Genomic DNA, 118,589 nt, shown 5'->3' on the forward strand with positions numbered 1-118,589 from the left:
AACCCAGTCTGTTGGCTCTTCGACTTTCCTGATGACTCCTAGTGTGGTCATTCTGTCCAGTTCTTTCTATAGCCAGTCACGCAGGGGTGCTGGAACTCTCCATGGAGCATGTACCACTGGCTGAGCATTCTCCTTTAGCTGGATCTTGTATGTGAATGGTAGAACTCCAAATCCTTTGAACACATCCTGGAAATTACTCACTACAGAATCTACTGAGTCATCTGGTTTGCTTATGGCACAGTTTATACAGTATACTCTCTTGACCAGTTCTAAGTCCTCACAAGCTTTGTCACCTAGTAGTGAATCAAGTCCTTCAGCCACAACAGAAAACATGAGATGATGCACTTTGTCTTTGACTGTCACTTTAAGTCTGCATACACCTAAGCTATCTATTTTCTGTCCATTATAGTTCTTCAGTAGTACTGACTTTTTCTGTATTTTGGGCTTTTCTTTCATATTGTTAATGTCACTCATACCGATTAAGTTTGCTTTTGCCCCAGTGTCTAGTTTCAATGTAACTAATGCTCCATTTACCTGCAGTGGCATCATCCATTTGTCCTCTTTTACTGTATTAACTTTATGTTCAGCATTGTCCATTCCTGAGGGCTGCACATTTTCTGTATCCTTTTCTATATTGTCACATGACACCATTCCTACAAAAAATGTCTCATTGTCCTCAATCACATTGACTTGTTGCCCTTTCTTTGTTTTTACTTTTGAAAAGCATTGTTTGGCAAAGTGATTCTTTCCATTACACTTTGTGCACATTTTGCCAAACGCTGGGCATTGTCTTGACTGGTGCTGGTAACCACAGCGTTTACAATTAAAAATTCCATCCTCCGATTGCTTTGCATTTCTGTTCTGCCCATATTTCTTCCCTTTGTAGGACACAGCACTGACAGCAGCACAGTCACTCATTACAGTCGCATCATTATTAATTTCACTGAAAGTCTTTACGTGCTTCTGAGCTAGCTCACTGGCATGGCATATTTTCATAGCATTCTCCAATGTTAGTTCGGTTTCTCTCAACAAACGTTCCCTGACTTTTTTATCATGAATACCAAACACAATCTGGTCACGAATCATGGATGATTTCAATTCAGAGAAATTACATGTCTGTGCTTTCAGTTTTAGATCGGTCACAAAGCTATCAAAAGTCTCATTTTGCTGCTGTGTCCGTGAATGGAACACATACCTCTCATAGGTTCTCGTTCTTTTTGGGAGAACAATGTGTATCAAACTTCTTTAGCACATCATCCATTTTTTCTCTGTCCTCCTCTTGATCAAATAGAAATGTATTAAATACCTCTATCGCCTGCAGGCCTGCAACCGTGAGCAGTAACGCTATTTTCCTTGCGTCTGGCATCGTACCAACTCATCGGCGCACTCACACCAGGGAGAGGCCATTCACCTGCTCCGTGTGTGAGAAGGGATTCGCAGAGTTATCCAAGCTCCAGATACATCAGCAAGTTCACACTGGGGAGAGCCCATTCACCTGCTCTGTGTGTGGGAAGGGATTCACTCAGTCATCCCATCTTATGACTCACCAACTTGTTCACACTGTTAAGAGACCATTTAGATGTTTTTTTTATTTTTTATTCATTGATGGGATGTGGGCATCGCTGGCTGGCTAGGCCTGCATTTAGTGCCCATCCCTAATTGCCCTTGAGAAGATGGTGGTGAGCCACCTTCTTAAACCGCTGCAGTCCATATGGTGTAGGTACACCCACAATGCTGTTCGGAAGGCAATTCCAGGATTTTGGCCCAGCGACAGTGAAGGAACGGCGATACAGGTCCAAGTCAGGGTGGTGTGTGGCTTGGAGTGGAACTTGTAGGTGGTGATGTTCCCATGTGTCTGCTGCCCTTGTCCTTCTAAGTGGTAGAGGTCATGGGTTTGGAAGGTGCTGTTGAAGGAGCTGTGAGAAGAGCTTTAAAAACACAAGCGACCTGCTGACCCACCAACGCACTCACACTGGGGAGAGACCATTTGTAGTGTCCACGTATAAATAACACATGGACTACAGGAGAACAGTAATAACAGGTGTTTACTGAACAGAGGGTATGCTGGAACTAACTGTACAAATTACTACATGGTGTTATATACAGGTGTGGTCACTACTGGTACTGCAGTATACAGGGGCTGTAAAAGATAGTTCCTCTCTTAAAGGTACATACATAGATACATAGAAGATAGGAGCAGGAGTAGGCCATTCGGCCCTTCGTGCCTGCTCCGCCATTCGATGAGATCATGGCTGATCCTTTAATTCAGTATCCCGTCCCCGCCTTCTCTCCGTAACCCTTAACCCCTTTTGCCCGTAGAAATATATCTAATTCCCTCTTAAATATATTTAATGAGCTGGCGTACACTGCCCTCTGTGGCAATGAGTTCCACAGGTTCACCACTCTCTGAGTGAAGAAATTCCCCCTCATCTCTGTCCTAAATGGTTTAGCCCTTATCCTTAAATTATGTCCTCTAGTTCTGTTCTCACCCGCCAAGGGAAACATTCCTTCTGCATCCAGTCTGTCTAGACCTGTCAGAATTTTATACACTTCTATGAGGTCCCCTCTCAATCTTCTAAACTCCAGTGTGTACATCCCTAAACTACATAGTCTCTCCTCATAGGTCATTCCCGCCATTCCTGGTATCAGCCTGGTGAATCGCCGCTGCACCCCCTCCATGGCAAGAACATCCTTCCTCAGATGAGGCGACCAAAACTGTACACAGTACTCGAGGTGTGGTCTCACCAGTGCCCTGTACAGCTGCAGCAAGGTATCCCTGTTCCTGTATTCTAACCCTTTTGCTATGAAGGCCAGCATACCGTTTGCCTTCTTGACCGCCTGTTGCACCTGCATGCTCACCTTCAGTGACTGGTGTACAAGAACACCCAGGTCTCTCTGTACTTCCCCCTCTCCCAATCTATTGCCATTTAAATAATAATTTGCCCTCCCGTTCCTGCACCCAAGGTGGATAACTTCGCACTTGTCCACATTATAGTGCATCTGCCATTTATCCGCCCAATCGCCCAGTCTGTCCAAATCGCTCTGGAGCTTCCTGGTCTCTTCCTCTGAGCCCACCCCCCCTCCTAGTTTAGTGTCGTCTGCAAATTTGGAAATGCTGCATCCGACTCCCTGATCCAGGTCATTAATGTAAATTGTGAACAGCTGGGGGCCCAGGACAGATCCCTGTGGTACCCCACTTGTTACTGCCTGCCATTCAGAAAATGAGCCGTTTATTCCAACTCTCTGTTTTCTATCTGACAGCCAGTTCCCTATCCACGCCAAAACTTTCCCCTTTATCCCATGAGCCTCAATTTTCCATGCTAATCTTTTATGTGGGACCTTATCGAAGGCCTTTTGGAAGTCCAGGTACACCACATCTACTGGCTCTCCCCCATCTATTCTACCAGTTACTCCCTCAAAAAATTCCAATAGATTAGTCAAGCACGATTTACCCTTTGTAAATCCATGTTGACTCTGTCCTATCCTGTCCCCATTTGCTAAGTGCTCCGCTATTTCATCCTTAATGATGGACTCCAGCATTTTGCCCACAACTGATGTAAGGCTTACAGGTCTGTAATTACCTGCTTTTTCCCTACCCCCCTTTTTGAATAGTGGGGTAACGTTAGCTACCCTCCAATCCATCGGTACTGTTCCCGAGTCTAATGAATTCTGAAAAATCATCCTTAGTGCATCCGCTATCTCTAGGGCCACCTCCTTCAGTACCCTAGGATGCATGTTATCAGGCCCTGGGGATTTGTCCACCTTCAATCCCTTTAGCTTCCTTAACACCATATCCTTAGAGATATTGATTTGCGTCAGTTCCTCCTTTGCCAATGTCCCTATTTTTCCCGATATCCCAGGGAGGTTTTTTGTGTCTTCCTTCGTAAAGACTGACCCAAAGTATGCATTTAGTTGATCTGCCATTTCCTTATTTCCCATTATATATTCCCCCGTATCTGACTGCAATGGACCAACTTTGGTTTTCACCAGTCTTTTCCTTTTGATATACTTATAAAAGCTTTTGGAGTTAGTTTTTATATTTTCCGCCAGCTTGTTTTCGTAAGCTATTTTGCCCCTCTTGATTATGCCCTTTGCCCTCCTTTGCTCTATCTTAAACTGTTCCCAATCTTCCGCTCTGGCGCTTTTTTTGGCTATTTTATACGCCCTATCTTTGGATTTTATGCTGTCTCTAATTTCCCCTGTTATCCACGGTTGAGTCACCTTTTTAGATTTCCTTTTATGCCAGATTGGTATAAACAATTTTTGCAATTTTGTCATTCTATCTTTAAATGTTTGCCATTGTTTATCTACCTCCAGTCCTCCCAGGAACGTTGTCCACTCAGACCTACTCAGTTCCCGTCTCATGGCATCATAATTCCCCTTGTTTAAATTCAGGACCTTAGTCTCTGAGTCAATTTCTTCGCTCTCCATTTCGAGTGAGAAATCGATCATGTTATGATCGCTCTGACCCAAGGGTCCCCGTACAACAAGATTACTGATTAGTCCCTTCTCATTGCACAGTACCCAGTCCAATATAGCCTGTTCCCGAGTTGGTTCCTCGACATATTGATCCAGATAACCATCCCTCAAACACTCAAGGAATTCCTCCTCCTCATTATTTTTACTGATTAGGCTAGTCCAATCTATATGTAAGTTAAAGTCACCTATGATGACAGCTGTGCTCTTATTGCACGCTTCTCTAATTTCCCTCGTGATGCCCTCCCTAACCTCTATTTTACTATTTGGAGGCCTATATACCACTCCTATTAATGTTTTTCGCCCCTCGCTATTTCTTAGCTCCACCCATATAGATTCTGTATTAACTGAGTTAATATCCTTCCTTTCAATTGCATTTATCCCCTCTTTTACTAGCAATGCTACCCCTCCTCCCTTTCTTTTTTGTCGATCCTTCCTAAATACTGAATACCCCTGTATGTTAAGCTCCCAGCCCTGCTCACCCTGCAACCATGTTTCCGTAATCCCAATTAGATCATAATTATTAACCTCTATTTCCACAGCTAATTCATCTACCTTGTTCCTGATGCTTCTCGCATTAAGGTATAAAACCCTCAGGCTTTTTTTATGCTCACATTTTTTATGAATTAGTTTGGCCCTTTGTTTTTTGTTCCTCACCCTTTTATCATTTATTTCTGTCTGCCTTTCACTTTCCTCTATTTCACTACATAGGTTTCTAGCCCCCTGCCATACTAGTTTAAATGCTCCCGAACTGCTTTATCAAAAATTACCCCGAGAACATCAGTTCCATCTCTGCACAGGTACATACATTACAATTCCTCCCCTTTTAGATAAACAGTACATAAAATTCATTTAACAATTAAATAATAACTAATTACAATTACAATTTTCTTTGTACTATATACATCAGCTGAAAGTAATCATTTATAAATTCAGTCTTTGAGGAGGCTTCCTGATCCTGTCTGGATAGCGCCTTTCTCTAGTATCCTGTTCTTGCGGCGGAGTCAATTCTGGCTCATTGTCATTGGTTGGTTCGTCAGCTTCCAATACCACTGATTCTGAGGTAGACGCAATCTGTACTTCGGGTTCATCACCAGGTGCGTATGATCGTGGCATAGGTTTGACTTGTTCCTGTGACTCTAGGATCTGGTCAGCATGGCGTCTCACGATGCTCTCTCCAACGTCCACTGTGTACATTAGTGGTCCCTGCCGTGTGCATATCGTTCCTGGCTGCCATTTTTCTGTTCGGTAGTCGTGGGCCAAGACTGGTTGCCCTATCTTGAAGCTCCTGGTTGGCTTCTCATTGATGTGCTAGAATTGCTTATTCTCAACATCTCGTCTTATGTTTGGTTTGAGCAAATCCAGGCGACATCTTAACCTTCGGTTAAAGAACACCATGGCTGGAGATTGGTTGGTGACTGCATGTGTCGCATTCCGGTAAGCAAACAAGAAATTATCCACCTTGTGTTGCAGTGGTATGTTGTCGTTATACATCGCCTTTATTGCTTTTTTAAAGGTTTGAACAAACCTCTCAGCCAATCCATTTGTGGCTGGATGATATGGGGCAGATGTGTAATGCTTTACCCCATTATTCCTCAAAAACCTCCGGAAATCCTCGGACACAAACTGTGGTCCATTGTCGGAGCAAATCTGTTCTGGCAAGCCATTCCTGGCGAAGATGGTCCATAGGACTGCAATAGTTTTCTCCGTGGTGGTGGAGGACATTTTGATGACCTCTGGCCATTTCGAATGTGCATCCACGGTGATTAAAAACATTGAGTCCATAAATGGACCAGCAAAATCAATGTGTACCCATTGCCATGGAGATGAGGGCCACTCCCATGGGTGTAGCGGGGCCTGTGGTGGAGCGTTTTGGACTTTCTGGCATCCTGTGCAGCTCTTGGTCATTTCCTCAATTTCTTTATCGATTCCCGGCCACCACACAAACGCCCTGGCTAGGTTCTTCATTTTTACCCCTCCCAGATGACCCTCATGAAGCTCATTAAGCACTCTATCTCTCAACTTGGGTGGAATTACCACTCTGGATCCACACATCAAGGTCCCCCGGCACACTGACAGCTGTTCTCTCCTTGGCGAGAATGCTGGCAACAGTGAGTCGCTATGTGCTGGCCATCCCTTCACCATCAAATCATAGACCCGAGAGAGTGTTGGGTCATTTCGGGTTTCCTTCTCTATACTTGAGTTTGTAACAGGTAGACATTCGACTATGGTCGAATGGAATATCTCAACAGGGTCCACTGCAGGTGCTTCTTCCACCATAGGCAGCGGCAGGCGCGACAGCCCATCAGCGTTTCCATGCTGTTTTGTGCCCTTATACTCTATTTCCTATTGATGTGCCCCTGGAAAAAGGGACCATCTTTGCAGCCATTGCGCCGTCATCACCGGAACGCCCTTCTTTGAGTTAAAAATGGAGACAAGAGGCTGGTGATCAGTCAGTAAGGTGAATTTCTGCCCGTGCAGATAGTGATTGAACTTCTTCACCCCCCACACCAGGCTGAGGGCCTTCCTGTCAATCTGGGTGTAGTTGCGCTCGGCTGAGGTTAACGAGCATGACGCAAAGGCTATTGGCCTCTCTGAACCATCAAGGAATTTGTGCGACAGCACCGCTCCAATGCCGGAGGGAGATGCATCACATGCCAACTGAATCGGTAGTGTTGGATTGTAGTGGGCCAATACTTCTTTTGAAGTGATTAGGCATTTACATTTCTGAAAGGCATGCTTACACTCATCACTCCATTTCCATGCTACTCCAGTTTGCAGCAGGGCATTCAGTGGGTGCAGAATTGTAGACAAATTTGGCAAGAACTTATGGTAGTAGTTCAGCAACCCGAGGAACGACCTCAGTTGCGACACATTTTCCGGTGCTGGAGCCTTGACTACAGCCTCAATCTTGTCTAGGGACTTATGTAACCCCTCTTCATCAATCACGTGGCCACAATACGAGATAGCCCATATTCTTGTAATCTAGTGAGCACCTGCTCCAGGTTGGCAAGGTGTTCACTGTCATTTTCGCCCGTAACCAGGATGTCGTCCAAATAACACTGGGTCCCCGGGATCCCTTGCAGGACTTGTTTTATCGCCCTCTGCCAAATAGCCAGAGCTGATGCTACCCCGAATACCAGTCGGTTGTACTGGTAAAGACCTTTGTGAGTGTTTATCGTGAGGTATTTTCTAGATGCTTCTTCTACCTCCATTTGTAGATACGCTTGGGCCAGATCAATCTTCGTAAAGCGTTTCCCTCCAGATAGTGAGGCAAAAATATCTTCCATCTGCGGAAGTGGATATTGTACTGTGTGAAGGACTGGGTTCACAGTTACCTTAAAGTCCCCACTGATGCGAACCTTCTTCGGCTCCCCAGGCGTGCTGCTCAATGATTTCTTCATTACAGGAACAATCGGTGTGGCCCACTCACTCCAGTCCACCTTGGACAGCACACCCAAATGCTCCAGACTCTCCAGCTCTGCTTCGACGGCTGGGCGGGTCGCATACGGTACCAGTCTGGCCTTAAAAAATGTTGGGTTTGCGTTATCTTCAATTTTTATCGTTGCCGTTATGCCTTTTAGAGTCCCAAGTCCTTGCTGGAACACCTCTTTCGTGTCAGTTAGAATTTTTGACAGTCGTCCAGGTGTGACGTCGTCATCCTTTTTGTCAGCCACAGTTAGCGCCTGAATGGAATGCCAATCCAATTGTATTTTTCGGATCCATTCATGTCCCAATAATGGTGGTCCTCCATCTTGTAGTATATATAGATACAGTTTCTGTGTTTCCTTGCTGTTGTATTTAACGGGCACCCTTATTTTTCCTCTGGGGTAGACTTTTTGCCCCGTATATGTCTTCAAGACAATGGACGTGTCCTTCAAGGGTATGTGTGAGAATAGCCACTCGTAGTCTCGTCGATTCATGACTGTTAGGGCTGATCCTGTGTCCAATTCCATCTTTACTTGGGACCCTGCTATCATGAGGGTGACCCAAATGTTTCGGTGATCCTCCTTTGCGATCACATTGTGTAACTTTAGACAACTTAGTCTCCTGCTCCCGGAGTCATTATCACTCTTCTGATCTTCTGAACTACTGTCCGTCATCTTTTGTACTTTCTTGTACTTTTCCTTAGTACTTCTTTTAGTGTTGGTTTTCTTTCCCGACCTGCAGACTCGTGCTATGTGTCCCACTTTTCCACATTGCCTGCATACTTTGTCCTTAAACCAGCAGTCCTTCTGGTCATGGGTTGTTCTGCCGCAGCGATAGCACTTTTCTGCTCCATATGCCATTTCATTGGTGCTATATTCTTGCGGTTTCTGTTGTATTTCCACAGCTCCCCGTGCTGCTGCTTCGTAGGATACTGCAACGCTGAAAGCCTTTTCTAGCATCAGGTCCTTTTCCGAAAGTAGTCGTTTCTGGGTTCCTTCACTCTGGAGCCCGCAGACAAACTTATCCCTTAAGGTATCTGCCAGTCCTGCTCCGAACTGGCAGTGTTTCGATAACTTGCGTAGTTCCGTAAGATAGTCAGCATTACTTTCGTCTTTGTGCTGGTTTCTTTTATGGAACTTGAATCTTTCTGCTATCAGCAGCGGTGTAGGGTTTAGATGTTCCTGTCAGATATTGACAATCTCTTCAAAGCTTTTCTCCATTGGTTTAGCTGGGGTAATTAAATTCCGCAATGGGCCGTACGTTCTCGCGCCCATCAAATTCAATAATACCGTCGCCTTCTTTTCATCAGCACCTCATTTGCCTTGCAGTACACTTCAATTCTTTCCACATATGTGGTCCAGTCTTCTATTTCATTGTCGAAAGCAGTGATGCTGCCACTCTTTGGCATCTTGGGTGGTTTAAAATGGTGCCTCCCACACTTTTCCTTCTTCCCCAATGGCTTAAAATGGCGCCTCCCGCGCTTTTCCTTCTTCCCCCGCTGCTGCCAACGCTGCTCCTAGCGTTCTAAATGGCAATGGCGGCACCCCGCGGCTTTCTGCGCGTCTCTCTTTTGTTAATTAATTTTCTTCGTTTTATTCTTCTTCGACGCTGTCCACTGCGCGTCTCTTTTCCTTCCCCCTTTTTTTGTTTCTTTAACGCTGCCCGGCTCTTGTGCTCCACCTTCTCTCTCTCTTTTTCTTCCCGACGACGCTGCTCGGCCCCCTTGCAGAGCCGCTCGATCGAGCTCTAGCCCGCCGCAGTCCGGGAAGGGTCAGCGCACTACCTGCTACCAGCCCGATTTGCTGGAACACCTTCCCTGCGATTCTCTGAACTCCGATGGATCACTGGGCGGTTGCCCGCGGTCGACGCCCGTTGCTCTGGCTTCGACCTCCAAGATGCTTCTTTTCAGGGATGGATCCCCGTGAGGTGATGCAGTACTGCAGGTGAGTTCAAACCTGCTCGTCGCCACTGTAGTGTCCGCGTATAAATAACACACGGACTGCAGGAGAACGGTAATAACAGGTGTTTACTGAACAGAGGGTATGCTGGAACTAACTGTACAAATTACTACACGGTGTTATATACAGGTGTGGTCACTACTGGTACTGCAGTATACAGGGGCTGTAAAACATAGTTCCTCTTTTAAAGGTACATACATTACACCATTCACCTACTCCGTGTGTGGGAAGGGATTCACTCAGTCATGCACTCTGCTGAGACACCAGCGAGTTCACACTGAGGAGCGATCTTTCACCTGCTCCTATTGTGGGAAGGTTTTCACTTGGAAGTCTAACTTGCTTAATCACCAGCAAGTTCACACTGGGGAGAGACCATTCACCTGCTCCGTGTGTGGGAAGGGATTCACTCAGTCATGCACTCTGCTGAGACACCAGCGAGTTCACCAGTGATTGCAGAGGTTGGATTCTGCTGTTATTGCTGCTGTTAATCACATCCAGGACTGAACCATGTTCACTCTGGCAATTGGGCTTTGTTTCTGCTGATGTTAATAACTAGAATAACTGGGCTTGAGATTAATATTCTGGACAAATATTAAATAAATCAGCTTTGTTTCAAACACACAGTGTGTCTAATATTTGATTTCTCCATGATAAGAGGAGTCTAATTGATGTTCTGTTACTGACTGTTCCATTTTTGGGCCTTTTCTTACTCTGGATTATTTCAGTTCTCATCTAGTTCACCTTCTACCACATCAAACCCCAAACTTGTTCCATTTGTGTACACGGCTTGTGGGTGTCATAGACTGAACTGTAGTGTCTCACTTTACACTCATCTGAAATTCCTTTGAACCACCCCTTTACAGAACTACCTTGCATAAGATTTGAAATCTGTTATTTTCTGCATCATTTAACATCTCTTGGATCCGATTTTAAAAAAAACTCCACAAATACTGCATGTGACAGCCTTAGAAATGTTTTGATCTTTGTAATTGTCATTGCTGATTTTGATGGTCTCTTTGATTTAATCTCTTGTTACTAACATACCTTGCACTATTTCTTTAATCAAGATAATTGTTTCAAATACTTCCTTTATCAGGTCTTTAGCTCCTCCATTGATCCCTGTCAATAATCCTTGGTCAGGGGCTGGGGTTAAGGTGTAGGATTGGGGTTAGTGGTTGGGGTTAGTGGTTATTGGTTAGGACTGGGGTTACTGGTTGGGGCTCGTGGTTATTGGTTAGGATTGGGGTTAGTGGTTGGGGCTAGTGGTTATTGGTTAGGATTGAAGTTAGTGGTTGCGGCTAGTGGTTATTGGTTAGGATTGGGGTTAACAGTTTAGGGGCTGGGGTTAAGGTGTAGGATTGGGGTAAGTGGTTGGGGTTAGTGGTTATTGGTTAGGACTGGGGTTACTGGTTGGGGCTCATGGTTATTGGTTAGGATTGGGGTTAGTGGTTGGGGCTAGTGGTTATTGGTTAGGATTGAAGTTAGAGGTTGGGGCTTGTGGTTATTGGTTAGGATTGGGGTTAGTGGTTGGGGCTCGTAGTTATTGGTTAGGATTGGGGTTAGTGGTCAGGATTGGGGTCAGTGCTTGGGGGTAGTCGATAGGATATTAGGCTTAGGAAATAGTGATTAAGGTTAGAAACCACTATTGACAACACCAGTGTCACTAGATGCGTCCTTTTCCATTTCATGTTTTTGAACCTCACACAGACGAGTCACAAAACAGCCTCATGAATTGTTCATTCAAGGAACCTTCTTTCTGGCCTGAGCCTGATTTCCTCTCTTCTTTCACATCTCTACAATTCTCACAGAAATAGACATCACAGACATTAGACTTTCTAATTTTGGACAAGAACAGGCGGACCCAGGTATTGTGCAGATTACATCCAGTCATCAGCCTGCCTGAAAAGGGCTTCTGACAATAACCTGTCACCAGGCCCCACCAATCACCATCTGATTCCATCATCATATCTTCATCCATTACCCGCCTTTCACCCTCACTAGAGCTGGTTTCACAACCATGACCATTCTCCACACTGAGGCTCCCTGATTCCCATTTATAGCCTCAGTGTAAGTGGTCCCTGGATTTGGTGTCACAGTGTAAATGGTCACAGGATTTTGTGCCACAGTAAATGGTACCTCGATTTGGTCTCAAAGTGTAAGTGGTCACAGACAATAACTTACATTTATATGGTGCCTTTAACATAGTAAACATCCCAAGTTGCTTCACAGGAACATTTTCAAACAAAATTTGACAGCGAGTCATATAAGGAGATATTAGGGCAGGTAACCAAAATCTTGGTCAAAGAGGTAGGTTTTAAGGAGTATCTTAAAGGAGGAAAGAGTTGTAGAGAGGCGGCAAGGTATAGGAATGAAATTCCAGAGCTTGGCAACATAGGAACAGGAGTAGGCCATTCAGCCCCTCGAGCCTGCCCACCATTCAATGAGATCTTACTCCATATACCCGCCTTTACCCCATAGTCCTTAATACCTTTGCTTAACACAAATCTATCAGTCCCAGATTTAAAATTAACAATTGACCGAGCATCAACTGCTGTTTGTGGAAGAGGGTTCCAAACTTCTAACACCTTTTGTGTGTAGAAGTATTTCCTAACTTCACTCCTGAAAGGTCGGGCTCTAATTTTTACATTCTGCCCCCTAGCCCTAGACTCCCCAACCAGCAGAAATAGTTTCTCTCTATCAGTTCCCCTTAATATCTTGAAAACTTCAATCAAATCACCTCTTAACCTTCTAAATTCCAGGAAATACAACCCTAATTTGTTTAATCTCTCCTTGTAATTTAACCCCTGAAGTCCGGGTATAATTCTGGTAAACCTGCACTGCACTCCTCCCAAGGCCAACATATCCTTCCCAAGGTGTGGTGCCCAGAACTGCTCTCAGTACCCCAGGTGTGGTCTAACCAGGGCTTTGTATAGCTGTAGTGTAACTTCTACCCACTTGTATTCTAGTCCTCGAGATATAAAGGCCAGCATTCCATTAGCCTTTTTGATTATTTCCTGTACCTGTTCATGACATTTTAATGATCTATGTACCTGGATCCCCAAGTCTCGTTGGACCTCCACTGTTTCCAGCTTTTCACCATTTAGAAAGTACTCTGTTCTATCCTTTTTAGGTCCAAAGTGGATGACCTCACATTTGCCTACATTGAAATCCATTTGCCACAGTTTTGCCCATTCACTTAATCAATTAATATCTCTCTAATTTTATGCTTCCATCTACACTGCTTGCAATGCCACCTATCTTTGTGTCATCGGCAACTTGCATGTGTGGCTTTCTATCCCATCATCTAAGTCATTAATAAATACGGTGATTAGTTGAGGCCCCAACACAGATCCTTGCTGGACAGCGTTAGTCACATCCTGCCAATTAGAGTCCCTGCCCATTATCCCCACTCTCTGTCTCCTGCTACTCAGCCAATTCCATGGGCTTCAACTTTAGCTAACAGACTCTTATAAGGGACTTTATTAAATGCCTTCTGGAAGTCCATATAAATAACATCCATAGACATTCCTCTGTCCACTACTTCAGTCACCTCTTCAAAATATTCAATCAGGTTCAGCAGACATGACCGACCTTTCACAAATCCATGCTGGCTCTCTCTAATCTGCTGAAAATTTTCAAGGTGTTCAGTCACCCTGTCCTTAATTATAGACTCTAGTAATTTCCCCACAACAGATGTTAGGCTAACTGGTCTCTAATCCTCTGGTTTCCCTCTCTCACCATTCTGAAATAACGGAGTGACGCGCAATTTTCAAATCTGATGAAATGGTTACCAAATCGAGAGAACTTTGGAAGATTATAGTTTGGGCATCTGCAATGTTCTCACTTACTTCCTTTAAAATCCTGGCTTGGAAACCATCTGGTCCTGGGGATTTGTTACTCTTTAGTGCCATTATTTTCTTCATTACTGTTATTTTGGTGAGTCCCCGTCCCTGATTCAATATTAGTTTCCTTAGGATGTCCGGCCTGCTATCCTCTTCCACTCTGTCAATACTGACACAAAATAATTATTCAACATGTCCGCCTTTTTATTATCATTTACAATGTCACCATTATCAGTTTTCAAGGGGCCCACATTGCTCCTGACCACCATTTTTTTCCTCAGATAATTGTAATAAAAATTGTGTTGATTTTGATAATCCTTACAAGTTTCTTTCCATACTCCCTTTTTGTAGCTCTTACTCTCTATTTTGTCACCCTTTGTTGTTCTTTGTATTTCTCCCAATCACCAGGATTTGTGCTATTTATTGTATTTCTGTGTACTTGTTCTTTTAGTTTGATGTTGTCCCTTCTCTCTTTAGTCGTCCATGGCTGGGGTTTTTAGGTAAGTAGAGCTCTTGCCCCTCGGGGGTAGAAGCTGCTTCTGTATCACCGTAAATTATTTTTTGAACATCTCCCTCTGATCTTCTGTTGTTTTACCCATTAACAGATTTCCCCAGTTTACTGTGGACAGTCTTGGTCTCATCCTGTTGAATTTGCCCTGAACTAACACTAGAATCTTAGTAACAACAGAAAATGCTGGAAAAACTCAGCAGGCCAGGCAACATCCGTGGAGAGAAATTAGAGTCGATGTTTCGGGTCAAAACCCTTTATCCTACCAGAATCTTAGAAGCTGTTTCACATTTCTCCCTTTCAAACATAATGTGGAACTCGATCATGTTATGATCACTGTTAGATAAATGTTCACTCATAGTTAGGCTGTTCACTAAATCTGGTACATTACTAAATCTAATATGGCCTGCTCCCTTGTTGGTCCTAGGTTATATTGTTGCAGAAAATTATCCTGAACACGTGAGAAATTCACTCGAGAAGACGACAGAGACCAAAGTGCCGTTTGCCCCTCTCAGTGTGGCCCTGAAGGACTGTGTCCAGGCTGGAGTTCTGTTCCCGCCGTACGATCCTCCCCCAGATTGTCCTTTCTGAGCTCCAGCCAGGTGATGCTAAACACTCAGGTGGGAAAGACATAAATCTACAACATGTTTAAAACAAAGCTGATCTATTTAACATATAGCCAGAATATTAAACTCCAGCCCAGTTACAGGAGTTATTAACATCAGCAGAAACAAACTCCAACTGTCAGAATAAACATGGTTCAGGCCTGGATGTGATTAACAGCAGCAATAACAGCAGAATCCAACCCCCGCAGTCAGTTGTGAACTCGCTGGTGTCTCAGCAGGTTGGATGACTGAGTGAATCCCTCCCCACACAAGGTGCAGGTGAACGGTCTCTCCCCAGTGTGAACTCACTGGTGTGCCAGCAGTTTGGATGACTGAGTGAATCCCTTCCCACACAAGGTGCAGGTGAATGGCCTCTCCCCAGTGTGACTGCTTCGATGAGTTTCCAGCTGGTATGGGTAATTGAATCCCTTCTCACAGTCCCCACTTTTCCACGGTTTCTCCGTGGTGTGGATGTCCTTGTGTCTCTCCAGGTTGGATGATCGGTTGAAGCCTCGTTCACACACAGAACACGTGTACGGTTACTCCCCGCTGTGAACAGTGGGATGTTTTTTCAGGCTGTGAAACTGGTTAAAACATTTCTCATTCTATGTTCAAAGGCCAGTGTTATTCAGGTCCTGTGAACCGAGTGACTGTCAGATCTTGAAGTGATGTTTGAATTGAGTTTCCTGTCTGCAAATCCTCCCCTTCCAACAGCCTGTAAAAGGAGTTTATAAAGGCAGCATTGTAAGTACAGGATAGAAATTCAGAACAGACAATTTTAGTTTCTGTGGAACATTGTTTGTTCTTACTCCTAAAGCTGTAAATCCCGGTCCCACACACTCTCCCTCCTCCCTCTCCTGAAAACAAACCCCATAGTATTTTCCTCCAATCCCAGCTTTTTCACTCACCTGACTCTGTCACAAAACTATGGCTTCAGAAGAGAGATTGAAGAAACTATTTGAAAGAAGATGTGGTGGTGAAATGTTGGGCGGGTGCTCAGCATCTCACACATTGTGTAAGATTAACATTCCACATGTCTGAACCTTTCATTCCGTCCCTGATTTGGGAATCTCTTGAGCTGGTACTTCTTGTCCCATTATACCGAGTTGGTGCAACAGGAGAGCTAGGGATCAGGGGGATATTGGACAGGAAGCACACAGCACGGACATTACACTGCAGGTGGGATATGTGAGAGTGTTACAGTGAGGGCTTCGGGCACTTAGTTAAACACACACACAGCAGAAGCACATTAATCTGATGGGAGATCACTGACACATGAGCAGCCAGCGGTGTGGAGCCTCCTGAGAGTCTGGCCCCTTTCCAGCAGTATTTACAGGAGCTGGGACACAGAAAGAGTCTCAATAAAATCACTGATATATTTGTTCACACTAACCAACCCCCAAAAAATGCTGAATGATTTCTCCCAGGCGCTCCCTGACCGGTCACCATTTCTCCTCCATTTACAGATGCTCCCTGACCAGTCACCATTTCTCCTCCATTTACAGACGCTCCCTGACCAGTCTCCATTTCCCCTCCATTTACAGATGCTCCCTGACCAGTTACCATTTCTCCTCCATTTACAGACACTCCCTGACCAGTCACCATTTCTCCTCCATTTACAGACGCTCCCTGACCAGTCACCATTTCTCCTCCATTTCCACATGCTCCCTGACCAATCACCATTTCTCCTTCATTTACAGACGCTCCCTGACCAGTCTCCATTTCTCCTTCATTTACAGACGCTCCCTGACCAGTCACCATTTCTCCTCCATTTACAGATGCTCCCTGGCCAGTCACCATTTCTCCTCCATTTACAGACACTCCCTGACCAGTCACCATTTCTCCTCCATTTACAGACACTCCCTGACCAATCACCATTTCCAGACGCTCCCTGACCAGTCACCATTTCTCCTTCATTTACAGATGCTCCCTGGCCAGTCACCATTTCTCCTCCATTTACACACGCTCCCTGACCAATCACCATTTCTCCTCCATTTACAGATGTTCCCTAACCAATTACCATTTCTCCTCCATTTACAGACGCTCCCTGACCAGTCACCATTTCTCCTTCATTTACAGACGCTCCCTGACCAGTCACCATTTCTCCTCCATTTACACACGCTCCCTGACCAATCACCATTTCTCCTTCATTTACAGACGCTCCCTGACCAGTCTCCATTTCTCCTTCATTTACAGACGCTCCCTGACCAGTCATCAGTTCTCCTCCATTTACAGATGCTCCCTGGCCAGTCACCATTTCTCCTCCATTTACAGACGTTCCCTGACCAGTCACCATTTCTCCTCCATTTACAGACACTCCCTGACCAGTCACCATTTCTCCTTCATTTACAGACACTCCCTGGCCAGTCACCATTTCTCCTCCATTTACACACGCTCCCTGACCAATCACCATTTCTCCTTCATTTACAGACGCTCCCTGACCAGTCTCCATTTCTCCTTCATTTACAGACGCTCCCTGACCAGTCACCAGTTCTCCTCCATTTACAGATACTCCCTGGCCAGTCACCATTTCTCCTCCATTTACAGACGTTCCCTGACCAGTCACCATTTCTCCTCCATTTACAGATGCTCCCTGACCAGTCAGCATTTCTCCTTCATTTACAGACGCTCCCTGACTCACTTCCTGTCTGTCGGCCCCTATTACATTTTTACTTATATTTTTTATCCACGCCTTTGTTTTGGCCTTCCCCCCCCACCTTTTTTTTTCTCTCTCCCACATGGCAGCTGTCTCCCAATCTGCCAGCGCATTTCACACCTAATCTAGAGCCGTCTTTTGCCTCCACTAGTCCTATCAGCATCTCGTCTCGTTTTGAATACCTCTTAATGTCGCTTCTTCTCTTTTGTTCTCTCCCAGCCTGGCCTCTTAATCTATTTCATTTCCTGTGCTTCTTTAGTCTTCACAAAGGATTTTCACCCGAAACGTTGACTCTATTTTCTCTCCACGGATGTTGCCTGACCTGCTGAGTTTTTCCAGCATTTTCTGTTGTTATTTCTCCAGTCCCTTGTTCAGGGCCCGGGGCCAGGGGAGGCTGTGGGCCTTTATTCCCCTTATTGGACACAAGGCTCTTTGTCTCACAACACATTGGCTCAGGTTTTAATACAGACTTTTTAAATTCATCAATAAAAGCAGTTAAACCTCGTGGAACAAAATATTTAATATTTGGGAGTAAAAATACTGTTATTTTTCCTCTGTGGAATTTGTTAGTTTCAGACAATAACAACAGCTTGTATTTATATAACGTCTTTAATGTAGTAAAATGTCCCAACGCACTTCACATTATAAAACAAAATATGGCACCGGGTACAAACCAAGCATATTCCCATAAGGAGGAAAGATGGGGCGTCCAAAGCTCGAGCTCCCGATGACAAAGGATGTAGAGGTTAGAATAAAACAGAAAAAGGTTTACGACAAATGTCAGGTACAGAATACCGTCAAAAACCAGGAGAATACAGTGAGTGCGGGGGAAATTGAAAAAGGATATATGAAGGGCTTGCATTTATATAGCACCTTTCACGACCACCAGACATCTCAAAGCTCTTTACAGCCAATGAAGTACTTTTTGAAATGGAGTCACTGTTGTAATGGGGGAAACACAGCAGCCAATTTGCGCACAGCAAGCTCCCACAAACAGCAATGTGATAATAACCAGGTAATCTGTTTTTGTTATGTTGATTGAGGGATAAATATTGGCCAGGACACTGGGGATAACTCCCCTACTCTTCTTCAAAATAGTGCCATGGGATCTTTTACATCCACCTGAGTGCAGACAGGGCCTCAGTTTAAAGTCTCATCAGAAAGACGGCACCTCTGACAGTGCAGCATTCCCTCAGCACTGCACTGGAGTGTCAGCCTAGCTTTATGTGCTCAAGTCCCTGGAGTGGGACTAGAACCCACAACCTTCTGACTCAGAGGCGAGTGTGCTACCCACTGAGCCACAGCTGACACAAGGGAGAGATTACAAGAAAAGATTAGTGGGTAACGTAAAAGGGAACCCAAAAATCTTTTATAAACGTATGAAAAGTAAAAGGATAGTTAAAGGGGCCGATTAGGGACCAAATAGGAGCTCATCATACGGAGGCAGAGGGCGTGGCTGAGGTACTGAATGAGTACTTAGCATCTGTCTCCACAACAGAAGAGGATGAAGTTAATGTCGCAGTAGAGGAGGGGGGAGTAGAGAAATTGCATAAAAATGGATAGAAAGGAGGTGCTAAATAGGTTGTCATCACTCAAAGTTAACAAGTCACCCGGTCCAGATGTGATGCATCCTAGATTGCTGAGGGAAGCTAGGGTGGAGATAGCAGAAGCTCTGACCACAATCTTTCAATCTCCCTCAGATATATGGGAGTGGTGCCAGAAGACTGGAGGATTGCAAATGTTACACCCTGTTTAAAAAAGGGGAGAGGGGTAAACCTGGTAACTACAGGCCAATCAGTCTAATGTCAGTGATGGGTGTATAAGAACATAAGAAATAGGAGCAGGAGTAGGCCAATCGGCCCCTCGAGCCTGCTCCACCATTCAATAAGATCATGGCTGATCTGATCCTAACCTCAAATCTACTATCACTCTCCATCCCACCCGAACCCATGTGATCTCCCGGGAGAGGCGAAAAACCAGATAAAAAACCCAATGGCCAATTTGGGAGAAAAAATCTGGGAAATTCCTCTCTGACCCATCTAGGCGATCGAAACTCTTCCAGGAGATCACTCTGTCCCTATATTTTCTACAGTACTTACCTTCTGTAAAGGCGATCTCCACCCCAGCCAGGAACAGGAATAAAACCATCTCCTGAAATCTAACACAGAATTAGAACACAAGAAGTAGGAGCAGAACCAGGCTACGCGGCCCCTGGGCCCGCTCCACTACCCACAGGGCCATGACCATTCCGAACCTAGACTCATGTCCAATTTCCTGCCCGCTCCCCGTAACCCTTAATTCCCTTTACTTCTAGGAAACTATCTATTTCTGTTTTAAATTTATTTAATGATGTAGCTTCCACAGCTTTCTGGGGCAGCAAATTCCACAAACCTACCACCCTCTGAGTGAAGAAGTTTCTCCTCATCTCAGTTTTGAAAGAGCAGCCCATTATTTTAAGATTATGCCCCCTAGTTCTAGTTTCACCCATCATTGGGAACATCCTCACCGCATCCACCCGATCAAGCCTCTTCACAATCTTATATGTTTCAATAAGATCGCCTCTCATTCTTCTGAACTCCAATGAGTAGAGTCCCAATCTACTCAACCTCTCCTCATATGACCACCCCCTCATCCCCGGGATTAACCGAGTGAACCTTCTTTGTACTGACTCGAGAGCAAGTATGTCTTTTCTTAAGTATGGACACCAAAACTGTATGCAGTATTCCAGGTGCGGTCTCACCAATACCTTGTATAACTGCAGCAATACCTCCCTGTTTTTATATTCTATCCCCCTAGCAATAACAGCCAACATTCCATTGGCCTTCTTGATGCACCTGCATACTAACTTTTTGAGTTTCGTGCACCAGGACCCCCAGATCCCTTTGTACTACAGTACTTTCCAGTTTCTTGCCATTAAGATAATAACTTGCTCTATGATTTTTCCTGCCAAAGTGCATAGCCTCACACTTTCCAGTATTGTAATCCATCTGCCAAATCTCTGCCCACTTACTTAGCCTGTCTATGTCACTTTGCAGGTTTTTTATGTCCTCCTCACTCACTACTTTCCCTCCCATCTTTGTATCATCTGCAAACTTTGATATGTTACACTCTGTCCCCTCCTCCAAATCGTTAATATAGATTGTAAAGAGTTGGGGACCCAGCACTGACCCCTGCGGAACACCACTAGTTACTGATTGCCAGTCTGAGAATGAACCATTTATCCCAACTCTCTGCTTTCTGTTAGAGAGCCAATCCTCCACCCATGCCAGAATATTACCCCCAATCCCGTGATTTTTTATCTTGAGCAAAATCTTTTGTGTGGCACCTTGTCAAATGCCTTTTGGAAGTCTAAATACACTACGTCCACTGGTTCCCCTTTATCCACCCTGTATGTTACTTCCTCAAAGAACTCAAGCAAATTTCTGAAACATGGCTTCCCCTTCATGAAACCATGCTGAGTTTGTCCTATTAAATTATGTTTATCCAAATGTCCCATTACTGTCTCCTTAATAATGGACTCTAACATTTTACCAACCACAGATGTTAGGCTAACAGGTCTATAGTTTCCAGCCTTCTGCCTACTACCCTTTTTAAATAAGGGTGTTACATTAGCAGTTTTCCAATCTGCCGGGACCTTTGCTGAGTCCAGGGAGTTTTGGAAAATTATTACCAATGCATCCACAATCCCTACCATCACTTCCCTCAAGACCCTAGAATGTAAGCCATCAGGTCCAGGGGATTTATCCGGCTTCAGTCCCATTATTTTACCAAGTACCACTTCCTTAGTGATTTTAATCGTATTTAGCTCCTCTCCCCCTAGAGCCCCCTGTTTGTCCAGTGTTGGGATATTCTTAGTGTCCTCTACCGTAAAGACTGATACAAAATATTTGTTCAGCGTTTTTGCCATCTCCATGTTTCCCACCATTAATTTCCCGGTCTCATCCTCTAAGGGACCAAAATTTACTTTAGCCACCCTTTTTCTTTTTATATAACTATAGAAACTTTTGCTATCTGTTTTTATATTTTTTGCTAATTTACTTTCATAATCTATCTTCCCTTTCTTAATCAATCTTTTAGTTATTTTTTGCTGTCTTTTAAAGACAGCCCAATCTTCTATCCTCCCACTAGATTTGGCTACCTTATATGCCCTTGTTTTTAATCGGATACGATCCTTAATTACTTTACTTAGCCACGGATGGCTATCTTTTCTTTTACACCCTTTTTTCCTCAGTGGAATATTTTTTTTTTGGAAGTTGTAAAATAACTCCTTAAATGTACACCACTGATCATGTACCGTCTTACCCTTTAATCTATTTTCCCAGTCCACTCTAATCAATTCCGCTCTCATACCTTCATAGTCTCCTTTATTCAAGCTCAGCACGCTTGTTTGAGATCCAACCTTCTCACCCTCTACTTGAACATGGAATTCAACCATGTTATGGTCACTCATTCCAAGGGGATCCTTTACTAGGACATTTTTAATTAATCCTGTCTCATTACACAGGACCAAATCTAAGGTTGCTTGCCCCCTGGTCGGTTCAGTTACATACAGCTCAAGAAACCCATCCCTAATACACTCAATGAACTCAAGACCATTGTCAAGGACAAAATTAATTCTCACTTGGAGAAGCATGGGTTAATAAGGGGCAGCCAGTATGGATTTGTTAAAGGTAAATCATGTCTGACTAACCTGATTGAGTTCTTTGTTGAGGGTTGATGAAGGTAGTGCAGCAGATGTTGTATATATGGACTTTTAAAAGGCATTTGAAAAAGTACCACATAAGAGACTTACTCGGAAAATAGGAGCACAGGGAATTAAAGAGCTGATGGTAATTTGGGTATATAATTGGCTAAGGGAGAGGAGGCAGTGAGCAGTGCTGAGGGATGTTTTTCTGACTGGAGGGAAGTATGCAGTGGGTTCCCCCAGGGGTCGGGATTAGGACCATTGTTTTTCTTGTTATATATAACTGACCTGGACTTGGGTATAGGTGTACAAGTTTGAAGTTTACAGATGATACAAAACTTGGCAACGCAGTAAATAGTGAGCATAGTAGTAGCAGACTTCAGAAGGACAGAGACAGACTGTGAAATGAGCAGACACAAGGCAGATGAAATTAAATGAGGATAAGTGTGAAGTGATGCACTTTGGGAGAAACAACAGGGAGAGGCCGTATAATCTAAATGGGACTATTTTGAGGGGGTGCAAGAGCAGAGGGACCTGGGGGTCCATATTCACAAATCTTTGAAAGTGCCACGGCAAGTTGGTGAGGCGGTTCATAAAGTGTCTTGGATACTTGGCTTTGTAAATAGGGCCATTGAATACAAAAACAAGGAAGTTACACTAAACCTTTACAAATTACTAGTTAGGAACATAGGAACAGGAGGAGGCCATTCAGCCCCTCGAGCCTGTTCCACCATTCAATGAGATCATGGCTGATCTGTGACCTAACTCCATACACCCGCCTTTGGCCCATATCCCTTAATACCTTTGGGTAACAAAAACCTATCAATCTCAGATTTAAAATTAACAATTGATCTCGCATCAGTTGCCGTTTGCAGAAGAGAGTTCCAAACTTCTACCACCCTTTGTGTGTAGAAGTGTTTCCTAATTTCACTCCTGAAAGGTCTGGCTCTAATTTTTAGACTATGCCCCCAGTCCTAGAATCCCCAACCAGCGGAAATAGTTTCTATCTACCCTATCTGTTCCCCTTAATATCCTGAAAACTTCGAACAGATCACACCTTAACCTTCTAAATTCCAGGGAATACAACCCTAATTTGTGTAATCTCTCCCCGTAACTTAACCCTTCAAGTCCGGGTATCATTCTGGTAAACCTATGCTGCACTCCCTCCAAGGCCAATATATCCTTCCTAAGGTGTGGTGCCCAGAACTGCTCACAGTACTCCAGGTGTGGTCTAACCAGGGTTTTGTACAGCTGCAGGGTTTTGGCCTCAGCTGGAGTCTTGTGTACAATTCTGGGCACCACACTTTAGGATGGATGTCAAGGCCTTGGAGAGGGTACAGAGGAGGTTGACCAGGATGGTACCAGGGATGAGGGACTTCAGTTATGTGGAGAGATTGGAGAAGCTGGGATTGTTCCTCTTAGAGCAGAGAAGGTTAAGAGGAGACCTAATAGGGGTGTTCAAAATGATGAGGGGTTTTGATCGAGCAAGTAGGGAGAAACTGTTCACTCTGGCAAGTGGGTCGGTAACCAAAGGTCACAGATTTAAAATAGTTGCTAAAACTAGAGGGAAATGAGGAGAATTGTTTTCACACAGAGGGTTGTTAAGATCTGGAACGCACCATCTGAAAGGATGCTGGAATCAGGTTCCACAGGAACTATCAAACGGTAATTGGACATGTACTTGAAGAGGACTAGTTTGCAGAGTTCTGGGGATGAAGCTGGGGTTTGGGACTAAATTGGACAGCTCTTTCAAAGAGCCGGCACAGGCACGATGGGCCGAATCACCTCCTTCTGTGCTGTTAGATTCTATGATCAGTGTGAAGACGCTGGTGTCTCTTAAGGCTCTTAGAGCTTTTAAAGCTCTTCCCACAGTCAGAACATTTAAAGAGTCTCTCGTCAGTGTGAACAAGCTGGTGTGACAGGAGGTTGGATGACTCAGTGAATCCCTTCCCACACATGGAGCAGGTGAACGGCCTCTCACCAGTGCGGAGGAGCCGATGTCTCTTCAGCTCCCTGGACCTTTTAAAGCTCTTCCCACAGTCAGAACATTTAAAGGGTCTCTCTCCAGTGTGAACTCGCTGATGTTCCAGCAGGTGGGATGACTGAGTGAATCCCTTCCCACACACGGAGCAGGTGAACGGCCTCTCACCAGTGTGTAGGTGTTGGTGTCCCTTCAGCTCCTGGACGCTTTTAAAGCTCTTCCCACAGTCAGAACATTTAAAGGGGTTCTCCCCAGTGTGAACTCGCTGGTGTCTCTTCAGCTCCCCGGAGCTTTTAAAGTTCTTCCCACAGTCAGAACATTTAAACGGTCTCTCATCAGTGTGAGCTAGCTGGTGTTGCTTCAGCTCCTGGGGGCTTTTAAAGCTCTTCCCACAGTTAGGACACTGAAATGGTCTCTCATCAGTGTGAACTCGCTGGTGTACCTTCAGCTCCTGGGGGCTTTTAAAGCTCTTCCCACAGTCAGAACATTTAAAGGGTCTCTCGTCAGTGTGAATTCGCTGATGTGCCAGCAGGTTGGAGGGCTGAGCGAATCCCTTCCCACACACGGAGCAGGTGAACGGTCTCTCCCCAGTGTGTAGGTGTTGGTGTCTCTTCAGATCCCCGGAGCTTATAAAGATCTTTCCACAGTCAGAACATTTAAAGGGATTCTCTCCAGTGTGAACAAGCTGATGTGACAGCAGGTGGGATGACTCAGTGAATCCCTTCCCACACACAAAGCAGATGAACCGCCTCTCCCCAGTGTGAACTCGCTGGTGTCTCTTCAGCTCCCCGGGGCTTATAAAGCTCTTCCCACAGTCAGAACACTGAAATGGTCTCTCGTCGGTGTGAACAAGCTGGTGTCGCTTCAGATCCTGGGGGCTTTTAAAGCTCTTCCCACAGTCAGAACACTGAAATGGTCTCTCATCAGTGTGAACTCGCTGGTGTGTTTGCAGGTGGGATGAACAAACAAATCCCTTTCCACACACGGAGCAGGTGAACGGACTGTCCCTGGTGCGACTGCGCCATTGAACTTCCAATGCAGATGGGGAACTGAATCTCTTCCCGCCGTCCCCACCTTTACCCGGTTTCTCCCCGGTGTTACGGTGCACGTGTCTCGCCAGGTCAGGCGATCGGCTGAATCTGCGTCCACACACCGAACACGTGTGCGGTTTGTCATCACTGCGATCACTGGTTTCTCCTTCCATGTGCAAAGGCCGATGATATTCAGGTCCTGATGAATCGAGCGACTCTGTCAGATCTTGACGTGATGTTTGGTCTGAGCTTCCCGCCTGTAACTGTCCACTTCTATAACCCTGTAAATTGAGATCAGAAAAGGATCAGAGGCAAACTGTTGTTTAATTTTCCTCTTTCTGACCCTAGGGGCAGTGAAGCTGATTTTCAGGCCCCAGTTGCTGCACAGGTTGGTTGAAAGGATCAATAGTAATGACGGCTGTAATACCCACAAGCTCCAGAAAGCACTCTGTTGACTCTGAGTCCTGCGCATGTGCTCATGGCCCCTGCGCTCTCCCTCCTGCTCCACAATTGCCCGTCCCGATCGGTCCACAACGCGAATGCTCAGCACACAAAACCCCGCGGTTGGAACATCGGGCGCACATGCTGAGCCGCAACATCTGGTACGCGTGCGCGGCTCAGGTGGGGGCGAGTCCGTGTTTCGCCTCAGCAGCCAGGGAGGTGCGCATGCGCAGGACGACCCAACATTCTTCCTGTCAGCAATCACTCCCTCGGTTCTTTAATAAAAACAGAAAATGCTGGAAATACTCAGCAGGTCAGGCAGCATCTGTGGAAACAGAAAGAGTTGAAGTTTCAGGTCGATGACCTTTTGTCAGAACTGCTTGTTCTTTAGTGTCAGCCAGTGGCTCAGTTGGTAGCACTCTCACCTCTGAGTCAGAAAGTTGTGGGTTTAAGTCCCAATCCAGGAACTTGAGCACAAAAATCTAGGCTGACGTTCCAGTGCAGTGCTGAGAGAGTGCGGCACTGTCGGAGGTGCCGTCTTTTGGAGGAGACGTTAAACTGAGGCCCCGTCTGCTCTCTCAGGTGGACGTCAACGATCCTATGGCACTATTTTGAATAAGAGCAGGGGAGTTATCCCTGGTGTCCGAGCCAATGTGTTTATCCCTCAATCAACATAACAAAAAACATAGATAATCTGCTCATTATCAGATTGCTGTTTGTGGGAGCTTGCTGTGCGCTTATTGGCTGCTGCGTTTCCTACATTACAACAATGACTACACTTCAAAAGTACTTCATTGGCTGTAAAGCACTTTCGGACGTCCGGTGGTGGTGAAAGGTGCTATAGAAATGCAAGACTTTCTTCTCACCAGCGACCTCTTGAGTGACAGCCGAGAGTCCGCGCATGCGTACGCGGAACAGCGAATTGCGCCGAGTCCGGTCACCAACGATAATAACTGCGCATGCCCAGAGACCAACCCCCCCTCCCCCACTCGGAGCTGCGCCTGCGCACTTGGATCCTGTCGGACGGAGTCGGCGCGGGGCATTCCGGGGAAAGGCCTTGGTGTCGGTTCCAGAGTCGCGATCGGTGACGCAAAGTGAGTTTTCTCCGCTCCGATTGGGTGGAGAATCGCGCGGGGTGGGGGTAGGGGTGGATCGGGAGAGAATAAAGTGAAATAGAAAAACCTGAGTCTGCGAGGCCCCGGACCGAGCGGCGGCAGTTGGACTGTGCACGTGATCTCCTCGGGGACACGTGACCTGGACCAACGGCCTGATTGACGGGAGCTTCGGACCAATAGGGAGCGAGCGGGGCGGGGCTGGAGGAGCGAGCCGGCGGCGGGTCCTCCAACCAATCGGGGAGCCCGAGGGGCGGGACTAGCGCCGGCTGATTGTCTGATCCGCAGGGCAGCGAGTTTCTCCAGTCCCTTGTTCAGGGCCCGGGGCCAGGGGAGGCTGTGGGCCTTTATTCCCCTTATTGGACACAAGGCTCTTTGCCTCACAACACACTGGCTCAGGTTTTAATACAGACTTTTTTAATTCATCAATAAAAGCAGATAAACCCCGTGCTTCTGTGGAACAAACTTTCTAATATTTTGTAGAATCATAGAATGGTTACAGCACAGAAGGAGGCCATTCGGCCCGTTGAGCCCGTGCCGGCTCTCTGCAAGACCACTTCAGCGAGTCCCACTCCCCGCCCTTTCCCCGTAACCCTGCAAATTTCTTTACAATTCCTTTTTGAAAGCCGTGATTGAATCTGCCTCCACCACCCTTTCAGGCAGTGCATTCCAGATCCTAACCAGTCGCTGCATAAAAAAGTTTTCCCTCACAACACTAATCTAGTCTCATACTCTCTCTTTGCCCCTCTTATTCCCTTTTAAATCTCCTCTGTACATTCTATATTCAGCTTGGTTCTCCACTGTATTTTGTCATAAGCTTCATTTTCAGTCTCATTTTAACCTCTCTATATCATTTGTCATCGAGAGAGCTCTAGCTTTGGATGCCCCTCCTTTCCCCCTTGTGGGAATGTGTCTACTCTGTACTCGAACTATGTCCTGGTTGAAGGCCTCCCATTGTTCAATTACTGTTTTGCCTACCAATTTTTTGATTCCAATCCACCTGGGCCAGATCCCTCTGCGTCTCCGCCGAATCTGCTCTGATGATGCCACCTTCCACACCAGTGCTTCCGACATGTCTTCCTTTTTCCTCAACCGAGGATTCCCCTCTACCGTGGTTGACACGGCCCTCGACCGTGTCCGTTCCATTTCCCGCACTTCTGCCCTCACCCCTGCCCCTCCTTCCCGGAACCACGATAGGGTTCCCCTTGTCCTCACCTTTCACCCCACCAGCCTCCACATTCAACGGATCATCCTCCACCATTTCCGCCACCTGCAGCGTGATCCCACCACCAAACGCATCTTCCCCTCACCTCCCCTTTCAGCATTCCGTAGGGACCACTCCCTCCAAGACACCCTAGTCCACTCCTCTACCACCCCCAGCACCCCTTCCCCTTCGCTTGGCACCTTCCCGTGCAAGCGCAGGAGATGCAACACATGCCCTTATACCTCCCCCCTTCCCACTGTCCAGGGCCCCAAACACCCCTTCCAGGTGAAACAGCGATTTACTTGTACTTCCTGCAATTTAGTATACTGTATTCACTGCTCACGATGCAGTCTCCACTACATTGGGGAGACCAAACGCAGATTGGGTGACCACTTTGTGGAACACCTCCGTTCAGTCCGTAAGGGTGACACCGAGATCCCGGTGGCCTGTCACTTTAATTCACCGCCCCATTCCCACTCGGACCTCACCGTCCTTGGCCTCTTGCATTGCAGCGGCAGTGCGGACCTGGGAGGAGCGGCGAGTGGCAGCAATAAAAGGAGAGCCCGAGGTGCAGGTAGGCCCCACAGCAGCAGCAGTGGCGGTGGCAGTGCGGACCTGGGAGGAGCGGCGAGGTGGCGGCAATAAAAGGAGAGCCCGAGGTGCAGGTAGGCCCCACAGCAGCAGCAGCGGCGGTGGCAGTGCGGACCTGGGAGGAGCGGCGAGGCGGCAGTGATAAAAGGAGAGCCCGAGGTGCAGGTAGGCCCCACAGCAGCAGCAGCAGCGGCAGTGCAGACCTGGGAGGAGCGGCGAGGCGGTGGCAGTGACAAAAGTAGAGCCTGAGGCGCAGGTAGGCCCCACAGCAGCAGCGGCGGCGGCAGTGCGGAACTGGGAGAAGCGGCGAGGCGGCGGCAGCGATAAAAGGCGAGCCTGAGGCGCAGGTAGGCCCCACAGCAGCAACAGCAGCGGTGGCGGCAGTGCGGACCTGGGAGGAGCAGCAGCGGCGATAAAAGGAGAGCCTGAGGTGCAGGTAGGCCCCACAGCAGCAGCAGCGGCGGCGGCAGTGCGGACCTGGGAGGAGCAGCAGCGGCGATAAAAGGAGAGCCCGAGGTGCAGGTAGGCCCCACAGCAGCAGCAGCAGCGGCGGCAGTGCGGACCTGGGAGGAGCGGCGAGGTGGCGGCAGTGATAAAAGGTGAGCCCGAGGTGCAGGTAGGCCCCACAGCAGCAGCAGCGGCAGTGTGGACCTGGGAGGAGCGGCGGCGGCGATAAAAGTTGAGTCCGAGGTGCAGGTAGGCCAACCAACCTCAGAGCTCCGAGAGCGGGAGAGAGAAGTAACAAGTAATCGAAGTGTGATGTCACCAGAAAGCAGTTAAGTGATTGGTTGGTGAGTATTTCTCTCTTTCTCATTTTTTCCAAACTTAAATTTTGTGGTTTATAGTTTCTAGGGTCTCTGTTGTGTAGCTGGGACTGCTGGTAAATAAGGGCCCTTGAGTATATAATTTAATTGTAGTGTAATTGGTGGAATTGATTTGATTTAATTTAATTTGAATTAATTAAAGTGTAAGTCATGGCAGGACAGCTCGGTGTCGTGGTATGCATCCATCGGAGCTGATCAAGCGTGGTCAAAGCTTCGATGCTGGGGATGTTGGCCTGAGTAAGAACACTGACGTTGGTGCGACTATCCTGCCAATGGATTTCCAGGATCTTGCAGAGGCAGCATTGGTGGTACCTCTCCAGTGCTTTGAGGTGCCTGCTGTACATGGTCCATGTCTCTGAAGCATACAGCAGGGCAGGTATCGCAGCTGCTCTGCAGACCATGAGCTTAGTGCCGGGTTTGAGGTCCTGGTCTTCAAACACTCTCTTCCTCAGGCGACCGAAGGCTGCACTGGCACACTGAAGGCGGTGTTGGACTTCGTTGTTGATGTCTGCCCTTGTTGACAGTAGGCTCCCGAGGTATGGAAAGTGGTCCACGTTGTCCAAGGCCTTGTCGTGGATTTTGATAATCGGGGGGGCAGGTTGGTAGAGGACCTTTGTCTTACGGATGTTTAGTGTAAGGCCCATGCTCTCGTACGCTTCGGTGAAGGTGTTGACGATGGTTTGGAGTTCGACCTCCAAGTGAGCGCAGACGCAAGCATCATCTGCATACTGTAATTCGACGACAAAGGATGGGACGACCTTGGATCTGGACTGGAGGCGACGGAGGTTGAACAGTTTCCCGTTTGTTTTGTAAATTAGCTCCGCTCCAGCGGGCAGCTTACTGAGGGTGAGATGGAGCATTGCAGCAAGGAAGATCGAGAAGAGCGTTGGTGCGTCGACACAGCCTTGCTTGACCCCAGTTCGTACGTGAATTGGGTCTGTGGTGGAACCGTTGGTCAGGATCACGGCTTGCATGTTGTCGTGAAGCAGGCGGAGGATGGTGACAAACTTTTGAGGGCAGCCGAATTTGAGGAGGACACTCCATAATCCTTCACGGTTGACAGTGTCGAAGGCCTTTGTGAGATCAAAGAAGGCCATGTACAGCGGTTGGTGCTGTTCCCTGCATTTCTCTTGTAATTGACGTGCAGTGAAGATCACGTCCATTGTGCCCATTAGTGGGCGTAATCCGTATTGCGACTCTGGGAGGAGCTCTTCAGCCACTGGGAGAAGGCGATTGAGGAGGATTCTTGCGATGACTTTCCCTGTAGCAGACAGCAGGGAAACTCCTCTGTAATTACCGCAATCGGACTTGTCACCTTTCTTGAAGATGGTCACAATTACGGCATCTTTGAGATCCCCTGGCATGCTCTCCTCCTTCCAGATAAGAGAAATTCGTTCATGAATTTGCACCAGTAGTGCTTCTCCGCTATGCTTTAGTACCTCGGCGGGGATTCCATCTGCTCCTGAGGCCTTGTTGTTCTTTAGTTGTCAGATGGCCTTTTCAACCTGATGCCGGGCTGGGATTGTTCTGAGGTGGTGGGTAGCATGCTGCGGGATGGAGTTGAGGACACTTGCGTCGAAAACAGAGTCGCGGTTAAGGAGACCTTCGAAGTGCTTCCAGCGGGCACTGACTGCCTCTCTGTCCTTGATGAGTACCTCTCCATTCTTGGCCCGCAGTGGGGTAGGACATTGGGTGCTTGGGCCGTAGGCGGTCTTGACTGTGCTAAAGAATCCACGCATGTCGTGGTTGTCAGCCAGCTGCTGGATCTCCTGCGCTTTCTCCACCCACCACCTGTTCTTTAGGTCACGAGTTTTTTGTTGGACCTCGGCCTTCAGGCGTCTGTAGAGCTGCTTTCTTGCTCTCAAGTTCTGTTGCTGTTTCCAGATCAGGAATGCCTTGCGCTTGTGGCTTATTAGCTCCTGGATCTCCTGGTCATTCTTGTCAAACCAGTCTTGGTGTTTCCTGGTCGAGTGACCGAGCGTCTCTTCACAGGTGCTGATTATGGAGGCCTTGCGTGCAGACCAGGCGCTGTGGACACTCTGTGTCTCTGCATCACTGGGAGTCGTCAGGTTGGCTGTGAGGCACAGGCTGAATAAGGCTTTCTTAGTGGGGTCTTTGAGTGCTCCAGCATTGATTTTCCTGCAGCATTGTTTCACTAACCACTAACGAGACTAAACTAACAAATGAATATCAATGCACTAACCGATATACTTATGTTAATTTGCTCTGCTCTGTGTTGATTATGATGTCACCTTTTCTGTGTCCTCCGGTGCGATTATTTATTATTTACTGTTGCTCCTTGGTTTAAATTACTGATCACCTCCTTCCCCCTCAGCATCCAATTCCCATTCTCACCAAATTTCCCTTACCACTCTGTTCAGCAAGCCACTCCGTTAAGTAAGTTCTCCAGCTCCGTGCCACACAGCTCATCCTCCTCCTTGTCCCTCCTCCAAAGTTATCTCTGTCCTCAGCTAGTCCACTCACTTTTCTGCCACCTTGTTGTTGACCCAAAATGGCGGTGATTGTTACCCAGAACAGTCTGCGTGCTAGAATAGGCCCTATCAATGCTGCAGGAGCTGGTGTGCACAGGCGCGGGGAGGGCTCGGTGTGGGGCGGGTTTGGCGTGTGCTCAGTGCCGCCAGTTGGGTGATGGCGGCGGAAGGCGGAGAGAAGATTCCGGAGCGGGGAGGAGGCTGCGGAGCGCAGGGGAGCAATAGAACCGGCGGGGAGGCTTTATAAACACCCAGTGTGGGCCTCAGACCCTGAACAAGAGCCTCCGGGCCGGGCGTTTGCCCCGAGTGGGGCGGCAGCTGCGGGGCTTTCTCCCGGTGACAGGCCCGGGTTAACGGCCGCCATCTTGAGAGGCTCAGGGGGCAGCAGGGCGCATGCGCGGTCCCCTTGGCCAGGAACCAGGAGGAGAGAATCTTGTCAATTTCTATCCTGGACTCACAGTGATGGCTTTTGTAAACTCCTTTTACAGGCTGTGAGAAGGGCAGCATTTACACACCACAAACTCAAACCAAACATCACATCGAGATCTGACAGAGTCACTCCATTCATCAGGACCCGAATATCATCGGCCTTTGAATGTGGAAGGAGAAATGTTTGTCTGTTCTGTCTGTGGGAAAAGATTTCAAACATCAGTGTGACTGGAAAAGCACCGAGACACCCACATCCAAGTGAGAGTGTTCCAGTGCGCTGACTGTGGAAAGAGCTTTAACCAGTTACACAGCCTGAAAAAACATCGCAACGTTCACAGTGGGGAGAAACCGTATCCGTGTTGTGTGTGTGGACGAGGCTTCAACCGATTGTCCAACCTGGAGAGACACAAGGACAACTGCACCATGGAGAAACCCTGGGAAATGTGGGGACTGTGGGAAGGGATTCAATTACCCGTCCCAGCTGGAAAATCATAGGCGCACTCACACCAGGGAGAGGCCGTTCACCTGCTCTGAGTGTGGGAAGGGATTCACTCAGTCATTCTGCCTCCAGTCACACTAGAGAGTTTACACTGGTGAGAGACCATTCAGTTGCTCTCACTGTGGCAAGAGGTTCAGGAGTTCATCAAACCTCATTGCACACCAGCGAGTTCATACTGGGGAGAGGCCGTTCACCTGTTCCATGTGTGAGAAGGGATTCAGTCAGTCAACCACTCTGCTGAGACACCAGCGAGTTCACACTGGGGAGAGACCGTTCACCTGCCCCGTGTGTGAGAAGGGATTTACTCGGTCATCCCACCTGCTGAGACACCAGCGAGTTCACAAGTGACTGCAGAGGTTGGATTCTGCTGTTATTGCTGCTGTTAATCACATCCAGGACTGAACCATGTTTATTCTGACAGTGGGTTTTGTTTCTGCTGATGTTAATAACCCCTATAACTGGGCTGGAGTTTAATATTCTGGATATATAGCTGATTGTGTTCTCGGGACTGCAGTGTCCCTTTAAGAACCGCTCTCTGCGATCCTTCCACTTAATTCAGGGACTCTCATCAGAAATTCGTTCACAATTAAATTATACATTTTACTGCAACCCTATATTAATCTTTGGTACAATTCAGTGTCTGAAAGGTTCCGCTGATTAACATCTTCAATTAGAAAGTGCTGATTAATCCTCGTGGACAATTCTTACTGACTTGCACATTACACACAGTGGCACCTCCATTATCCACCAGAAAGACGGGGAATGGGAATTGCTGGAGAATCGAGAGTCCCCAAATGTTGCCACTCCCGTCTGGTACAGCAATCCCCTCGGCACGGGAATGGAGACAAGTCCAGTTATAGTGACGGGATGAGTTAAAGGTATTTACTCAGATGGGCGGAAGGTGGGAAGTGGTGTTCCACGGGGATCAGTGCTGGGACCACTGTTGTTCACCATTTACATGAATGATTTGGACTTGGGAATCAGAAGTTCAATTTCAAAATTTGCAGATGACACTAAAATGGGGGGTGTAGTTAATACTGAGGAAGACTGCGATAACATCCTTGTAGAATTATTCAGTTGTGTTCAGTAAATAGCAGCATCTTTTAATTTGCTTTGACTGATCACATCACTATATAGTTATGTGAAAAACAGAAATCATTAACAACTCCCAATTTCAGAATTGTCAGATTCAAACTCAACTTCTTCCAAGTGCAATCTAACATTTCAAAAATTGTAATGGATGTAAGCGAGATATTAGGACTGTTGTCTAACACAATCCAAACACACTGACACACAGACAGATGGGCAGGTGTAGCTTCACAGTGAATCCTTTCAAGCCTCACTAAAAAGTGGCAGACTGGCAATCCATTGTTCACTAATGGAGTTGTGATCTTTGTAAATTAAGAAATGGAAATGTGTCAAAGAGTTGATTAACAGAGTGGAGCATCATCTCCCTTTGATTTCTATTTCTGACACCAGACAACAGAAAAAGGTCACTACAACACGACATAAACAGACTCTTCAGGTGTGAGACATCAGACTTCAGAACAACACGTCTGCCAGCTCTGGCCACAAACCTCAGTACAGTCAACCTTTCAGCAGCTGCAGCCCTGATTAAATCACTAGTAGTTTAACATGTCTAGTAGAGCTTTTGTATCAAAATAGAAGAAATGTATTTGTGACACACACACAATTAATAATTACATCACAATGTGATTGTGAGGATCGATTATCACCTCTTGATATCTTCTGTGCCCACCGGTCGAGGAAGGTATCAAGTGAACCGGTGGACACCGCCTGCTCCCTCTCCAGGGCCATCCGGGCAGGGACAAGACCACGGGAGAGAGGCAGGCAGCCAGAGTGACCCCCCATGGGCCCCGCCCATCCTGGGCCTACAAATTGCTGTTTTCGCCAGGCCCAAGATCAGGTCCAGGAGAAGATCCTCCGACTTACCCACCCTCCTCCACACTGGGCGGACAAAGATTAGGAGCGTGGGGCTAAAGTGTAACCAAGAGTTGAGGAGCAGCCCCTTCAGGTAACTATACAGGGGCTGCAACCTCTCACACTGAATATATACACGGCCCGTGGACTCCTCTAGGCTGCAAAAAACACATCTGGACTTGGAGGCGGAAAGGAGCTTAAAAACTGTTGCACACGACAGCTCCCTGCAACAGTCTCTACCCCAGATCCCCAATGGTGCAGGGAAGGACCCCCGCATAGAGAGCCCTCCATTGGGGAACCTCGCCTCCACCAGACAGCAAGATGACCCGCCAGTCTGATTGAGATTGGGCAATAAACAAAATTAATAAATAAATTATACAGAAACCCGAGTGCCCGGGTCCTCAGCCCTGGTGTGAAGTACGCTGGCCACCAATTTTCCGTTACTGACTCGCACCTCAGGCCCCGCCCAGTCTGGTTTAATTACTAAATGTTTTCTAACTCGGGTTCAGGCCTGTCATTCTGAGGGAAACAAGGCCTCATTTATTGGTGTGTCCCACCCGAGCAGCTGTTAATGGCTTTAATAAACTGGCAGCAAGGTTGTTTTTAAAGGTGGAAGGAAGTGAAAAACGCCACTAGCGATGCCTCAAAACTCACGGACAGAAAAATCCACTTCATCAGCGCCCCTGCCACAGGACTCAATATCCACCCCCTCCACCACTGGTGCACTGTGTCTGCAGTATGTACGGTCTACAAGATGACCACGGTCAGGCCATGTGGAGTCAAGGGCCAGGCAGCAGAATGGATGGAAAGATCGCAACAAACTTCCCTTAACTCCAACCCTCTGATTTCTGTTTTGTAGCCATCTTTCCAACCACTCTGCTGCCTGGCCCTTCACTCCACACAGCCTGACCTGGGTCATCTTGTCGATCTTACAAACTGTTTATGGATAGCAAGCTGGTCACAAAACAGAAAACAGAGTAGGGGTTGGGAGTAGCTACTCAGACTGACAAAAGGTGGAAAGTGGTGTTCCACAGGGATTGGTGCTGGGATCACTGCTGTTAATAAACGATTTGGACTCGGGAATCAGAAGTACAATTTCAAAGTTTGTCGAGGACACCAAATTGGGAGGTAGAGTTAATACTGAGGAAGACAAAATGCAAGAAGACATGAATAAATTTCAGAATGGGGGTGTAATTGGCAAATGAATTCAATGAAGATCAGTGTGAGGTGGTGTGTTTTGGTGGGAAGAATAAGGAGGCCACTCACTACTTGGACAACAAGGGGGTGAAATTGGGTTGCTTTGTGCCTCCCGTGATATTCAGCGGGAGGTTAGTGGTAGCCGGTAGCGCCCCGTGGCACTGCACCGCCGGCAATGACATCATCGCCGTGCGCAGCACCCCGGCTGCAACCTTGGGTTGTGACCCCTGACCTATCGCTGGACGATATGTCCGACAGGGCCAGGGGTCGTTCCTGCAGCCGTGGCGGCGCCACTTAAAGGGCAGATGTCGGGCGGCAACTTTTTATTTTGGCCGACTGCCAGCACCTGCCCTCTTCCCCTTCTTCGGGGTGTCGGCCGCGATCGCTCAGCCCGGCACTCCTCTTGATCCGACACCCCGCTCCCCGGTGGTCCAGCAGGGCCCCGGTGTGCGCAGTGCTAGGCCCCTCCCCTTTAATCGGGGAGGGAGGTCTGCTATGACACGGTGCTATATGCCGACCGGCGTGGCGCTGTTACACGAAGCACCGCAAATTTCACTAGTAGTGCCTCGAGGGAGGGGAGCGCTTCCAGTAGCACCCCGCCTCCTGCCTGGGGCGCTACCACTTAATTTAATGTGCAGGGGCGCTAACTTTTTCGGGGCGCTAAAATGAGCCCTGGCGACGTTAGCGACCCAAAGGGGGTGTCACCGAGTTTTACCCCTAAGAGTCTAAATGGGCTGGAGGAGCAGAGGGATCCAGGGATACAGATACACAAATCACTAAAAGTAATGACACAGGTTAATAAGGCCATTAAAAAAAAGCACTGGGTACATTCCTAAAGGAACAATCTGTTCCATGCCTTGGAGCTCTGAACCATGGCAGAGAGCGGCTGGGACACGTTTCTCACACGCTTCGAGATTAACCCACACGGAGCCTTTGCTGTCAGTGAAGAGAGACGAGAAAGACCAAAGTGCCGTTTGCCCCTCTCAGTGTGGCCCTGAAGGACTGTGTCCAGGCTGAAGTTCTGTTCCCGCCGTACGATCCTCCCCCAGATTGTCCTTTCTGAGCTCCAGCCAGGTGATGCTAAACACTCAGGTGGGAAGGAAGACAATCTACAACAATGTGTTTAAAACAAAGCTGGTTTATTTGACATCTATCCAGAATATTAAACTCCAGCCCAGTTACAAGAGTTAATAACATCAGCAGAAACAAACCCCAACTGTCAGAATGAACATGGTTCAGTCCTGGATGTGATTAACAGCAACAATAACAGCAGAATCCAACTGCTGCAGTCACTTGTGAACTTGCTGGTGTTTCAGCAGGTTGGATGACTGAGTGAATCCCTTCCCACACATGGAGCAGGTGAACGGCCTCTCCCCAGTGTGAGTGCGCTGGTGTACAGTGAGTTCAGATGATCGCCTGAACCCAGTCCCACAGTGATGGCACCTGAAAGGTCTCTCGTCAGTGTGAACACGTTGATGGCATGTCAGTTCCCCGGAACTTTTATAGCACTTCCCACAGTCCGAGCATTTATAAGGTCTCTCATCAGTGTGAACTCACTGGTGATTCAGCAGGGTGGATGACTGAGTGAATCTCTTCCCACACACAGGGCAGGAGAACGGTCTCTCCCCAGTGTGAACTCGCTGGTGTCTCAGCAGATGCGTTTTGCTTTTAAATCCCTTCTCACAGACAGAACATTTAAAAGGTCTCTTATCAGTGTGAACAAGTTGGTGTGTCAGCAAGTTGGATGAACGACTGAATCCAATCCCACACTCAGAGCAGGTGAACGGCCTCTCCCCAGTGTGAACACGCTGGTGTGTCTGAAGGTCAGATGACTGAGTGAATCCCTTCCCAATCTCAGAGCAGGTGAATGGCCTCTCCACAGTGTGAACTCGCTGGTGTTTCAGTGGGGTGGATGACTGAGTGAATCCCTTCCCACACATGGAGCAGGTGAACTGTCTCCAGTGTGAACTCGCTGGTGTACAGTGAGTTCAGATGATCGCCTGAACCCAGTCCCGCAGTGAGAGCACCTGAACGGTCTCTCATCAGTATGAACACGTTGATGGCATGTCAGTTCCCCAGAACTTTTATAGCACTTCCCACAGTCCGAGCATTTAAAAGGTCTCTCATCAGTGTGAGCACGCTGATGATTCAGCAGTGTGGATGACTGAGTGAATTCCTTCTCACACACAGAGCAGGTGAATAGCCTCTCCCCAGTGTCTCAGCAGGGTGGATGACTGAGTGAATCCCTTCCCACACACGGAGCAGGTGAACGACTTCTCTCCAGTGTGAACTCGCTGGTGTATCAGTAGGTGAGATGAATTAGTGAAACCCTTCCCACACTCATAGCAGGTGAACGGCCTCTCCCCAGTGTGACTGCACTTGTGTCTCGATAGGCCAGAGGATCGGCTGAAGCCTCGTCCACACACAGAACACGTGTACGGTTTCTCCCTGCTGTGAACGGTGCTTTTTGCTTCCATGTTCCGAGGCCGGTGATATTCAGATCCGAAGAGTCGAGTGACTCTGTCAGATCTTGATGCGATGTTTGGTTTGAGCTTACCGTCTGTAAATCCTCCCCTTCTAATGCCCTGTAAAATTAATTTAAAACAGGGAGCATGAGAGAGAACCCACAAGAAAACAACGGGAGGTTGTGAAATTGAGCTCAATGAATCTGGTCATTTGTGGGGCCGGCACGAGAAAAAAGTGACCATGAAAGCTGCCGGATTATCATAAAAACCCAACTGGTTCACTAACGTCCTTCAGGGAAGGGAATCCACCACCTGGCCTGGGCCTACACACGACTCTGGCCTCAATGGGAGGAGAGAGAGCGAGAGGTGGGAGTGGGAGGGGTCGAAGGAAAGGAACTTTATACATCTGCAACTCAACCAGAACTTTGACAGAACCTCCAAAACCCGCAACCTCCACCACCTAGGAGGACAAGGGCAGAAGGTGCATGGGAGCACCATCATCTCCAAGTTCCCCTCCAAGTCACACACCATCCTGACTGAGACATATTCATCGTTGCTGGGTCAAAATCCTGGAACTCCTTACCTTACAACATTGTGGGAGTACCTTCACCACACGGACTGCAGCAGTTCAAGAAGGCGACTCACCACCACCTTCTCAACGGGCAACTGGGGATTGGCAATATATGGTGCTCTTGCTAGCGACACCCACATCCCAAGATTTAAACTGAGCTCCGAGAGCGGGAGAGGCGGATCTGTGAGAGGAGAGGCAGGAGAGGCTGATTTAAACTGAGCTCCGAGAGCGGGAGAGGCGGACCTGCGAGAGGAGAGAGAGAAGTAAAAAGTAATCGAAGTGTGACGTCACCAGAAAGCAGGTAAGTGATTGGTTGGTGAGTATTTCTCTCTCGCTTTTTTCCAAACTTAAATTTTGTGGTTTATAGTTTCTAAGGTCTCTGTTGTGTAGCGGGGACTGCTGGTAAACAAGGGCCCTTGAGTATATCATTTAGTTATAGCATAATTGGTGGGATTGATTTGATTTAATTTAAGTTGAATTAATTAAAGGGTAAATCACACCAGTACAGCTCAGCGCCGTGGTATGCTCCTCCTACACTATGTGGGAAATCAGGGACACTTCCTGTGTCCCTGACGACCATGTGTGCGGGAAGTGTATCCAGCTACAGCTACTGGCAGTCCGCATTGCGGCACTGGAGCTGCGAATGGATACATACTGGAGCATTTGCGATGCTGAGGACATCGTGGAAAGCACGTTTAATGAGTTGGTCACACCGCAGGTAAAGGCTGCACAGGCAGGAAGGGAATGGGTGACCGCCAGGCAGAGTAGTAGGCACAGGCAGGTAGTGCAGGGATCCCCTGTGACCATCCCTCTCTCAAACAGATATACTACTTCGGATTGTTGGGGAGGATGGCTTATCAGGGGAAGGAAGCAGCAGCCAACTTCCTGGCACCATGGGTGGATCTGCTGCACAGGACGGGAGGAAAAAGAGGGGTAGAGCTATAGTAATAGGGGATTCTATTGTAAGGGGAATAGCTAGGCATTTCTGCGGCTGCAAACGAGACTCCAGGATGGTATGTTGCCTCCCTGGTGCAAGGGTCAAGGATGTCTCAGAGCGGCTGCAGAGCATTTTGGAAGGAGAGGGTGAACAGCTAGTTGTCATGGTGCATATAGGTACCAATGATATAGGTAAAAAATGGGATGAGGTCCGAAAAGCTGAATATAGGGAGTTAGGAGGTAAATTAAAAAATAGGACCTCAAAGGTAGTAGTGCCACGTGCTAGTCAGTGTAGAAATAGAAGGATATTTCAGATGAATACGTGGCTAGAGGAATGGTGCAAGGGGGAGGGATTCAAATTCCTGGGACATTGGAACCGGTTCTGGGGGAGGTGGGACCAGTACAAACTGGACGGTTTGCACCTGGGCAGGACCGGGACCGATGTCCTAGGGGGAGTGTTTGCTAGTGCTCTGGGGGAGGGTTTAAACTAAAATGGCAGGGGGTTGGGAATCTGAGCAGGGAGACAGAGGAAAGGGAAACAAGGATAGAAGCAAAAGACAGGAAGGAGAAAAGCAAAGGTGGGAGTCAGAGAAATCAAGGATGTAAACCAAACATGGCCACAGCAAATAATAATTCTAAAAGGTCTAAGAGTGTTAAAAAAACAAGCCTGAAGGCTTTGTGTCTTAATGCGAGGAGCATTCGTAATAAGGTGGATGAATTAGCTGCGCAAATAGAGGTAAACGGATATGATATGATTGGGATTACGGAGACATGGCTCCAGGGTGACCAAGGCTGGGAACTCAACATCCAGGGGTATTCAATATTCAGGAAAGATAGGCAAAAAGGAAAAGGAGGTGGGGTAGCATTGCTGGTTAAAGAGGGGATTAACACAATTGTAAGGAAGGATATTAGCTCTGATGATGTGGAATCTGTATGGGTAGAACTGAGGGCAATGCGGTTAACGTGGTGTACATGGATTTCCAAAAGGCGTTCGACAAGTGCCACATAATAGGCTTGTCAGCAAAGTTGAAGCCCATGGAATAAAAGGGACAGTGGCAGCACGGATACAAAATTGGCTAAGTGACAGAAAACAGAGAATCGTGGTGAACGGTTGTTATCGGACTGGAGGAGGGTACACAGTGGTGTTCCCCTGGGGTCAGTAATGGGATCACTGCTTTTCTTGATATATATTAATGACTTAGACTTGGGTGTACAGGGCACAATTTCAAAATTTGCAGATGACACAAAACTTAAAAGTATTGTGAACAGTGAGGAGCATAGTGATAGACTTCAAGAGGACAGAGACAGACTGGTGGAATAGGCGGACACGTGGCAGATGAAATTTAACGCAGAAAAGTGCGAAGTGATACATTTTGTTAGGAAGAACAAGGAGAGGCAATATAAACTAAAGGGTACAATTCTAAAGTGGATGCATGAAAGAGAGACCTGGGGGTATGTGTACACAAATCATTGAAGGTGGCAGGGCAGGTTGAGAAAGTGGTTAAAAAAGCATACGGGATCCTGGGCTTTATAAATAGAGGCATAGAGTACAAAAGCAAGGAAGTTATGATGAACCTTTATAAAACACTGGTTCGGCCTCAACTGGAGTATTGTGTCCAATTCTGGGCACCGCACTTTATGAAGGATGTGAAGGCCTTAGAGATGGTGCATAAAAGATTTACAAGAATGGTTCCAGGAATGAGGGACTTCAGTTACGTGGATAGACTGGAGAAGCTGGGGTGGTTCTCTTTAGAGCAGAGAAGGTTGAGAGGAGATTTGAGAGAGGTGTTCAAAATCATGAGGGTTCTGGACAGAGTAGATAGAGAGAAACTGTTCCCATTGGCGAAAGGGTCGAGAACCAGAGGACGCAGATTTAAGGTGATTGGCAGAAGAACCAAAGGCGATGTGAGGAAAAACTTTTTTATGCAGCGAGTGGTTAGGATCTGGAATGCACTGCCTGAAAGGGTGGTGGAGGCAGATTCAATCACGGCTTTCAAAATGGAATTGGATAAGTGCCTGAAGTAAAGAAATGTGCAGGGTTACGGGGAAAGGGCAGGGAGTGGGACTAGCTGAAGTGGTCTTGCAGAGAGCCAGCACGGGCTCGATGGGCCAAATGGCCTCCTTCTGTGATGTAACCATTCTATGATTCTATAAAATATCATAAAGTTTGTTCCACAGAAGCACGGGGTTTATCTGCTTTTATTGAAGAATTTAAAAAGTCTCTATTAAAACCTGAGCCAGTGTGTTGTGAGACAAAGAGCCTTGTGTCCAATAAGGGGAATAAAGGCCCACAGCCTCCCCTGGCCCCGGGCCCTGAACAAGGGACTGGAGAAACTCGCTGCCCTGTGGATCAGACAATCAGCCGGCGCTAGTCCCACCCCTCGGGCTCCCCGATTGGTTAGAGGACCCGCCGCCGGCTCGCTCCTCCAGCCCCGCCCCGCTCGCTCCCTACTGGTCGGAAGCTCCTGTCAATCAGGCCGTGGGCCCGGGTCACGTGTCCCCGAGGAGATCACGTGCACCGTCCAACTGACGCCGCTCAGTCTGGGGCCTCGCGGACTCTCAGATTTTTCTATTTCTCTTTATTCTCTCCCAATCCACCCCTCCCCCCACCCCGCGCGATTCTCCACCCAATCGGAGCGGAGAAAACTCATTTTCCGTCACCGATCGCGACTCTGTAACTGTGGCAAACCACTGCTAACTCTGTACATGTCTGTGTGGTAAACCACTGTTAACTCTGTACAGGTCCGGGCATGTCTCCGCCCCTGGCTCCACCCCTATGCCCGGGTATAAAGGTGACTCACCACCCTTCCCCCGGGAGCTCTTAGGATGGATCCACTAGCAGAGGCATGCTCCAGTTCTTAGTCAATAAAAGCCTACTTCGTATAAGTTCGACTCGTAGTCTTTGGTGTTGTTGATAGTGCATCAGTAACCGACACCAAGGCCTTTCCCGGAATGCCCCGCGCCGCCTCCGTCCGACAGAATCTGAGTGCGCAGGCGCAGCTCCGAGTGGGGGAGGGGGGTTGGTGTCCTCTGGGCATGCGCCGTTGTTACCCTTGGTGGCCGGGAGGGGTCGCTGTGCCGCACTCGGCCAAGCTGCCGTATCGCATGCGCATGCGCGGACTCTCAGCTGTCAATCAACCATCAGCCAGAAGTGGTCGCTGGTGCATTTATATAGCGCCTTTCATGACCATCAGACATCTTGAAGTGCTTTACAGCCAATTAAGTACTTTTGAAGTGTAGTCACTGTTGTAATGTAGGAAATGTGGCAGTCAGTTAGCGCACAGCAAGCTCCCACAAACAGCAATGTGATAATGACCAGATAATCTATCATTTTGTTAACTCTGTTTCTCTCTCTAAGGATGCTGCCTGGCCTGCTGAGTGTTTCCAGCATTTTCTGTTGTTATTTCAGATTTCCAGCATCCGCAGTATTTCGCTATTATCCTTTTGTTATGTTGATTGAGGGATAAACATTGGCTAGGACACCAGGGATAATTCCCCTGCTCTTTCCCACATTACAACAGTGACTACACCTCAAAAGTACTCCATTGGCTGTAAAGAACTTCAAGATGTCTGGTGGTCATGAAAGCACTGTATAAATGCAAGTCTTTCTTTCTCGAAATAGTGTCATGGGATCTTTTACATCCACCTGAGAGAGCAGACAGGGCCTCAGTTTAATGTCTCATCCGAAAGACGCCACCTCTGACAGTGCCTCAGTACTGCACTGGAGTGTCAGCCTGGATTTTTGTGTTCAAGTCTCTGGAGTGGGACTTGAACTGACAACCTTATGCCTCATATTCTATAGATTATGGAACAGTTCCTGCAGATTGGAGGGTGGCAAATGTAACCCCACTATTTTAAAAAGGAGGGAGAGAGAAAACAGGGAACTACAGACTGGTTAGCCTAACATCAGTAGTAGGGAAAATGCTAGAGTCTATTATAAAGGATGTGATAACAGAACACTTCGAAAATATCAACGGGATTAGACAAAGTCAACATGGATTTATGAAAGGGAAATCATGTTTGATAAACCTACTGGAGTTTTTTGAGGATGTAACTGGTAGAATAGATAAGGGAGAACCAGTGGATGTGGTGTATTTGGATTTTCAGAAGGCCTTTGATAAAGTCCCACATAAAAGGTTAGTGTGCAAAATTAAAGCATATGGGATTGGGGGTAATAAACTGGCATGGATTGAAAATTGGTTAACAGACAGGAAACATTTAGGACAGAGATGAGGAAGAATTTCTTCACCCAGAGAGTGGTGAACCTGTGGAATTCTCTACCACAGAAGGCGGTTGAGGCCAAGTCTTTAAATATATTCAAGAAGGAGTTAGATATATTTCTTAGAGCTAAAGGTATCAAGGGATATGGAGAGAAGGCAGGGACAGGGTACTGAGTTTGGATGATCAGCCATGATCTCATCGAATGGCGGAGCAGGCTCGAGGGGCCAAATGGCCTACTCCTGCTACTATCTTCTATGTTTCTATTTCTTATCTTCTTATGAACCAGTGAATGTAGAACTGAACACAGCCAGAGTGAGCACCTTCAGGGGAGGAGAGGGACGGGAACCAGTGAGTGCAGAAATGAACCCAGCTAGAGTCAGCACCTTCAGGGGAGGAGAGGGAGGGGAACCAGTGAGTGTAGAACTGAACCCAGCCAGAGTCAGCACCTTCAGGGGAGGAGAGGGAGGGGAACCAGTGAGTGTAGAACTGAACCCAGCCAGAATCAGCACCTTCAGGGGAGGAGAGGTAGAGGATCCAGTGAGTGTAGAACTGAACCCAGCCAGAGTGAGCACCTTCAGGGGAGGAGAGGGAGGGGAACCAGTGCGTGTACAACTGAACCCAGCCAGAGTCAGCATCTACAGGGGAGGAGGGAGAGGGGATCAATGAGCGTAGAACTGAACCCAGCCAGAGTCAGCACCTTCAGGGGAGGAGAGGGAGGGGAACCAGTGAGTGTAGAACTGAACCCAGCCAGAGTCAGCACCTTCAGGGGAGGAGAGAGAGGGGAACCAGTGAGAGTAGAACTGAACCCAGCCAGAATCAGCACCTTCAGGGGAGGAGAGGGAGGGGAACCAGTGAATGTAGAACTGAACCCAGCCAGAGTCAGCACCTTCAGGGGAGGAGAGGGTGAGAAACCAGTGAGTTTAGAACTCAACCCAGCCAGAGTCAGCACCTTCAGGGGAGGAGAGGGAGGGGAACCAGTGAGTATAGAACTGAACCCAGCCAGAGTCAGCACCTTCAGGGGAGGAGAGAGAGAGGAACCAGTGAGTGTAGAACCGAACCCAGCCAGAGTCAGCACCTTCAGGGGAGGAGAGGGAGGGGAACCAATGAGTGTAGAACTGAACCCAGCCAGAGTCAGCACCTTCACGGGAGGAGAGGGAGGGGAACCAGTGAGTGTAGAGCTGAACCCAGCCAGAGTCAGCACCTTCAGCGGAGGAGAGGGAGAGGAACCAGTGAGTGTAGAACTGAACCCAGCCAGAGTCAGCACCTTCAGGGGAGGAGAGGGAGGGGAACCAGTGAGTGTAGAACGGAACCCAGCCAGAGTCAGCACCTAGAATTGTCTGTTCTGATTTTCTATCCTCGCTTTGCAGTGATGACCTTTGTAAACTATTTTTACAGGCTGTGAGACTGTCAGGTCAAGATCTGACAGTCACTTAATTCATCAGGACCCGAATATCATCAGCCTCTGAATGTGGAATGAGAAATATTTGTCTGTTCTGTCTGTGGGAAAAGATTTCAAACATCAGTGTGACTGGAAAAGCACCGAGACACACACACCCAAGTGATAGTGTTCCAGTGCACCGACTGTGGAAAGAGCTTTAACCAGTTACACAGCCTGAAAAAACATCGCACATTCACAGCGGAGAGAAACCATACACGTGTTCTATGTGTGGATGAGGCTTCAACTGATAGTCCAACCTGGAGAGACACAAGGACACGCGCACCACGGAGATACCGTGGAAATGTGAGGACTGTGGAAAGGGATTCAATTACCCATCCCAACTGGAAACTCATCAACGCAGTCACACTGGGCAGAGACCATTCAGTCGCTCTCACTGCCTGAAGACTTTCAAAGAATCATCAAACTTATTGAAACACCAGCGAGTTCACACTGGGGAGAGGCTGTTCACCTGCTCTGTGTGTGGGAAGGGATTTTCTCAATCCAACCAGCTGCTGAAACACCAGCGAGTTCACACTGGGGAGAGATCGTTCACTTGCTCCGTATGTGGGAAGGGGTTCACTCGTTCATCCAACCTGCTGAAACACCAGCGAGTTCACACTGGGGAGAGGTTTTTCACTTGCTCCGTATGTGGGTAGGGGTTCACTCGTTCATCCAACCTACTGACACACAAGCGAGCTCACACCAGGGAGAGGTTATTCTCGTGCTCCGTGTGTGGGAAAGAATTCACTTGTTCATCAAACCTGCTGACACACAAGCGCATTCACACTGGGGAGAGGACGTTCACCTGCTGTGTGTGTGGGATGAGATTCACTCAGTCATCCAACTTCCGGACACACCAACTTGTTCACACTAATAAAAGACCTTTTAAATGTTCTGAGTGTGAGAAGAGCTTTAAAAGCACAAAGGATCTGCTGACACACCAGCGAGTTCACACTGGGGAGTGGCAATTCACCTGCCCTGAGTGTGCAAAGGGATTCACTAATTTATTCTACCTGCGGACACACCAGCGAATTCACACAGGGGAGAGGCCGTTGACCTGCCCCGAGTGTGCAAAGGGATTCACTAATTTATCCAACCTGCGGACACACCAGTGAGTTCACACTGGAGAGAGACTGTTCACCTGCTCCGTGTGTGGGAAGGGATTCACTCAGTCGTCCAACCTGTGAGTTCACAAGTGACTGTGGGGGTTGGATTCTGCTGTTATTGCTGCTGTTAATCACATCCAGGACTGAACCATTTTCATTCTGACAGTTGGGGTTTGTTTCAGCTGATGTTAGTAACCCCTATAACTGGGCTGGAGTTTAATCTGTATCAATGTCAAATAAATGAGCTTTGTTTCGCACACGCAGCTAGTCGAGTCCTTGATATCTCGACAATAAGACGAGCTGATTGAGGACTTGTTACAAACTGAGTGGAATCCATCTGAGAACTGAGTTCCCACAACTTGTTAAAAGATGGATCTACAAGATGTCCAAGTCTGACAGGACAGAAAATTCTATTGTATCACAGGGTCCACTTCAACCATCCCGGGCAGTGAGTCCCTGTAATATTGGATTTTAACCTATGGGAAATATTCTGATAATCTGTTATTGTCACGGGGCAAAGCAGCCTTGTTACTTTAACATCAATTTAATCAAACTCAATGGACAATCTGATCTCCAAAGGGAAACGTCTCCTTAAAGCTGACGGTGTAGCCAGTTCTGCAGCTCATTTCTCAGTGTGAGCGTGTCAGAATGAAAAGCTTTAACAACAGCCGATGTTTCACAAAGGGAGACCTCACCAGACCAAAGGCCATTGGTGGAGTTTAATGGGCTGTTTGTGTCACTGGGCTACAGGAGGCCATTTTTAACTGAAGGAAAACTGGTCACAGCAAACAGAGAGTTTAACAGTCTGTCCCTGGTCCACTCAAACCCCCACCTGTTAAATCCGTGTATCTTGATGTGTGTCCTTCAATAACTAGACAGAGACTGCAGGGGAACAATCAACAGGTGTTTACTGAATGAGGGTTACTCTAAAACTAACTATACAGATCCCTACTCAGGGTTATATACAGGTGTTGTCACTGCCGGTACTACAGTATACAGGAGCTGTAAAAAGCAGTTCTCCCCTTAAAGGTACATACACTACAATTCCTCCCCTTTTAGATTAACAGTACCATAACATTCATTTAACAATTAAATATCAACGAATTACAATTAACACTTTTAACATGCAACATTAACTGAAAATAGTCTATTTATAAATTCAGTCTTTGGGGAGGCTTCCTGATCCTTTCTGGATAGCGCCTTTCCTGAGTGTCTTGCTCTTGGTGCGGAGGCGATTCTGGCCCCCTGTTGTCGGTTGGTTCATCAGCTTCCGATGCTACTGTTTCTGGGGTAGATGCTACCTGTATGTCGGGTTCATCACCAGGTACGCGAGACATGGGGTTGACTCGTTCCTGTGACTCTAGGATCTGGTCAACATGGCGTCTCACAATGTTCTCCCCAACATCCACTGTGTACATTCGTGGCCCCTGCCGTGTGCATATCGTTCCTGGTTGCCATTTCTCTGTTCGGTAGTCGCGGGCCAAGACTGGTTGCCCTACATTGAAGCTCCTTGTCGACTTCTCATTGATGTGCTGGAATTGCTTATTCTCAACATCTCTTCGTACATTTGGTCTGAGCAAATCCAGACGAGATCTCAACCTTCGGTTAAAGAACATCATGGCCGGGGTCTGGTTGGTGACTGCATGTGTTGCATTTCTGTAGGCTAACAGGAAATTGTCCACCTTATGCTGCAGTGGAATGTCGTCATCGCACATGGCCCTTAATGCTTTTTCAAAGGTTTGTACGAACCTCTCAGCCAATCCATTTGTGGCTGGATGATACGGGGCAGATGTGTAATGCCTTACCCCATTCGTTTTCATAAATCTTCGAATCTCTTCAGACACAAACTGTGGTCCGTTATCAGAGCAAATCTGCTCTGGCAAGCCGTTCCTGGCAAATATGGTACGTAGGACTGCAATGGTTTCCTCCGTGGTGGTGGAGGACATTTTGATCACCTCAGGCCATTTCGAGTGCGCATCCACGGCTATTAAGAACATTGAGTCCATGAATGGACCAGCAAAATCAATATGCACCCGTTGCCATGGAGATGAGGGCCACTCCCATGGGTGTAGAGGGGCATGTGGTGGTGCATTCTGGACCTTCTGGCATCCTGAGCAGCTCTTTGTCAGGTCCTCAATTTGCTGATCGATCCCCAGCCACCACACATAAGCCCTAGCAAGGCTTTTCATTTTCACCCCTCCCAGTTGGCCTTCGTGAAGCTCATTGAGCACTCTCTCCCTTAACTTGGGTGGAATTACCACTCGGGATCCACACATCAAGGTCCCCTGGCACACTGACAGCTGTTCTCTTCTGGATGAGAATGCTGGCAACAGTGAGTCGCCATGTGTTGGTCATTCCTTCACCGTCAAGTCATATACCCAAGACAGTGTCGGGTCATTTCGGGTCTCCTTCTCTATATCAGCATTAGTTACTGGCAAGCGTTCAATTATAGTCGAATAAAATATTTCGACAGGGTCCACTGCTGGTGCTTCCTCCGCAGTAGGCAGTGGCAGGCGTGATAGCCCATCAGCGTTTCCATGCTGTTTCGTGCCCTTATACTCTATTTCATATTGGTTCGCCCCTAGAAAAAGGGACCATCTTTGTAGCTGTTGCGCAGTCATCACCGGAACACCCTTCTTTGGATTAAAGATGGAGACAAGTGGTTGGTGGTCAGTCAGCAAGGTGAACTTCTGCCCGTGCAGATAGTGGTTGAACTTTTTCAATCCCCACACTAGGCTGAGGGCCTCCCTGTCAATCTGGGCGTAGTTACGCTCGGCTGAGGTTAGTGACCGAGACGCAAAGGCTACTGGCCTCTCCGAGCCGTCCGGGAATTTGTGCAACAGCACCGCTCCAATGCCATAGGGTGATGCATCACACGCCAACTGAATTGGTAGTGCTGGGTTGAAATAAGCCAACACCTCTTCTGATGTGATCAATTCTTTGCACTTCTGGAAAGCTCGTTTACATTCGTCATTCCACTTCCATGGTACCCCCGTTTGCAGTAGGGTGTTCAGTGGGTGTAGTACTGTAGACAAATTCGGCAAGAACTTATGGTAGTAGTTCACCAGCCCGAGGAATGACCTCAGTTGTGACACATTTTCCGGTGCTGGAGCCTTGACTACTGCCTCAATCTTTTCAGGGGACTTATGCAACCCCTCTTCATCAATAACATGGCCACAATACGATACCTGCTTCTGGAAAAACTCGCATTTGTGGCGATTAGCTCGGAGCCCATATTCCTTCAATCTAGTGAGCACCTGCTCCAGGTTGGCGAGGTGATCACTGTCATTTTTGCCCGTGACCAGGATGTTGTCCAAATAACACTGGGTCCCTGGAATCCCTTGCAGGACTTGATCCATTGCCCTTTGTCAAATAGCCGGAGCTGATGCTACCCCGAACACCAGCCGGTTGTATTGGTAGAGACCTTTATGAGTGTTGATCGTGAGGTACTGTTTCGAGGCTTCTTCGACCTCCATTTGCAGGTACGCCTGGGCCAGATCAATCTTAGTGAAGCGTTTCCCTCCAGATAGCGAGGCGAAAATATCTTCAATCCGCGGAAGCGGATATTGTACAGTGTGAAGGACTGGTTCACTGCCACCTTAAAGTCCTCACAGATGCGAACCTTCTTTGGTTCCCCAGGCGTATTATTCAACGACCTCTTCATTACAGGAATGATGGGTGTAGCCCACTCACTCCAGTCCACTTTGGACAGTACTCCTGAACATTCCAAACCTTCCAGCTCTGCTTCGACGGCTGGGCGGATCGCATAAGGTACCGGTCTGGCCTTAAAAAGCTTTGGGCTTGCATTTTCCTCTATTTTGATCATCGCTGTTATGACTTTTAGTGTTCCGAGTCCCTCCTGGAACACTTCTTGTGCGTCAGTTAGCATTTTTGACAGTCGCCCAGGTGTGACGTCGTCATCCTTTTTGGCATCTACAGTCAGTGCTTGTATGGAATGCCAATCTAGCTGTATCTTCCGGATCCATTCACGTCCTAGTAGTGGTGGTCCTCCATCTGGCAATACATATAGGTCCATTTTTGGTGTTTCCTTGCCGTTATATATAACGTTCACCCTTAATTTTCCTTTGGGGTAGACTTTTTGCCCCGTATATGTCTTCAAGACAATCTCTGTATCTCTCAAGGGTATATGTGAGAATAGCCGCTTGTAGTCCCTTCGGTTTATGACTGTTAGGGCTGATCCTGTGTCCAATTCCATTTTCACTTGGACTCCGGCTATCTTGAGCGTGACCCAGATAGTTTGGTGATCCTCCGTTTTGATCACATTATGTAGTTTCAGACAACCCAGCTCCTTGCTTCCAGAGTCTGTATCACTTTTCTGTTTGTCTGCACTACTCTCCGTCACCTTATGTACCTTCTTGTACTTCTCCTGTGGGGATTTCTTGCTGCTGGTTTTCTTTTCCGACCTGCAGACTCTTGCTATGTGTCCTACTTTTCCACACTGTCTGCACACTTGGTCCTTGAACCAGCAATCCTTATGGTCGTGTGTTGTTCTGCCGCAGCGATAGCACTTCACTGTTCCGTATGACATTTCATTTGTGCCATATTCTTGCGGTCTCCGTTGTATCTCTGCCACGCCCCGTGCTGCTGCTTCGTGTGATACTGCCATGCTGAAAGCCTTGTCCAGCGTAAGATCCTTCTCTGATAGAAGCCGTTTCTGGGTTCCTTCACTTTGAAGCCCACACGCAAACTTGTCCCTTAAAGTATCTGCTAGTCCCGTTCCAAACTAGCAGTGTTTCGATAGCTTGCGCAGTTCCGTTAAAAACTCAGCATTACTTTCATCTTTATGCTGGTTCCTTTTGTGAAACTTAAATCTTTCCGCTATCAGCAGCGGTGTGGGGTTTAAGTGGTCCTGTAGGATTGACACTATGTTTTCAAAATTCTTTTCCACTGGCTTCTCTGGGGTTACTAGGTTTCGCAGTAAGCCATACGTTTTTGCACCCATTGAATTCAACAATACCAATGCGTTCCTGTCATCTGGCACTTCATTCACCTTGCAGCACACTTCTATGCGTTCGACATATGTCGTCCAATCTTCGACTTCATTGTCGAACGCTGTGACACTGCCACTCTTCGGCATCCCTGGGTGTGGTTAGACTGGCTCAAAATGGCATCTCCCGCGCTCTCCCTTCTTCTCCGCTGCGGCTCAAAATGGCGTCTCCCGCGCTTTCCTTTCTTCCCCGCTGACGCTGCTCGCCCCCTGAACACCGCCTCTCTCTCTCGTTGACGCCGCTCGGTCCTGAACAGCGGCTGCACCCTGTGCGCTCTACCCTCTCTCTTCTCGTGTCGACGCCGCTCGGTCCTGAACAGCGGCTGCACCCTGTGCGCTCTACCCTCTCTCTTTTCCCGTCGACGCCGCTCGGTCCTAAACACCAGCTGCTCCCTGTGCGCTCTACCCTCTCTCTTTTCCCGTCGACGCCACTCGGTCCTGAAAACCGGCTGCGCCCTGTGCGCTCTACCCTCTCTCTGCTCCCGTCGATGCTGCTCAGCCTTTTCCTGTGGTGTCGGTCGGTTCTAGTCACCGCTGTGCGGGAAGGGTTTGCGCCGCACCTGTTGCCAGCCCGTTTCGCTGGCATCTCCGTTGGATGGTCGACGCCTGTGCTTCTGGAATTGGCCTTCTTCTGCAGACTTGCAGGTAGGTTCGAATCTGCTCATCGCCAATGTTAAATCCGTGTATCTTGATGTTGTGTGTCCTTCAATAACTAGACAGAGACTGCAGGGGAACAATCAACAGGTGTTTACTGAATGAGGGTTACTCTAAAACTAACTGTACATATACCTACTCAGGGTTATATACAGGTGTGGTCACTGCCGGTACTACAGTATACAGGAGCTGTAAAAAGTAGTTCTCCCCTTAAAGGTACATACACTACACCACCTTCTCTCTCTCTCACTATTTATGGGCACTGCTGCAATAATTGCTCCTCTGACCTTTCCTCTTTTGTCCCTCCTACACTCCTAATACACGGCCCGACACAATCTCCCTCCCCCTACATCCTCACTGTGCTGGAATCCACACCAGTCTCCCCATCTGCTCCTTGTTCTCTCCATGGATCCTAAAACTACTGAACTCACTCTTCCCCTCCTGAAGTCTACAGGCTCTAAAACTGAAGCTTGGTGTCCCTCAGTCCCGACTCCTTGATTTACCTCCCCTTCTCTCCTCCTCTTGCCCCCTTGGTTGTGTTCCACACTCTGGGCCTTGGGCCTTCCCCGGGGATTCTCAGTATGAACAGGTGGGATGTGTTTGGAGACAGGGTGTCCCGGCTCTCCACCTTTAAAGGGACAAGGAGACGACCAGCTGGGCTGAATGGCCCTGCTTTATGACATCACTACAGCAACTAGCAACCAACCTCCCTGAGCCCTGCTCATTATGGGCTGGGTTTAGCTCAGTGCTGTTACAGGAAGGGAAACAGGAGCAGGATTTGCCCCGTGTGGAGCCCAGGATTAATGGGGAGAGGTACAGGATCAATTTATACCTTATTGAGTGAGAAATGTCATTGTCCCGGACACTCCCTGTCCCTCGGTATCTGTGTCGGGCAGCGGCTGATGGGTTTACTCTGTATCTGACCCGTGCTGTACCTGCCCTGGAAGTGTTTGATTGAACAGTGTCGAGGGAGCTTTACTCTGTATCTAACCCGTGCTGTACCTGCCCTGGGTGTGTTAGATTGGACAGTGTAGAGGATGCTTTACTCTGCATCTAACCCATGCTGTACCTGCCCTGGGTGTGTTAGATGGGACAGTGTATAGGCAGCTTTACTCTGTGTCAAAACTGTGCTGAATCTGCCCTGGGAGTGTTTGAAGGGAAATTGTAGAGGGAGCTTTACTCTTTGTCTAACCAGTGCTGTACCTGCCCTGAGAGTGTTTGATGGGATAGTGTAGAGGGAGATCCACTCTGTATTTAACCCATGCTGTACCTGCCCTGGGAGTGTTTCATGGGACAGTGTCGAGGGAGCTTTTCTCTGCACCGAACCCGTGCTGTACCTGCCCTGGGAGTGTTTGATGGGACAGTGTAGAGGGAGCTTTACTCTGTATCTAACCCATGCTTACCTGCCCTGGGAGTGTTTGAAGGGACAGTGTAGAGGGAGCTTTACTCGGTATCTAACCCGTGCTGTACCTGTCCTGGGAGTGTTTGATGGGACAGTGTAGAGGGAGCTTTACTCTGCATCTAAACCGTGCTGTACCTGCCCCGGGACTGTTTAATGGGACAGTGTAAGAGATCTTTACTCTGTATCCAACCCATGCTGTACCTGCCCTGGGAGTGTTTGATGGGATAGTGTAGAGGGAGCTTTGCTCTGTATCTAACCCGTGCTTACCTGCCCTGGGAGTGTTTGATGGGACAGTATCGAGGGAGCTTTTCTCTGTATCTAACACGTGCTGTACCTGCCCTGGGAGTGTTTGATGGGACAGTGCAGAGGGAGCTTTACTCAGTATCTAACCCGTGCTGTACCTGTCCTGGGAGTTTTTGATGGTACACTGTAGAGGGAGCTTTACTCTGTATCTAACCTGTGCAGTACCTGCCCTGGGAGTTTTAGATGGGACACTGTAGAGGGAGCCTTATTCAGTATCTAACCCGTGCTGTACCTGTCCTGGGAGTGTTTGATGGGACAGTGTAGAGGGAGCTTTACTCTGTATCTAACCCGTACTGTACCTGTCCTGGGAGTGTTTGATGGGACAGTGTAGAGGGAGCTTTACTCTGTATCTAACCCATGCTGTACCTGAGTGCAGATGGTTTGCTGCTGGCACTAGGTGCTCACCTCAATGAGCACACGGTTGAAGATAAAGATGATATAAGATAAACATACTTCTCCCTGTACACAGATCCTGAGGGACAGTGAGTGCCCCAAACAGTTTACACACCCCACCCTCCTCAGATTTACTCTGATCCTTATTTGTTATGCTAAGAAGTGCCCCAGTTTCTCAAGTCTGTCCTCATATCCACAGCCTCTCATCCCTGGTATCATCTCAGTGCATGTCTTCTGCCCCTTCTGCACGGCCTTGACATCCGACCCAGTGTAAAATGCCCCAAAAGTTGACACAATATTCGAACTGCAACCAAATCAATGATTTTGTATTTATGAAACCTTGGATAACCTTTTTTAACCACTTTATCAACTTGTTCTCCCACTTTTAAAGATTTGTGTACATGAACACAATGGGAAAGAGAAGTTTAGTCTGAGTTAGAAACTCAAACAGGCGTTTCACTGCAGACAGGTCACCATGGCAACACTGATTAGACATTCCATTCACTGAATCGACTGGTTGGAATCTGTAATCAGATCAGGGGAAAGGACAGTGAGAAAGAAAGGCTCTATGAGAAGGGTGCACCATCCGTGGCTAACTAAGGAAGTTAAGGATGGTATCAAATTGAAAGAAAAGGCAGACAATGTTGTGAAGATTAGTGGTGGGCCAGAAGATTGGGAATTTTTTTTAACCAGCAAAGGATGACTAAAAAAATTATAAAGAGGGAGAAGATAGAGTATGAGAGTAAAGTAGCAAATAATATAAAAACAGACAGTAAGAGCTTCTACAGGTATATTAAAAGGAAGAGAGTAGCTAAAGTAAACACTGGTCCCTTAGAGGATGAGACTGGGAATTAATAATGGGAAATAGAGAAATGGCAGATACTCTAAACAATTATTTCGGATCGGTTTTCACGGTGGAAGACACTAAAAACATCCCAATAATAATAATAGATAATCGAGGGGCCATAGGGAGGGAGGAACTTAAAACAATCTCTATCACTAGAGAAAAAGTACTAGGCAAACTAATGGGGCTAAAGGCCGAAAAGTCCCCTGGACCTGATGGCCTGCATCCTAGGGTCTTAAAAGTGGCTGCAGAGATAGTGGATGCATTGGTTGTAATCTAACAAAATTCCCTAGAATCTGGAGAGATCCCAGCGGATTGGAAAACTGCAAATGTAACGCCACGATTCAAGAAAGGATGGAGACAGAAAGCAGGAAACTATAGGCCAGTTAACCTAACATCTGTCATTGGGAAAATGCTGGAATCTGTTATTAAGGAGGTAATAGCAGGACATTTAGAAAATCATAAGGCAATTAAACAGAGTCAACATGGTTTTATGAAAGGGAAATTGTGTTTGACAAATTTGCTAGAGTTCTTTGAGGATGTAACAAACAGGGTGGATAAAGGGGAACCAGTAGATGTGGTGTATTTGGATTTCCAGAAGGCAATCGATAAGGTGCCACATAAAAGGTTACTGCACAAGATAAGAGTGCACGGGGTTGGGGGTAATATATTGGCATGGATAGGGGATTGGCTAACTAACAGAAAACAGAGAATCAGGATAAATGGGTCATTTTCCGGTTGGCAATCAGTAACTAGTGGGGCACCACAGGGATCAGTGCTGGGGCCTCAACTATTTACAATCTATATTACTGACTTGGATGAAGGGACCGAGTGTACTTTAGCCAGATTTGCTGATGATACAAAGATAGGTGGGTTAGCAAGTTGTGAGGAGGACATAAGGAGTCTGCAAAGGGGTATAGAGAGGTTAAGTGAGTGGGCAAACATTTGGCAGATGGAGTATAATGTGGGAAAATGTGAGATTATCCACTTTGGAAGGAAGAATGAAAAAGCAAATTATTATTTAAATGGAGTGAGACTACAGAATGCTGCGGTACAAAGGGATCTGGGGGTCCGAGTACATGACACACAAAAAGTTAGCATGCAGGTACAGCAAGTAATTAGGAAGGCTCATGGAATGTGGGCCTTTATTGCAAGGGGTATGGAGTATAAATGTAGAGGAGTTTTGATGCAACTTTACAGGGCGCTGGTGAGACCGCACCTGGAGGCAGTGCAGAGAAGGTTCACTAGGGTGATTCCTGGGATGAAGGGGTTGACGTATGAGGAAAGGTTGAGCAGGTTGGGCCGATACTCATTGGAGATTAGCAGAATGAGAGGTGATCTTATTGAAACATATAAGATTCTGAGGGGGATTGACAGGGTAGATGCTGAGAGGATGTTTCTCCTCGTGGGGGAATCTAGAACTCGGGGGCATAGTTTCAGAATAAGCGGTCACCCATTTAAAACGGAGATGAGGAGGAATTTCTTCTCTCAGAGGGTCGGGAATCCTTGGAATTCTCTGCCCCAGAGAGCTGTGGAGGCGGAGTCATTGAATATATTCAAGGCAGAGATTGACAGACATTTGAACTACAAGGGAGTGAAGGGTTATGGGGAGAGAGCGGGACAGTGGTGTTGAGGCCGAGATTGGATCAGCCATGATCTTACTGAATGGCGGAGCAGGCTCGAGGGGCTGATTGGCCGACTCCTGCTCCTGTTTCTTCTGTTCTTGTGTAACTGGGTGTGTCTGTTACTAACCACAATATAAACTTAAACCAGAGTGAGTAACAGAATAGACTAGATTATAATGTGTGATGTTTATACCTATAATTGTGGAACTATAAGAAATAACATTAACAGCAGGCAGGGTAGTTTAGGGATAATGAGAACATTACTGAAGAAAAGTAACTGCTGGAAACCAGATAATGTGTCCTTGTAAATCACAGATTAGAGAAATTCCAGCTGTCTTTTCCTCACTTCCTGCCAAAACCCAGCAGAGAAACATAGAAACATAGAAGATAGGAGCAGGAGTAGGCCATTCGGCCCTTTAAGCCTGCTCCGCCATTCAATGAGATCATGGCTGATCATCCAAATTCAGTACCTGTCCCTGCCTTCTCCCCATATCCCTTGATCCCTTTAGCCTTAAGAAATATATCTAACTCCTTCTTGAATATATTTAATGAATTGGCCTCGACTGCCTTCTGTGGTAGAGAATTCCACAGGTTCAGCACTCTCTGGGTGAAGAAATTCCTCCTCATCTCTGTCTTAAATGGCTTACCCCTTATCCTTATACTGTGACCCCTGGTTCTGGACTCCCCCGCCATCAGGAACATCCTTCCTGCATCTAGTCTGTCTAGTCCTGTTAGAATTTTATAAGTTTCAATTAGATCCCCTCTCATTCTTCTAAACACCAGCGAACATAAGCCCAATCGACCCAATCTCTCCTCATACATCATTCCTGCCATCCCAGGTATCAGTCTGGTGAATCTTCGCTGCACTTCCTCCATGGCAAGAACATCCTTCCTCAGATAAGGCGACCAAAACTGCACACAATACTCAAGGTGTGGTCTCACCAAGGCCCTGTACAACTGCAGCAAGACATCCTTGCTCCTGTACTTGAATCCTCTCGCTATGAAGGCCAACATACCATTTGCCGTCCCAACCGCCTGCTGCACCTGCATGCTTACCTTCAGCGACTGGTGTACAAGGACACCCAGGTCTCGTTGCACTTCCCCTTCTCCCAATCTATTGCCGTTCAGATAATAATCTGTCTTCCTGTTTTTGCCACCAAAGTGGATAACCTCGCATTTATCCACATTATACTGCATCTGCCATGCATCTGCCCAATCACCCAACCTGTCCAAATCATCCTGGAATTTTTCTGCATCCTCCTCACAGCACACACGTCCACCCAGCTTTGTGTCGTCTGCAAACTTGGAGATATTACATCTAGTTCCCTCGTCTAGATCATTAATATATATTGTGAATAGCTGGGGTCCAAGGACCGATCCCTGCGGTACCACACTAGTCACTGCCTGCCACTCGGAAAAAGACCCATTTATTCCAACTCTTTGCTTCCTGAGAAGACAAAGAAGAGTCCGGTGCCAGAGATGGATCACTGCAGGGTATAAAAGTGAGGGGATCCTGATGTAAGGGGGCAGTCGGGACTGGACACACCGGAGATCAAGCTCAGGGCGCCCGAGGTTCCATCCAGCGGGCTGACCTCGTGTAAGTTACTGTGGACACGCGGGACTTGGATATTTACTCTGATAGATGGATCAATGTAAGGTACGGTAGAGGACAGAGAATCTGCTGACCTTATATTTCTTGATGCGGTGTTAAAGATACTGACACTAGACTGTCGATCCTGCTAATTAATAAGAAAAGGCATAAGCTAGAATCTTACACCTCTTTACAGTTCTCCTCTGCTCCTTTTAAACTTTTTCCATTTACTGTACTTTTCCTACTATTGTCTTCCTCCCAGAATGTATCTCCTCACATTTCTCTGCATTAAATGTCATCTATTATCTACCGGCCCCATTTACCAACCTGTGTATGCACACTGAAGTCACTTACAGTCCTCCTCACAGTTGGCCGCAGTCCCTGTTTCGGTCTGATCTGGGGATTTTGATCTTTTGACCCTAAACCCAAGCCCAGATCATTTCTCTATATTGAGAAGAGCAATGGTGCCAACACTGACCCTGGGGGACACCACTGTTTACATCCCTCCAGTCTGAAGAACATCCATTAACCACTACTCTCTGTTTTCTGCCCTTTACCCAACTTCCTATCCATGCTGCCCCACTCCCTTTAACACCGTGAGCCTTAATTTGATCAACAAGCCTCCAGTCCGGCACCTTATCAAACACCTTTAGACAACCCATCTACACAACATCCACTGCATTTCCTTTCTCACTACACGGTTATTTCCTGAAATAATCCCTGCTGTCTGTCCTGAATGAATCCATTTCACTACCAAATGTTGCAATGTTTGCTCCACCCCACAGGGTTTCATCTGTTTAAAGCCACAACAACAACAACTTGTATTTATATAGCGCCTTTAACATAGTAAAACGTCCCAAAGCGCTGCACTGGAGTATTTTAAGACAAAAAATTTGACACCGAGCCACATAAGGATAAATTAGGGCAGGTGACCAAAAGCTTGGTCAAAGAGGTAGGTTTTAAGGAGCATCTTAAAGGAGGAGATGTAGCGAGGTGGACAGGTTTAGGCAGGGAATTCCAGAGCTTAGGGCCTAGGCAAGAGAAGGCACGGCCACCAATGGTTGAGCGATTATAATCAGTGATGCTCACAGGGGCAGAATTGGAGGAGTGCAGATATCTCAGATGGTTGTGGGGCTGGAGGAGATTACAAAGATAGGGAGGGCAAGACCATGGAGGGATTTGAAAACAAGGATGAGAATTTTGAAATCGAGGCGTTGCTTAACCGGGAGCCAATGTAGGTCAGCGAGCACAGGGGTGATGGGCGAACGGGACTTGGTGCGAGTTAGGACACGGGCAGCCGAGTTTCGGATGAACTCAAGTTTACGTAGGGTAGAATGAGGGAGGTCGGCCAGGAGTGCGTTTGAATAGTCAAGTCTAGAGGTAACAAAGGGTTTCAGCAGCGGATGAGCTGAGGCAAGGGCAGAGACGGGCGATGTTATAGAGGTAGAAAGAGGCAGTCTTAGTTATGCCGTGGTTATGTGGTCGGAAGCTCATTTCAGGGTCAAATATGACACCAAGGTTGCAAACAGCGTGGTTCAGCCTCAGACAGATGTTAGGGAGAGGGATGGAGGCTAGGGAACGGAGTTTGTGGCGGGGACCGAAAACAATGGCTTCGGTCTTCCCAATATTTAATTGGAGAAAAGTTTTGCTCATCCAGAACTGTATGTCGGACAAGCAGTCTGACAATTTAGAGACCGTGGAGGGGTCGAGAGAAGTGGTGGTGAGGTAGAGCTGGGTGTCATCAGCGTACATGTGGAAACTGACGCTGTGTTTTTGGATGATGTCACCGAGGGGCAACATGTAGATGAGAAATAGGAGGCGGCCAAACATAGATCCTTGGGGGACACCAGAGGTAACGATGCGGGAGCAGGAAGAGAAGCCATTGCAGGTGATTCTCTGGCTACGATTAGATAGATAAGAATGGAACCGGGTGAGTGCAGTCCCACCCAGCTGGGCGATGGTGGAGAGGCATTGGAGGAGGATGGAGTGGTCAACCATGTCAAAGGCTGCAGACAAGTCAAGAAGGACGAGGAGGGATAGTTTACTTTTGTCACAGTCACAAAGGGTGTCATTTGCGACATTGATGAGAGCCATTTCGGTACTGTGGCAGGGGCGGAAACCAGATTAGAGGGATTCAAAACTGGAACTGTGGGAAAGATGGGCACGTTCAAGGACTTTGGAGAGGAAGGGAGGTTGGAGAGGGGCAGTAGATTGCAAGGACGGAGGGATCAAGGGTTGTTTTTTTGAGGAGAGGGGTGATGACGGCAGATTTGAGGGTGAGGTGGACAGTACCTGAGGAGAGAGAACCGTTAACAATATCAGCTAATATGGGAGCCAGAAAAGGAAGTTGGGTGGTCAGCAGTTTCGTAGGAACATTCCCAGGGCAGGTACAGCACGGGTTAGATACAGAGTAAAACTCTCTCTACACTGTCCCATCAAACACTCCCAGGGCAGGTACAGCAAGGGTTAGATACAGTGTAAAGCTCCCTCTACACTGTCCCATCAAACACTCCCAGGGCAGGTACAGCAAGGGTTAGATACAGAGTAAAGCTCCCTCTACACTGTCCCATCAAACACTCCCAGGGCAGGTACAGCATGGGTTACAGAAGAACATAAGAACATAAGAAATAGGAGCAGGAGTAGGCCAATCGGCCCCTCGAGCCTGCTCCGCCATTCAATAAGATCATGGCTGATCTGATCCTAACCGCCAATCTACTATCACAGAACCATCTCCTGAATCTAACAGAATTAGACACACGAAATAGGAGCAGGATCAGGCTACACGGCCCCTGGGCCCGCTCCGCTACCCACAGGGCCATGACCGATCCGAACCTAGACTCATGTCCAAATTCCTGCCTGCTCCCCGTAACCCTTAATTCCCTTTACTTCTAGGAAACTGTCTATTTCTGTTTTAAATTTATGTAATGATGTAGCTTCTACAGCTTTTTGGGGCAGCATATTCCATGGACCTACCACCCTCTGAGTGAAGTAGTTCCTCCTCATCTCAGTTTTGAAAGAGCAGCCCCTTATTCTAAGACTATGTCCCCTAGTTCTAGTTTCACCCATCATCGGGAACATCCTCCCCGCATCCACCCGATCCAACCCCTTCACAATCTTATATGTTTCAATAAGATCGCCTCTCATTCTTCTGAACTCCAATGAGTAGAGTCCCAATCTACTCAACCTCTCCTCATATGTCCATCCCCTCATCCCCGGGATTAACTGAGTGAACCTTCTTTGTACTGACTCGAGAGCAAGTATGTCTTTTCTTAAGTATGGACACCAAAACTGTATGCAGTATTCCAGGTGCGGTCTCACCAATACCTTGTACAACTGAAGCAATACCTCCCTATTTTTATATTCTATCCCCCTAGCAATGAAAGCCAACATTCCATTGGCCTTCTTAATCACTTGCTGCACCTGCATACTAACCTTTTGAGTTTCGTGCACCAGGACCCCCAGATCCCTTTGTACTTCAGTACTTTCCAGTTTCTTGCCATTAAGATAATAACTTGCTCTACGATTTTTCCTGCCAAAGTGCATAACCTCACACTTTCCAGTATTGTATTCCATCTGCCAAATCTCTGCCCACTTACTTAGCCTGTCTATGTCCCCTTGCAGATTTTTTATGTCCTCCTCACTCACTACTTTCCCTCCCATCTTAGTATCATCTGCAAACATTGATATGTTACACTCGGTCCCCTCCTCCAAATCATTAATATAGATTGTAAAGAGTTGGGGACCCAGCACTGACCCCTGCGGAACACCACTAGTTACTGATTGCCAGTCTGAGAATGAACTATTTATCCCAACTCTCTGCCTTCTGTTAGATAGCCAATCCTCTATCCATGCCAGAATATTACCCCCAATCCGGTGATTTTTTATCTTAAGCAATAATCTTTTGTGTGGCACCTTGTCAAATGCCTTTTGGAAGTCTAAATACACTACGTCCACTGGTTCCCCTTTATCCACCCTATATGTTACTTCCTCAAAGAACTCCAGCAAATTTGTCAAACATGACTTCCCCTTCATAAAACCATGCTGACTTTGTCCTATTAAATTATGATTATCCAAATGTCCTGTTACTGTCTCCTTAATAAGGGACTCCAAAATTTTACCTACCGCAGATGTTAGGCTAACTGGTCTATAGTTTCCAGCCTTCTGTCTACTGCCCTTTTTAAATAAGGGTGTTACATTAGCAGTTTTCCAGTCTGCCGGGACCTTTGCTGAGTCCAGGGAGTTTTGGAAAATTATTACTAATGCATCCACAATCCCTACCGCCACTTCCGTCAAGACCCTAGGATGTAAGCCATCAGGTCCAGGTGATTTATCCGCCTTGAGTCCCATTATTTTACCGAGTACCACTTCCTTAGTGATTTTGATTGTGTTTAGCTCCTCCCCCCCCATAGCCCCCTGTTTGTCCAGTGTTGGGATATTCTTAGTGTCCTCTACTGTAAAGACTGATACAAAATATTCATTCAGTGTTTTTGCCCTCTCCATATTTCCCACCATTAATTTCCCGGTCTCATCCTCTAAGGGACCAACATTTACTTTAGCCACCCTTTTTCTTTTTATATAACTATAAAAACTCTTACTATCTGTTTTTATATTTTTTGCTAATTTACTTTCATAATCTATCTTCCCTTTCTTAATCAATCTTTTTGTTACTTTTTGCTGTCTTTTAAAGTTTTCCCAATCCTCTATCCTCCCACTAGATTTGGATACCTTATATGCCCTTGTTTTTAGTCGAATACTATGCTTAATTTCTTTACTTAGCCACGGATGGCTGTCTTTTCTTTTACACCCTTTTCTTCTCAGTGGAATATATTTTTTTTGGAAGTTGTAAAATAACTCCTTAAATGTACACCACTGATCATATATCGTCTTACCCTTTAATCTATTTTCCCAATCCACTCTACTCAGTTCCGCTCTCATACCTTCATAGTCTCCTTTGTTCAAGCTTAGCACGCTTGTTTGAGATACAGACTAAAGCTCCCTCTACACTGTCCCATCAAACACTCCCAGGGCAGATGCAGGACGGGTTAGATACAGAGTAAAGATCGCTCTACACTGTCCCATCAAACAATCTCAGGGCAGGTACAGCACGGGTTAGATACACAGAAAAGCTCCCTCTACAGTGTCTCAATGAACACTCCCAGGGCAGGTACAGCACGGGTTAGATACAGAGTAAAGCTCCCTCTACACTGTCCCATCAAACACTCCCAGGGCAGATACAGGACGGGTTAGATACAGAGTAAAGCTCGATCTACACGATAACATAAAACACTCCCAGGGCAGGTGCAGCACGGGTTAGTTAGAGTAATGCTCCCTATACACTGTCCCACCAAACACTCCCAGGACAGGTACAGCAGAGGTTAGATACAGAGTAAAGCTCCCTCTACACTGTCACACCAAACACTCACGGGGCAGGTACAGCACAGGTTAGATACAGAGTAAAGCTCCCTCTACACTGTCCCATCAAACACTCCCAGGGCAGATACAGGATGGGTTAGATACAGAGTAAAGCTCCCTCTACACTGTCCCATCAAACACTCCCAGGGCAGGTACAGCACGGGTTAGATAAAGAGTAAAGCTCCCTCTACACTTTCTCATCAAACACTCCCAGGGCAGGTACAGTACGGGTTAGATACAGATTAAAGCTCCCTCTACAATGTCTCATCAAACACTCCCAGGGTACAGCACAGCTTAGATATAGAGTAAAGCTCCCTTTACACTGTCCCGTCAAACAATCCCAGGGCAGGTACAGCACAGCTTAGATACAGAGTAAAGCTCCCTCTACACTGTCCCATCAAACACTCCCAGAGTAGGTACAGCATGGGTTAAATACAGAGTAAAGCTCCCTCTACACTGTCTCATCAAACACTCCCAGGGCAGGTACAGCACGGTTTAGATACAGAGTAAAGCTCCCTCTACACTGTCCCATCAAACACTCCCAGGGCAGATACAGGACGGGTTTGATACAGAGTAAAGCTCCCTCTACACTGTCCCATCAAACACTCCCAGGGCAGATACAGGACGGGTTAGATACAGAGTAAAGCTCGCCCTACACTGTCCCATAAAACACTCCCAGGGCAGGTACAGCACGGGTTAGATACAGAGTAAAGCTCCCGCTACACTGTCCCATCAAGCACTGCCAGGGCAGGTACAGCACGGGTTAGTTAGATTAATGCATCCTATACACTGTCCCACCAAACACTCCCAGGACAGGTACAGCACAGGTTAGATACAGAGTAAAGTTCCGCTACACTGTCCCATCAATTACTCCCAGTGCGGGTTTGACACAGAGTAAAGCTGCCTGTACACTGTCCCATCAAAAACTGCCAGGGTATGTACAGCATGGGTTACTTACAGAGTAATGCTCCCTCTACACTGTCCCATCAAACACTCCCAGGGCAGATACAGCATGGGTTAGATACAGGGTAAAGCTCCCTCTAAACTGTCGTATCAAACACTCCCAGGGCAGATAAACCTAGCGTTAAATGCAGAGCAAAGCTACGTCAACACTGTCCCATCAAACAATCCCAGGGCAGGCAAAGCAAAGCTTAGATACAGAGTAAAGCTCCCTCTACACTCTCCCATCAAACACTCCCAGGGCAGGTACAGCACAGCTTAGATACAGAGTAAAGCTCCCTCGACACTGTCCCATCAAACACTCCCAGGGCAGATACAGGACCGTTTAGACACAGCGAAAACTCCCTCTACACTGTCCCATCAAACACTCCCAGGGCAGGTACAGCACGGGTTAGATACAGAGTAAAGCTCCCTCTACAGTGTCTCATCAAACACTCCCAGGGCAGGTACAGCACGGTTTAGATACAGAGTAAAGCTCCCTCTACACTGTCCCATCAAACACTCCCAGGGCAGATACAGGACGGGTTTGATACAGAGTAAAGCTCCCTCTACACTGTCCCATCAAACACTCCCAGGGCAGATACAGGACGGGTTAGATACAGAGTAAAGCTCCCGCTACACTGTCCCATCAAGCACTGCCAGGGCAGGTACAGCACGGGTCAGTTAGATTAATGCATCCTATACACTGTCACACCAAACACTCCCAGGACAGGTACAGCACAGGTTAGATACAGAGTAAAGTCCCGCTACACTGTCCCATCAATTACTCCCAGTGCGGGTTTGATACAGAGTAAAGCTGCCTGTACACTGTCCCATCAAAAACTGCCAGGGTATGTACAGCATGGGTTACTTACAGAGTAATGCTCCCTCTACACTGTCCCATCAAACACTCCCAGGGCAGATACAGCATGGGTTAGATACAGGGTAAAGCTCCTTCTAAACTGTCGTATCAAACACTCCCAGGGCAGATAAACCGAGCGTTAAATGCAGAGCAAAGCTACGTCAACACTGTCCCATCAAACAATCCCAGGGCAGGCAAAGCAAAGCTTAGATACAGAGTAAAGCTCCCTCTACACTCTCCCATCAAACACTCCCAGGGCAGGTACAGCACAGTTTAGATACAGAGTAAAGCTCCCTCGACACTGTCCCATCAAACACTCCCAGGGCAGGTAAAGTACGGGTTAGATACAGATTAAAGCTCCCTCTACACTGTCTCATCAAACATTCCCAGGGTACAGCACAGCTTAGATATAGAGTAAAGCTCCCTTTACACTGTCCCATCAAACACTCCCAGGGCAGGTACAGCACAGCTAAGATACAGAGTAAAGCTCCCTCTACACTGTCCCATCAAACACTCCCAGGGCAGGTACAGCATGGGTTAGATACAGAGTAAAGCTCCCTCTACACTCTCACATCAAACACTCCCAGGGCAGGTACAGCAGGTTTTAGATACAGAGTAAAGCTCCCTCTACACTGTTTCATCAAACACTCCCAGGGCAGGTACAGCACGGGTTAGATACAGAGTAAAGCTCCCTCTACACTGTCCCATCAAACACTCCCAGGATAGGTACAGCACGGGTTAAATACAGAGTAAAGCTCCCTCTACACTGTCTCATCAAACACTCCCAGGGCAGGTACAGCACGGTTTAGATACAGACTAAAGTTCCCTCTACACTGTTTCATCAAACACTCCCAGGGCAGGTGCAGCACAGCTTAGATATAGAGTAAACTTCCCTCTACACTGTCCCATCAAACACTCCCAGGGCAGATACAGGATGGGTTAGATACAGAGTAATGCTCCCTCTACACTGTCCCATCAAGCACTCCCAGGGCAGGTGCAGCAAGGGTTAGATACAGAGTAAAGCTCCCTCTACACTGTCTCATCAAACACTCCGAGGGCAGGTAAAGTATGGGTTAGATACAGATTAAAGCTCCGTCGACACTGTCTCATCAAACATTACCAGGGTACAGCACAGCTTAGATATAGAGTAAAGCTCCCTTTACACTGTCCCATCAAACACTCGCAGGGCAGGTACAGCACAGCTTAGATACAGAGTAAAGCTCCCTCTACACTGTCCCATCAAACACTCCCAGGGCAGGTACAACACAGGTTAGATACAGAGGAAAGCTCCCTCTACACTGTCCCATCAAACACTCCCAGGGTAGGTACAGCACGGGTTAAAAACAGAGTAAAGCTCCCTCTACACTGTCTCTTCAAACACTCCCAGGGCAGGTACGGCACGGTTTAGATACAGAGTAAAGCTCCCTCTACACTGTTTCATCAAACACTCCCAGGGCAGGTATAGCACAGCTTTGATATACAGTAAAGCTCCCTCTACACTGTCCCATCAAACACTCCCAGGGCAGGTACAGCACAGCTTAGATACAGAGTAAAGCTCCCTCTACACTGTCCCATCAAACACTCCCAGGGCAGGTACAGCACGGGTTAAATACAGAGTAAAGCTCCCTCTACACTGTCCCATCAAACACTCCCAAGGCAGGTGCAGCACAGTTTAGATAGAGAGTAAAGCTCCCTCTACACTGTCCCATGAAACACTCCCAGGGCAGGTACAGCACGGGTTAGATACAGAGTGAAGCTCCCTCTACACTGTCTCATCAAACACTCCCAGGGCAGGTACAGCATGGTTTAGATACAGAGTAAAGTTCCCTCTACACTGTCCCATCAAACACTCCCAGGGCAGATACAGGACAGGTTTGATACAGAGTAAAGCTCCCTCTACACTGTCCCAGCAGACACTCCCAGGGCAGATACAGGACGGGTTAGATACAGAGTAAAGCTCGCTCTACACTGTCCCATAAAACACTCCCAGGGCAGGTACAGCACGGGTTAGATACAGAGTAATGCTTCCTCTACACTGTCCCACCAAACACTCCCAGGACAGGTACAGCACAGGTTAGATACAGAGTAAAGCTCCCTCTACACTGTCCCACTAAACACTCACGGGGCAGGTACAGCACAGGTTAGATACAGAGTAAAGTCCCGCTACACTGTCCCATCAACTCCTCCCAGGGCAGGCACAGTGCGGGTTTGATGCAGAGTAAAGCTGCCTATACACTGTCCCATCAAAAACTGCCAGGGTATGTACAGCATGAGTTACTTACAGAGTAAAGCTCCCTCTACACTGTCCCATCAAACACTCCCAGGGCAGGTAAAGCACAGCTTAGATACAGAGTAAAGCTCCCTCTACATTGTCCCATCAAACACTCCCAGGGCAGATACAGGACAGGTTAGATACAGAGTAAAGCTCCCTCTACACTGTCCCATCAAACACTCCCAGGGCAGATACAGCACGGGTTAGATACAGAGTAAAGCTCCCTCTACACTGTCCCATCAAACACTCCCAGGGCAGATACAGGACGGGTTAGATACAGAGTAAAGCTCTCTATACACTGTCCCATCAAACAGTCCCAGGGCAGATACAGCACGGGTTAGATACAGAGTAAAGCTCCCTCTACACTGTCTCATCAAACACTCCCAGGGTACAGCACAGCTTAGATATAGAGTAAAGCTCCCTTTACACTGTCCCATCAAACACTCCCAGGGCAGGTACAGCACGGGTTAGATACAGAGTAAAGCTCCCTCTACACTGTCGCATCAAACACTCCCAGGGCAGGTACAACACGGGTTAGATACAGAGTAAAGCTCCCTCTACACTGTCCCATCAAACACTCCAAGGGCAGGTACAACACGGGTTAGATACAGAGTAAAGCTCCCTCTACACTCTCACATCAAACACTCCCAGGGCAAGTACAGCACGGGTTAGATACAGAGTAAAGCTCCCTCTAGTGTCTCAATAAACACTCCCAGGGCAGGTACAGCATGGGTTAGATATAGAGTAAAGCTCCCTCTACACTGTTTCATCAAACACTCCCAGGGCAGGTACAGCACAGCTTAGATATAGAGTAAAGCTCCCTCTACACTGTCCCATCAAACACTCCCAGGGCAGGTACAGCACGCTTTAGATACAGAGTAAAGCTCCCTCTACACTGTCTCATCAAATACTCCCAGGGCAGGTACAGTTCGGGTTAGATACAGATTAAAGCTCCCTCAACACTGTCTCATCAAACACTCCCAGGGTACAGCACAGCTTAGATATAGAGTAAAGCTCCCTTTACACTGTCCCATCAAACACTCCCAGGGCAGGTACAGCACGGGTTAGATACAGAGTAAAGCTCCCTCTACACTGTCCCATCAAACACTCCAAGGGCAGGTACAACACGGGTTAGATACAGAGTAAAGCTCCCTCTACACTCTCACATCAAACACTCCCAGGGCAAGTACAGCACAGGTTAGATACAGAGTAAAGCTCCCTCTGCACTGTCCCATCAAACACTCCAAGGGCAGGTACAACACGGGTTAGATACAGAGTAAAGCTCCCTCTAAACTCTCACATCAAACACTCCCAGGGCAAGTACAGCACAGGTTAGATACAGAGTAAAGCTCCCTCTGCACTGTCCCATCAAACACTCCCAGGGCAGGTACAGCACGGGTTAGATACAGAGTAAAGCTCCCTCTACAGTGTCTCAATAAACACTCCCAGGGCAGGTACAGCACGGTTTAGATACAGAGTAAAGCTCCCTCTACACTGTTTCATCAAACACTCCCAGGTCAGGTACAGCACAGCTTAGATATAGAGTAAAGCTCCCTCTACACGGTCCCATCAAAAACTCCCACGGCAGGTACAGCACAGCTTAGATACAGAGTAAAGCTCCCTCTACACTGTCCCATCAAACACTCCCAGGGCAGGTACAGCACGGGTTAGATACAGAGTAAAGCTCCCTCTACACTGTCCCATCAAACACTCCCAGGGCAGATACAGGACGGGTTAGATACAGAGTAAAGCTCCCTCTGCACTGTCCCATCAAACACTCCCAGGGCAGGTGCAGCACGGGTTAGATACAGAGTAAAGCTCCCTCTACACTGTCTCATCAAACACTCCCAGGGCAGGTACAGTACGGGTTAGATACAGAGTAAAGCTCCCTCTGCACTGTCTCATCAAACACTCCCAGGGTACAGCACAGCTTAGATATAGAGCAACGCTCCCTTTACACTGTCCCTTCAAACACTCCCAGGGCAGGTACAGCACAGCTTAAATACAGAGTAAAGCTCCCTCTACACTGTCCCATCAAACACACCCAGGGCAGGTACAGCACGGGTTAGATACAGAGTAAAGCTCCCTCAACACTGTCCCATCAAACACTCCCAGGGCAGGTAAAGCACGGGTTAGATACAGAGTAAAGCTCCCTCTACACTGTCCCATCAAACACTCCCAGGGCAGGTACAACACGGATTAGATACAGAGTAAAGCTCCCTCTACACTCTCACATCAAACACTCCCAGGGCAAGTACAGCACAGATTAGATACAGAGTAAAGCTCCCTCTACACTGTCTCATCAAACACTCCAAGGGCAGGTACAGCACGGTTTAGATACAGAGTAAAGCTCCCTCTACACTGTTTCATCAAACACTCCCAGGGTAGGTACAGCACGGGTTAAATACAGAGTAAAGCTCCCTCTACACTTTCTCATCAAACACTCCCAGGGCAGGTACAGCACGGTTTAGAGACAGAGTAAAGCTCCCTCTACACTGTTTCATCAAACACTCCCAGGGCAGGTACAGCACAGCTTAGATATAGAGTAAAGCTCCCTCTACACTGTCCCATCAAACACTCCCAGGGCAGGTACAGCGCAGCTTAGATACAGAGTAAAGCTCCCTCTACACTGTCCCATCAAACACTCCCAGGGCAGGTACAGTACGGGTTAGATACAGAGTAAAGCTCCCTCTACACTGTCCCATCAAACACTCCCAGAGCAGATACAGGACGGGTTAAATACAGAGTAAAGCTCCCTTTACACTGTCCCATCAAACACTCGCAGGGCAGGTACAGCACAGCTTAGATACAGAGTAAAGCTCCCTCTACACTGTCCCATCAAACACTCCCAGGGCAGGTACAGCACGGGTTAGATACAGAGTAAAGCTCCCTCTACACTGTCCCATCAAACAATCCCAGGGCAGGTACAACACAGGTTAGATACAGAGTGAAGCTCCCTCTACACTGTCTCATCAAACACTCCCAGGGCAGGTACAGTACGTGTTAGATACAGAGTAAAGCTCCCTCTACACTGTCTCATCAAACACTCCCAGGGCAGGTACAGCACAGCTTAGATACAGAGTAAAGCTCCCACGTCACTGTTTCATCAAACACTCCCAGGGCAGGTACAGCACAGCTTAGATATAGAGTAAAGCTCCCTCTACACTGTCTCATCAAACACTCCCAGGGCAGGTACAGCACGGTTTAGATACAGAGTAAAGCTCCCACGTCACTGTTTCATCAAACACTCCCAGGGCAGGTGCAGCACAGCTTAGATATAGAGTAAAGCTCCCTCTACACTGTCCCATCAAACACTCCCAGGGCAGGTACAGCACGGTTTAGATACAGAGTAAAGCTCCCTCTACACTGTTTCATCAAACACTCCCAGGGCAGGTACAGCACAGCTTAGATATAGAGTAAAGCTCCCTCTGCACTGTCCCATCAAACACTCCCAGGGCAGGTACAGCACAGCTTAGATACAGAGTAAAGCTCCCTCTACACTGCCCCATCAAACACTCCCAGGGCAGGTACAGCACGGGTTAGATACAGAGTAAAGCTCCCTCTATACTGTCCCATCAAACACTCCCAGGGCAGATACAGGACGGGTTAGATACAGAGTAAAGCTCCCTCTGCACTGTCCCATCAAACACTCCCAGGGCAGGTGCAGCACGGGTTAGATACAGAGTAAAGCTCCCTCTGCACTGTCTCATCAAACACTCCCAGGGCAGGTACAGTACGGGTTAGATACAGAGTAAAGCTCCCTCTACACTGTCTCATCAAACACTCCCAAGGCAGGTAAAGCACGGGTTAGATACAGAGTAAAGCTCCCTCTACACTGTCCCATCAAACACTCCCAGGGCAGGTACAACACGGGTTAGATACAGAGTAAAGCTCCCTCTACACTCTCACATCAAACACTCCCAGGGCAAGTACAGCACGGGTTAAATACAGAGTAAAGCTCCCTCTACACTGTCTCATCAAACACTCCCAGGGCAGGTACAGCACGGTTTAGAGACAGAGTAAAGCTCCCTCTACACTGTTTCATCAAACACTCCCAGGGCAGATACAGCACAGCTTAGATATAGTGTAAAGCTCCCTCTACACTGTCCCATCAAACACTCCCAGGGCAGGTACAGCACGGTTTAGATACAGAGTAAAGCTCCCTCTACACTGTTTCATCAAACACTCCCAGGGCAGGTACAGCACAGCTTAGATATAGAGTAAAGCTCCCTCTACACTGTCCCATCAAACACTCCCAGGGCAGGTACAGTGCAGCTTCGATACAGAGTAAAGCTCCCTCTACACTGTCCCATCAAACACTCTCAGGGCAGGTACAGTACGGGTTAGATACAGAGTAAAGCTCCCTCTACACTGTCCCATCAAACACTCCCAGGGCAGGTACAGCGCAGCTTAGATACAGAGTAAAGCTCCCTCTACACTGTCCCATCAAACACTCCCAGAGCAGATACAGGACGGGTTAGATACAGAGTAAAGCTCCCTCTACACTGTCCCATCAAACACTCCCAGGGCAGGCACAGCACGGGTTAGATACAGAGTAAAGCTCCCTCTACACTGTCTCATCAAACACTCCCAGGGCAGGTACAGTACGGGTTAGATACAGAGTAAAGCTCCCTCTACACTGTCTCATCAAACACTCCCAGTGTACAGCACAGCTTAGATATAGAATAAAGCTCCCTTTACACTGTCCCATCAAACACTCCCAGGGCAGGTACAGCACAGCTTAGATACAGAGTAAAGCTCCCTCTACACTGTCCCATCAAACACTCCCAGGGCAGGTACAGCACGGGTTAGATACAGAGTAAAGCTCCCTCTACACTGTCCCATCAAACAATCCCAGGGCAGGTACAACACAGGTTAGATACAGAGTGAAGCTCCCTCTACACTCTCACATCAAACACTCCCAGGGCAAGTACAGCACAGGTTAGATACAGAGTAAAGCTCCCTCTGCACTGTCCCATCAAACACTCCCAGGGCAGGTACAGTACGTGTTAGATACAGAGTAAAGCTCCCTCTACACTGTCTCATCAAACACTCCCAGGGTACAGCACAGCTTAAATATACAGCAAAGCTTCCTTTACACTGTCCGTTCAAACACTCCCAGGGCAGGTACAGCACAGGTGAGATACAGAGTAAAGCTCCCTCTACACTGTCCCATCAACCACTCCCAGGGCAGGTACAGCACGGGTTAGATACAGAGTAAAGCTCCCTCAACACTGTCCCATCAAACACTCCCAGGGCAGGTAAAGCACGGGTTAGATACAGAGTAAAGCTTCCTCTACACTGTCCCATCAAACACTCCCAGGGCAGGTACAACACGGGTTAGATACAGAGTAAAGCTCCCTCTACACTCTCACATCAAACACTCCCAGGGCAAGTACAGCACAGGTTAGATACAGAGTAAAGCTCCCTCTACACTGTCTCATCAAACACTCCCAGGGCAGATACAGGACGGGTTAGATACAGAGTAAAGCTCCCTCTGCACTGTCCCATCAAACACTCCCAGGGCAGGTGCAGCACGGGTTAGATACAGAGTAAAGCTCCCTCTACACTGTCTCATCAAACACTCCCAGGACAGGTACAGTACGGGTTAGATACAGAGTAAAGCTCCCTCTACACTGTCCCATCAAACACTCCCAGAGCAGATACAGGACGGGTTAGATACAGAGTAAAGCTCCCTCTACACTATCCCATCAAACACTCCCAGGGCAGGTACAGCACGGGTTAGATACAGAGTAAAGCTCCCTCTACACTGTCTCATCAAACACTCCCAGGGCAGGTACAGTACGGGTTAGATACAGAGTAAAGCTCCCTCTACACTGTCTCATCAAACACTCCCAGTGTACAGCACAGCTTAGATATAGAATAAAGCTCCCTTTACACTGTCCCATCAAACACTCCCAGGGCAGGTACAGCACAGCTTAGATACAGAGTAAAGCTCCCTCTACACTGTCCCATCAAACACTCCCAGGGCAGGTACAGCACGGGTTAGATACAGAGTAAAGCTCCCTCTACACTGTCCCATCAAACACTCCCAGGGCAGGTACAACACAGGTTAGATACAGAGTGAAGCTCCCTCTACACTCTCACATCAAACACTCCCAGGGCAAGTACAGCATGGGTTAGATACAGAGTAATGCTCCCTCTACACTGTCTCATCAGACACTCCCAGGGCAGGTACAGCACGGTTTAGATACAGAGTAAAGCTCCCTCTACACTGTTTCATCAAACACTCCCAGGGCAGGTACAGCACGGGTTAGATACAGAGTAAAGCTCCCTCTGCACTGTCCCATCAAACACTCCCAGGGCAGATACAGAACGGGTTAGATACAGAGTAAAGCTCCCTCTACACTGTCCCATCAAACACTCCCAGGGCAGGTACAGCACGGGTTAGATACAGAGTAAAGCTCCCTCTACACTGTCCCATCAAACACTCCCAGGGCAGATACAGAACGGGTTAGATACAGAGTAAAGCTCCCTCTACACTGTCCCATCAAACACTCCCAGGGCAGGTACAGCACGGGTTAGATACAGAGTAAAGCTCCCTCTACACTGTCCCATCAAACACTCCCAGTGCAGATACAGCACAGGTTAGATATAGAGTAAAGCTCCCTCTACACTGTCCCATCAAACATTCCCAGGGCAGGTACAACACGGTTTAGATACAGAGTAAAGCTCCCTCTACACTCTCCCATCAAACGCTCCCAGGGCAGGTACAGGGGCGTGTTCCCAATTCCTCCCCTTGATACCAAGGCTCGGAGAGGCACCCTGAATGGTATGGGGAGCTGGGAATTGTCCATGAGGCTAACTGAAGGTATGAGAACTGAAATAATCTACAGTAATGATCGGGTCTCAGTGGGAGCACTCTCTCTCTCTGTCTCAGTGGGAGCACTCTCTCTCTGTCTCAGTGGGAGCACTCTCTCTCTCTCTCTCTTTCTCGTCAGTAGGTTGTGGGATCAAATCCACCTCCAGAAACTTGAGAACAGAATCTCGGCTGACATTCCAATGCAGTAGTGAGGGAGTGCGGCACTGTTAGCGGTGCCATCTTTCAGATGAGTCCTTGAACCGAGGCCCCATCAGCCCTCAACAAACATCACTAAAACAGATTGTCTGGCCATTATCACATTGCTGCTCATGGCAGCTTGCTGTGCGCAAATTGGCTGTTGCATTTCCTACAACAGTGAATGTACTTTGATGTTGTTGTACTTCATTGGCTGTGAAGCACTTTGGGCCGTCCTGAGGTCAAGTGAGGTGCTACATAAATACAAGTCTTTAATTAACAAAGGAGAAACGACCGAAGAAAGGAACATTCAGTAACAGGACAACAATTAGTCTCCTCTCATTCTGTGAGAAATCAAGGTCTCGACACACTGTGTGTTCGAAAAAAGCTGATTTATTTGTCAGATATCCAGAAAATTAAACTCCAGCCCAGTTATAGGGGAAACAAAGCCCAATTGACAGAATGAACATGGTTCAGTCCTGGATGTGATTAACAGTGGCAATAACAGCAGAATCCAACCCCTACAGTCAGTCGTGAACTCGCTGGTGTTTCTGCAGGTCGGATGACTGAGTGAATCCCTTCCCACACTCAGAGCAGGTGAACGGCTTCTCCCCAGTGTGAACTCGCTGGTGTCTCAGCACATGGGATGAATGAGTGAATCCTTTCCCACACACGGAGCAGGTGAACGGCCTCTCCCCAGTGTGAACTCGCTGGTGAGATAGAAGGGTGGAAGCATTTGAGAATCCCTTCCCGCACAAGGAGCAGGCGAACGGCCTCTCCTCTGTGTGAACAGATTGGTGTCTCAGATGGTGAGATGATTTAATGAATCCTTTCCCACACACAGAGCAGACGAACGGTCTCTCTCCAGTGTGAAAGCGCTTGTGATCAGTGAGGTGGGAAGAACAAGTGAATCCCTTCCCACACACAGAGCAGGTGAACGGCCTCTCCCCAGTGTGAACTCGCTGGTGTTTAGTGAGGTTGGATGACTGACTGAATCCCTTCCCACACATGGAGCAGGTGAATGGCCTCTCCCCAGTGTGACTGCGTCGATGAGTTTCCAGTTGGGAGGGGCAATTGAATCCCTTCCCACAGTCCCCACATTTCCACGGTTTCTCCGTGGTGCGGGTGTCCTTGTGTCTCTCCAGGTTGGATGATCAGCTGAAGCTTCGTTCACACACACAACACGTGTACGGTTTCTCCCCGCTGTGAAAGGTGCGATGATTTTTCAGGCTGTGTAACTGGTTAAAGTTCTTTCCACAGTCAGTGCACTGGAACACTCTCACTCGGGTGTGTGTGTCTCGGTGCTTTTCCAGTCACACTGATGTTTGAAATCTTTTCCCACAGACAGAACAGAGAAACATTTCTCCTTCCACATTCAAAGGACGATGATATTCGGGTCCTGGTGAATCCAGTGACTCTGTCAGATCTTGATGTGATGTTTGGTTTGAGTTTCCCGTCTGTAAATCCTCCCCTTCTAATACCCTGTAAAAGGAGTTTACAAAAGTCATCACTGTAAGTACAGGATAGAAATTCAGAACAGACAATTCTAGTTTCTATGGAACATTCTTTCCTCTCTTGCTGTGCCTTCTGTTGCCTAGGCCCTAAGCTCTGGAATTCCCTGCCTAAATCTCTCCGCCTCGCTCCCTCTTTTTCCTCCTTTAAGACGCTCCTTAAAACATCCTTTTTGACCAAGCTTTTGGTCACCTGCCTTAATTTATCCTTATGTGGATCGGTGTCAAATTTTTTGACTTAAAATACGCCTGTGCAGCGCCTTGGGACATTTTACTGCGTTAAAGGCGCTATATAAATACAAGGAAAATGCTAGAGTCTATTATAAAGGATGTGATAACAGGACACTTGGAAAATATCAACGGAATTAGACAAAGTCAGTGTGGAGTTAAGAAAGGGAAATCGTGTTTGACAAACCTTCTGGAGTTTTTTGAGGATGTAACTGGTAGAATAGATAAGGGAGAACCAGTGGATGTGGTGTATTTGGATTTTCAGAAGGCCTTTGATAAAGTCCCACATCAGAGGTTAGTGTGCAAAATTAAAGCACATGGGATTGGGGGTAATATACTGGCATTGATTGAAAATTGGTTAACAGACAGGAAACAGAGAGTAGGAATAAATGGGTCTTTTTTGGGGTGACAGGCGGTGACTAGTGGGATACCGCAGGAATCAGTGCTTGGCCCCCAGCTATTCACAATATATTGCTGCAGTTGTACAGGGCCTTGGTGAGACCGCACCTTGAGTATTGTGTGCAGTTTTGGTCACCTTACCTGAGGAAGGACGTTCTTGCCATGGAGGGAGTGCAGCGAAGATTCACCAGACTGATACCTGGGATGGCAGGAATGACGTATGAGGAGAGATTGTGTCGATTGGCCTTATACTCACTGGAGTTTAGAAGATTGAGAGGGGATCTCATCGAAACCTATAAAATTGTAGAAAATATAGGGACAGAGTGATCTCCTGGAAGAATTTCGATCGCCTAGATGGGTCGGAGAGGAATTTCCCAGATTTTTTTCTCCCAAATTGGCCATTGGGTCTTTATCTGGTTTTTCGCCTCTCCCGGGAGATCACATGGGTTCGGGTGGATGCAGAGTGATAGAAGATTTGAGGTTAGGATCAGATCAGCCATGATCTTATTGAATGGTGGAGCAGGCTCGATGGGCCGATTGGCCTACTCCTGCTCCTATTTCTTATGTTCTTATGTAATTCTGTCAGGTCTGGACAGACTAGATGCAGAAAGGATGTTTCTGATGGCCGGGGAGTCCAGAACCAGGGGTCATAGTCTAAGGATAAGGTGTAAGCCATTTAGGACTGAAATGAGGAGGAATTTTTTCACCCAGAGAGTGGTGAACCTGTGGAATTCTCTGCCACAGAGGGCGGTGGAGGCCAGTTCATTAAATATATTCAAGAAAGAGTTGGATATATTTCTTGAGGCTAAAGGGATCAAGGGATAGGGGGAGAAGGCAGGGACAGGGTACTGAATTTGGATGATGAGCCATGATCTCATTGAATGGCGGAGCAGGCTCGAAGGGCCGAATGGTCTACTCCTGCTCCTATCTTCTATGTTTCTATATCAATGATTTAGATGAGGGAACCAAATGTAATGCAGGAAACTCTCGTATAAACTGCACCTAAATATCCGGAATTCTCTATTAACCGGTAAAATTCTCACTCCGAAAACACCTCAATAACCGGCAATGTTGCCGAGTCCAAGTCTCCCGCGGTGGCCGAGTTAGTCAGTGGGGGTAGTTCTCCAAACTGCCACTACTCGGCTTCTTGGCGCTGTCGGAAGTCGGAACACCTCAGTACCCCTGGAACAGGAGTCTGACTCTCCCGCGCTGCCGGTAGTCTCTTCTGATCTGCCATTTTATAGGGGTACTGTGTGTCTCCCACGCTGCTGGTAGTCATTGCATTGCATTACCCTCAACTGGCAGTACTGTACTTAATCAAGCATCTTCCACCATCCATTTAACACAACATTCTGTAGGTGAGTACCCAATTACTGTATACTGCACATTTCTTGATTTTTTTCTTTTTCTTTGTTAAAAATAGCCTCGGTAGATAACCCTCTCCGTCATCCGGGATGTTTGATCAACCGGCAACACGCCAGTCCCGGATACCAAAGAGTTTCCTGTATTTCCAAGTTTGCTGACGACATGAGACTAGGTGGGATTGTGAGTTGTGAGGAGGATGCAAAGAGGCTTCAAGGCGATTTAAACAAGTTGAGTGAGTGGGCAAATGCATGGCAGATGCAGTATAATGTGGATAAATGTGAAGTTATCTACTTCAGTAGGAAAAACACATTATTATTTAAATAGTGATAGATTGGGAAATGCTGATGTACAAAGGGACCTGGGTGTCCTTGTACACCAGTCACTGAAAGCAAACATGTAGGTGCAGCAAGCAGTTAGGAAGGCAAATGGTATGTTGGCCTTCATTACAAGAGGATTTGAGTACAGGAGCAAGGATGTCTTACTACAGTTGTACAGGGCCTTGGTGAGACCACACCTGGAGTACTGTGTGCAGTTTTGGTCTCCTTACCTAAGAAAGGATATACTTGCCATAGAGGGAGTGCAGCGAAGGTTCACCAGACTGATTCCTGGGATGGCAGGACTGTTGTATGAGGAGAGATTGGGTCGACTAGGCCTGTATTCACTAGAGTTTAGAAGAATGAGAGGGGATCTCATTGAAACATATAAAAGTCTGACAGGGCTAGACAGACTGGATGCAGGGAGGATGTTTCCCCTGGCTGGGGGGTCTAGAACGAGGGGTCACAGTCTCAGGATATTGGGTAGGACATACAGGACTGAGATGAGGAGAAATTTCTTCACTCAGAGGGTGGTGAACCTGTGGAATTCTCCACCACAGAAGGCAGTGGAGGGCAAGTCACTGAATATATTTAAGAAGGAAATATGGATTTCTAGACACAAAAGGCATCAAGTGGTATGGGGAGAGCGGGAATATGGTATTGATGTAGAGGATTAGCCATGATCATATTCAATGGCAGAGCAGGCTCAAAGGGCCGAATGGCCAACTCCTGCTCCTATTTTTCTATGTTCTATGTTTCTAAGTTGTTGTTGTTCCCCCAAAGCTGTAAATCCCCGTCCCACACACTTTCCCTCCTCCCTGTGCTGAAATCCAAACCCATTGCACAATCTCCAACATTTATTTCCTCCACTCCCAGCTTTCTCCCTCCCTCTGCTCTGGTTGGGTTCAGTTCTACACCCGCTGTGTGCAGAGTGAGAATAATGGTGTGGAGATGCCGGTGTTGGACTGGGGTGGACAAATGTAAGAAGTCACACAACACCAGGTTGTGGAGGCCAACTCCAACTTTCTGATTTCCATTTTGTAACCATCGCTCCATCCATTCTGCTGCCTGGCCCTTCACTCCACACGGCCTGACCTTGGTCATCTTCTAGGTCTTACATATTGTTATGGATAGCAAGCTGGTTACAAAACAGAAAACAGAGAGTAGGGGTCAGGAGTAGCTACTCAGCCTGGCAAAAGGTGGGAGGTGGTGTTTCACAGGGATCGGTGCTGGGACCACTGTTGTTCACACTGTTGTTCATCATTTACATAAATGATTTGGACTCGGGAATCAGAAGTATAATTTCAAAATTTGCTGTTGGCACCAAATTGGAGGATAAAGTTATTACTGAGGAAGACTGTGACAAAATACAAGAATATATTAATTCTGTTGTTATTTCGGATTTCCAACATCTGCAGTATTTTGCTATCGTACCAGGTTATAGTCCAACAGTTTTATCTGAAACTTGTGATTTCAAATAAAACTGTTGGACTATAACCTGGTGTTGTGTGGCTTCTTACGAGTGAGAATAAAATCAATGAGTCAATGATTGTCTCTCCTGGTCATTGGGACCCTGAAGCCCCGCCCACTCCCTGTTCCTGGTCAAGATGGCCGCGCGTGCGCCATAATCCCGCCCTGTCCAAAATGGCGGCCAGTGACCCCGCTGAGCCGGGCCTGTCACCGTGGGACAAACACGCGGCCTGTGGGCTCTTTTTCGGGGCCTGAGGCCTACATCAGATGTTTATGAAGCTTCCCAGCCCACCCACGGGTCCGATTCCTCCCGGGGCCCACAATCTCCTACCGCCTCCCGGGAGTGTGTCTTCCGATTAACACCGTCTCTGCCACTCGCGCTGCGCATGCTCAGTGCACAGTCCTGCCCCGCGCCTGCGCACTGTGCTCCTGTAGTCATAGATAGGTCACTTTCTGCCGCGCTCGGCATTCTGGGTTACTGCACCGCCATTGAAAGCCTCAATTGGTGAAAAAAAAATTGTCATCCGATTGAGATTGGGCCTTTTTTGACTACCGGTAGGGGCGACACTAAGTAGTCCCACTGTGACCAGACAGGAGCAAAAACCCTTTAGGCAAGAGCCCCAGTGCACCACCAATATGAAACAAACAATAATAACTATTGTAGTATACAACGACACACACAAATACGATGGAAAGATGGCTACAGACTTCCCTTAACTCCAACTTTCTGATTTCCATTTTGTAACCATCGCTCCATCCATTCTGCTGCCTGGCCCTTCACTCCAAATGGCCTGACCTTGGTCATCTTCTAGGTCTTACATATTGTTATGGATAGCAAGCTGGTTACAAAACAGAAAACAGAGAGTAGGGGTTAGGAGTAGCTACTCAGCCTGGCAAAAGGTGGGAGGTGGTGTTTCACAGGGATCGGTGCTGGGACCACTGTTGTTCATCATTTACATAAATGATTTGGACTCGGGAATCAGAAGAACAATTTCAAAATTTGTTGTTGGCACCAAGTTGGAGGATAAAGTTATTACTGAGGAAGATGACAAAATACAAGAATATATTAATACCTTTGCAAAATGGGCATGTAATTGGCAAATGAATATCAATATAGATAAGTGTGAGCTGGTGTATTTTGATAGGAAGAATGAGGAGGCCACATACTACTTGGAAAGTCAGAGTCTAAATAGGGTAGAGGAGCAAAGGGATCTCGGGGTCCAGATACACAAATCACTAAAAGTAGCGACGCTGGTTAATAAGACCATAAAATATACAAACCAAGCACTGGGGTTCTTCTCTGGAGGGATAGAATTGAACAGCAGGGAAATTATGTTAAACTTGTATTGAACCTCAGTTAGACCACACTGGGAGTATTGTGCATAGTTTTGGTCTCCATATTATAAAAAGTAGAGGCACTAGTGAAGGTGCAAGGATGATCGTAGACCTGAAAGGATATACTTACCAGGAAAGGCTGAACAGGAATGGCCTCGCCTCTCCCTAACTCTATCATCTCCTCCAGCCCCACAACCATCCGAGTTATCTGCACTTCTCTAATTCAGGCCTTTTGAGCATCCCCAGTTTTAATCGCTCAACCATTGGTGGCCGTGCCTTCAGCTGCCAAGGCCCCAAGCTCTGGAATTCCCTCCCTAAACCTCTCTGCCTCTCTACCTTTCTTAAGAGGCTCCTTAAATCCTACCTCTTTGACCAAGCTTTTGGTCAGCTGCCCTAATATCTCCTTATGTGACTTGGTGTCAAATTGAATTTTATAACTCTCATGTAAAGTGCCGTGGGTGGCTTTACTATGTTAAATGTGCTATATAAATACAAGTTGTTGTTGTTGTTGTAGTAACTCTATGTGACTGTGCTTTCTGCCTGATGACGGAGCTGGAAAAGCTTTTGCTATTATCACCACAATATCTTAGCTTTTCTAATGGCTCCTTTTGTCTCCCTCAATTGTGGGTGATATTTGTCCCTATTCTCCTGTAAACTGAATTCATGTTGTTCCAAACTGGGTTCAATGTAAGACGGTTTGGGGAGTCAGGAATCATTCACCCCTAGACCTACGCTGGCCGGTAAAACCCCAGATGGTTCCTCAGTAAGGATTCCTCTGGTTCCTCGCCATATATTTGTCAGGATACTGAAGCCCAGCTTCCTTACAGCCCACTCCTGGAGGCCCCACTCCCTGAGCCTACAACCTTCAGCAGGGTCAGTGGTGGAGTTCCGCAGAGGGAGTGATCCCAGAGTAACTGTCGGGATCGCACCCCCGTGGATGTTCCGGGTCATGTATTTGTAGTTATCCTGGTGTCTAACACACACACATCAATAAAACAGGGAATTCCTGGAAACACGCTGCTGGTCCTTCTTTATCTGGAGATCAAATGTCTGTTGTATAATTGTACCAACAGTTAACAGGCTCCGGTGAACTCCTCCGTCTGCTATTTTAATGCAGACTTTAACCAATTTATTTTAAGCTGCCTTAAAATGGTAGACTCAGGACTGTCCCACAAACATGTTAAATCTTCATAGAATAATTACCACAGTAATTTTTAGACTAGAAACTTAAACCTGCCATGTCACTTTCAGTCAGGAACAGATCGCAGTTTGACACCAATCTCTGATTTGACAGCACGTTTCCAGCATTCACCGTTGTTCTTCCTGACTCTAAACACAGTTGTAAAGGAGCCTTCTGTTCCGTGCCTAGGAGCTTTGAACCATGGAAGAGAGTCGCTGGGACACATTTTTTACAGGCCTCAAGATTACCTGCACGGCGACTTTGCTGTCAGTGAAGAGAGACAAGAAAGACCAAAGCGCCATTTGCCCCTCTCAGTGTGGCCCTGAAGGACTGTGTCCAGGCTGAAGTTCTGTTCCCGCCGTACGATCCTCCCCCAGATTGTCCTTTCTGAACTCCAGCCAGGTGATGCTAAACACTCAGGTGGGAAAGACAAAAATCTACAACAATGTGTTTCAAACAAAGCTGATTTATTTGACATCTATCCAGAATATTAAGCTCCAGCCCAATTATAGGGGTTATTGACATCAGCAGAAAGAAGACCTAACTGTCAGAATGAACATGGTTCAGTCCTGGATGTGATTAACAGCAGCAATAACAGCAGAGTCCATCCCCCGCAATCACCTGTGAACTCACTGGTGTGCCAGCAGGTTGGATGAACAAATGAATCCCTCCCCACACACGGAGCAGGTGAACAGTCTCTCCCTAGTGTGAACTCCCTGGTGTTTCAGCAGGTGGGATGACTGAGTGAATCCGTTCCCACACACAGAACACGTGTATGGTTTCTCCCCGCTGTGAATGGTGCGATGTCTTTTCAGGCTGTGTAACTGGTTAAAGTTCTTTCCACAGTCAGTGAACTGGAACATTCTCACTCGGGTGTGTGAGTCTCGGTGCTTTTCCAGTCACACTGATGTTTGAAATCTTTTCCCACAGACAGAACAGACAAACATTTCTCCTTCCACATTCAAAGGCCAATGATATTCAGGTCCTGATTAATCGAGTGACTGTGTCACATCTTGGTGTGATGTTTGGTTTGAGTTTCTCATCTGCATATCCTCCCCTTCTCACAGCCTGTAAAAGGAGTTTACAAAAGTCATCACTGTAGATAGGAACATAGGAACAGGAGTAGGCCATTCAGCCCCTCAAGCCTGTTCCACCATTCTATTAGATCATGGCTGGTCTGTATCTTAACTCCATTTACCCGTCGCGGTTCTGTAACCTTTAGTACCCTTGCCTAACAAAGATCTACTACACTCAGTTTTGAAATTTTCAATGGACCCTCAGCCTCAACAATTTTTTGGGGGAGAGAGTTCCAGATTTCCAATACCCTTTGTGTGAAGATGTGCTTCCTGAAAATCACCCCTGAATGGCCGATCTCTAGTTGAAAGGTTGTGTCCCCTTGTTGTGGACTCTCACATCAGAGGAAACCGTTTCTCTCTATCTACCCTGTCAACTCCTTTAATCATCTTAAACACCTCAATTAGATCACCCCTTAATCTTCTATATTCAAGGGAATACCAGCCCAGTCTGTGCAACCTGTCCTCATAACTTTACATCGAGTTACGGACAGGGTAGAAATTCTGAACAGACAGTACTCGTTTCCCTGGAACATTCTTTCCTCTCTTGCCCCTCCTAAGCTATAAAACCCTCGTCCCACACACTCTCTCATCGCCTCATCCTCGCTGTTTGAAATCTCCATTTATCGCAGGCTCGGATTTTTCTCCATTTCACTCCTGAAGCTGCTGTGTGATGGTGGGGTTCGGCCCCAGTCACTGTTTGTCCTCCAGTACCTCACCGAGTGGTAATTCTGAGCTGTGAGCCTATACTGAAGGTACTGTGTGATGGTGGGGTTCGGCCCCAGTCACAGTCTGACCTCCAGTACCTCACCAAGTGGTAATTCTGAGCTGTGAGCCTATACTGAAGGTGCTGTGTGATGGTGGGGTTCGGCCCCAGTCACTGTCTGCCCTCCAGTACCTCACCAAGTGGTAATTCTGAGCTGTGAGCCTATATTGAAGGTGCTGTGTGATGGTGGGGTTCGGCCCCAGTCACTGTCTGCCTTCCAGTACCTCACCAAGTGGTAATTCTGAGCTGTGAGCCTATACTGAAGGTGCTGTGTGATGGTGGGGTTCGGCCCCAGTCACTGTCTGCCCTCCAGTACCTCACCAAGTGGTAATTCTGAGCTGTGAGCCTATACTGAAGGTGCTGTGTGATGGTGGGGTTCGGCCCCAGTCACTGTCTGCCCTCCAGTACCTCACCAAGTGGTAATTCTGAGCTGCAATCCTATACTGAAGGTGCTGCCAACATTTCAACCATGGGGAGCAGCACAGCCGCCGGCCCTGGATGCCTGGCAAAGCTGAAGCCAATGGTAGCACAGCAACAACAACTTTCATTTACATAGCGCCAATAACAAAGTAAAACCCTCACTAGAGCGGAATCAGTCAAAAACTGACACCGAGACAAAGGAGGAGACTTTAGACAATGTGGAAAATTTCCCAGGTATGTCCGCTCCACAAAAAGCAGGACAAATCCAATCCAGCCAATTACCGCCCCATCACTCTGCTCTCAATCATCAGCAAAGTCATGGAAGGTGTCATCGACAGTGCTATCAAGCGGCACTTACTCACCAATAACCTGCTCACTGATGTTCAGTTTGGGTTCCACCACAACCACTCGGCTCCAGACCTCATTACAGCCTTGGTCCAAACATAGACAGAAGAGCTGAATTCCAGAGGTGAGGTGAGAGTGACTGCTCTTGACATCAAGGCAGCATTTGACCGAGTGCGGCATCAAGGAGCCCTAGTAAAACTGAAGTCAATGAGAATCAGGCGGAAAACTCTCCACTGGCTGGAGTCATACCGAGCACAAAGGAAGATAGTTGTGATTGTTGGAGGTCAATCATCTCAGCCCCAGGACATCGCTGCAGGTTTGCCTCAAGGCAGTGTCCTAGGCTTAACCACCTTCAGCTGTTTCACCAATGTCCTTCCCTTACCATAAGGTCAGAAGTGGGGATGTTCGCTGATGATTGCACAGTGGTCAATTCCATTCACAACTCCTCAGTTAATGAAGTAGTCCGTGCCCGCAGGCAGCAAGACTTGGATAATATAAGTGGCAAGTAACATTCGTGCCACACAAGTGCCAGGCATTGACTATCTCTAACAAGAGAGATTCTAACCACTGACCCTTGACATTCAACGGCATTACCATCACTGAATCTTCCACCATCAACATATTGGGGGTTACCATTGACCAGAAACTTAACTGGACCAGCCACATAAATACTGTGGCGACAAGAGCAGGTCAGAGGCTGGGTATTCTGCGGCGAGTGTCTCATCTCCTGACTCCCCAAAGCCTTTCCACCATCTACAAGGCACAAATCAGGAGTGTGATGGAATATTCTCCACTTGCCTGGATGAGTGCAGCTCCAACAGCACTCAAGAGGCTCAACACCATTCAGGACAAAGCAGCCCGCTTGATCGGCTCCCCATCCACCACCTTAAACATTCACTCCCTCCACCACCGGCGTACCGTGGCTGCAGGGTGTACCATCTACATGATGCACTGCACCAAGGCTTCTTTGACAGCACCTCCCAAACCCGCGACCCATTCCACCTAGAAGGACAAGGGCAGCAGGCACATGGGAACACCACCACCTGCAAGTTCCCCTCCAAGTTACACACACCATCCTGACTTGTAAATATATCACCGTTCCTTCATCGCCGCTGGTTCCAAATCCTGGAACTCCCTCTATAACAGCACTGTGGGAGCACCTTCACCACACGGACTGTTGCGATTCAAGAAGGCAGCTCAAGACCAGCTTCTCAATGGCAACTGGGGATGGGCAATAAATGCTGGCCTTGCCAGCGATGTCCACATCCCAATTCAATTAAAAAATCGAAATAGTAAAACTTTAAGAGGAGTGGAGGAGCAGAAAGAAGTGGGTGTTAGATTCCAGCTAACGCCTTGTCTTATTATTTAATTAATAGGTCCAAGAGTTGAGTGTCAACAACTTTAAGATGAGCAGATTCTCCGTCCTCTACCGTATCTTATATTGATCCATCAGGCAGAGTAAACAGGCAAGTCCCACGTCCGACTAAGGCAAGATTGTGGGACGCGATCTTCTTTTCCAGAAGCTGTGTGAGTATTTCTAATGGATCCTTCCCTGCCCCAGTGACCATAAACAGCATCTCTCAGGATCCCTTCAAGCATCTTCCCTCTGATCGAGATCACACTGATGGGCCTGTAGTTCCAGGCTCTGACTTCTCCCTGTTTTGAAAATGGGAATGACGAGAGCTACCTTCCAATCTCAGGGAACAATCCCTGACTCTATTGAGCTGGTGAAGATACAGGCAAGGGGCTCACAGAGCACCGTCCCATCTCTTTAAACACCCGTGAGTGGATATCATCTAGACCTGGAGCGTCATCTAATTTCAGATCTCCTATTTTATCCAAGATGACAAACCCTTTCTATTTTAATACTTATGATATCATTGCTCCCTGACCAGCCACCATTTCTCCTCCATTTACAGACGCTCCCTGACCAGTCACCATTCCTCCTCCATTTACAGACACTCCCTGACCAGTCACCATTTCTCCTCCATTTATAGACGCTCCCTGACCAGTCACCATTTCTCCGCCATTTACAGACGCTCCCTGACCAGTCAACATTTCTCCTCCATTTACAGACACTCCCTGACCAGTCACCATTTCTCCTCCATTTACAGACGCTCCCTGACCTGTCACCATTTCTCCTCCATTTACAGACGCTCCCTGACCAGTCACCATTTCTCCTCCATTTACAGACGCTCCCTGACCAGTCACCATTTCTCCTCCATTTACAGACGCTCCCTGACCAGTCACCATTTCTCCTCCATTTACAGATGCTCCCTGTCTCACTTCCTGTCTGTCCCGGAGTTTGGCGCTTTGTTGAGATTCGGGCCGGAGTGAAACGGGAACCCACGGGTGGGGGCGGATAATGTTCACTGCTCTTATAATCGGGCCTGGGGCCGCACTCGGGGTGTGTGAAGCCCGCGTCCCCCCGGGTTTCATTTTTTTTTTGTTTTTTTAAAATCACATTCACAGAGCTCAAGTCTCGGCTCTTTGTACATAGTCACAAGCCCTCATGCCTACAAGGCAGGGGTCCCAGTCTCTTCAAGTTAATGATGTGATCTCCAAGCTTCTTGATCATCTCAACTTGTTCATCCAGACAGTGGGTCTCCAGGAATTCACACAGTTGAGGGTCGGCGCTCCCAGTGGAGAGTTTGTGCAGATCCAGCAGACTCTGGTCGACATTCTTCTCCATCTGCAGGGCTCTCTGCATCGCTGAGCGGAGCCTCCCGCTCTCCCAGCCGAACAAATGGACTGTAAAGAAGCTTAAAAACACTGGATTAATTTTTAAACTTATCAAATTTAATTAAAATCACATTGGCCGGGGTGATGATGCACTCCAGTCCCCGCGGCGCCCACCGGTCTCGGAAGGCCTCAAGTGTGCCGGCGGACACCGCGTGCTCCATCTCCAGGGCCACCCGGGAGCAAACATAGCCGCGGAAGAGAGGCAGGCAATCAGGCCGAACGACCCCCTCGACCGCCCGCTGCCTGGACCTGTTAATGGCCACTTTGGCCAGGCCCAGGAGCAGTCCTACAAGGAGGTCCTCCGACCTGCCCTCTCCCCTCCGCACCGGGTGGCCGTAGATCAGGAGTGTGGGACTGAAGTGCAGCCAAAAATCGAGGAGCAGCCCCTTCAAATAATGGAACAGGGGCTGCAACCTCTCACATTCCACATAAACATGGAACACGGACTCCTCTAGGCTGCAAAAATAGCCAGCGGCAAGGGAGTCCGTGAACTTACTTAAAATCTTATTGCACGGGACTGCTCCATGCAACACCCTCCAGGCCAAGTCCCCAATAGATAAAGGGAGGACTCCCGCATAGAGAGCCCCCCATTGGGGACCTCCGCCTCCGCCGGATGGCAAGATGGTATGCCAAGGCGTGTCCGGATGGCAGGCGAAGATGACAAAGTGGAGAGTGTGCAGGAGCAGCCCGTACAGGAAACCCCTCTGCGCAGAACTAAAAGGCATGGAGGGCATTTCCCCGAGACGGCTCAAGCTGTGAGGCGCTGGTTCCCGAGAGGGGTTTCGGGGCCGCGCGCTGATGAGGAATTCCATCTGAACGGGGGTCAGTTCAGATGGGATTGCCCCACGTGCCTGAGCCTCCTCGATACACCTAGTGGAGTCGGGGCCCAGTGCCGCTTTCAGCATCTCGATGGCTTTGGCCGCGAGCCGGACATTGGCCCAGGACAGGCACTGTGCCAGCTCCTCCGGCATCATCCAGCCCACTCCTCCGCCATCAAGCAGGTCCCCGACCCTGGTCACCTTACCAGGCACAGCCCTGCCCTCCACCAGCCACCAGATCCAGCGGTCCCGGAGGTGCGGATTCCCGAGCAGCGGCTCCTGAAGGAGAGCCGCCACTCCTGATGGGGGAGAACTCCGCCTGGAGGCGATGCTGTTCCAGACCCATAGCAGTTCCTGGTAGATGACAGGCAACTCCCGCAGGTAGGCACGCGTACGGCCCAATTCCACAAACAGGAGCTGCGTGTCGTAGTTGAGGCCGTGCAGCTGGCGGAAGAAATACGTCGCCAGCGCACACCATCGAGGAGGATTCTCGACGTACAGGTATCTCTGCAGGGTCCGAAGATGGAAAGTCGCCGCCCGGGTGTGAAGGCACACCAGCGCCTGACCGCCCTCCCTATGCGGGAGACTCAGAACCGCGGCAGAGACCCAGTGCTTCCCTTTGTCCCAGAAGAAGTCGATGAGCTTCTTCTGCATCTTGGCGACAAACACAGGGGGTGGGATCAAAGTGACCAACCGGTACCACAACATGGCGGCCACTAGCTGGTTTATGACCAGCGCTCGACCCCTGTAGGACAACACTCGGAGCAGTCCTGTCCAGCGTCCTAGGCGAGCAGTGGCTTTGGCCTCCAGCTCCTGCCAGTTCGCTGGCCAGGCATCCTCGGTGGGGCTGAGGTAGACTCCCAAGTAGAGGAGGCGCGTGGTGCTCCAGGCGAAGGGCCGGAACTCCTCCGGCAGCGAGTCCACCCGCCACTGGCCCACCAGGAGTCCAGAACATTTCTCCCAGTTGATCCTGGTGGAGGATGTGGCTGAGTAAATCTGCTGGCATTCTCGCATCCTCCGCAAGTCAGCGGGATCCGTGACCATGAGGAGCACGTCATCGGCGTAAGCCGAGTGGACGACTTCCACGCCCGGCCCTTGCACAGCCAGTCCCATCAACCTCTTCCGCAAGCGGCGCAGGAAAGGCTCCATGCAGACGGCATATAACTGACCGGACATGGGGCATCCCTGACGCACCCCCCTCCTGAAGCGAAGGGGCGCCTTCAAAGACCCATTAACTTTTATCAGACACTCCGCAGCGGTGTACAGAAGTCGGATCCGGGTGACGAAATGCGTCCCGAACCCGAATGCACGCAGAGTTCCGAAGAGGTACTCGTGATCCACCCTGTCGAATGCCTTCTCCTGATCCAGGGAAAGGAAGGTGACCAACAGACCAGCCCTTCTTAGGCAGCAGGACAATGACCGCCCTGTGCCAAGAGAGGGGCATCTGCCCGGTCGCCAGACTTACCCCCAGGACCCACGCATAGTCGCCCCCCAGGGTGTCCCAGAACGCCCTGTGGAACTCCACGGTCAGCCTGTCCAGCCCAGGGGACTTTCCCCTCGAGAGCTGGCCGAGGGTGCCGGTCAGCTCCACCAAGCTTAGCGGAGCGTCCAATTTTTTGGCGCCCGCCAGGCCGACCTTCGGCAGGTCCTCCCACAAAACTCTGCATGCATCCTCGCTGGATGGATCCGGAGAGAACAGAGCCCCGTAATAGGCCTGGGTCTCCGCGCTGATCCCCTCCGGATCCGAGACCAGAGATCCGTCATCGGCCAGCAGCCCCACGAGCTGCTTACGGACCCCCCATCTTTTTTCCAGCAAGTAGAAGAAGGGGGAGCCGCGGTCCAGGTCCCGGAGGAACTGGATCCGCGAACTCACGTACGCGCCTCAGGACCCGACGAGCTGCAGGTCCTTCAGCGCGCCCGTCTTCGCTTCGCACACCTTCCGCAGGGCCGGGTCCTCGACGATTTGACCGAGACGGGACTCCAGGTTGAGCACCTCCCTCTCCAACCACCCGAACCGGGCCTCCCGCCTCTTGGTCGAGCTCCTCGCGTACTCCTGACAGAAGAGACTGACATGAGCCTTGCCCACGTCCCACCATAGCCTCAAGGAGGGGAAGCCCCCCCGCTTCCTTCTCCAGTCGGCCCAGAACTGACAAAATGAATCCCGGAACTGCTCGTCCTCCAGCAGCAGGTTGTTAAAATGCCAGCACGCGGACCCCCCCAGCACACGCAATGGAGCAAGCTCCGCCCACACCAGGTGGTGGTCTGTGCATGACACCAGCCGCATGGAAGCCACCGGAACGCAGGAGGCGTACGCCCGGGAAATGTAAAGGCGGTCGATTCTGGACCTTCCTCCTCCAGACCTCACATAAGTGAAGGCGCTGGAGTCGGGATGGAGATTTCGCCAGATGTCCCCCAAGTCGAAGGACCCGACGAGGTCCCTCAACTTCTCCATCGCCTCCAGGCTGTACGGGGGACCCGAACGGTCCCTCGCCTCAAGGGTGCAATTAAAATCCCCCCCGAGAATGACGCACTCGCCGACGTCGATGGAGCCCAGAAGAGCGAACACTTCTTCAAAGAAGCACACTTGCTGCGCACTGGCTGCGGGGGTGTACACGTTCACTAGATGGAGCGGCACGCCCCCCAGGTGAACAGTGACCTGGAGCAAGCGGCCCGGCACGTGCTCCTTGACCCCCAAGATCTCCGGCTGAAAATGTGGGGCCAGCAAGATAGCCACCCCGCTGGAATAGTTGGAGAGGTGACTCATGCTGACCCCTCCTTGCCACTCCAGGAGCCACGTGGTCTCGTCCTCCGGAACGGTGTGGGTTTCTTGCAGGAAGCACACCGCATACCTCCCGTCCCGGAGGACTGAGAAGTTATTAAATCTACGGTGCGCATCTCTGCTGCCATTGATGTTGAGGCTGGCTATGGTTACCTTCATGACAAGAGCATAGTGCAACCTCTACTTAACCTAACGGGAGGAGGGAGTGCGGCCCCTTGTCGACCGCCACTCCCTCAGCAGCCCAGCGAGGAACTTGTTGATCTGACGCTGCTCGCGCGGCCCCGCGCCCCCGTCCGTGCCCATGGATTTGACAGCGGCACGGATGGAGCCGACGAGCAGCACCAGATCTGACCATCTCTCTAGGGCCAGCTGGATTTTGCCAGGGCGACCCCGGCACGCGGCCAGAAAGTCCCAGAGTTTCACAACGGGGATGAGGGGGGACTCGGAGGGGGGCACGAGGGTATCCGCCGCCTCACTGGCGACGGAGTCTGGCTCGTCCTCGGTGCCCTCTGCCGGGTACCCGTCCTCCTCCGGGAGGTCGCCATCAGCCGGCCCCGCCTCTGTCCCGATCCCACCCCCAGGATCGGCGGCAGAGGATTCCTCCCTGGGCTCCTCCTCCGGGAGGTCGTCATCAGCCGGCCCAGCCTCTGTCCCGATCCCACCCCCAGGATCGGCGGCAGAGGATTCCTCCCATGGCTCCTCCGGAGGTGCCGGGTCAGGAGGCGGCGACGGTTCGGGGCCCCCCTCCGCCCCAGGCACTGGGGTGCACGGGGAAACCGGGGAGTACACTATCCCCATTTCCCCCAACACCCCCAGCGACAGCATCGGAGACAGAGTCAGGGGGCCTACCCCCTCACCGCCATCAGCCACCGACCCAGCGGACCGGGGAGCTTGAATACATTCCTCAGCCACGTCGAGCAGCACCTGGGAATGGTCCAGACTGTCCTGGGCGGGCCCAGCCTCACTGGCCTCACCCACCCCAGTCTCCAGGGCGCCCGACATGGCGAGATGTAACGATTCTTGGGTTATTTCCTCCGCGGGTAAATCCGCGGCCTCCCCCACAAGCAGGGTCTCTTCCCCGTCCCCGGGAGGCGCAGGCGGGACAGACTCATCTGTCGTACCCTCCCGAGGGACAGGCAACTCCTGCCAAACACAGATGTCAGTAACGGTAGGGGGGGGCGCAGCACCCACGGCGGGCGATGATTCCCCCCGCGAGGAGGGACATTGTCTCTCATGGTCCTCCTCCTCTCCCAGGGACTCACGCCTCCTTTTTGTTATGGAGGGACACGAAGGCTGGGAGACCTCCATACCTACCGGGGCCTCCTCCTCCGCTCCCTCCTGTCGCGCGGGTTGCTCGGGTCCCTCGAGCCCGAGCCCGGTCGCTGGTCTTAATTCTTCCACCTCAGCGGTTGTGATCACGGGCCCAGGCACGAGGCCCCCCAATCTCCGAGACTCCGCCGCCACCAGCGCAAGGTATGCGGGCGTAAGTTCCGCCAGATCGTCCGTATCCGTGTGCTCACCGAGGGGACCCGCCCTAAGGCGCTTCATCTTCTTCCACACCTTCCCTCCACACGGACGCTCTCCCTCCCCCCCGCTGGAGGCCGTCATGGCATTGGCCTCCGACGTCGACCGCGCATCAGGTGTTGAGAACGTGCGGACAGGATCGGGGGGGGAGCGGCGGCAGCGCCAGCCTTGGCCGCCTCAGATGTTCTGGCGGTCTTGGAGGCGGGGCAGTTCTTTCGTACGTGCCCCACCTCCTTACAGGTGTGGCACCGCACACCGTCCGATGTCCAAAAGACGCGGTAGGCAGCCCCCTCGTGACACACGACAAAAGTGCCCTCGGTGTCCCCCTCCCGCGCCAGCTGAACAAAAAACTGGTGCTGGAAGAAGACGTGCCGGAGGCTGGCCTCCCTGCATCCGAGCGGGATCGGTGTGATCCCCGACCTCACCTCCCCCAGTTGACGTAGGTGGGGGAGGAGGAGCTCAGCCGAAACAAAGGGCGGGACGTTTGATAAGAGGATCCTCTGCGCGGTGGCCTCGAGAGGATCCACCGGCAGGAAGGTCCCACCCACGGTGAGCCCCTTGGCTACAGCCAGGGACACCGCCCGCTCTGATGCCAGGAAGAACACAGCCTTGCCGTACATTTTCGGGGCAGTGACAATGGCTGAAGGGCCGACAACCCCAGCCATGGCCTTCACGCAAGCCTCGATATTCATGTTGGGGCGAGTGTAGCTCTTCACCCCGTGTTTTTTAGTGATGAGGCGGAAAGGTGACAGGGCAACGGGAGCAGCTGTGGCCGTGGCTGCCACACTTGCGTATGATCTTGCTGGCCCCGTCACCGGCGATGATGTGGTCGCCATCGTGGGGTGCTTATTATAAAGGGCTACACCCACCCCAAGTCACAGGCCTGGTGATGTTAACAGCCTCAGTGGTTGTTTTTCCCTGAGCAGAGGGAGCTTTAAAAGTGAAGGCACACCTCTCCCCTTGTTGATTAAATTGGGAGAGGGGCCTTCTCCCCTCTGCTCAACGGGCAATTAATAGATATGAGGTGCCTCTTTAGAGAGAAACAAAGAGAGAGAGAAAGGGGGGTGGGAAGGAGGGAGACTGCAGGGGCTGGGTCTCCACTCAAGATGGTGGGTGGGTGCTCGCAGGGGTGCACTCTCTGAAAAATAAGTCTCTATTGATGGTCTTCTTGTGGGGGGAGAAGATGTCTTCACCTGGGAAAATAAAGGTGGAGATGCCCAGGCTCAGTCCACCACCAGGTCTTAACGATGTGATAATTAAATGATGACTTCGCCTGGGCAGCTCCAGCTGTCCCAGGTCAAGCAATAGGGAGGGGTGTTTGCTAGTGGTGTGTGTGGCCTAGTTTTTACAAGAGCCACACACACTCACACACACCCCTTGATGTTTTCTTCTCCTTCTTCTTTCCCCTCCCCACTTAAATACAAAGGCCTAGAAATTGGGTTCTGGCGTAGGCAGGGCTTTAGCGCCGGAAGTTAGTGCCGGCGCTAAGTCCCCCTGAGCGCGCCAAACATTCAGTAGTGCCGCGCCCAAACGGCTGCCGGCGCTACTGAAGGGTCTTTGCGGCGGTACATCGGCGCTAACTGCCGTTTCGCGCCGCAATTCCGGCGCTGCGGCACCCGATGCGGTGCGGCAGGCTGGGGACGTGCAGGCCTCCTCCTCCCGTTAAGGAGGAGCTGCCTGCACCCGGCCGCGGCACGCGCAAATCAGCTTAAAAATGAGCCCGGCACCTCGGACAAGTGCCAGGCTTGCATCTGTTCCGGGGGGGGGGGGAGAAGTCCGGGGAGGGAGCTGCGGGCAGGCGGCCGGCGGGAAAGTGGCCGGCTGCCGCGGGGCCTTTAATGCGCCGGCGCAAACTGGAGTAAGGCACCTCTGACAGAACGTTGCTTGCGGCTGCCACGGGCGAGGCGGCCGCAACTCAATTTCGGAGTTCGGGCGGGTTACCACGGCAACCGGGACGCTGCGCACACCAATGACGTCATCGGTGCCGGCGCAGCGCTACCGGTGCAACGCCGATTTAGGGCCCCAGGGAATTTTTAAACTGGCCATAACTCTGGCGCTAGTCCCTCTAGCGCCTCAAAAGCGGCGCTAAGGCAACTGAATTTCTAGGCCAAAGTCTTTATGAGAGTGCACCATGAAACACCCACCTGTAGAAGTTTTCCAATGGCTCTCCCTCCTTCTGAACTGATGTAGGATGTTCATTTTTCTCCCCTCTCTCCCTCTCCTGTAATGGAGACCAGTTGGGGAAGCAGTGATGGAATGGCTTCCCTTTGTTGTTAGCTCTGGTCTGGTCTCCTGGGCTCTCCTCTCTCTCCTCTGGCACCCCAATAGTAGCTGCAGCAGCAACAGATGTGGTCTCTCCTCCTGAACACACAGAGCGAGAGAGACCTCTCCTCTCTTCTCTTCTGGCACAGCAGCAGCACAAGATCCTGGCTGGCTATCAGGGATCCCGGGGTTCATTAACCCGCTCCCTGAGCTCTCTCACCTGATGTGTCAGCATCTGCTGCCAATCCCTCTACACCTCCATCCCCCACCAGGATGGCCTGAGGGCACTCCGCTTCTTCTTTGAACAGAGACCTGACAGCCCCCATCCACCACCACCCTCCTCCGCCTGGCTGAACTTGTTCTCACATTGAACAACTTCTCATTTGACTCCACTCACTTCCTCCAAATCAAAGGTGTTGCTATGGGTACCCGCATGAGTCCTAGCTATGCCTGCCTTTTCGTGGGATATGTGGAACATTCTTTGTTCCAGTCCTACTCAGGTCCCCTCCCTCACCTCTTTTTCCAGTACATTGATGACTGTATCGGTGCCGTTTCCTGCTCTCGCCCTGAACTAGATAATTTCATTCACTTTGCCTCCAATTTCCACCCTTCCCTCACCTTCCCATGGTCCTCCAACTCTTCCCTTCCCTTCCTCGACTTCTCCGTCTCCATCTCTGGGGATAGGTTATTGACAAACATTCACTACAAGCCCACTGACTCCCACAGCTACCTGGACTACACTTCCTCCCACCCCGCCTCCTGTAAGGACTCTATTCCATTCTCCAAGTTTCTCTGTCTCTGCCGCGTCTGTTCTGACAATGCCACCTTCCACACTAGTGCTTCCGACATGTCTTCCTTTTTCCTCAACCGAGGATTCCCCTCTACAGTGGTTGACATGGCCCTTGACCATGTCCTTTCTATCTCCCACACTTCTGCCCTCACCCCTGTCCCTCCCTCCCGGAACCACAATAGGGTTCCCCTTGTCCTCACCTTTCACCCCACCAGCCTCCATATTCAACTGATCATCCTCCACCATTTTCGCCACCACCAAATGCATCTTCGCCTCACCTCCCCTTTCAGCGTTTCATAGGGACCACTCCCTCCGCGACACCCAAGTCCACTCCTCTACCACCCCCAGCACCTGCCCTTATACCTCCCCCCTTCCCACTGTCCAGGGCCCCAAACACCCCTGCCAGGTGAAACAGCGATTTACTTGTACTTCTTGCAATCTAGTTTACTGTATTCGCTGCTCACGATGTGGTCTCCTCTACATTGGGGAGACCAAATGAAGATTGAGTGACCGTTTTGCGGAACACCTCCGTTCAGTCCGCAAGCGTGACCCCGAGCTTCCGGTCGCCTGTCATTTTAATTCACCGCCCCATTCCCACTCAGACCTCACCGTCCTCGGCCTCTTGCATTGTTCCACGGAAGCTTAGCGTAAGCTCGAGGAACAGCACCTCATCTTTCGATTAGGCATTTTACAGCCTTCTGGACTCAACATAGGGTTCAACAATTTCAGATCATAATCTCGGCCCCTATCACATATATATATTTTTTATCCACACTCTTTGTCTGTCTTTTTTCTTCTCTCCCACACATGGCAGCTGTCTTTCATTCTGCCAGCGCAATTCACACTTCATCTAGAGCCATCATTTGTTTCTGAACCTGTCCCATTACCATCTCCTTTTAGAAACATAGAAACATAGAAACATAGAAGATAGGAGCAGGAGTAGGCCATTTGGCCCCTCGAGCCTGCTCCGCCATTCAACGAGATCATGGCTGATCATCCAAACCCTAGCACCCGGTCCCTACACCGACAGCCATCCCACCCAAGCCCTATCCCCGTAACCCCGTAACCCCACGTATTTAATCCCCCCTAACACTAAGGGTCAATTTTTTTATCATGGCCAATCAACCTAACCCACACATCTTTGGACTGTGGGAGGAAACCGGAGCACCCGGAGGAAACCCACGCAAACACAGGGAGAATGTGCAAACTCCACACAGACAGTCACCTGAGGCCGGATTTGAACCCAGGTCCCTGGCGCTGTGAGGCAACAGTGCTAACCACTATGCCACCGTGCTGCCTTGAATATCTCTTAATGTCTCTTAACCTCTCCTGCCTTCTATCCTATCACAGACCTTCCCTTTTGTTCTTTCATCCCCTTCCCCCCTTTCCCAGCCACTACCCTTGCTGAAAAATCTGTTCCATTTCCTGCTTTTTTCCAGTTCTGACGACAGGTCATCGACCTGAAACGTTAACTCGTGTTTCTCTCTTCACAGATGCTGCCTGACCTGTGGAGTTTCTCCAGCATTTTCTGTTTTTATTTCAGTCAGCACAGAGCTGGGGCTGGAATCTGGGAGAGGGGTCACAGTCAGCAGGCCTGGCAAAGGGACGGAAGCTTCACTAAAGAAGATTATTTAAAGACACATTTCCTGCAGTTTCACAGACAGCCTTGGTCACTGCAAAAACTCTGAAATGATCCGGATCCGCGGACTCTCAGGTTTGTGTTTTCCTTTACTCTCTCCCCCCTGACCTCAATCGGATCTCGGGGAAACTCACTTTCCCTCATTGATCGCGGCTCCTAACCAACACCGACTTTACAAAGAAAGCTCCGCGGGCCTGCCTGCGGCTCCGGAGCCCAGCGCTCATGCGCAGGATGGATAATTGACAGATCCCAGAGTGTCCTGAGCATGCGCGGTGCGGGCCGATCGAGCCGGGCGCCTGTGGAGCAGGAGAGGGGGGCCATGGGGCGCATGCGCAGTTTCAGCGACAAATTAGCGCGACGGTCGGAGTGCTTTCTGGAGCGCGGGGGCTTGTGGGTATTGCAGCCGCCATTACTGTTAATCCTTTCAACCAACCTGTGCAGCGGCTGGAGTCTGAAAATCAGCTTCGTATTTATACATACAGTTTGATACATACATTGTTCCCGCCTACCTTCTAGAATGTTCTGCATTATAACATCATTTTTATCTCTTATCAGCATTTGTTTACTGGCCCTTTGTCCTAGTCCCAAGAATTGTTGACATTGTGTCTGCTTCCTGATCTACTTACTGTCCTTGGGATATTGTTCGGCCGTCTGGTTTCTAGGGCGGTTACACATCTTGAGCTTCCCCTTTGTCTTGCAACATTTGCATTTCTTTATCCTTGATTAAATCTTGTAGCCGGCCCAGTTACGCGATTATGTGAGGTAACGCTGTGCACTGCCTCTCCTGACCATTTCTGTATAGAGCCAAATCCCCACCATGCACCAGCACTCCACACCAACCCCCAGACATCTTCTTTCCCCCTTCAATCCCCCCTTTGGCCCTTGGCCACGCTGGCCCAAGGCGGCCACACGGGTACTTACAACTGATATGGATTCTCAAGTTCCTCATTTTCCACCTTTTTCATGGCTCTTACTAGTCTCTCTACCTTTTGCTTTCTACATTTGCGACAGCGGTTTAATAACAGGTATATCATGACTATCACTTGTAGGCATACCAGTATGTGAGATATTATTCTTATCCAAGGGTGTACCTGCACATTTAGGCCCCAATTCCAGATTGTTTCATACCATGGAGCATTGTCCAAGTTTTTGATCTCCCTCTCAGTTTTCTTGATTTCCCTCTGTAACTTGTGGTACTGCTTAACCATATTGTTTGGTTTGTGGTTAATCTCAGTTAAGTGCTCTGGGATTTTAGGTCCTTCGGGTATTATGTAATTTTGCAATTCCCCTTTAATGTTTTCCATGGCATTGAGGGATATTTGTGGTCTCTTATGTATTGCCACTAAATGCTGGTGCCCAATTGTCACAGGAGTTCAGGGGTAGAAGCAGAAGCTTGCATTGTAGTTTCGGCACCTGAGAGGCCCATAACTGTACTGTTTCTCTTCTGTGGTCACACAGTATTCCCCTCTGCCCCAGTATGCAACATGAGTTGGCTCGTATCAGGCCTGTGTGATTTCTACAGTACAATTTGTAGTCTTATTGAATCCACATCATGCCTGTTCTCCAGTCCCTACTGGGTGCGGACAGATTAGTGTGTTTTTATATTCTTTGCATCCTGTCAGAGAATTCCCTATCAGTATCACTTCTCCACCAGGCATTGGTTCCTTTTTTGTGGCATGTCTATGGGTTGGGTAATAACTCACATGGGCCTTTCCCTGATTCACCCCTATGGGTTGGGTAATACCTTACATGGGCCTTTCCCTGATTCACCCCTATAGCTATGGGTTGGGTAATACCTCACATGGGGCTTTCCCTGATTCACCCCTATGGGTTGGGTAATACCTCACATGGGCCTTTCCCTGATTCACCCCTATGGGTGGGGTAATACCTCACATGGGCCTTTCCCTGATTCACCCCTATGGGTCGGGTAATACCTCACATGGGCCTTTCCCTGATTCACCCCTATGGGTGGGGTAATACCTCACATGGGCCTTTCCCTGATTCACCCCTATGGGTCGGTTAATACCTCACATGGGCCTTTCCCTGATTCACCCCTATGGGTTGGGTAATACCTCACATGGGCCTTTCCCTGATTCACCCCTATGGGTGGGGTAATACCTCACATGGGCCTTTCCCTGATTCACCCCTATGGGTCGGGTAATACCTCACACGGGCCTTTCCCTGATTCACCCCTATGGGTCGGGTAATACCTCACACGGGCCTTTCCCTGATTCACCCCTATGGGTCGGGTAATACCTCACACGGGCCTTTCCCTGATTCACCCCTATGGGTCGGGTAATACCTCACATGGGCCTTTCCCTGATTCACCCCTATGGGTTGGGTAATACCTCACATGGGCCTTTCCCTGATTCACCCCTATGGGTCGGGTAATACCTCACATGGGCCTTTCCCTGATTCACCCCTATGGGTCGGGTAATCCCTCACATGGGCCTTTCCCTGATTCACCCCTATGGGTTGGGTAATACCTCACATGGGCCTTTGCCTGATTCACCCCTATGGGTTGGGTAATACCTCACATGGGCCTTTCCCTGATTCACCCCTATGGGTCGGGTAATACCTCACATGGGCCTTTCCCTGATTCACCCCTATGGGTCAGGTAATACCTCACATGGGCCTTTCCCTGATTCACCCCTATGGGTTGGTAATACCTCACATGGGCCTTTCCCTGATTCACCCCTATGGGTTGGGTAATACCTCACATGGGCCTTTCCCTGATTCACCCCTATGGGTTGGGTAATACCTCACACGGGCCTTTCCCTGATTCACCCCTATGGGTCGGGTAATACCTCACATGGGCCTTTCCCTGATTCACTCCTATGGGTTGGGGAATACCTCACATGGGCCTTTCCCTGATTCACCCCTATGGGTTGGGTAATACCTCACATGGGCCTTTCCCTGATTCACCCCTATGGGTTGGGGAATACCTCACATGGGCCTTTCCCTGATTCTCCCCTCTGGGTTGGGGAATACCTTACATGGGCCTTTCCCTGATTCACCCCTATGGGTTGGGTAATACCTCACATGGGCCTTTCCCTGATTCACCCCTATGGGTTGGGTAATACCTCACATGGGCCTTTCCCTGATTCACCCCTATATTTTCTATTTAGTACAGGGGATAGGATGCTTGGTCATTACCGGTATCATCAGAACCAACCTGAGGTATTGTGGGAGGTTAGTTATACAGTTTGTGTCCGTGGGATATACTCGGATCGGGCCTCGTAATTGACATGCCGTCATGTTGCCTGAGCTACTGGCCAAGTCTTTCAATTTCTTGTTGCTTATCCAGCTGGGGACCTCCCCCTGATGTAGCTGGCTCATGTTAGCATGGACTTGGCCTGTTATCCATGACCTATAAGCGTGTCACAACATTTCCGCCTTAGTTTGCCCTTCATTATACTCAATGGCATTTATTTGACAGTTAGTGGTTTTTGCGTGGGCCTCTAGGGTATGGGTAATTCCCAGTAGGGTTTCCACTGTGGGTCCCTAGCTGACTCGCTTGTTGAGCCTCAGTGTTTGTCTGCTTCAATACCTGTTTCAGTTTTTCACTCGGACTTTCGAGTTCCCTAAGGCATTAGCTAGTGATGTCCCTGTGTTAAATACTGCTCCTGTAACTCCGAACACATTTCTTCTCCTTCTAATCCTCCTTCTCCACATTCCCAGTGCCTGGGTAGCTTGGTCTATAACATTTTGTATCAGGTTTATTTTATACAACCGCTGGGCTTGTGGGCTACACCACACTGGGGGATATATTGGTGACAAATTCAATACCACCGGTACAAGCTCATGGCGCACGTTAACATATAATATTCTGCCATTGTCCACTAATACCAGTCCTCCTTTTGGTGCTGGGGGTGCCTCTGGACATTCCATAGAAACATAGAAGATAGGAGCAGGAGTGGCCATTCGGCCCCTCGAGCCTGCTCCGCCATTCAATGAGATCATGGCTGATTATCCAAATTCAGTACCCGGTCCCTGCTTTCTCCCCATACCCCTTGATCCCTTTAGCCTTAAGAAATATATCTAACTCCTTCTTGAATATATTTAATGAATTGGCCTCCACTGCCTTCTGTGGTAGAGAATTCCACAGGTTCACCACTCTCTGGGTAAAGAAATTCCTCCTCATCTCTGTCCTAAATGGCTTACCCCTTATCCTTAGACTGTGACCCCTGGTTCTGGACTCCCTGGCCATTGGGAACATCCTTCCTGCATCTAGTCTGTCTAGTCCTGTTAGAATTTTATAAGTTTCAATCAGATCCCCTCTCATTCTTCTAAACTCCACCAAGTATAAGCCCAATCGACCCAATCTCTCCCCATACGTCATTCCTGCCATCCCAGGTATCAGTCTGGTGAATCTTCGCTGCACTCCTTCAATAGCAAGAACATCCTCCCTCAGATAAGGCGACCAAAACTGCACACAATACTCAAGGTGTGGTCTCAGCAAGGCCCTGTACAACTGCAGCAAGACATCCTTGTTCCTGTACTCGAACCCTCTCGCTACGAAGGCCAACATACCATTTGCCTTCTTAACCGCCTGCTGCACCTGTATGCTTACCTTCAGCGACTGGTGCACAAGGACACCGAGGTCTTGTTGCACTCCCCCTTCTCCCAATCTATTGCCGTTCAGATAATAATCTGCCTTCCTGTTTTTGCCACCGAAGTGGATAACCTCGCATTTATCCACATTATACTGCATCTGCCATGCATCTGCCCAATCACCCAACCTGTCCAAATCATATTGGAGTTTCTCGGCATCCTCCTCACAGCACACACGCCCACCCAGCTTTGTGTTGTCTGCAAACTTGGAGATATTACATCTAGTTCCCTCGTCTAGATCATTTACATATATTGTGAATAGCTGGGGTCCTAGGACCGATCCCTGCGGTACCCCACTATTCACTGCCTGCCACTCGGAAAAAGAGCCGTTTATTCCAACTCTTTGCTTCCTGTCTGCCAACCAGTTCTCTATCCAAGTCAATACCTTGCCCCCAATCCCATGTGCCTTAACTTTACACGCTAATCTCTTATGCGGGACCTTATCGAAAGCCTTCTGAAAGTCCAAATACACCACATCCACTGGTTCTCCCTTATCTATTTTACTAGTTACATCCTCAAAAAATTCCAGTAGATTAGTCAAGCATGATTTACCTTTTGTAAATCCATGTTGACTTTGTCCGATCCTGTCACTGTTTTCCAAGTGCTCTGCTATTACATCTTTCATAATGGACACTAGCATTTTCCCCACTACCGATGTCAGGCTTACCGGCCTATAATTTCCCGCTTTCTCTCTACCACCTTTTTTGAATAGTGGGGTAACATTAGCAAGGGTTTTGGCGTGGTGGTGGCTGTGGTTTGTAATGTGGTTCGTCTTGTTGTAGATGATGCTGTAGCCGCTGGGGTAGTTGTGTTTGGATTGCAGGCCTTCCACCAGGGATTGGCTCCTGCTCCACCCCTGCAGGGTGTCTGCTCGTTTTCAGGTTTTCCGGGTGGAGCCAGCACCATTGTGGTATCACCCCTCTTCCAGCAAGCCAACCACTGGCATTCAGTCTCGTTCCAGCCCTCGAGGCAGACTGGTTTCCCCTCTGAGCAGGGAATGCACATTGGTGTTTGGTGTACGAGCATCCTGTTGTTACGCCAGCGCATGTCCATGCCTCCCTCTGTGTTGCCGGTTAAAGTTAAAGCTATGGCAAATATCAGTCGTAACTCCATTGTGGTGGTTTACCTGTGGGAACAAAATGTGGTCTTGGTCGTCACCAGGAGTTAGTGGCCGTCTATTAAAGCAGTTTCTTATGCCCTTTATTTTTTAAGCTGGGACCAGTGTTTCCACCGTCCTTTACCATTCATATCCACATATACACACATATCACTGGTCATTATCACTTCATAGGATCCTGTCCACCGCAGGGCAAACCCTTCTTTAAACATTTTGAGAAAGGCTATATTGTCTCGGGTAAGGCCTGCCACTATTCCTGAATGTGCTTGGAAGCTCTGGAATTTCCTTCCCCATATTCACTAGCCCATTCTCCTTTGTTCTGTGTTATCCCCATTTATCTTCTGGCATTTTTGCTCCTACTAATCCTTCGACATCCTTATTATTTTTCCTTTTTCTGGGCTATTATGAATTCATTAGTTCTCTTATTTAATTCACAATACGATCGGGTTATTATTATCACTGCTTTCTCTTCTTTGTTTTTCTTTTCGCCTTCCCACCATTCTTTTTGTTTGGCGGGGACAGCGTTGGGATCCCAATTACTTGCTCGCATTCGGGCTTATTCATTTTGGCCACATATTCAGTCAGGGACCCTTTGGTCCCCAATCCATCTCTCTATCCCCTATGGTTATTTGTTGTCAGGGGTATCTTCCCCTATTTTTTCCAAGACTCTCCCGAGTGAGACGGATACTTGTAACTTATACCAGCTTTCGCAACGTTACTCTGTGTTGTCAGAGATCTTCCCTTTTTTTTCCCAAGGCTCCCGAGTGAGACGGATACTTGCAACTTATACCGACTTTCACACTGTTTCACAACGTTACCGATTCAACCTAGATAACACAGTATTAGTAAGAGTCGAGTCGTTTCTCCTGGGGTTGTGATCCGCAGGCTGCGTGGAGCCTCGTTCAGACCTGCAGATTCGGATCTCTCGGGCAGCTGACACGGAGCAGACTTCTACTTTGTCCTAACTATGCCTGGCCATTTTAAACATACTCACGCGGTTGACATGCTTCTGTCTGCCGGTGTCTGCCATCCGCTGCCAGAGCCTGCCGACTACACCAATTGTTGTGGAGGAATTTGAAATCACTCGACACAAGTCGGAGATCGAGAGTCCAAACAGCCTTTATTCGCACCGGTGGGAAGACAGCCTGGCCATTTTAGTCAAGCTTCTTCAAATTGTTACAGCAGTTGGTAGATATTTAAACAGACAGTCTGATGTGCTATACATTGTTCACGTCTACCTTCTAGAATGTTCTGTGTTATAATTTCATTTCATTCTTATTAGCATTTGTTCACTGGCCCTTTATCCTAATCCCAAGAATTGTTGACATCGTGTCTGCTTCCTGATCTACTTACTGTCCTTGGGATATTGTTCGGCCATCTGGTTTCTAGAGCATCCCCTTTGTCTTGCACCATTTGCATTTCTATGTTTTTGATTGTACCTTGCAGCCGGCCCAGTCACGTGATTATGTGAGGTAATGCTATGCACTGCCTTTCCTGACCATTTTGTATAGAGCCAAATCCCCATCATGCACCAGTACTCCACACCAACCCCCGGACATCTTCTTGCCCCTTTCAAGGGTGATGGGGGTCTGGAATTCACTGCCTGAAAGGGTGGTCGAGGCAGAAACCCTCATCACATTTAAAAAGTATTTCGATATGCACTTGCAATGCTGTAACCTACAAGGCTACGGACCAAGAGCTGGAAAGTGGGATTAGGCTGGGTAGCTCTTTTTCAGCCGGCACAGACAAGATGGGCCAAATGGCCTCCTTCTGTGCCGTAAATTTCTATGATTCTATTAACGTTTCATGTCAATGAACATTCGTCAGAACTGGAAAAAGTTAGAGATGTAACAGGTTTTATGAAATTACAGAGGCAGGGAAAGCGGAGGAAAGAACAAAATGGAAAGTCTGAGATAGGATGGAAGACGGGAGAGAGTAAATGACAAAAGGGATGTTGGTGGATGTTGTGTATGTACCTTTAAGAGAAGAACTGATTCTATACTGCAGTACCGGCAGTGACCACCCCTGTATATAAAGCCATAGCAGGCTTCTGTATTTCAGTCTTGAATTACTCTCTATTCAGTAAATACCTGTTTTATTGTTCTCCTGCAGTCTGAGTATTATTGATCCTCGGACATTACACTGGCGACGGGCAGGTTTGAACTCACCTGCAGTACTGCATCACCTCACGGGGATCTTTTCCCTGAAGAGAAGCTTCTTGGAGGTCGAAGTCAGAACGGCGGGCGTCGACCGCGGGCAACCGCCCAGGGATCCATCGGAGAGTTGCAGGGGAGGCTGTGGAGAGTTGGGCCTGGCTCCCCAGTCGAGGTGTTCCAGCAAGTCGTGCTGGTAGCAGGTAGTGCGCTGACCCTTCCGGACTGCGGCGGGCTCGGGCTGGATCGAGCGGCTCTGCAAAGGGGCTGTGCAGCGTCGTCGGGAGGAAGAGAGAGAGAGAGGGTGGAGTGCACAGGGCACGGTCGGTGCTCAAGAACAGGGCAGCGTGGAGAGGATAGAACGCGGGGAAGGAAAAGTGAGACGCGCCGAAGCCGCAGGTTGCCGCCATTACCCTGTAGAATGCTAGGAGCAGTGTGGCAGCAAGGGGAAGAAGGAAAAACACGGGAGGTGCCATTTTATTCCATCGGGGAAGAAAGGAAAGCGCGGGAGGCGCCATTTTATTACATTGGGGAAGAAGAAAAAGCGTGGGAGGTGCCATTTTAAATCACCCAAGATGCCGAAGAGTGGCAGTATCACTGCTTTCAACAACGAGGTAGAAGACTGGACCACGTATGTGGAAATAATTGAAGTGTACTGCAATGCCAATGAGGTGGCCAATGGAAAGAAGGCGTCGGTATTATTAAATTTGATGGGCACGAGAACGTACGGCCTATTGCGGAATTTAATTACCCCAGCTAAACCAATGGAGAAAAGTTTTGAAGAGATTGTTCATATCTTACAGGAACACCTAAACCCTACACCGCTGCTGATAGCAGAAAGATTCAAGTTCCATAAAATAAACCAGCACAAAGATGAGAACAATGCAGCACGGTGGCATAGTGGTTAGCACTGTTGTCTCACAGCGCCAGAGACCCGGGTTCGAATCCGGCCTCGGGCGACTGTCTGTGTGGAGTTTGCACATTCTCCCCGTGTTTGCGTGGGTTTTCTCCGGGTGCTCCGGTTTCCTCCCACAGTCCAAAGATGTGCGGGTTAGGTTGATTGGCTATGATAAATTGACCCTTAGTGTTTGGGGGATTAACTATGTGGGGTTACAGGGATAGGGTGGGATATGTGTTGGTGTAGGGGTTACGGGGATTGGGTGGGATATGTGTCGATGCAGGCTCGATGGGCCGAAATGGCCTCTATCTGCACTGTGGCATTTCTGTGATTTCTGTGATTTCTGTGACTATCTTACGGAACTACGCAAGTTATCGAAGCACTGCCAGTTCGGAGCAGGACTGGCAGACACCTTGTGGGATAAGTTTGTCTGCGGGCTCCAGAGTGAAGGAACCCAGAAATGACTACTTTCGGAAAAGGACCTGACGCTAGAACAGGCTTTCAGCGTGGCAGTATCCTACGAAGCAGCAGTACGGGGAGCTGCGGAAATACAACAGAAACCACAGGAATACAGCACTAACAAAATGGCGTATGGAGCAGAAAAGTGCTATCGCTGCGGCAGAACAACCCATGATCAGAAGGACTGCTGGGTTAAGGACAAAGTATGCAGGCAATGTGGGAAAATGGGACACATAGCAAGAGTCTGCAGGTCGGGAAAGAAAACCAACACTACAAGAACTACTAAGGAAAAGTACAAGAAAGTAAAGAAATTGACAGACAGTAGTTCGGAAGATCAGGAGGGTGATAAGGACTCCGGGAGCAGGAGACTAAGTTGTCTAAAGTTACACAACGTGATCGCAAAGGAGGATCACCGAAACATTTGGGTCACCCTCATGATAGCAGGGTCCCCAGTAAAGATGGAATTGGACACAGGATCAGCCCTAACTGTCATGAATCGACGAGACTATGAGCGGCTATTCTCACACATACCCTTGAAGGACACGTCCATTGTATTGAAGACATACACGGGGCAAAAAGTCTACCCCAGAGGAAAAATAAGGGTGCCAGTTGAATACAACGGCAAGGAAACACAGAAACTGTATCTATATATACTACCAGATGGAGGACCACCATTATTGGGACGTGAATGGATCCAAAAAATACAATTGGATTGGCATTCCATTCAGGCGCTAACTGTGACTGATAAAAAGGATGACGACGTCACACCTGGATGACTGTCAAAAATTCTAACTGACGCGAAAGAGGTGTTCCAACAAGGACTTGGGACTCTAAAAGGAGTAATGGCAACGATAAAAATCGAAGATAACGCAAACCCAAAATTTGTTAAGGCCAGACCAGTACCTTACGCGATCCGCCCAGCCATTGAAGCAGAGCTGGAGAGTCTGGAGTGTTCGGGTGTGCTGTCCAAGGTGGACTGGAGCGAGTGGGCCACACCCATCGTTCCTGTAATGAAGAAATCATTGAGCAGCACGCCTGGGGAACCAAAGAAGGTTCGCATCTGTGGGGACTTCAAGGTAACTGTGAACCCAGTCCTGCACACAGTACAATATCCACTTCCATGGATAGAAGATATTTTCGCCTCACTATCTGGAGGGAAACGCTTTACAAAGATTGATCTGGCCCAAGCGTATCTACAAATGGAGGTGGAAGAAGCGTCTAGGAAATACCTCACGATAAACACTCACAAAGGCCTTTACCAGTACAATCGACTGGTATTCGGGGTAGCATCAGCCCCGGCTATTTGGCAGAGGGCAATGGAACAAGTCCTGCAAGGGATCCCGGGGACCCAGTGTTATTTGGACGACATCCTGGTTACGGGCGAAAATGACAGTGAACACCTTGCCAACCTGGAGCAGGTGCTCACGAGATTACAGGAATATGGGCTACGAGCCAACCGCCCCAAATGCGAGTTCTTCAGGAGACAAATCTCGTATTGTGGCCACATGATTGATGAGGAAGGGTTGCATAAGTCGCCGGACAAGATTGAGGCTGTAGTCGAGGCTCCAGCACCGGAAAATGTGTCGCAACTGAGGTCGTTCCTCGGGTTGGTGAACTACTACCATAAGTTCTTGCTGAATTTATCTACAATTCTGCACCCACTGAACGCCCTACTGCAAACTGGAGTAACATGGAAATGGAGTGATGAGTGTAAACGTGCCTTTCAGAAATGTAAATGCCTAATCACTTCAAAAGAAGTATTGGCCCACTACAATCCAACACTACTGATTCAGTTAGCATGTGATGCGTCTCCCTACAGCATCGGAGCGGTGCTGTCGCACAAATTCCCTGATGGTTCAGAGAGGCCAATAGCCTTTGCGTCGCCCTCGTTAACCTCAGCCGAGCGTAACTACGCCCAGATTGACAGGGAGGCCCTCAGCCTGGTGTGGGGGGTGAAGAAGTTCAATCACTATCTGCACGGGCAGAAATTCACCCTACTGACTGATCATCAGCCCCTGGTCTCCATTTTCAACCCAAAGAAGGGTGTTCCGGTGATGACGGCGCAACGGCTGCAAAGATGGTCACTTTTTCTAGGGGCACATCAGTACGACATAGAGTACAAGGGTATGAAACAGCATGAAAATGCTGATGGGCTGTCGCGCCTACCGTTACCTATGGTAGAGGAAGCACCTGCAGTGGACCCTGTTGAGATATTCCATGCAACCATAGTCGAATGTCTACCTGTTACAAACTCAAGTATAGAGAAGGAAACCCGAAATGACCCGACACTCTCTCGGGTCTATGATTTGACGGTGAAGGGATGGCCAGCACATGGCGACTCACTGTTGCCAGCATTCTCGCCAAGGAGAGAACAGCTGTCAGTGTGCCGGGGGACCTTGATGTGTGGATCCCGAGTGGTAATTCCACCCAAGTTGAGAGATAGAGTGCTCAATGAGCTTCATGAGGGTCATCTGGGAGGGGTAAAAATGAAGAGCCTAGCCAGGGCATTTGTGTGGTGGCCGGGAATCGATAAAGAAATCGAGGATATGACCAAGAGATGCACAGGATGCCAGAAGGTCCAAAACGCTCCACCACAGGCCCCGCTACATCCATGGGAGTGGCCCTCATCTCCATGGCAACGGGTACACATTGATTTTGCTGGTCTATTTATGGACTCAATATTCCTAATCGCTGTGGACGCCCATTCGAAATGGCCAGAGGTCATCAAAATGTCCTCCACCACCACGGAGAAAACTATTGCAGTCCTACGGACCATCTTCACCAGGAATGGCTTGCCAGAACAGATTTGCTCCAACAATGGGCCACAGTTTGTGTCAGAGGATTTCCGGAGGTTTCTGAGGAATAATGGGGTGAAGCATTACACATCTGCCCCATATCATCCAGCCACAAATGGATTGGCTGAGAGCTTTGTTCAGACCTTTAAAAAGGCCATAAAGGAAATGCATAATGACGACATACAACTACAACACAAGGTGGATAATTTCTTGTTTGCTTACCGGAATGCGACACATGCAGTCACCAACCAAGCTCCAGCCATAATGTTCTTCAACCGAAGGCTAAGATGTCGCCTGGATTTGCTCAAACCAAACATAAGACGAGATGTTGAGAATAAGCAATTCCAGCACATAAATGAGAAGCCAACCAGGAGCTTCAAGATAGGGCAACCAGTCTTGGCCCGCGACTACCGAACAGAAAAATGGCAGCCAGGAACGATATGCACACAGCAGGGACCACTAATGTACACAGTGGACGTTGGAGAGAGCATCGTGCGATGCCATGCTGACCAGATTCTAGAGTCACAGGAACAAGCCAAACCCATACCACGAGCAGGTGCACCTGGTAATCAACCCAAAGTACAGATTGCGTCTACCTCAGAAGCAGTGGTATTGGAAGCTGACGAACCAACCAATGACAATGAGCCAGAATCAACTCTGCCGCAAGAACAGGATACTCGAGAAAGGCGCTATCCAGTCAGGATCAGGAAGCCTCCTCAAAGACTGAACTTATAAATGATTATTTCAGTTGATGTATATTGTACAGAGAAAATTGTAATTGTAATTAGTTATTATTTAGTTGTTAAATGAATGTTATGTACTGTTTATCTAAAAGGGGAGGAATTGTTGTGTATGTACCTTTAAGAGAAGAACTGATTCTATACTGCAGTACTGGCAGTGACCACCCCTGTATATAAAGCCATAGCAGGCTTCTGTATTTCAGTCTTGAATTACTCTCTGTTCAGTAAATATCTGTTTTATTGTTCTCCTGCAGTTTGAGTATTATTGATCCTCGGACACTACAGTGGACGCCAAATGGAGATGGTAATGGGACAAGTAAAGAAACAAAAGATGGGTCTAGAGGAGGTGTAAATGGGAATATCAGAATCATCCACAACAACTGCCATCCGAAAAAATGGGGGCAGAGGTTATGATCTGAAATTGTTGAACTCAATGTTGAGTCTGGAAGGCTGTAGAGTTCCTAATAGAAAGATGAGGTGTTGTTCCTCGAGCTTACGTTGAGCTTCATTGGAACAATGTAGGAGGCAGAGGACGGAGAGTTCACCGTTATAGTGGGGCGGAGAATTAACCCTTCTCTATGTTGTGTGTTTTTTGGTAATGGTAGAGTGCCTGTGGGAGTGAGGTCGATTTTTAAAGAGACAGTGTGTGGGAAGCGATTCACTCAGTCATGCACCAATGTTTGCACATTGATAGACCAGCTGGTTCACACTGGTGATAGACCTTTCATTTTTACTTTTGCCAAACACTTCACGTTTTAAAGGGTTTTCTTCAAATACCGACAACGACCACAATGCAGCTACTATCAGACTCACCGATAAATGGAAAGTTTCTCCTTCTCCACGGTTTCGAACCCTGACATAATTTTAAAGACCTCTAACAGGTCTCCTCTTAGTCTTCTCTTTACCAGAGTAAAGAGCCCCAGCTTGCTCAATCTTGTTTGCTAGTTGCATCCTCTCTGGTGACACCTTTGTAAATCTATTCTGCACTTTCTTCAGTGCTTCAATATCCAGTTATATGGAGACCAGAACGGCCCACAGTACTTCAAGTGTGGTCTAACCAAGGTTCTATATAAATGTAACATTATGACGCTGCATTTGTATTATATTCCTCTAGAAATGAACCCCAGTGTTTTCTTTCCACGCTTTATGGCCTTATCAACTTGCGTTACTACTTTTAGCAATTTATGTGTTTCCAGATTTCTTTGCTACTTTACTCCATTTACTTTCTTACCTTCTTAGGAATAGGTGGCCTCCTTATTCCTCCCACCAAAATGAACCACCTCACATTTCACTATATTGAATTTCATTTCCCATTTATCTGCACAGTCTGAAAGCCTGTTTATGTATTCCTGCATTTCTGCGCAGTCAAAATTATTAGCTATATATCACCCAATTTGGCGTCATCTTGAAATTGCGACAATATACCCCCAATTTCTGAGTGCAGTTTATGGTAAACAAATATTTACAATTGGGGCAGTCAAAGGCGTTTACCCAGAATCCCCCGCGCGGCAGAATGTGCCCCATCAATGACCACAGGAGCTCAGTGCACAGGCGCAAGACTGGGCGGTGCTCTGGGCATGTGCAGTGCCAGTGGAGGCTTTGGGCTGATGAGGAAGACACGGTTCCAGGAGGCGGTAGGAGATTGTGGGCTCGGGGAGGAATTGGACCCGCGGCTGGGCTGGGAAGCTTCATAAACACCCGGTGTAGGCCTCAGGCCCCGAATAAAAGCCCACAGGCCCCGTGTTTGCCCCGCGGTGACAGGCCCGGCCGCCCGGGTCAGCGGGGTCACTGGCCGCCATCTTGGGCAGGGCAGGGTCATGGCGCATGCACGGCCATCTTGACCAGGAACAGTGAGTGGGCGGGGCTTCAGGGTCCCAGTGAGCAGGAGAGACAATCATTGACTCATTGATTTTATTCTCACTCTGCACACAGCGGGTGGAGAACTGAACTCAACCAGAGCAGAAGGAGAGGGAAAACTGGGAGTGGAGGAAAGAAATGTTGGAGATGGTGCAATGGGTTTGGATTTCAGCACAGGGAGGAGGGAGAGTGTGTGGGATGGGGATTTACAGCTTTGGGGTTAAAATGTGTTATTTTGGTCATATTTCTAGGTTTGCCATTTTCTGCCCACAGGGCAATCACAGGGCACTGACCAACACCTCACCTTGTCAGAATAGGGCAGGTGGAACCGAGCCAGAGGCAGCTCTGGGACTTCATCTTCTGAGCATTGGGTTGGGAAACAAGAATGCCATTGTTTATTGGGCCCTGGCGAGCACTGCCCTCCTCCCACAATTTTAATATTTTGATGCATCTGTCTATTTATATACTAGGAATGTTTTAATTGCTTTCACAGCAAAATGCATTTATTATTAAACCTTCACAGAAGGCAACTATGGTAACAATTGAATAAAACTCAGAGAGTTGTCGGGATCGGGAACGCTCTACCTGAAAAGGTCATGAGCTGATTCCATCAATGAGTTTAAAAGGGAGCTGGGCGGGTACTTGAGGATGAGGATCTTACAGGGTTACGGACAACAAGCAGGGATGTGGGACTAAGCACGAGTGCTCATTCTAAGAGCCAGCACAGGCCCGATGGGCCAAATGGCCTCCTTCATGCTGTACGTTTCAATGATTCTATGAAAACTAACAGAACCAAACAAAGAAATGATCTTCCTTGGTTATTGATCATTTCACTAAATTTCAACAGAGAACTCTATACACCAACAACAATTTACATTTATATAGAGCTTTTAAAACATCTCAAGGCACTTTACAGTAGCGCAGTCAGACAATAATCGACACACATACTTTGTTTGATAGTTGAGAAGAAGAGCAGGGATGTATTTAAGGGGAAGCTGGATAAACACATGGGAGAAAGGAATAGAAGGAGATGCTGATAGGGTGAGATGAAGAGAGATGGGAGGAGGCTCGTGTGGAGCATAAACACCGCATGGACCAGTTGGGCTGAATGGCCTGTTTCTGTGCTGTACAATCTGTGTAATTCTATGTAATAAGAGAGGAAAGAATGTTCCATAGAAACTGGAATTATCTGTTCTGCATTTTAATCCTGAACTTACAGTGATGACTTTTGTAAACTACTTTTACAGGGAATATCAGCAGCCTTTGAATGTGGATGGAGAAATATTTTCTGTCTGTCTGTCTGTGGGAAAAGATTTCAAAGATAAGTGTGACTGGAAAAGCACTGAGACACACACACCGAGTGAGAGTGTTCCAGTGCACTGACTGGAAAAAGCTTTAACCAGTTACACAGCCTGAAAAAACATCGCACCGTTCACAGCGGGGAGAAACCGTCCACGTGTTCTGTGTGTGGATGAGGCTTCAACTGATCGTCCAACCTGGAGAGACACAAGGACACCTGCACCATGGAGAAACCTTGGGAATGTGGGGACTGTGGGAAGGGATTCAGCACCCCGTCCTGGCTGGAAACCCATCGACGCAGTCACACCGGGGAGAGGCCGTTCACCTGCTCCGTGTGTTGGAAGGGATTCAGTCAGCCATCCCACCTTCTGACACACCAGCGAGTTCACACAGAGGAGAGACCGTTCAGTTGCTCTCACTGTGGGAAGAGGTTCAGGCAGTCATCTCACCTCATTGCACACCAGCAAAATCACACTGGGGAGAGGCCGTTCACCCGCCCTGTGTGTGAGAAGAGATTCACTAATTCATCCAACCTGCTGACACACCAGCACATTCACACTGGGGAGAGGCCATTCACCTGCTCCGTGTGTAAGAACAGATTCACTAATTCATCCGCCCTGCTGAGACACCAGTGCATTCACACTGGGGAGAGGCCGTTCACTTGCCCTGTGTGTGAGAAGGGATTCACTCAGTCATCCACCCTGCTGAGACACCAGCGAGTTCACACTGGGGCGAGGGCGTTCACCTGCTCCATGTGTGAGAAGGGATTCACTAATTCCTCTGACCTTCTGAGACACCAGCGCATTCACACTGGGGAGAGGCCGTTCACCTGCTCCGTGTGTGGGAAAGGATTCATTCGGTCATCCCACCTGCTGATACACCAGCGCATTCACACTGGGGAGAGGCCGTTCACCTGCCCTGTGTGTGGGAAGGGATTCTCTCAGTCATCCCACCTGCTGTCACACCAGCGAGTTCACACTGGGGAGAGGCCATTCACCTGCCCTGTGTGTGGGAAGGGATTCACTCAGTCATCCAACCTGCTGAGACACCAGCGAGTTCACAAGTGACTGCAGGAGTTGGATTCTGCTGTTATTGCTGCTGTTAATCACATCCAGGACTGAACCATGTTCATTGTGACAGTTGGGGTTTGTTTCTGCTGATGTTAATAACTCCTGTAATTGGGCTGGAGTTTAATATTCTGGATATATAGCTGATTGAGTTGGCGGGTCTGCAATGTTCGTTTAAGAATTGATCTTTCTGATCTTTCCCCTTAATTTCTGATGAGAGTCCCTGAATTATTTTAAAATAAAATTATGAACTTTTACTTCAATCGTATATTAATCTTTTGTACAAAATCTACAATTCACTGTCTGAAAGATTCCACGGATTAACATCTCCAATTAGAAAGTGCTGATTAATCCTCGCTGACAATTCTTACTGACTTGCACATTACACACAGTGGCACCTCCATTATCCACCAGAAAGAAGGGGAATGGGAATTGGTGGAGAATTGAGAGTCCCCAAATGTTGCCCCTCCCGTCTGGTACAGCAATCCCCTCGGCACGGGAATGGAGACAAGTCCAGTTATAGTGATGGGATGAGTTAAAGGTATTTACTCAGATGGGCAGAAGGTGGGAAGTGGTGTTCCACGGGGATCGGTGCTGGGACCACTGTTGTTCATCATTTACATGAATGAATTGGACTCGGGAATCAGAGGTACAATATCAAAATTTGCAGATGACACTAAATTGGGGGATGTAGTTAATACTGAGGAAGACTGCGATAACATCCTTGTAGAATTATTCAGTTGTGTTCAGTAAATAGCAGCATCTTTTAATTTGCTTTGACTGATCACATCACTATATAGTTACGTGAATAACAGAAATCATTAACAGCTCCCAATTTCAGAATTATTAGATTCAAATTCAACTTCTTCCAAGTACAATCTAACATTTCAAAAATTGTAATGGATGTAGGCGAGATATTAGGACTGTTGTCTAACACAATCCAAACACAGTGACACACAGACAGTTGGGCAGGTGTAGCTTCACAGCGAATCCTTTCAAGCCTCACTAAAAAGTGGCAGACTGGCAATCCATTGTTCACTAATGGAGTTGTGATCTTTGTAAATTAAGAAAGGAAATGCATGGAAATGTGTCAAAGAGTTGATTAACAGAGTGGGGCATCATCTCCCTTTGATTTCTATTTCTGACACCAGGCAACAGAAAAAGGTCATTACAAGGTGACATAAACAGACTCTTCAGGTGTGAGACATCAGACTTCAGAACAACACGTCTGCCAGCTCTGGCCACAAACCTCAGTACAGTCAACCTTTCAGCAGCTGCAGCCCTGATTAAATAACTAGTAGTTTAACATGTCTAGTAGAGCTTTTGTGTCAAAATAGAAGAAATGTGTTTGTGACACACACACCATTAATAATGACATCACAATGTGATTGTGAGGGTCGATTATCGCCTCTTTAACCCGAGGTGCCCACCGGTCGAGGAAGGTATCAAGTGAACCGGTGCACACCGCCTGCTCCCTCTCCAGGGCCACCCGGGCACGGACAAGACCACGGGAGAGAGGCAGGCAGCCAGAGTGACCCGCCCATGGGCCCAGCCCATCCTGGGCCTACAAATTGCTGTTTTCACCAGGCCCAAGAGCAGGTCCAGGAGAAGATCCTCCGACTTACCCACCCCCCTCCACACCGGGCGGGCAAAGATTAGGAGCGTGGGGCTAAAGTGTAACCAAGAGTTGAGGAGCAGCCCCTTCAGGTAACTATACAGTGGCTGCAACCTCTCACACTGAAAATATACACGGCCCGTGGACTCCTCTAGGCCGCAGAAACCACATCTGGTTTTGGAGTCCAGAAAGGTGCTTAAAAACTGTTGCACACGACAGCTCCTTGTAACAGTCTCCACCCCAGATCCCCAATGGTGCAGGGAAGGACCCCCGCGTAGAGAGCCCTCCACTGGGGAACCTCGCCTCCGCCTGACAGCAAGATGACCTGCCAATCGGATTGAGATTGGGCAATAAACAAAATTAATCAATAAATGATACAGAAACCCGAGTCCCCGGGTCCTCAGCCCTGGTGTGAAGTACGCTGGCCACCAATTACTAAATGTTTTCTAACTCGGGTTCAGGCCTGTCATTCTGACAGAAACTTATGAGGCCTCATTTTTTATGTGACCTACCTGAGAGGCTTTAATAAACTGCCAATAAGATTTTTATTTTAAAAGCAGGAAAGAGGTGAAAAACGCCACCGGCGATGCCTCAAAACTCACGGACAGAGAAATCCACTTCATCAGCGCCCCTGCCACAGGACTCAATATCCACCCCCTCCACCACTGGTGCACTGTGTCTGCAGTATGTACGGTCTACAAGATGACCACGGTCAGGCCGTGTGGAGTCAAAGGTCAGGTAAGAGAATGGATGGAAAGATCGCAACAAACTTCCCTGAACTCTAACCCTCTGATTTCTGTTTTGTTGCCATCTTTCCATCCACTCTGCTGCCTGGCCCTTCACTCCACACGGCCTGACCTGGGTCATCTTGTCGATCTTACAAACTGTTTATGGATAACAAGCTGGTTACAAAACAGAAAACAGAGAGTGTTAAATCTGTGAATTTTGATGTATGGTGTCCTTCAATAAATCAACAGAGACTGCAGAGGAACAATCAACAGGTGTTTACTGGATGAGGGTTACTCTAAAACTAAAATTACAGATCCCTACTCAGGGTTTATATATAGGTGTGGTCACTGCTGGTACTACAGTATACAGGAGCTGTAAAAAGTAGTTCTCCCCTTAAAGGTACATACACAACAATTCCTCCCCTTTTAGATTAACAGTACCATAACATTCATTTAACAGTTAACACTTTTAACATGCAACATTAACTGAAAATAGTCCATTTATAAATTCAGTCTTTGGGGAGGCTTCCTGATCCTTTCTGGATAGCGCCTTTTCTGAGTGTCTTGCTCTTGGTGCGGAGGCGATTCTGCCCCCCTGTCATCGGTTGGTTCATCAGCTTCCGATGCTACTGTTTCTGGGGTAGATGCTACCTGTATGTCGGGTTCATCACCAGGTACGCGAGACATGGGGTTGACTCATTCCTGTGATGCTAGGATCTGGTCGACATGGCGTCTCACAATGTTCTCCCCAACATCCACTGTGTACATTAGTGGCCCCTGCCGTGTGCATATCGTTCCTGGTTGCCATTTCTCTGTTCGGTAGTCGCGGGCCAAGACTGGTTGCCTTACATTGAAGCTCCTTGTCGGCTTCTCATTGATGTGCTGGAATTGCTTATTCTCAACACCTCTTCGTACATTTGGTCTGAGCAAATCCAGACGAGATCTCAACCTTCGGTTAAAGAACATCATGGCCGGGGTCTGGTTGGTAACTGCATGTGTCGCATTTCTGTAGGCTAACAGGAAATTGTCCACCTTATGCTGCAGTGGAATGTCGTCATCGCACATGGCCCTTACTGCCTTTTTAAAGGTTTGTACGAACCTCTCAGCCAATCCATTTGTGGCTGGATGATACGGGGCGGATGTGTAATGCCTTACCCCATTCTTTCTCATAAATTTCCGAAACTCTTCGGACACAAACTGTGGCCCATTATCAGAGCAAATCTGCTCTGGCAAGCCGTTCCTGGCAAATATGGTCCGTAGGACTGCAATCGTTTTCTCCGTGGTGGAGGAGGACATTTTGATCACCTCAGGCCATTTCGAGTGCGCA

General features: G+C 48.5%; 2 pseudogenes; one reads left to right on the top strand and one right to left on the bottom strand.

Annotated features, from left to right (window-relative positions):
- Positions 1–23,570: 23,570 nt before the first annotated feature.
- On the bottom strand, positions 23,571–37,840 carry LOC147119063 (uncharacterized; annotated as a pseudogene).
- A 4,984-nt stretch (positions 37,841–42,824) lies between these two features.
- LOC147119064 (uncharacterized) lies at positions 42,825–115,171 on the top strand (annotated as a pseudogene).
- Positions 115,172–118,589: the final 3,418 nt, after the last annotated feature.

Source organism: Somniosus microcephalus, chromosome 4 (assembly GCF_052327205.1).
Source record: "Somniosus microcephalus isolate GS21.2 chromosome 4, FLI_Smic_1.0, whole genome shotgun sequence".
NCBI lineage: Eukaryota > Metazoa > Chordata > Chondrichthyes > Squaliformes > Somniosidae > Somniosus > Somniosus microcephalus.